General features: G+C 38.4%; 1 protein-coding gene across 3 annotated transcripts; it reads right to left on the bottom strand.

The window, feature by feature from the left end:
• Nucleotides 1-52352: 52352 nt before the first annotated feature.
• Nucleotides 52353-103964, bottom strand: PPP4R2 (protein phosphatase 4 regulatory subunit 2). 3 transcript variants are annotated; one of them, XM_054595509.1, is made up of 10 exons: nucleotides 103703-103964; nucleotides 102671-102752; nucleotides 72379-72549; nucleotides 59701-59794; nucleotides 58511-58720; nucleotides 57842-57879; nucleotides 56752-56826; nucleotides 56387-56530; nucleotides 55171-55460; nucleotides 52353-54913 (listed from the first exon to the last, which is right to left on the bottom strand). In XM_054595509.1, the coding sequence occupies exons 1-10, from the start codon at nucleotides 103734-103736 to the stop codon at nucleotides 54594-54596; spliced, it is 1458 nt and encodes a 485-aa protein (XP_054451484.1). In that variant the 5' UTR covers nucleotides 103737-103964; the 3' UTR covers nucleotides 52353-54593. The 3 variants fall into 3 exon arrangements, with proteins under 3 accessions (XP_054451484.1, XP_054451485.1, XP_054451486.1); XM_054595510.1 differs by lacking the exon at nucleotides 103703-103964 and adding an exon at nucleotides 72628-72766; XM_054595511.1 differs by lacking the exon at nucleotides 58511-58720.
• Between the last annotated feature and the right edge of the window lie 40215 nt (nucleotides 103965-144179).

The raw sequence follows: 144179 nt of genomic DNA, 5'->3' as shown, positions 1-144179 counted from the left end.
TCTCAGCAAACCAAGTGGCTCACACCAGCACCTGTTTGCCTATCCTGACCTGCCAAAAAGATCAAAAGGTCTCTCTGCCTGTTGGTTCCAGCCATTCTCAGCCAATCTCATTTTTTTCTCCACAAATCATGGCATCTCGTCATGGCTTGTATTTTTTCTACTACAAGGAAGAAGAATAATTGTCAAGACTAAACTGAGAAATAATTTGTTTGATAAATATGCCAGACTGAGCAGGGCACCTAGAGAACAAGGAACCCACCAGGTAAACACATACCGCCTCAGTTAATGTAACCCCTTTCTCTGGACATTGGCCTTGAGGCCCATGCAGTGATTTCTAAATGGAACTAGGTGCACAGGATGTTGTGTTAAATAAATTAAGAAATTAAAAAATGTGTGCATGTGTATGTACATACATGCTAAGTGGTGTAAGGCACTGTTGTAGCTGCTTTATCTTCATGTACTCAGCATATTTTCACAACATCACTTTGCACTCTGATAATTTTTTATCTTCACCTATTGGTAAAGAAACTAAAATACAGAGAGAAGTTCACAGCCAGTAGCCAAGTCAGAATATGAACCCAGACACTGGTTCCAGAGCTTGCACTTAACCATTGTGCTCTCCCCCCCCACCCCCTTAAATAAGTTTGTCACAGCATGGATTACGCATAATTAAGTAGGATTTTATGGTACATGACTTCCCAGAGACTTTAATATGCTAATACATATTGTGAGTTTCCAAAAAGTGGACAAAGGAAACACCATTTCTCAAGTTCACTTGATCACATACTCATTTTTCAGACATTCAGACATATTAACATCTTCAGAAACTAATGTTCCATGGAACACCAGGAAGTAAATCCCATGTGTTAGGTTAGGTTTAGGTTATTTTGGCTGTTTCATTAGAAATTTGTTTTTAGAGTGAACTACTGCTCTTATGAGTTTTGTTCCTAGAATTGAACTAAAACTCTCTAAAACTCTAAACCTAGTTTAAAAAAAACACGTAATTTTGATTCTATACTTAAATGCTTTGTTTTTTAAGCAAATTCATAAGGTTTGCTTCATTGGTACTAAAAAAGGGATAGGTTTGGAACTCACCAAAGCCTGGGAATTGTTATTTCTGAAACAACCCAAGATTCTCCCGTTTTATCTTGGGAAAACATTTGCCAATTTGGTCTCAGCTGGTCTAGTGAGCACATGCTCCAGCATGGCCTGAGCCTCCTGACAGTCAGATGAAGAAAAATGTACCAGGCCTTTCAAGGCTGCCTCTCTGTTAGGGCATCAATGGCCAGGTCTGGTTTGTGCTGTGAGGAACATCCACACACCATGTAAGTAGGAAAACCCTGACTCTACCTGGCTGGTAAACACTGGGTACTTAATGATGACTTAAACACACACGAAGTCATACCAATATAAGCTCTTGAAATTCTAATTTCAATGAATCCACAAGTATTTCATTTTCACGTGAAGTGTTTGGCTGGAGATTGGTTTAGTTGTGCTGAGAATAAGACTTGTTTAGATTTCTCAACATAAGGCAGTAGTCCTCAAATTGTAGTTCATCCAAGTCCCCTAGAGGGTTTGTTACAACCCAGGCTGCCAGGCCATCCCAGAGGTTCTGATTCATAAAGTCTGAAGCGGGGCCTGAGAATGCGCATTTCTAAAAAGATCTCAGGTTATGTGATGTTGCTGGTCCAGGGACCACATTTTGAGAGTCTTTGATATAGGACTTCTTGGTCTGAGTCACCTGGAGATTGGCACAAAATATTCAAATTGATGAAAAGCAATATTTACAGCCAAGATTACTCTAGTCAGTAAGGCTATCATTTAGAATTGAAGGAGAGATAAGGAGTTTCCCATGCAAGTAAAGCTAAAGGAGCTCATTACTACTAAACCAGTATTTAAAAAATATTAAAGGACTTCTTTCAGAAAAAGAAAAGTTCAAAGATATGAATAAAAAATTAGGAAGAAAAAATTCTCACTGACAAAGACAAACATTTAGTAAAAGCTTAGACAAGCCATAAAGCTATAAAGCTATAAAGCTGGGACAATGGTTAAAAGGCAAAAGTAAAAAAAAAAAAAAAAAATCTGTAATTACAACAACAAATTAAAGGATACATGCAAATACACAAAAGAAGTAAAAATAATGACAAAAACATAAACATGGCAGGGGTGAGTAAAAACTGTAGTGATTTGAGAATGTACTCAAACTTAAGTGACAATCAACTTAAAATAGATCGCTAAAAACATAGTTAGCATAAACAAAGCCCATGGTACCTACAATCCAAATATCTACTGATATACAAATAATAATAATAAAAAAAGAATCTAAACACTAGTCATCGAAAAACAAGGGAAAATCAAGAGAATAAAGGAATGAGAGAACAACTGAAACAAACAGAAAAGAATAAAATGGCAATAACTACGTATCTATCAATAATTACTTACCATGTAAATGGACTAAATGTTTCAAAAGACAGAGGGTGCTAACAGCAGCATGGCATCACGAGAGGACCTCCAGGTCCCTCCCTTTGAAGTTATAACAGTTGGACAGCTATAATTCAACAAAGGATTTCCTGCTCAACACACAAACATATCTGAAAGGTCTGTGCATTGAGACATCTGAAAGTGGGTGCATCTGAGCTAACAACAGAGACATGTTACTTGATATCAAATGATACTATAAGGCTATAGTAATCAAACATTATGGTACTGGCATAAAAGCAGATAGATAGAGCAGGGGAACAGAATTTTACCCCAAAATAAATCCACAACTATATGGTCAATTAATCTATGACATGGGAGGCAAAAATATACAGTGGGGTAAAGACAGCCTCTTCAATAAATTGTGCTGAAAAACTGACCAGACGGTTGCAAAATGATGAAACTGGACCACTTTCTTATGCCGTATACAAAAATGAATTAAAAATGGATTAAAGATTTAAACGTAAAATCCAAAACCATAAAACTCCCAGAAGAAAAGATAGGCAGTAAACTGGCATCATTCTTAGCAATCTTTTTTTGGATCTGTCTACCCAGGCAAGGAAAATGAAGGGAAAAAAAACGGAACTATATCAAAACTAAAAATTTTGCACAGTGAAAGGTAATTATCAACAAAATGAAAACAACCTACTAAACTGGAGAAGATATTTGCCAATAATATATTTGCTAAGGGGTTAATATCTACAATATGTAAAAACTCATGCAACTTTACACCAAAAAAAACCCCCCAAAACCCTCAAATTGAAAGATGGGCAAAGGGCCTGAAAAGATATTTGTCCCAAGAAGACATATATATGGCCAATAGCCATATAAAAGAGGCTCTGTATTACTAATCATCAGAAAAAATGCAAGTTAAAACTACAGTGAGCTATCACCTCACACCTATCAGAATGGCCATCATCAATACATCAACAGATAGCTAGTGTTGGGAGGATGTGAAGAAAATGGAACCCTAGTGCACTGTTGGAGGTACTATAAATTGGTGCAGTCACTTTGAAAAATGGTATGGAGTTACCTCAAAAAATTAAAAATATAACTACCATATGACCCAGCCATTTCACTTCTGGGTATTTATTCTAAGAAATCTAAAACACCAACTTGGAAAGACATCCACACTCCTATGCTCACTGCAGCATTATTTACAATAGCCAAGATATGGAAGCAATGTAAGTGCCCATCAATAAACAGTTGGATAAAGAAGAGGTGGTACATTATTAGCCATAGGAATATTAGCCATAGGAAAGAATAAAATGGAATATTAGCCATAGGAAAGAATAAAACGTTGCCACTTGCAACAACATGGATGAAACTAAAAAGTACTGTGAAGTAAGTCAGACATAGACAAATACTATATGATTTCACCTATTTGTGGAATCTAAAAAGAAAATAAACAAACATACAAAACAGAAACAGACTCATAGATACAGGAAGAAAACTGATGGTTGCCAGATAAAAGGGTGGTTGGGGGTGGGTGAAAAAGGTGAAGGAATTAAGAAGTACAAATTGCCAACCATTAAAATAGTCATGGGGATGTAAAGTACAAATTAGGGAATATAGCCAATAACATAAGTAGTTATGGTTCCAGGTGGGTAATAGACTTATCAGGGTTATCATTTTGTATGTTCTACTAATGTCTAATGAGTGTGTTGTATACCTGAAAATAATATAATATTGATATCAATTATAATTGAAACAAAACATAGTGCACAGGGTCAGTGGCATAGTAAGATCACCCGAAGTTGTAATTCTCATCACTACCATCCCTATGCTATGGTTGACACTAGAACAGTGTGCACCCAAATGGCCTTGTGCACATGAGGTTACTACAGGTATTTGTTGGTTTCCTCAGTACAGAGGCTGGCACTTGCTCATTTATCAAAACAACTTGGTGAGGTCATACCTTGTACCAGCAGGGAGTAAAACACTAGTTTTGATTTCTAGAATGGTCAAGTGAAAGGGAAATATAGTGCAGAAGATACAAAAAGATGATTTATGTATTTGTTCATTTATACCCTATCTTGGTGAAAAGAAAGGACCTAAAAAAGAATAGGCTTCACTGATTTTAAACAAAGTGGGGAGGGAAAAGGCAAATAAAAATCAGAAGCTAAGGTGGGCTAGAGTGAGCTTGGTGTACCAGAAATACACTGTGAATAGGAATATCAGCGATATCAGATGCCACTGTCTGTCACAGCACTCTGCTCTCAGAATCCTTCTCAACATGTGTTTCAGTATTTAGTCCCAGCTATTTACCACTCCTGTTTACTACAGATACTGAGTTTCATGGAGATAAGTCTGACTTTTCTAGAAGTTAACTCAAAAACAGGTGTGGAGGTGGAAGAGGACTCGGGAAAAAAAGCTATGGAAATCAGGGAGCAGGTTGACTGGACTGGGTCTTAAAAAGCAAGGAGGAGGTGGCCAAGAGGGGAAAGTAGGGAGGGCATTTCAGGAAGCAGGTACATTAGCTAAGAGAATGTGAAAATGATTGCACTGGGCCTTTGTAAATTTGCCAGCAGCTGAAAAACAAAGGGCTTCAAAGCGGCTCACTGTACACTTTGCTAGTGCTTTGACAGGTGTGCAGTACTCAGCACATGCACTTATGTAACACCCACCAAAGAATAGACGCAGATGGTCCATTCAATCATGAATTGAGATGATCTTTAACTATCTAAAATATAAGCCTATGCTATGGTTCCTCTCATCCAGTCTTGAGGTCATAAAATACGAGACAAAATAATAATATTATACAACACTGATAATTCACCAAAGAAATAATCACTGAATAACTGAAATTGACTAGAACAGTTTAAGAGGGGCAAACATATATTTCCTTGACAAAAAAAAAAAAAAAAAATAGAAAAGCCTAAGAACACTTTTAAGTGAAATTAAATATTTTCTGAATTCCAGGAATTCTTACATAAGACTGAATATAGTCTTACATTATCTTAATTTTTAAATTTTAAGCCCATTCATTTAATATTTTATAGAGCATAATTGCAATATTACCCCAAGTAACAAGGACAGCTTTCAAAATTGAGTTAACTAACTTTCTGCTTTTGTATTTTTTACTGAATAGTTCTTTGGGACACTGAAAAATTTGCTCCTATAAACTATTTTTGTTTATACTGAAATCTGTGATGTATCCAATTCACACATAGATGTAGGTTTCCCCAAATAACTGTTTTGAATGCATGTTTTGTCTGTTTTCTGGAGAAAGGGTGGGTGAATAATGCTCCTGATAGAAACCTTTGAAAAAATCACTTTCAGGATCATACAGAACCTTCAAGTTATAATGCGGCATCCTGGTCTTTCTCCTCCAAAAGCAGATGGAAGTCAGCCACACTTAATACTCTCTACACTCCTTATGTCCCCCACCTACCCCCACCAAATGTTGCAGCACAGGATCTCAGCTCCTACTTCAGGAAAGAGGGAAAGAAAGACAGTGAAAAAGGGAGAGACAACAGAGAGAGAGAAGAGGGAAAGGGGAGGAGGAGTGAAAGGGAAAGGAGGAGAAGAAGAGAATAGTTTAGATTATTCAGAAATGAAAACCATAATATACTTGTCCATTTGTGAAATAATTATACACACACACACGATTATGAATTGAAGGATTTTTTGAAATAATAAAAATTATGGCAAGAACCTGAAATTGCATTTTAATCAAAAGAATTGAATTAAATACAGGATCCAGCAGAGGTAACACCTGTTTGAGTGTGGTTGGTAGGGTAATAATATGGGTGTAAATAGTTTATAGTTTTCATTTTAACATTTCACCTAAAATGTCATATGGTGTGCTTGAGTGTAATACTGTTATGTTACCCAGTTACATGTGTATGATTTTGTAATAAAATATTTTGTAATAAAAAGAGGCATTACTTGTGCCAGACCTTGTATGTTATGAATTAAATGCAATTTATTACGAGTTAAATCCATACAACACAATACTCTGCTGCTGTAAAAAGAATAAAGAAGCTTTTTACAAAATGTTGTGGAATTATCTTCAAAATACACTATTAGGTGTTTAAAAAAAAAAGTCACAGCCCAGAACAATCAATAGAATTGAGATATGTTTGGGTGTGGGATGTTGTCAGTGCCTCCCATCCCTGCCCCTACCACTGCAGGGCAACCCAGCTCTATGCCTCCACAGCTAGCACCTGCTTTTCTCTGAGACTTTCTCCATTGCACCACTGGCTCCACAGCCCATGAGGCAAGACAAGAGCCCAGGAAGGTAATGTCCCTCAGGAGCAACCCTTCACCCATGTTGGTGAATAAAGCCCCCAGATGCTTTATAATGGTATTGTATAGTCTACAGTGTTTCCCAGGGCTCCCAGGACCACAACTAGGGTGAGGTAAAGAGGCACTCTCCCTCAGGGTCATGCAAATTTTTAAAGCTTAAAAATTATAAGGGCTCATGATCAAGTGTTTAAAATTTACCTTGTCTAAATGTTTTTAATGGAAATCATAGTCTGAGTCTGAGACCCCCATCACACCTGAGAGAAGAAAATCTCATCACGTTTCAATTTTCTCCATGGTTCCTGGGACTTTCTCCATCTCTTTGGATTTAAAATCCAGTCATTCAGATGGCTTCTCTGTGGCTCTCTTCTCCCTCTTGGGGACTTATCAGTCACACACCAGGACACCTCTGCTCAGGGCACCCACCCTGACTGGCAGGCCCACTTCCTTTCAATCTCCTTTCTTGAAACCCTAACCCTGTCTTGTGCTTACAGTTTAAAATTGTTCTCTTGGTTCCTTCTTTTCATGAGGGTCCCCAACAACAGGTGCACACATGTAGCAAGTAACAGGTAAACCAGAAGTGGAATAGCACCTCAGTTAATCATTGTCTATCCCATTGCTGCTTAATGTCTTGCCTAGTTGTCCAGCAGGCACTGCAAACAATATCTTCAATACTTAACTCCCAGTCTCCTCACCTTGATATATAGCAATTGCTCTGGTCAAAAACCTTGGTGTCACTTTGGTTCATTTTTCTCCTACAGGCCATGTCCAGTCTCTCAACAAGTCTTGTCAGGCCCACCTTCAAAACTGTATCCAGAATTTCACTTCTTTCAGTGAGGCCTTTTCTCTCCCTCTCTCTTATTTCTCTTCATCGCTGTCAATTTCTACCTCCTTCTTATCATACTCTTTTATTTTCTCCACAGTACTTTCGACTTTCTGAAATTATCTTGTTTCCTTGTGTATTTATTTTGGCTCTTCTCTTGAGGTGTAAGCTCCACAAAAACAGAAACAGTCTTGTTCATGCCTGGAGAGATAAACGAAGGAGACACAGAACTTGTGTTCTTAGAAAATGGGCAGCAGACTTAGCTTCCAGCGCCAGAAAATTGAAGTTCTATTCTGCCCTGTCCTTAATGCTTTGCCTCCATTTCTCAGTTGGTTTTCTTTTGGGTCGCTGTCTTAATTCTTACACACATAAATGTGAATTACCCTGCTTCTCTTTGACATCTTATTGTTTGTTCTTTAAAATGTTTTTGGCACATTTCAATGCAAGGCTCTGTTGACAAGCCTCCAGAATGTGTCTACATATATTCTGTTGTGGTTACTTTGAAGTTTGTTGAATTGTTTTGTTTTGACAAAACTGTCACATCTCAAAACTTACGGCTGACTAAAAACATATGCAGGACTTTTTTTACTCTGTTTTTAAAGAAAAACTCCACCACCATCTTGCAACTAACCACAAGAGGGCGCCATGAGGCTGTGCTTCTGCTCCATGTCAAGTGAATGGAAAATGAAGAAAGAGATGATGCAAAAAGCTGGGACCCTTATTCTTAATCTTTTTATTCCCAGGTCTACCTCTCTAGTGGTAACACCCCCTTTAGAAGCAATCTTCGAACGCTAAACACTGTAGAAGATCAATAACAGTGAGAAGTTGCAGAACTTCCTCCAGTTCATAAGATCTTAGTATCATATTTATCCAACTATACTTCTAAGTTCTTTTATCAGCAATGAGTGAAAGTCCAGATGAACAGCTACAGCATAAATCAAAAGGATATAAAACTTCCATAAATTATAGCCTTCAGAACAATTTCCTCTGTAGTAGAATCTCCAAGCAAGGCTGATAGAGTGGCTGAAAGGGGTGAAGAGGACTTAGGCACTGTTATCATAGAAAGCCAGTTATATTTCATCACCTCCTTAATAACAACCTCAAATGGAACTCTGAGCCTTCAGCGATACTATAAATGGGATAGTTTGATCGATTTGGGAGGAGGGAGAGGGTGAATAAAAAAGGGTTTTAAACATGCAGATAATGTTCTAAGTTGCCCTTACATACACTTAAGGGCCAGGGAAGACTGGGGCTTTGACACCAGAGAACCCCTTTCAATATTTAACTAGCTGTGTGTCATTAGAAAGATGAATTTACCTCTCTGAGCCACAATTTTTTAAATCTTTACAACAGAGCTAATAACAGTATACCTACTTGTGGGGATTAGAATTCTAAATTACAGATGCCAAAATGGCTACCTAATGACCATTTGTGTCACATGCCCAGTCTGGACAAGTGGTATGAATTGATAAATGCCACTTCTGGGTGACATTTTAAAAAAGAAATGTTTCTGTGTATTAATAATTGAGTTCCTTTCAAAATTCCTCAGAAATACCAGAAAATATTTTAGTAGTTTTCAATTCAAACAAATTCATGAAAACTATAACCTTTTGATAATTGCCATTTGCTTCACACTTTCTTACCACAGTAGAAAATTTAAGGGACCTACTTTTAGATTTTGTTGACATCAACATCAGGTCAATGACTGAAATAAAAGCATCTTCAAAATATTTTTGGAAAATATTTAAATGACACAGGTTTCACAGAACATCCAAAGCCTGCTTCGTGCAATTGTGGGGTCAGGTAGAGAGAAGGAAAGAAGGAAAGGACTCAAAAAACTCACCCTGTTTTATTTTCCTTTCAGTGTTGCTGGTCTTATTTTCCTTGCATCTTTGTATTGTTGGTTAGGTTCCACTTATAGGTGAGATCATATGGTATTTGTCTTTCGCCCCCTGGCTTATTTCACTTAGCATAATGCTCTGAAGAAACCAACAGAGACAAGAGGGAAGGAGTGAGGCAGGGGGCAGGGGAAAAGGAAGGGAAGGGGAAAGTCAAGGAACATATAGCAAGGGCTCATGGACAAAACCAAAGGAGAAGAGTTGAGGGAGGGAGGGAGGGAGGGAGTGGGCAAGGGAAAGTGGTGGGGGGTAGCCAGAGACAAATGTATTTGAAAAAATAAATTAATTAATTAAAATTTAAAAAAAACAACCCTGTTTTAAAGAAATCTCTTTCCAGGTTCCAGCCAAGATGGAGGCATAGGTAGAAATACTTTGCTTTCTCACACAACCAAAAGAAAGAAAACAACCAATTAAAAAAACAAAACAAAACAAAAACAAAAACAGCCAGAAAATCAAACTGCCTGGAAGTCTGACAACCAAGGAGTTGAAGAAGAAACATTCATTCAGGCTGGTAGGAAGGGTGGAGATGGGCAACCCGGAGTGAGAGGATATGTGGCAAGGTGGTGGCTGGTGGACAGGATTTCCCACATTCGCATGCAGATAAGACAGGAGGAACAACTGGGAAGTGAGACATGCAACCCAGAGTTCCAGCATAGGAGGCTAAAGCCTCAAAACTTCTGGCTCTCAATACCTGTGGGGGTTGCAGTAGTGGGAGAAACACCCAGTCTCACAGGAGAGTCTGTTGTAGAGGTCCATGGTGTCCTAGAATGTACACAAGCCACCTACCCAGGAATCATCACCTGAAAGGGCAAAATCCATTTGTGGGAAGTGATGGAAAGTGGGGCAAGAACCAAGCAAGCTAGCAAGCAGCATTATTCCCTCTCTGACCCCTCCCCCATATACAGCACCACAATGCAGCAAAGTGGGTAGCCCCCACCCTGACAAATACCTAAGGCACTGTCCCTTAAACATAACAGGCATGCAGAGACAAACAAATGTGGCCCAAATGAAAGAACAGATCAAAACTCCAGAAAAAGAACTAAGCAACCTATCAGATGCAGAGTTCAAAATGCTGGTAACTAGGATGTGTACAGAAATGACTGAATTTGACCATAAAATGAAAGAAGAAATGAAGTCTGTACAAAGAGAAATAAAGGAAAAATATATGGGGTATCAACAGGGAAGAGAAGGAAATAGGGTCTCAAATCAATGATTTGGAACAAAAGGAAGAAACAAACATCGAACCAGAACAGAATGAAGAAACAAGAATTCAAAAAACTGAGGAGAGGTTTAGGAACCTCTGGGACAACTTTAAACATTCCAACATCCAAATCATAGGGGTGCCAGAAGGAGAAGAGGAAGAGCAAGAAACTGAAAACTTACTTGAAAAAAATGAAGGAAAATTTCCCCTATCTGTCAAAGGAAATAGACTTTTAGGAAGTCCAGGAAGCTCAGAGAGTCCTAAAGAAATTGGATCCAAGAAGAAACACACCAAGACACCTCATAATTAAGTTACTCAAGAGAAGGAGAGAATCTTAAAACCAGCAAGAGGAAAGGAGAAAGTTACCTATAAAGGAGTTCCTTTAAGACTTTCATCTGAAGATAGAAGATGGCGGAGGACTGAATGGGAGTCACGCTGACCTCCTCCCAAAACCAAACTGGAATTGCAACTAAATAATGGAGTAATCATCTGGAAAGCAGTGGAGCGATAGTGGGAGAGGAGCCTTGGTGCCGCGGACAGTGGATTCTACTCTCACACATCCCAACGGGTGAGAACTGCGGTGGAGGCTCGAGAGGGTGGGCTGGGTGCCCACGGGCACTGGCACCAGAGGGACATTGAAACGGCCAGTTAGCTCCCCCCGAGAAGAAGGGGGTCTGAATCATAAATAGGGATCCCTAAACTACAGCAGCTAAAGCCAAGAAAATACAAACAAAACGCAACCCCAAAAAGCTTAGGGGCGCTCTCTGCCAGAGACAGGTGGCTGGGGATGCAAAGAGACATTTAAAGGGCAAACGCAAAAGTTGCAGTGGTAGCCACCCTCCTTGATCTCCGGGTAGAGGAGGCAGCAGGGTGGGCTGGTGCCTGGGAAAAGACTGGTGAGGAAAACTTTGTGAAGAGAACTGACACGGCAGCCGGTGGAGCCCTGGTGATGGCGTACCTCCCACTCTGCAGCTTCCATCTCGCTCAGGCATAAGGGAATCAATTAACCTGCCTTTTGTGCGCTCCGCACACAGCTTGTACGCCTGTGAGCTGCGGGGCTGAGTGCAGACTGGCTAGGAGAGCCTTGAGGATGTCCACTCTCACCGCTTCTTTTCAACATCTTATTGGAAGTCCTAGCCACAGCGGTCAGACAAGAGAAAGAGATAAAAGGCATCCAAATAGGAAAGGAGGAAGTAAAACTATCATTGTTTGCAGATGACATGATAGTGTACATAGAGAACCCTGTAGACTCTACCAAAAAACTCCTCAACCTAATAAGTGAATTTGGCAAAACAGCAGGATACAAAGTCAACATTCAGAAATCAAAGGCGTTTTTGTACACCAGCAATGCAATAGAAGAAGGAGAAATCACAAAAAAAAAAATACCATTTGATATAGCAAGAAAAAAAATAAAGTATCTAGGCATAAATTTAACCAAAGACGTAAAAGACCTGTATGCAGAAAACTATACAACATTGAAAAAAGAAATTAAGGAAGACACAAATAAATGGAAGCATATACCGTGCTCATGGATTGGAAGAATTAATATCCTCAAAATGTCCATACTACCCAGAGCAATTGATAGAGTCAACGCAATCCCTATTAAGATACCAATGACATATTTCACAGAAATAGAACAGACATTTCAAAAATTTATATGGAACCATAAACGACCCCGAATAGCCGCAGCAATTTTGAGAAAGAAACACAAAGTAGGAGGGATCACAATACCGGACATCAAACTGTACTACAAAGCCACCATACTCAAAACAATCTGGCACTGGTACAAGAACAGATCCATAGACCAGTGGAACAGAATAGAAAGCCCAGAAATAAGCCCAGGTCTCTATGGACATCTAATATTTGACAAAGGGGGCAGAAGCATAAAATGGAGCAATAACAGCCTCTTCAACAAATGGTGTTGGGAGAGCTGGACGGCTACATGCACAAAATTGAAATTGGATCATCAGCTGACACCATACACAAAAATAAACTCAAGATGGATAAAAGACTGAAATATAAGTTGCAGCACCATCAAAGTCCTAGAGGAGAACATTGGCAGGAAACTCTCAGATAACCCACGCAGCAATTTTTTCACCGATATGTCTCCTAAAGCAAGGGACATAAAGGAAAGAATAAACAAGTGGGACCTCATAAAAATAAGAAGCTTCTGCACGGTGAAAGAAAAAAATCAGCAAAATGAAAAGGGAGCCAACCGCACAGGAAAATATATTTGCTAATGATACATCAGATAGAGGTTTGATCTCCAAGGTATATAAAGAACTCACTCGACTCCACTCCAAGGAGACAAACGATCCAATCAAAAAATGGGCAAAGGACCTGGGCAGATGCTTTACCAAGGAGGAGATACAGAGGGCCCAGAGGCATTTGAAAGGATGCTCAGCATCACTAGCCATCAGAGAAATGCAGATCAAAACCACCATGAGGTACCACCTCACACCAGTCAGAATGGCCATCATAAACAGATCCACAAACAACAGGTGCTGGCGAGGCTGTGGAGAAAAGGGAACCCTAGTACACTTTTGGTGGGAATGCAGACTGGTGCAGCCACTATGGAAAGCAGTGTGGAATTTCCTCAGAAAGCTGAAAATGGAACTGCCTTTGGATCCAAGGATTCCCCTGCTGGGACTATACCCTAAGAACACCAAAACGCCAATACAAAAGAACCTATGCACCCCAATGTTCATAGCAGCACAATTTACAATAGCCAAGTGTTGGAAGCAACCTAAATGCCCATCAGTAGATGATTGGATCAAAAAATTATAGTACATATACCCAATGGAATACTACGCAGCAGAAAGAAAAAAAGAACTACTAAACTTCGCAACAGCATGGATGGAACTGGAGAGCATCATGCTAAGCGAAATAAGCCAGGGGGCGAAAGACAAATACCATATGATCTCACCTATAAGCGGAATCTAACCAACAATGCAAAGATGCAAGGAAAATATGACCAGCAACACTGAAAGGAAAAGAAATCATCAGAGACAAGAGGGAAGGAGGGGGGCAGGGAAAGGGAAGGGAAGGGGAAAGTCAAGGAACATATAGCAAGGACTCATGGACAAAACCAAAGGGGAAGAGCTGAGGGAGGGAAGGAAGGAGGGGGCAAGGGAAAGTGGTGGGGGGGAGAGAGAGACAAATGTATTTAAAAAGTAAATAAATTAAAAAAAAAAAAAGACTTTCATCTGATTTCTCAAAAGAAACCTTGCAGGCAAAAAGGGACTGAAAAGAAGTATTCAAAGTCATGAATGCAAGGACCTACAACCTGGATTTCTCTATCCAGGAAAGCTATCACTTAGAATGAAAGGGCAGATAAAGTGCTTCCCAGACAAGGTAAAGGTAAAGGAGTTCATCACCACCAAGCCCTTATAATATGAAATGTTAAAGGGACTTATCTAAGAAAAAGATCAAAAACTATGAACAGTAAAATGACAACAAATTCACAACTCTCAATAACTGAACCTAAAAAACAAAAACAAACTACACAAACTAGAACAGGAATAAAATCACAGAAATGGAGATCACATGGAGGGTTATCAATGGGGAGAGGGTTGGGGAAGAATGGGAGAAAATGTACAGGGAATAATAGCATAATTGGTAGGCACAAACTAGACAGGGGGCAGATAAGAATAATATAGGAAATGGAGAAGCCAAAGAACTTATATGTACAACCCATGGACATGAACTAAGAGGAGGGAATACTAGAAGGTGGGCGGGGTGCAGTGTACAGGGGGATAAAGGTGAGAAAAAAATTGGACAGCTGTAATAGCATAATCAATAAAATATACTTTTTTAAAAAAGAAGTCTCTTTCCATAAGTAGATAGGAGTTAAACAACGACAACAAACACATACCTCAAGAATTTACTGAAAGGTCACATCAGCAAAATTTAATTTCAGGTTTCTAGCAACCATAAGAGCTGGTGGCCAAGACTTCTAAGATGATACTTGGCAAATTCATTACTTGCTACACCAAAGTATACTGTCCAGACTTTGGGATTTTATTATTGGGTTGGCCAAAATGTTTATTTGTCTTTTTCTGTAAGATGGTTCTTGTAGCACTTAGTTGTCTTTAACTTTATTTGAAACAATTTTGTTAGATTGTATTGTGAAAGCTGTCCTATCAGCATGCATTTTTTTAAAAAGTTATTAAAACTAGTAAATTTTTCTCTAGACATTTTAATATTGAAGATGGAAGAAAATACACATTTTCTGCATATAATGCTTTATTATTACAAGAAAGGTAAAAATGCAGCTGAAACACAAAATGAAGATTTGTGCTGTGTATGGAGAAGGTGCTGTGACTGATGGGACATGTCAAAAGTGTTTTGCGAAGTTTTGTGCTTGAGATTTCTCCCTGGACGATGTTCCACGGTTGGGTAGACCAATTGAAGTAGATAGTGATCAAATCAAGACATTAACTGAGAATAATCAATGTTATACCACAAGAAAGATAGCTGACAAACTCAAAATATCCAAATCAATAGTTACTGGTGAAAATGAAAAATGTTTCTTTCTTTTATAGGAAAAAACCATATGGACTTTTTTGGCAAACTCAATAACTAGTACATTTCTAATTTCTGCAGAGCTAAATCCCATTTGTTGGTTTTCACCCTCATGCTAGTCTCATCACAGGAGGAAGGCAGTTATTTCCTTCAAGAGGAGTTAGGGGAGGGAAGAGAAATAGAAAGAGCAAAAGGTACAGAAACAGGAAAAAAAAAAAAGGGTACATTTTCCTAGGAAGGAAATACTCCCTGTGGACTTCTGCCTTTATCTCATAAGCCAAAGCTGTATGGCATGGCTACTCCTAGCAGACTGGAAGCCAGTGGTCACCTTTCCAGTCTTCAAAGTAAAGGCAGGCAAGGGGAACATGAATGACAATGGCTTACAGGTATCAATCAATAGGCTGACAAGGGACCCAACCAAGGGTGTTCATGTTTTATTTTACTAACTTAACACTAAAATATCAGTAAATCTCACTTCTTGTCTCCATCATTTAATGAAATAAATGAGATCTTAATATTTCAAAAAAGAAAAATCTCATAAAAATGATCTGTATACTGTATCCAGTTAGTTATATGAATAACTCTCTACATTGTTCTTAGTTTCAGCATTTCTTCAATCCCAGTGAAAACTTCAACATGGGTTGGCACCAGTCTTGGGGCTGGTGCAAGAAGTGGCTGCCCTACATGTCTGCAGTGAGACGTGTAAACCACTACACTAAAGAGGCTATGCCTTTTGGAGATTCATCACAGAAATATAAATATTTTTCAGATTTTTTCATCATGTGAGTGTGGAAAAAACTCTAGTGGAATTAAGTCTTGTTACACACTTCTGTACATGCAGATATACAAACTGAAATATCTGTTTCTATTCCACATCATGATTAATATTCTTTTAATAGAAACCGGGTTGGTACCTGAGATTCCAACTCCTGAATGAGATGTAGGAGCTGATGTGAAAGGAGTGGAGATGTCTTCAGGAAGGACACATGAATAGCCAGTTGTCAGTCATAGAAGGCTGTTACAAAGAGGGGAGCAGACTGGGCAAATTCTTGACAGAACGCAAAGACACAGAGTCAGTCCTCCCAGTACAGGAACCCCTGACTGGAAGCTTCAGGCTGATTCAAACTTGGATGCATCTACGTCCTCTGTGCTGCAACAATCAATGGAAAACATGTTGACAGTAGTTCTGAGGGGTTTTATTGTCATTTCTCTTCTCTGAGGTGGTCACTGCTTAGGTAGTTTGACCCTTTCCATCTACTCCCCAAAGAAGACTCTGTATCTTTCACAAGAAATAATCCCGCTTAAAAAAAAGAAAGTAAGTGCACTCAGAGAAGAAAATGAACTTTAAATCTTTTGAAAATGGTATTATAAATTATTTATGCATTGTGTACACTATAGATGTTTCAATTATTAGTATCAGTTCTTCAAAACTGTTTTTCTACTAATTTTCCCTCAACCTCAATTAGGTTTTGAACTGTCAAAAGTAGATCACACTCATCATGAGTGCTTACAAACTCACAGGATGTAAGTATGCCTTAATAATAAAACCACTTGGCAGACTTTTTCTGTAAAGGGTCAAACTTAAATATTTTAGGTTTTATGGACCACATGGGCTTCTTTAAAACTACTAAACTCTGCCTTAGTGTCAAGAAATACATAAGGATATGGGCTGTGTTCCAATAAAACTTTATTAAAGACACTGAAACTTGAATTTCAAATAATCTTTTACACATCACAAAATGTTACCTTTATATTTTTGAATCATTAAAAATTTAAAAACTTTTTACTTCATAGGCCATAGGCAGGGACCTGTAGTTTGTTCACCCTTGAGTTAGAAAAATAAAATAGATAATGTGTTCAGGAGCAAATTTAACAAGAAAAATATGCAAACCTACCTGAAGAAATGAAAATTTCTTTTGAAATCACAAAAGTAACCCTGAACAGAAAGATATACCAAGTTCTAGAAAGTTTCATCATAAATATGCCAGTACTTACATAGTTCATTTTAAAATGTATGGGGTTGGCAAAAGTAGATTTACAGTAGTGAATACATGAAACTCAGTTTATTCTTGTATTATTATTTCTAATTATTGTATTATTTTATATGAACAACTGTAAACCTACTTTTGTCGCCCCTACTTATTATAATCAAATTAAAGTACCAAAAGATCATTTTCTTTCTGGAATCACACAAGCTGATTCTAAAATTTATATGATATGACTAATAATACTGCATTATATATGTAAACAGTTACTAAGAGAGTAGATCTTAAATGTTCTCATCAGGAAAAGAAAGAGTAATTATATGCAAAGAAAAAAGACTAATTGGAAAAACAATGATTGTAACTCATATCACAGAGTAAAAACTAAATTCTATAATATACAAAGGTTCATGGAAATTCTAAAGAAAAAGGCCAACTCAAAAGGAAAATAGATGAAGAACATGAACTGAGAGGCCACAGAAATATCTATGAGGGACCCAAACATTTATATGAAAAACAGGCACCCACCTACACAGGTGGTGGGAGGCAAAATGCCATTAACCCTGTGAAGCTGAATTTAGCAAAACTACCCCAATTACTGACACAGTGACATTTTGACTCAGGACTACAGATCCAGCTGTGCATGATTCAGATGATATATTTACAAGAGTATTCACTAAAATATTTAGTGTAACAGCAAAAGATTGAAAACAATTGTATAGTCTTCTGAGACACAGGAAAGAAAGAATTAACAGGAGGATTCAGGGAAGTGGTGGAGGGAAGAATCAACATGGAGGAGAAGTGAATGGAAGTCACACTGACCTCTTCCCAGGACCAACCTGGAAATGCAACTAAATCGTGGAGAAATCACCTGGAACAAACAACTGAACAATAGCAAGAGAGGAGCCTTATAATCTCGGAAACAGAAGAATCAGTTTTAGTGCAACCTAACTGGTAAGGAGCATGGTACAGACTCAAGAAGGCAGGCAGGGTGCCCACAGGTAGCAACACAAGAAGGATATTGAAAGGGTCAGTTGGATCCCTCTGAGAAGAGCGGGGTCTATACCAAAGCAGGGATCTCCAACCTATAGCACCAGAGCCCAAAACGTACACAGATAACAGCCAGCAGTGAAAAGCAGCAGGGTTGCTCTCTGCCAGAGACAAGGGGCTGAAGATGCAAAGAGCCGTTTAAAGGACCAACGCATAAATTTTTATTTGCAGCCACTAACCCTGGTTTCTGGCAAAGGCTGGAGCAGAGTGGCTTAGGATGCCTGAGGAGAGTCTGGAGAGGGAGGCTTTGGGGAGACAACTGGGAGAGGGGCCAGCGGGATCCTGGTGCTGACTCATCCCCCATGGAACAGCAGCCATCTTGCTCGGGCAGACCACTATACCTGAGCGGCAGCATCATCAGAGGACCCGATAGCCCCACCTCCAGGTGGGATTCCACCTGCTCTGTGCTGTCTAAGCCACCTGCTGAGTGCAGAGCGGCAGTCACAGATAGGAGATCCCTGGCTAAAGGGGGCACAGAGTGGTCTAGAGACACTTGAGGAGAGACTAGGGAGGAAGGCTTTGGGGAGAAATGGAGAGAGTAGCTAGCAGGATCCAAGTGCTGAGTCCTACACCATATGGCAGAAGCCATCTTGCTCAGGCAGAGACGACTATACTGAGCAGCAGTAACATGAGAGGACCCAATAACCTGGCCACCAGGAGGGAAACTGCCTGGCCCTTTGGTGTTTAAGCCAGCCAGCTGAGTGCAGAGTGATTTGATTAACAGGTGAAGGAGACAGCCCCAGACAGCAGATGCATGGAAGTCTCAAACAGACTGCCTAAGGTCAGACAGTGAAAATACCTGACATCATCAGAGGCAGATCCAGAAAGTAAAAACAGCGGTCTCGTACCATAGAAATTTACACCACAAAGTCAGGAAGTCAAGACAGATCAATTTAAGAAGCAGAAGCCAAAAAAAAGAAGAGCCTCACAAATAATGGGAAGACAAAGAAACAACCTCCAGTTGAAGGGAAAGGAGGAATCCCCACAAAGACAACTAAATGAAACAGAGGCAAGTCACCTATCAGATATTGAGTTCCAAACAACAGTTCTAAGGAAACTCAATTAGCTCAGTGAGCTCAGAGAGAATTACAAAAACTACAGGGACACTATGAGAAACTTACTGCAAACTATCAGCATGAAAAAGGACATAGAAACTATCAAAGATGCAAGACTAAATGAATAGAATTTCAGAACTGAAGAACACAGTAGAAGGAATCAAAAGCAGGCTAGATGAAGCTGACAATCGAATCAACGAGCTGGGGGACAAGGTAGAAAAAAGCTCCCAGAAAGAGCAAGAAAATGAAAAAAGACTCAAAAAGAATTAAGAGGCATTGAGGGAAATGCAGGATAACCTGAAATGTAATAACATCCGTATAATAGGGATACCAGAAGGAGAAGAGGATGAGGAAGGGATAGAGAACCAGTCTGAAAAAGTAATGATGGAAAACTTCCGTCATTGGAGGAGAGAAAAAGTCACACAAGTCCAGAAAGCACAGAGGGTCCAGTCAACAGGAACCCAATGAGGCCCACTCCAAGGCACATCATCATTAAAATGCCAAATATCAAAGACAAACAGAGAATCCTAGAGCAAGCAAGGAAGAAAAAGGTAATGTATAAGGGAGATGCGATACAGGTAGCATCTGACTTCTCAACAGAACACTGCAAGACGGAAGGAAGTGGCAAGAAATATTTCACGTAATGAAAACCAAAGTCCTGCAACCAAGACTGCTCTACCCAGCAAGGCTCTCAGTTAAAATGGAAGGCAAAATAAGGAGGTTCCCAGACAAAGACGACTAAAAGAATACACCTCCACCAAACCAGCACTGCAAAATATGTTAAAGGGACTGCTTTAAGATGAAGAAAAAGAGTCTATGAATACCCAGTTCCTTTCACAGTTGCCAATACTTGATATTACCAATATTTTTATTACATATAATCTAATTGTGACAATGATGTATTTTAATTTTTCCTTTATTTTTTGTTGAAGCTAAACCTGTTTTTGTATATTTCTTGCCTATGTCTATTATTTTTTAAAAACTTTAAATGACTGGTATTCTTTATCCATTTATCGATTTAAGGTTTATAGAATTTTTTTCCCCTAAAAACAACAGCAACAACAACAACAACAACTATTAACCCTTTTTTAGATGTGTGGCAAATACTTTCCCATTCTCTTACTTGTCCTTTAACTTTTTTTATATGTCTGTTACTATATAGTCTTAAATGTTTAATGTAGTCATATTGTCAATATTTTACTTTACAGCTTCTGGGTTGGAATATTTTACTTCAGGGTAAGAAAAATATTAGTTTGTATTTTCTCCTAAAACTCCTTAGATATTGATGTTAACTCACCTCAATATTTTTTGTATAATGCATGAAATAGTGCTCTACATTTGTGTTATTTCAAGTAATAGTAGTCCATGCACTTTATTTGTTGAATAAGCCTTATTTTCCCCATTGATTGGAAATATCAACTGAATCATATATTACATTGTTAGACAGATATATACATTTGTCTCTGGAATGCTCATTATATTTCATTGATCTACTTGAATATTTCTGTGCTAGTGTCATGTTGGTTTAATTGCTGAGACTTTATAATGGTTTTAAATTTTTTAATATTTTATAATTAACTTTGACATTTAAAAAATAAATAAATAAAATCTGCATTTAAGAAAGAAAGAAGGAAAGTTTAACCAAGGAGGTAAAAGACCTGTACGCAGAAAACTATACAACTTGAAGAAAGAAATTAAGGAAGACACAAAGAAATGGAAACACATACTGTGTTCATGGATTGAAAGAATTAATATCATCAAAATGTCCATACTACCCAAAGCAATTTATAGACTCAATGCAACCCCTATTAAGATATCAATGATGTATTTCAAAGAAATAGAATAGACATTTCAAAAATTTATATGAAACCATAAATGACCCTGAATAGCCACAGCAATTTTGAGAAAGAAACACAAAGTAGGAGGGATCACAATACTGGACATCAAACTATATTACAAAGCCACTATAATCAAAACAATCTGCTACTGGCACTAGAATAGACCCATAGACCAGTGGAACAGAATAGAAGACCCAAAAATAAGCCCATGTCTATATGGTCAAATAATATTTGACAAAGGGGGCAGAAGCTTCAATTGGAGTAAAAATAGTCTCTTCAATGAATGGTGTGGGGAGAGCTGGACAGCTACATGCAAAAAATTGAAATTGGATCATCAGCTGACACCATATACAAAAATAAACTCAGGATGGATAAAAGACTTAAATATAAGTCACAACACCATAAATGTCCTAGAGAAGAACTTTGGCAGGAAAAGTTCTCAGATATTCCATGCAGCAATATTTTCACCGATATGTCCCCTAGGACAAGGGACATAAAGGAAAGAATAAACAAGTCGGACCTCATCCAAATAAGAAGCTTCTGCATAGCTAAAGAAAACATCAGCAAAATGAAAAGGGAGCCAACTGCATGGGAAAATATATTTGCTAATGTTACATCAGAAAGAGGTTTGATCTCCAAGATATATAAAGAACTCACAGGACTCCTCTCCAAGAAGACAAACAATCCAATCAAAAAATGGGCAAAGGACCTGGGCAAATGCTTTTCCAAGGAAGAGATAAAAAGAGCCCAGAGACATTTGAAATGATGCTCGGCATCATAGTCATCAGAGAAATGCAGATCAAAACCACCATGAGACACCACATTACACCAGTCAGAATGGCCATCATAAACAGATCAACAAACAACAGGTGCTGGCAAGGCTGTGGAGAAAAGGGAACACTAGTACGCTGTTGATGGGAATGCAGACTGGTGCAGCCATTGTGGAAGGCAGTGTGGAATTTCCTCAAAAAGCTGAAAATGGAACTGCCTTTTGATCCAGTGATTCCCCTGCTAGGATATACCCTAAGGATCCCAAAACATCAATTCAAAAGAACCTATGCACCCCAATGTTCATAGCAGCACTATTTACAATAGCCAAGTGTTGGAAGCAACCTAAATGCCCATCAGTCGATGATTGGATCAAAAAACTATGGTACATTTACACAATGGAATACTACGTAGCAGTAAGAAAAAACTACTACAATTCGTGACAGCATGGATGGAACTAGAGAGCATTACGCTAAGCACAACAAGCCAGGGGGAAAAAGACAAATACCATATGATCTCACCTATAAGTGGAACCTAACCAACAAAACAAAGATGCAAGGAAAGTATGACTAGCAACACTGAAAAGAAAAAGAAACCAACAGAGTCAAGAGAGAAGGATGAAGGGGTGGGCAGAGAAAAGGAAGGGAAGGGACAAGTTAAGGAACATATATCAAGGACTCATGGACAAAGCCAAAGTGGGGAAGGATTGAGGGAGCGAGATGGGGGAGGGGGACAGGGGAAAGTGTTGGTGGGAAGGTGGAGACAAATGTATTTGAGCAAAACATTAAATTTTTAAAAAATAAAGATAAAAGGGGGAAAAATGGGCAAAGGCTACTCAGAAATTTAATAGAAAATGAAATACAAATGTTTCTTAGGCATTTGAAAGGTGTTCAACCTCCTAATAAGAAAATGTGAATTAAAAAAAAAAAAGGAAGAAAGAAAGAGAGATGGAACTCCTACCTTTTGTAACAACATAGATGGAACCGAAGAATATTAAGCTGAGTGAAATAAGCCAGTTGATGAAAGAAAAATACCGTATGATCTCACCTATAAGTGGGCTCTATTCAACAAAATAAACTAACAAACAAATAAACCACAGGCATGGAAACATGGAGCAGAGTGAAAGTGACCAGAAAGGAAGGGGAAAGAGGACAATGGTGGAAAGAAGGGGAAGGGACTAGACAAAGAGCATGTATGAATGACCTATGGACATGGACAACAGAGTAGGAATTGACTGTGGGAGCAGGGGGTGGGGGTGGGATAAGTGGAGGTGGGTAAAGGGGTAAAAATTGAGACAACTGTAATAGAATAAACATGATTTAAAAATTTAAAAAAAAAAGAAGGTGGTGGAGTAGGTGCAAGTTACATTAACCTCTTCCCATAACCAAACTAGAATTACAACTAAATTATAGAAAAATCATCCTGAATTACCAACTTAGGACTAGCTGGGGCGAAGCTTATAACCAAGAACTTACAAAAGAAGATACATTGAGACTGGTAGGAAGTGTGGAGGTGCAAGAGAACTGGCTGAGGTCCCATGGTGGGAGATGAAGGTTAGGATGGATATTTTAGCTGCAGGGGAGTGAGGGTGACTCCTAGAAGTGTGGAGTCTAAATCATAAGACAAGCTTCCCAGCATACAGCACCAGAACCAGGAACGATACCACATAACATCCAGCTGTGAAAAGCAGCAGGGTTTCAGTTTGCCAGGGACAGGCAGCTAAAGATGCAAAGGGCCAAAGCACAAAATTTTTTTGTAGCCACTTACCATCAGTTCCAATGGAGAGAGAGCAGAGCAGACTAGAGCTCCATGAGGAGAGTCTGGGGTAGCTGGATCTGGGGAGAGAGCTGAAGGGTAAGCCACCAGGATTCCTATACCCTGCCATCTCATATTCTGCAGAAGCCATCTTTCTTGGGCATAGCACTCCCCTCCATGTGGCATCAGCCTGAGGGAAGCAATAGCCTCACTTGCAAGAATCCCTCTTCCCCACCCTGTGGAGTTAAGCCCTGCTGAGCCTAACAGGAAGCCTGCACATAGAGGCAGATCTCTGGGTGCCCTGAGACTCTTGATTATCTACCCCTGGGACAAGGTCTAGTACACATCTTGGACCTTTACACATGCACCCAGACAAAGCAGAGGGAACCACAAGCTGTGGATTATTAATAGCTCCAAAGAGGTTGCCTAGGGCCAGTCACAGCAGCATCTGACATAGGTCTGAACCACAGTCTTTGCAGATCTACCTAATACATAGTCACAAGCACAAAGAAACAGCCAAAATGGAGAAACAAAGAGAGAGACCCTAAGTGAGGAAATAGGAGAAACCTTAAAAAAAAAAAAAAAGCAGCATTTATAAAATGGAGGCAGGCAATTTATCATAAATAGATTTGAAAGTAATGGTTAAAGGACACTCAACAGCATGAAAAAAAACATAGAAACCATAAATAAGACCAGTCAGAAATGAAAAATGCTGTTATCTGAAATAAAGAATACACAGAAAAGAATAAACAGTAGGTAAGATAAAGCAGAGGATTAAATTAGTGACTTGGAATAAAAGGTAGGAAAAAACACCCAATCAGAACAGCAAAGAAGACTTCAAGATGGTAGAGGAGTGAGTAGAAATTACACTGACTTCTTCCTAGGTCCATCTGAAATTGCAACTAAACTGTGGATAAATCACCTGGAAAGCAACTGAACAGAAGTGAGAGAGGGGCCTTAGAACGTTGGACAGACAGGGGAATCGACTTTGGCACAACCTAACTGGTGAGGAGTGCGGTGGAGGCTCAAGAGGGTGGACGAGGCACCCACGGATGACAGCACCAGAGGGATATTGAAATGGCCAGGTGGATTCCCCTGAGAAGATCGGGTTCTAAACCATAAGAGGGGATCTCCAGCCTACTGCACCAGACCCCAAAAGCATGCAGATAGCAGCCAGCTGTGAAAGGCAGCAGGGTGCTCTCTGCCAGAGATGGGAGGCCGAGACGTGGGGAGCTGTTTAAAGGGCCCATGCAGAAGTTTTTAGTGGCAGCCACTTGCCCTGGACTCCACCAAAGGCAGGGGCAGAGTGGCATGGAGCTGCCTTGAGAGAGACGGGGGAAAGAGGCTTTGGGGAAAGAACTTACAAAGTGGACAGTGGGGTCACAGTGCAGACTCTCCCCTCACTCCGCAGCTGCAATCTTGCTGAGGAAGACCACTTCCCTGAATGGCAGCATCATGAACGGACAATATAGCCACACCCCCGGGAGGTTCTGCCAGAGCCAGGCATTACACAGGCCTAGGGGCTGAGTAGAGAGTGGCAGTTATGCATAATAGATCCCTGGCTGAAAGGGATGCAGAGTGGTTTGGAGATGTTTGAGGAAAGTCTGGCGATGGAGCCATTGGGGAGAGAACTGAGGGAGTAGTTGTGGGGGGTGGGGGAGTCCCAGTGCAGACTCCTCCCCTGTAAGGCAGCAGCCATCTCACTCAGGGAAACTACTCCCCTGAGTGGCCGCAGTGTGAAAGGACACAATAACCTTGCCCACAGGAGGGAATCTGCCCAACTCAACAGGTGAGTACAAAGTGACTAGATTAACAACTGGATTACACAGACAGTAGTCTCCTGGAAGTCTCTTAAAGACTGCCTAAGGTCAGATGGGGTCAACAGCTGACATCATCAGAGGAAGATTCAGAAAGAAAAAAAAGAAGCAATCTCCTACCATAGAAGTTCACACCACAAATTCAGGAAGTCAAGACAGATCAATTTAGAAGCAGCAGCAAAAAATAAGAGTCTCACAATAAAGGGAAGAAAAAGAAACACCCGGTAATGGAAAGGAAAGTAGAAATCCCCACAAAGAGAACTAAATGAAACAGAGGCAAATCAACTATCAGACACTGAGTTCAAAACAATGGTTCTAAGGAACTTCAGTGAGATCAGTGCGCTCAAAAAAAATTACCAAAAACTATGGGAAACTATGAGGAACTTATTGGAAACATAATCAGCATGAAAAAAGACAGAAATGATCAATAAGAGGCAAGAGTAAATGAAGAATACAATTTCTGAATTGAACACAGAAGGAGGAATCAAAAGCAGGCTAGATGAAGCAGAGGATCAAATCAGAGAGCTGGAGGACAATGTAGGAAAAAAAAATCTCCCAGAAAGAGAAAGAAAATGAAAAAAGACTCAAAAAGAATTAGAGGCATTGAGGGAAATGCAGGACAACCTGAAACGTAATAATATCCATATAATAGGGATACCAACGGAGAGGAAGAGGAACAAGGGATAGAGTATGAGTTTGAAAAAGTAATGATGGAAAACTGCCCAAACTGGAGGATGGAAAAAACCACACAAGTCCAGGAAGCACAGAAGGTCCCATAAAAGAGGAACTCAATGAGATCCATTCCAAGACACATCATAATTAAAATGGCAAATATCAGACAAACAGAGAATCCTAAAGTAAGCAAGGGAGAAACATGTAGTAACATACAAGTGAGCTGGTATACGGCTAGCAGCTGACTTCTTAACAGAAACACTGCAAGCCAGAAGGGAAAGGCAATAAATATTCCAAGTCATGTAAAGCAAAGGCCTGCAGCCAAGACTGCTCTACCCAGCAGGGCTCTCAATTAAAATGAAAAGCAAAAAAAAAAGGAGTTTCCCAGACAAAAGAAAGCTAAACGAATATACCTCCACCAAACCAGCATTGCTAAATATGCTAACAGGACTGCTTTAGGAAGATGAATAAAAAGGGTGAGAAAGAGAGGATCACAGGTAGAAAGGGAAAAAATGATTAAGTACCTAACAATAATAACTGTAAATGTAAATGGATTAAATGCCCCAATCAAAAGACACAGGATAACTGAATGGATAAGAAAACATGACCTACACATATACTGCCTACAAGAGACTCACCTAAGAAAGGACCTACACAGACTGAGAGTAAAGGGATAGAAAATAATACTCCAAGCAAATAGACAAGAAAAAAAAAAGTAGGGGTACCAATACTTATATCAGACAAAATAGATTTCAAAACAAAGTCCATAAAAGAGACCCAGGAGGACACTTCATAATACTCAAAGGAAAAATCTGTCAAGAAGACATAAACATTGTAAACCTACATGCACCCAAAAAAGGAGCACCAAAGTATATAAGGAAAATCTTGGAGGACATCAAGAAAGATATAGACAGCAACACACCGGTATTAGGGGAATTTAACACCCCACTGTCAATAATGTATAGATCTCTCCCACAAAACATCAACAAAGATACTGTGGAACTGAATAACGCCATTATATCAAATGGACTTAGCTGACATATATAGAACCTTACATCCCAAAGAAGCAAAATACACATTGTTTTCAAATACACACAGAACATTTTCAAAGATAGACCACATGGTAGGACACAAAAACAAACCTCAACAAATTGAGGAAAATTGAAATCATAACAAGCATTTTCTCAGGCCACAAGGGCTTGAAACTAGAAACCAACCTCAAGGAAAAAACTCAAAAACATTCAAACTCATGGAGACTGAACAGCATGCTATTAAACAATAAAAGAATGGGTCAATAATGAGATCAAAGAGAAAATCAAAAAGTTTCTGGAAACAAATGAAAATGAACACACAACCGTCCAAAACCTATGGGACACAGTGAAGGCAGTCCTGAGAGGGAAGCTCATAGCAATACAGGCCTATGTAAAAAAGAAAGAAACATTTCAAATAAGCAACCTATCCCTCTGGCTTCAAGAACTGGAGAAATAAACACAAACAAAACCCACAGCAAATAGAAGAAAGGAAATAATCAAGATCAGAGCAGAACTGAATGACATAGAAACTAAAAGAACAATTCAAAGGATCAACAAATCCAGGAGCTGGTTCTTTGAAAAGATAAACAAAATTGACAAGCGTGTCAGCAGACTCACCAAGAAAAAAAGGGAGAGGACCCAAATAAATAATATCAGAAATGAAAGAAGAGAAATTACAACTGATACCACAGCAATACAAAGGATTATAGGAAATTACTGTGAACCATTATATACCAAGAAATTTGAAGACATTGATGAAATGGATAAATTTCTAGAAAAATATAACCTTCCAACACTGAATGAAGAAGAAGCAGAAAGCCTGAAGAGACCAATAACAGCTGGTACAATTGAAGCAGTAATCACAAAAGCCCAGGACAGGATGGTTTCACAGTAGAATTTTACAAAACATCTAAGGAAGAGTTAACCTCTGTCTTCCTCACACTATTCCAAAAAACCCAAAAAGAGGGCAGACTCCCAAACTCTTTTTATGAGTCCAGCATCATCCTAATCCCAAAAGCAGATAAAGCCACAACGAGGAAAGAAAACTACAGGCCAATATCGCCGATGAACATAGACGCTAAAATCCTCAACAAAATATTGGCAAACCACATCCAACAATATATTAAAAACATCATCCACCATCGTCAAGTGGGATTCATCCCAGGGATGTAAGGATGGTTCAATATTTGCAAATCAATAAACGTAATACATCATGTAAACAAAAACAAAGACAAAAAATCACATTCTAATATCAATAGATACTTAGAAAGCACACAATAAAGTGCAGAATCTGTTTGTGATAAAAAACACTCAGCAAAGTGGGAGTAGAAGGAGAATACCTCAACATAATAAAGACCATATATGAAAAACCTACAGCCAACCTCATACGCAATGGGCAAAAACTAAAAGCTTTCCCACTAAGATCAGGAACAAGACAAGGATGTCCACTTTCACGACATATAATCAACATAGTATTGGAAGTCCTAGCCACAGTGCTCAGACACGGAAAGAAAATAAAAGGCATCCAATTGGAAAGGAGTAAGTAAAACTGTTATTGTTTGCAGATGACATGATAGTGTACATAGGAAACCCCATAGACTCCACCAAAAACTACTTGACCTAAGAACTGAATTTGGCAAAACAGAGGATACAAAGTCAATATTCAGACATTGAAGGCATTTTTGTACACCAACAATGAAATATCAAAAGCAAAAGCAAAAATCAGAGAAAAAAAATGCCCTTTACTATAGCAACAAGAAAAATAAAGTATTTAGGAATAAACAACCAAGGAGGTAAAAGACCTGTATGCATAAAACCATACAACACTGAAGAAAGAAATTATGAGACACAAATAAATGGAAGCATATACCAATTTCATGGATTGGAATAATTAACATCATCAAAATGTCCATACTACCAAAAGCAATCTATAGGTCCAACGCAATCCTTGTTAAAACACAAATGATGTATTACATAGACATAGAACAAACATTTCAAAAATTTATATGGAATCATAAACAACCCCTAATAGCCACAGTAATTTTAAGAAAAAAAAAAACAAAGTAGGAGAGATCACAATACCTGACATCAAATTATATTCCAAGGCCACTGTAATCAAAAGTCTGGTAGTAACATTAAGGACCAACACATAGATCAATGGAACAGAATAGAGAGACTAGAAAGAAACCCATATCTCTATGGCCAATTAATATTTGACAAAGGGGGCAGAAGCATAAAATGGAATAAAAGTAGTGTCTCTAACAAATGGCGTTGGGAGAGCAAGACAGCTACATGCAAAAAATTAAAATTCAACCACCAACTTACACAAAAATAAACTGAAGATGGATAAAAAAGACTTAAATGTAAATCATGACACTGTAAAAGTCCTAGAGGAGAAAATAGGCAGGAAACTCTCAGATATCCCATACAGTGATATTTTCCCTGTCATGTACCCTAGAGCAAGGGACATAGAGGAAAGAATAAACAAATGGGACTTCATCAAAATAAGAAGCTTCTGCGTAGCTAAAGAAAACATCAGTAAAATGAAAAGGGAGCCAACCGTATGGGAATTTATTTGCCAATGATACCTCAGATAGGGGTTTGGTCTCCAAAATATATAAGGAAGTCACATGACTCCACTTCAGGAAGACAAACAATCCAATTTAAAAAATGGGCAAAGGACCTGAACAGATACTTCTCCAAGGAAGACACAGAGAGGGCCCGGAGACATATGAAAGGATGCTCATCATCACTAGCCATCAGAGAAATGCAAATTAAAACCACAATGAGATACCACTTCACAACGGTCAGAATGGCCATCATAAATAAATCAACAAACAATGGGTACTGGCAAGGTAGTGGAGAAAAGGAAATCCTAGTACACTAGGTTGGTGGGAATGCAGACTGGTGCAGCCACTTGGAAAACAGTGTGGAATTTTCTCAAAAAGCTAAAAATGGAACTGCCTTTTGATCCAGCACTTCCACTGTTGGGATTATATCCTAAGAATCCCAAAACATCAATTCAAAAGACCCTATGCACCCCAATGTTCATAGCAGTGCAATTTACAATAGCCAAGTGCTGGAGGCAACCTAAGTGCCCAACAGTAAATGAGTGGATCAAAAAAACTTTGGTACGTTTACACAATGGAATACTATGCAGCATAAAGAAAGAGAGAGTTACTACACTTCACAACAGCATGGATGCACTGGAGAGCAGTATGCTAAGAAAAATAAGCCAGGGGGTGAAAGACAAATAACATATGATCTCACCTATAAGTAGAACATAATGAGGAAATCAAACAAGCAAGGAAAATATGAGCAGCAACATTGAAAGAAAGAAGGAACCGACAGAGGCAGAAGGAACAGAGAGAGGGTTTAGTGGGGAGGGGAAGGGGAAGGGTCAGATCAAGGAACAGATGTGAAGGGCACAGAGACAAAGCCAAGGTGGGGAAGGATTAGGGGGTGGGTGGGGCAGTGGAAAGTAGTGGCAGGTAAATAGAGACAAATGTATCTGAAAAATTTAAAAAAGAAGTAAATAAATTTTAAAATAAATAAATAAATAAACCTAAACATAAAAAAAAACAGTAAACAGAAAAAAGAATTTAAAAAATGAGGATAGTTTGAGGTACCTTTGAATGACATGAAGTGATAACAAAAACCACATCCCAGGGGTATCAGAGGGGAAGAAAGAGAGTAAGGGATCAGGAACCTATGTGAAGAAATAATGACTGAAAACTTCCTGGACCTGGTGAATGAAAAAGACACACATGTCCAGGAAGCACAGAGTCACAAACAAGATGAACCCAAAGAGGCCCACACCAATACACATCATAATTAAAATGGCAAAGCTTAAAAACAAGGAGAGAATCTTAAATGCCACAAGAGAAAGGCAATTATCTACCTACAAGGGAGTTCCCATTAAGACTGTCCTCAGATTTCTCAACAGAAACACTTCAGTACAGAAGGGATTGGCATAAAACATTCAAAGTGATGTTTTGAAAGCAAGGACCTACAATCAAGGCTACCTTCCCTAATAAGGCTATGATTTATTTTATTATTTTATTTTAATTTTTTTATTGTGATTCAGTTACAGTTGTCCTGCCTTTTTCACCATTGCTCAACCCTACCTCATCCCCCACCCAGTCCCACAGTCAATCCCCCTCATTATCTGTGCCCATGAGTCCTCTATCTGTATTCTTTCACTGCCCGTTTCCCCTTCTTTCCCCCATTATACCTCTACCCCGCCCCTCTGGTCACTGTCAGTTTGATCTTTATTTCCAAATCTCTGGTTCTATTTTGCCCACTTGTTTGTTTTGTTGAACAGATTCCACTTATAGGTGAGATCACATGGTATTTGTCTTTCACCACCTGAATTATTTCACTTACCATAACGCTCTCTAGTTCCATCCATGCTGTCACGAAGGGTAGGAGCTCCTTCTTTCTTTCTGCTGTGTAGTATTCCATTATATAAATGTACCACAATTTTTTGATCCACTCATTTAATGATGGGCACTTAGGCTGTTCCCAGCACTTAGCTATTGTAAATAATTCTGCCATGAGCATCAGGGTGCATAGGTTCTTTTGAATTGGTGTTTCAGGATTCTTAGGGTATAATCCCAGCAGTGGAATTGCAGGGTCAAAAGGCAGTTAGCTTTTTGAGCAAATTCCACAGTTTTCTACAGTGGCTGCACCAGCCTGCATTCCCACCAGCAGCGTACCTGGGTTCCTTTTTCTCCACAGCCTCCCCAGCACCTGTTTGTTGATTTGTTTATAACGGCCATTGAAACTGGTGTGGAGGAGTATCTCTCTGAGGTTTTAATTTGATCTCTCCGACGACTAGTGATGCTGAGCACCCTTTCATATGTCTCTGAACCCTCTGTATGGCCTCCTTGGAGAACTGCCTGTTCAAGTCATGTGCTCATTTTTTAATTGGATTGTTTGTCTTCCTGTGTGAGTTCCTTATATATTTTGGAGATCAAACCCTTGTCTGAGGTATCATTGGCAAAAATATTTTCACATATGGTTGGTTCCATTTCCATTTCATTGATTTTTTTTTTAGCAGTGCAGAGATTTTTAGTTTGATATACCCCATTTGTTTATTGTTTCCTTTATATCCATTGCCTTAGGGGATGTATCAATGAAAATATTACTGCATGGGATATCTGAAATTTTCCTTCCTATGTTTTCCTGTAGGATCTTTATGGTGTCATGACTTATATTTAGGTCTTTTATCCATCTTCAGTTTATTTTGGTGTATGGTGTAAGTTGGTGATCTAGTTTCATTTTTCTTACATGAAGCTGTCCAGATCTCCCAACACCATTTGTTGAAGAGGATATTTTTACTCCATTTTATGTTCCTGCTCCCTTTGTCAAATATTAACTCACCATATTGACATGGGTTTATTCTGGGCTATCTATTCTGGGTCATTGTTCTATGTGTCTGTCCTTAGGTCAGTACCAGACTGTTTTGATTACAGTGTCCTCATAATAGAGCTTGATATCAAGTATTGTGTGTCCTCCTATTTTGTTCTTCTTTCTCAAAATTGCTGAGGCTATTTGGAGTCATTTATGTCCTATATAAATTTTTGAAATGTTTGTTCTATATCCGTGAAACATGTCATTTGTGTTTTAATAGAGATTGCATTGAATCTATAGATTGCTTTGGGTAGTATGGACACATTAATGATGTTAATTCTTCCAAACAATGAACACTGTATATGTTCCACTTTTTTGTGTCTTCCTTAATTTCTTCCTTTAGTGCTGTGTAGTTGTTGTCTAGTTGTCCAGTGTTATCTAGTGTTTTTGATAACATGTTTTTTACCTCGTTGGTTAAGTTTATTCCTAAGTATTTCATTTTTCTTGATGCTATAGCAAATGGGATTTCCCCCTAATTTCTGTTTCTGTTGTATCATTTTTGGTGTACAGAAATGTCATCGATTTCTAAATGTTGACTTTGTATCTCATCATTGTGCCAAATTAATTTATGAGGTTGGGTAGTTTTTGGTGGCATCTATACAATTTTCTATGTACACTATCATGCCATCTTTAAACAGTGACATATGTTTACTTCCTTCTTTTCAATTTGGATGCCTTTTATTTATTTTTCCTGTTTGATTGCTGTGGCTAGAACTTCCAATACTATGTTGAATAGAAGAGGTGAAAGTGGATACCTTTGTCTTGTGCATGATTTTAAGGGGAAAGCTTTTATTTTCTGCTCATTGAATATGATATTAGCTGTAGGTTATTCATATATGGCCTTTATTTTCTTGAGGTATGCTTCCTCTATTCCCACTTTGTTGAGTGTCTTTATCATAAACAGGTGCTGTATTTTATCAACTGCTTTTTTTGGCATCTATTGATATGATCATGTGGTTTTGTCTTTCATATTGTTTATGTTGTCTCTTATGTTTGTTGATTCATGTATGTTGTGCCAGCCTTGGATCCTTGGGATGAATCCCACTTGATCATGGTGTATGATCTTTTTAATGTATTGCTGAATGTGGTTTGCCAATATTTTGTTGAGGATTTCAGAATCTATGTTTATCAGTGATATTGGCTTGTAGTTTTCTTTCTTTGTTGTGTCTTTATCTGATTTGGGATTAGGATGATGCTGGCCTCATAAAAAGAATTTGGGAGTCTTCCCTCTTCTGGATTTTTGGGAAGATAGTTTGAGAAATATCGGAGTTAGCTCTTCTCTAAGTGTTTGATAAAATACTCCTGTGACTCTGTCTGGCCAAGGGCTCTTGTGTGCCAGGAATTTTTTATTACCGCTTCAATTTCACTAGCTGATATCAGTCTGTTCAGTCTTTTGCTTGTTCTGACTTAGTTTTGGAGGATTATGTTTCCAGAAACTTGTCCATTTCTCCCAGGTTTTCAAATCATGGCATATAATTGTTCATAGTAATTTTTTACTATCCTTTTTACTTCTGTGGTATCAGTTGTAATTTCACCACTTTTATTTCTGATTTTATTTATTCTGGTTATCTCTCTTTTTTTTCTTGATGAGTGTGCTTTAAGGCCTGTCAATTATGTTTATTCAAACATACCAAAATAAATCAAAGAACCACCTCCTTGATTTATTGATCCTTTGGATTATTCTTTTAGTCTCTATCTCATTTAATTCTGCTCCAATCTTGATATTTCCTTCATACTACTCACTCTGGGCTTTGTTTGTTGTTGTTCCTCTAGTTTTTGTAGATGTACGGTTAGGTCATTTTTTTGAAATTATTCTGTTTTTTAGGTAGGCCTGGATGGCTATGAACTTCACTCTCAGGCCTTCCTTTGCTGTGTCCCATAGGTTTTGGGTTGTTTTGTGTTCATTTTCATTTGTGTCCAGAAATTTTTTATCTCTTTCTTGATTTCACTGTTCATGCAGTCATTGTTTAATAGCATATTATTCATTCTCCATGTATTTGACTGTATTTGAGTTTTTTTCCCCTGAGTTTGGTTTCTAGTTTCAAGCCATTGTGATCTAAGTAAAATACTTGGTATGATTTCAATTTTCTTGAATTTGTTGAGGCTCGTTTTTGTGTCCTGTCACGTGGTCTATCTTTGAAAATGTTACATCTCCATTTGAAAGGAATGTATACTTTGCTGTTTTAGGTGAAAGGTTCTGTAAATATCAGAAAGTCCATTTGATCTAACGTATCATTCAATACCATAATGTCCTTGTTGATTCTTTGTTTGCAAAATTTGTCCATTGTTGACAGTGGGGTGTTAAAATCCCCTGCTGTGACTGTGTTGCTGTCTATATCTTTCTTGTTGTCCTCCAAGATTTTTCTTATATGTTTTGGTGCTCCTATGTTGGGTGAATATTTGCTTACAATGGAAGCTTCCTGATGGATTCTTCCATTTAGAATTATGAAATGACCATCCTTGCCTCTTTTAATGGCCTTTGTTTTCAAATATATTTTGTTTGACATAAGTATTGCTACCCTGGCTTTTTTCCCCCTGTCCATTTGCTTGGAATAGGTTTTTCCAACCCTTCACTTCCACTCTGTGTACGTCTTTAGTTCTGAATTGGGTCTCTCATAGACAGTACACATGTGGGTCATGTTTCCTTAACCATTCAGTTTCCCTAAGTCTTTTTATTGGAGCATATAATTTAATTACTTTTAATTTTACTACTGAAAGGTATTTATTCATAGATTTTTTTACTTTTTTGCCTGTGCTTCACCCTCTCTCACTCAATACCTTCATCTTCTTAAAGCAGTCCTTTTAGCATGTCTTGCAATACTGGTTTGGTCGGAGGGGGAGCTGATTTTAACCTTTTTTTGTCTGGGAAAATCCTGATTTCACCTTCCCTTTTACAAGACAGCCTTCCTGGGTAGTCTCATTGCAAGCCTTTGCTCTTCATTACTTGATGTATTTCTTGTCATTCCCTTCTGGCTTGTAATGTTTCTCCTGAGCTGCTACCTTATCAGAGCTCCCTTGCATGTTACTTCCTGTTTCTCCATTGCAGCCCTTGATTCTCTCTTTTTCTTTAAAATTTGCCATTTTAATTATGATGTGTCTTGGAGTAGGCCTCTTTGGGTTCATCTAGATTGGGACCCTCTGTACTTCCTGAACCTGCATGGCTTTACCTCTCTCCATGGTTAGGGAAGTTTTCTATCCTTTTTTTCAAACAGATTATCTATCCCTTACTCTTTTTCTTCTCCTTCTGGTATTCTTATGATTCAAAAATCATTGCATTTCATGCTGTCTTTAAGTTCTCTTAAACTACCCTCATAATTTTTTAGTCTTTTTTTCATGCTGCTGTTCTGCCTGGGTGTTTCCTTCTACCTTGTCTTCCAGCTCACTAATTTGGTCCTCTGCTGCAGCCAGCTTGCTTGTAATTCTAATGTACTCTTTATTTCAGATATTGTGTTCTTCATTTCTTCCCAGCTCTTGTTTATAGTTTCTGCTTCCTTTTTCATGCTGTTGTATTTCCCACTCAGTTCCTTGTAGTTGTCACTAGGTTCCCTGAGTGTCCTTAAACTATGCTTTTGAAATCCATATCTGATAGTTTCCTTGCCTCAATTTCATGTAGCTCTTTTACTAGGGGATCTTACATCCTTTCAATTGGGGGTTTTTCTTTGTCTCTCCATTTTAGGTGACTCTTTTGTTTGCTTCTCCATTTCAGGATGCTGTTTTTCCAGCTTTTTTGTGGGGTTGGCTGCTGTAGTAAAAGTTCTGTGGGACTCATTGGTGTGGTCTCTTTGATCTCCTTGTCTTGATGCTCTAAAGTTGCCCCTTCTTCTGTTTGTGTGGGTTCTCTAGTTGAACTTATGGTTTACTTGTTAATGGCTTCTTTGTTGGTGGGTTCTCCCCTCCATTGGGCTTACTGGTAGTCACAACTCTCATCCTGTCTCTTATGCTGTTGTTGGTTATACAGGTGTTGGTTATTAAAGCCATACAACTAAACCTATGCCAGCAAAAAAGAACCCCTCTACCACAATATCAATCTCAACCACAATTGAGCTAAGAATAATAAAGGTGAAGAGAGAGTGTGGATATTATAAGATACTGCAAAGGGAATATGAGATGATTAAAAGAGGGGGAAATGCTTTTGAGTGGAAGAGGGAAGAGAATTGATAAGAGTTGGGATAGAAACGAGGCGAAGGGAGAGAACAAAATTTAAAATTAAGTAAAATGTTAAAGGGTGATGGGAGCAATGGGTATAGGAAAGAAGAAGAATAAACTATAAGGTTAGAAGTAAAATTGAAAAGGTAATGGACCAATGGGAGCAAAATTGCAGAAAACCATAGCAGGGTCAATAGCAATGACAGCTAAATGAAGTTTAATAAAGGTGGACTGGGAATAAGAATATTGTACAAGAAAACAAGATGGCAGAGGAGTGAGTGGAAGTCACACTGACCTCCTCCCAGGACCAACCAGGAATTACAACTAAATTGTGGAGAAATCACCTGGAACAAACAATGGAACAATAGCGAGGGAGGAGCCTTATAACCTCAGAAAGACAGAAGAGTCAGCTTTAAAACACCTAACTGGTAAGGAGTACCGTAGAGACTCAAGAAAGTGGGTGGGGTGCCCACAGGGAGCAGCAGCACCAAACAGATATAAAAACAGCCAGTTAGACTCCCTGAGAAGAGCAGGGTCTAAACCATAAGTGGGGATATCCAGCCTGCAGCACCAGAGCCCAAAAAGTACACAGATAACAGCCAGCTGTGAAAAGTGGTAGGGTTGCTCTCTGCCAGAGACAGGTGGCTAGAGACACAAAGAGCCGTTTAAAGGGCCAATGCACAAATTTTTATTTGCAGCCACTTACCCTGGGCTTTGGAGAGAGAACTGAGAGTGTAGCCAGCAGGATCCCCGTGCTGACTCATCCCCCAGGTGGCAGCAGCCATCTTGGTCAAGCAGACCACTCCCTTGAGCAGCAACATCATGGGAGGACACAAAAACCCCCACCCCCAGGAGGAACTCGGCACCTCTGTGTGGTGTCTCTAAGCCAGCCTGCTCAGTGCTGAGTGCCAGCCACAGATAGTAGATACCTGGCTAAAGGTGGTGCAGACTCATCTAGAGACACTTGAGGAGAGACTGGAGATGGAGGCTTTGGGGAAAGAACGGAGAGAGTAGCTGGTGAAATCCTGATGCCAACTCCTCCCCTATATGGCAGACATCTTGCTCAGGCAGAGCACTCCCCAAGTGGCAGCAGCACAAGAGGACCCAATAACCCTTCCCCATGGAGGGACTCTGCCTGCCATGTGGTGTCTCTAAGCTGGCCTACTGAGTGCCAAGTGAATAGATTAATAGCTGAAGGTGACAGTCACAAATAGTAGATCCTGAAAGTCTGGAACAGCCTGCCTACGGTCAGACAGGGTCAACAGCTGACATCATCAGAGGCAGATACAGAAAAAAAAAACAAAACAAACAGCAATCTCTTACCATAGAAGTTCATACCACAAAGTCAAAATCAAGACAGATCAATTTAAGAAGCAGAAGGAAAAAAAGAAGAGCCTCACAAATAATGGGAAGACGAAGAAACACCCTCCAGTCGAAGGGAAAGGAGGAATCCCCACAAAGAGAAATAAATGAAATAGAGGCAAGTCAACTATCAGATATTGAGTTCAAAACAATGGTTCTAAGGAAGCTCTATGAGCTCAGTGAGCTCAGAGAGAATTACCAAAAACTACAGGGAAACTATGAGGAACTCACTGCAAACTATCAGCATGAAAAAGGACATAGAAACTATCAATAAGAGACAAGGGGAAATAAAGAATACAATTTCAGAATTGAAGAACACAGTAGAAGGAATCAAAAGCAGCTAGATGAAGCTGAGGATCGAATCAGCAAGCTGGAGGACAAGGTAGTAAAAAGCTCCCAGAAAGAGGAAGAAATGGAAAAAAGACTCAAAAAGAATGAAGAGATGTTGAGGGAAATGCAGGACAACCTGAAATGTAATAATATCCATATAATAGGGATACTAGAAAGAGAAGAAAAGGAGCAAGGGATAGAGAACCTGTTTGAAAAAGGAATGATGGAAAACTGCCCAGACTGAAGAACGGAAAAAGCCACACAAGTCCAGGAAGCACAGAGGGCCTCATTCAAGAGGAAACCAATGAAGCCCACTCCAAGACACATCATCATTAAAATGGCAAATATCAAAGACAAACAGAATCCTATAGGAAGCAAGGGAGAAACAGGTAGTAACATATAAGGGAGCCCCAGTATGGCTAGCCCCTGACTTCTCAACAGAACCACTACAAGCCTGAAGGCAAGAAACATTCCAAGTCATGAAAAGCAAAGGCCTGAAACAAAGACTGCTCTACCCAGCAAGGCTCTCAATTAAAATGGAAGGCGAAATAAGGGGTTTTCCAGACAAAAGAAAACTAAAAGAATACATCTCTACCAAACCAGCATTGCAAAATATGTTAAAGGGACTGTTTTAAGAAAATGAAGAGGAAGAGTCTATGAATACCCAGTTCCTTTCACAGTCACCGAGACTTGGTATTACCAATATCATTAATACTTAATCTGATTGTGACAATGATGTATTAAGTTTACATATTTGTTGAAACTAAACCTGTTTTTGTGTATTTCTTGCCTATTTCTATTATTTTTTAGAAAGCCTTAAATGACTTTTTAGTATTCTTTATCCATTTATTGATTAAATGTTTGTTGTTTCTGCCCTAAAAATAAAAAGCTATTAAACCTTTTTTAGATGTATTGGAAATACTTTCCTATTCTATTACTTGTCCTTAACTTTTGTTCATATGTATGTTACTATATAGTCTTAAATGTTTAACATAGTCATATTGTCAATATTTTACTTTATAGCTTCTGGGTTTGAATATGTTACTCCAGGGCAAGAAAAATATTGGTTCGAATTTTTCTCCTCAGACTCCTTAGATTTTACCTATTGATTTTTAACGCACCTGAATATTTTTTGTATAATGTGTGAAATAGGGCTCTATATTGGTTTTATTTCAAGTAATAGTGGTCCATGCACCTTATTTGTTAAATAAGCCTTATTTCCCCCATTGATTTGAAATATCAATTTAATCACATATTACATTGTTAGAGAGATATATACGTTTGTTTCTCTAATATTCATTTTATTTCATTGATCTACTTGAGTATTACTGTGCTGGTGTCATGTTGTTTTAATTGCTGAGACTTTATAATGGATTTAAATTTTTAAATATTTTATACTGGATCTTGACATTTAAAAAAATAAATAAAATCATCAGCATTTTAAAAAAAAGAGGAAGAAGGAACTCCTACCTTTTGCGACATCATGGATGGAACTGGAGAATATTATGCAAAGTGGAATAAGCCAGTTGGTGAAAGACAAATACCAAATGATCTAACCTATAAGTGGACTCTATTCAACAAAATAAATTAATGAACAAAATAAACCACAGCAAGGAAACATGAAGCAGACTGAAAGTGACCAGAGGGGATGGGGAAGGAGAACAATGGTGGAAAGAAGGATAAGGGACTAAACAAAGAACATGTATGAATGACACATGGACATGGACAACAGAGTGGGAGATGACTGAGGGAGGGGCAGGGTGAGATGGGTGGAAGGGGGCAAAAGGGGAAAAATTGAGACAATTGTAATAGAATAAACATGATTTAAAAATAAAACTAAAAAACTGTTAAATGAAATATCAAAAAATAAAATTTATATGGAGCCATAAACGACCCCAAGTAGCCACAGCAATTTTGAGAAAGAAGAACAAAGTAGGAGGGATCACAATACCTGACATCACACTATATTACAAGGCCACTGTAATCAAAACAGTCTGGTACTGGCATAAGGGCAGATACATAAATCAATGGAACAGAATAGAGAGCCCAGAAATAAACCCATGTCTGTGTGGTCAATTAATATTTGACGAAGGGGGCAGAAGCCTAAAATGGAGTAAAAATAGCCTCTTCAACAAATGGTGTTGTGAGAGCTGGACAGATACATGCAAAAATTGAAATTCGACTTCCAACTGACACCATACACAAAAATAAACTCAAGATGGAATAAAAGACTTAAATATAAGTCGTGATACCATAAAAGTCCTAGAGGAGAACACAGACAGATTTCCCACGCAGTAGTATTTTCACCGATATGTTCCCTAGTCAAGGGACATAAAGGAAAGAATAAACAAGTACGACTTCATCAAAATAAGAAGGTCCTGAACGTCTAAAGAAAACATCAGCAAAACGAAAAGGGAACCAACCATATGGGAAAATATATTTGCCAATTATACCTCCGACAAGGGTTTGATCTCCAATACATACAAAGAACTCACATGACTCCACTCCGGGAAGACAAACAATCCAATTAAAAAATGGGAAAAAGACCTGGAGAGACACTTCTCCAAGGAGGACATATACAAGGCCCAGAGACATATGAAAGGATGCTCAACATCACTAGCCATCAGAGAAAAGCAAATTAAAACCAGAATGGTCATCATAAACAAATCAACAAACAACAAGTGCTGGGGAGGTTGTGGAGAAAAGGGAACCCTAGGACACTGCTGGTGAGAATGCAGGCTGGTACAGCCACTGTGGAAAACAGTGTGGATTTTGCTCAAAAAGCTAAAACTGGAAGTGCCTTTTGACCTAGCAATTCTACTGCTTGAATTATACCCTAAGAATTCCAAAACACAAATTCAAAAGAACCTATGCACCCCAATGTTCAAAGCAACACCATTTACAGTAGGCAAGTGCTGGAAGCAACCTAAGCACCCATCAGTAAATGAGTCGTCAAAATACTATGGTACATTTACACAACGGAATACTATGCAGCAGAAAGAAAGAGCAAGCTACTACCCTTCGTGACAGCATGGATGGAACTGGAGAGCATTATGCTAAGTGAAATAAGCCAGTGGGTAAAAGACAAATACCATGTGATCTCACCTATACGTGGAACCTAATCAACAAAACAAACAGGCAAGAAAAGTATAACCAGCAACATTGACAGAACAAAGAAACCGACAGTAATGAGAGGGAAGGAGGGAAGGTAACGGGGAAAGTAAGAGGAAGGGTGAAATCAAGGACCATGTATAAGGGACCCATGGACAAAGCCAAAGTGGAGAAGGATTGAGGGAGGGAGGTGGGGGTGGGTGGGGCGGGGGAAAGTGGTGGTGGGAAAATGGAGACAAATGTATTGGAACCAAAAAAAATTAAACAAAATAAAAGAATATTGTACAAAAAGTGAAAAGTGGATATGAGATGTCTACCATAAAGAAAAATGATTTTGTGAGGATGGGGAAGCAAACTAATAAGAGTAAGTAGTAAAGCCCAGGTTGACGGGGGAAAAAGAAAATGAAATTAAATTCCTCACTCAAGTGATCACAGGCAGAGTGAAAGTGAAATGGAGTAAAACAGGGGGAGAGTATTCTATGGGATTTAAAGTACAAACAAATAGTGAACAAATAGGCATTCCATTGGGGAAGTACAGCAATAACTGTGGTATTTCACCCAACTAGCCACTGTTTATAAAAGGTAGAAAAGAAATAAGACTCTTATAAGAAGGGAAAAAATGTGAGCTGACTTAAGAGCACTTATGCGAGGTTAGATGGAGGAGAAATAGTGAGAGTAAGGAGTAGAAACATGGCATAGTGTGAGAGAAAATAGAGAACAGTAATAAAGCTGAGGAAGATGGAAAAATAAGACCAGGAAAGGGTGCTGTGTAGGATTTGGAACAACAATAATATGATAAAAAATATATATATAATCTGAATAAAAAGAATAAAAATAAAAGACCAAGAGTATTGTGTTATTTGGACTATGAGTGAAGTGAAAGAAGAAATACTAAAATGCAATATGAATGGGAGAAGAGAAAACAAACAAAAAAAACCTAAATAAATAAAAAGAAGAAAGAGGAAAAAAGACCATGAAAGTACTTATGAAGAGCAAGGTGAAATTTTTCTCAGCTGTTGTTGCTCACCTTCACACTACTTTCTGGATCTGTCTCTGGTTTTCTCTCAGTGTCAGGTCTTACTGTCTCACTCTTGGCGGGGAGGGAGGAAAAAGCCACCTGTTGATTGTTAATATGCCCAGCCTGTTTTGAAGATCTTCCTATATCCTACAGGCAGTGGGGATTTTTCCTTTCCTGTGGTTCAGCAAGGATGGAGGCTCAGTCTGGGCTATAATAATCACAGGTTTCCAGTTTCCAGCCCACACCCCCTACTCTGGGCAGCCCACGCTCTCCATTCTGCACAGTTGCATCAGGCTGGCACTGAAAAGCCACCTTGCTTTGCACGCCTTTGATCAGTACATGAGGTACGCTGCGTGGAAGCAAATTGCACCCACACTCCTTCTTTGTTGGCCAGGCCACTGCACAGTTGATGTCCCCTGCACAGTGCGCCTCTGTTCCCCTTCTGAAAAAAGTTTCTTTTGGCGCCCTGCTGCTCTGAGCCCCTGCCCAGCTTTCCACACACTTCAACTCTCTGGCAAGTCCAGAGTCTATGTCAGTCATACCCAGTTGCAGCCCACCTCTTCTCCCAGCTTCAGGTGCTGCCAAGATCCCCTCGACTCTCTGGCACTATCCCAGCCGGCAACTGCCACCCTGGCTTGGTTGAACCACCAGCTGTGTGTGGGCCTGTGTGCTTTCTCTCACCCTCCTGCAAACAGCAACTCTATGCATTCAAGTCTCCCCTGGTATGGGTCTGTGATTTGCCTGCCCTGGGAGACGAGGGAGCCACTAAGCTGCTACCACTGACCCAGCTCTCTTCCAATGTTGTTCCTGTGGCAGCGGCAGGTCTGACAACACATCCATGGACTTCTGCCATCTGCCAATAAAACCTCCTTACCACCTATTTTAAAGCATCCTCTGCACACTTTGGCTTCTAAACTTCATATCAGCTAAGATTCTGTTGGCTATTCACTTTGTTCTTCAGAAGATAGCTAAGTGTCCCAGTTGGGTTCACAAGAAAGTGGGCTCAGCGCCTACCTACTTTGTCACCATCTTCTCCCCTCACAAGGGTATGATTTAAAACTGAAGGAGAAATAAGGAGCTTCCCAGACAGGAAAAAGGTAAAGGACTTTGTTACCACCAAACCAGTATTACAACAAATGTTAAAGGCCTTGCTTTAACATGAAGAAGAAGAAGAAGAAAAAAGGCAGAAGGTAAGAAGGAGTGGGTGGGGGAAGAGGATGAAGAAGAACAAAGAGGAGGAGGAGGGGGAACAGAGGAGCATAGTAAAAAAAAAAAGGCAATAAGTACATATCTATCAATAATCACTTTAAATGGTAATGGCTTAAATTCTCCAATCAGTGCATGCCCTGGCTGATGTGACTCAGTAGATTGAGTACTGGCCTGCAAACCAAAATGTTCCAGTTAGATTCCTAGTCAGGGCACATACCTGGGTTGCGAGCCATGTCCCTTGATGGGGGTGTGTGAGAGGCAACAGATATGTGTATCTTTTGCACATCAATGTTTCTTTCTTTTTCTTTCTCCCTTCCTTTCCTTCTCTCTAAAAATAAGTAAAATATTTTCAAAAAATAAACTGAGAAATTTAAAAACAAGACATACGGTAGATGAATGAAAAAGAAAAACAGACCCATATATATGTTGTCTTCAAGAAACCCACCTCAGAATGAAGGACACAGACTGAGAGTCAAGGCATGGAAAAAGATATTTCATGTAAATAAAAAGGGAAAGAAAAACCAGGATAACAATACTTAATTCTGACAAAACAGACCCTAAAACCAAGACTAGATTAGCAGATAAAGAAGAACACCACATGACAATAAATGAAAAAATCCACTGAGATGATATAACCTAGGAATCACTTATGTATCCAACATAGGGAGCACCTAAATATGTAAAGCAAATCTTGATGGACATAATAAGAGAGACAGAAATACAATCATAGTAGGGGATTTTAGCACTGCATTGACATCAATGAATAGGTATTCCAGATAAAAAAATCAGCAAGGAGATGGTGGCCTTAAATGACACACTAGATCAAAGGGATTTACTTGCATCTTTAGAGCATTTCACCTCAAAACAGCAGAAATTTACTGTTTTTCAAGTACACAAGGAATGTTTTCTAGAACAGATCACGTGGTAGGACACAAACCAAGTCTCAATAAATTTATGAAGATTGAAATCATGCCAAGCATCTTCTCTGACCCACAATGCTATGAAACTAGAAATCAATCACAAGAAAACTGAAATGCACGTAAGGACATGGAAGCTAAATAACATCGTTTAGTAACATGTTATTTAGCTTCCATGTCCTTACATCAGAAGGTACCTTAAAACAAATTAAAATGAGAACACAACAACGCAAAATCTGATGGACACAGGGAAAGCAGTCCTAAGAGGGAAATAATAGCATTATGAGCCTATTTCAAGAAACAAGAAAGAGCTCAGATAAACAATCTAACTTCACAGTTAAAGGAACATGAAAAAGAACTACAAACAAAGCCTAAAGTGAGTAAAAGGAAGGAAATAATAAAGATAAGAGTAGAAGTAAACAACATAGACTCTAAAAGAACAATACAAAAAAAAAAAAAATCAATGAATCCAACAGCTGGTTCTTTGAAAGGATAAACAAGATTGACAAACTTTTAACCAGACTAATAAAGAAAAAAAGAGAATGCCCAAATAAATAAAATCAGAAATGAAAGAGAAGTAATAACTGACACCAAAGAAATACAAAACATTGTAAGAAAATATTACAACTACATGCCAACAAATTGGACAATGTGGATAAAATGCATACATTCTTAGAAATATGCAATCTTCCAAAACTAAATCAGGAAGAGTAAGAGAATCTGAATACATAATGACTTGTGAAATTGAAACAGTAATTTTAAAAAACACCCAACAGAAAAAAAAAGCCCTTGACCAGGTGGCTTAACAGGTGAATTTTACCAAACATTGAGAGAATAACTAACACCTCTCCCTCTCAAACTATCCCAATAATTTCAAGAGGAGGGAAGACATATGAGAAGATGTTCCTGACATGCTCAACATCACTAATTATCAGAAAAATACAAATTAAAACCACAGTGCACTATTACCTCACACCTGTCAGAATGGTTATCATTAATAAATCAACCAGCGAGTGCTGACAAATATGTGGAGAAAGGGGAATCCTTGTGCATTGTTAGTGGGGATGCAGATTGTTGCAGACACTGTGGAAAACCATATGGAGTTAACTCAAAATATTAAAAATAAAATTGCCTTGTGACCCAGTGATTCCACTTCCAGGAATTCACCTGAAGAAACCCAAAACCCTAATTTAAAAGAATATATGCACTCCTATGTTCATTGCAGCATTATTTACAATAGCCAAGATTTGAAAGCAGCTCAAGTGTCCATCAGTAGATGAGTGGATAAAACACAATGGAATGCTACTTAACCATTAACAAAGAAGAAAATTTTACCTTTGCTACAACACAGATGAACCCTGGAGAACATTACACTAAGTGAAATAAGCCAGTCAGAGAAAGGGAAGTACCCTATGATTTCACTCATATGTGGAATATAATGAACAAACTGCACTAGCAAGCAAAATAGTTTCGTAGATAGAAACTAGGCTGACAATTATGCGGGGAAGGATGTTGGGGACACAGAGGGATGGAGCAAAAAAGAAAAAAAAAAAAGAGAAAGAACTCATGGGCAGGGTCAACAATGTGGTGCTTTCAAGAGGGAAAGGTGAGTGGAGGTGGAAGAGGGTATAAGGGGGATAAATGGTAATGGAAAAAATACAGTAAATATGACTGCTGGGGGGAGGTTAGGTGATGGGGGGATTGAGCAAAAAGGAAAAAGGACTCATGGACATGGAGAACAGTGTGGTGATTGTTGCGGAGAGGTGTGTATAGCGGGACTAAATGGTAATGGGAAAAATACAATAAAAGAGAAAAAAGAAAAAATACACTAAATAAATAAGAAATTAAGAAAGAAATGCCCTGGCTGGTGTGGCTCAGTGGATTGAGTGCTGGCCTGTGAAACAAAGGGTCACCGGTTCGATTCCCAGTCAGGGCACAAGCCTGGGTTGTGGGCCAGGTCCCCAGTGGAGGGTTAGAGGCACCCACACACTGATGTTTCTCTCCTCCTCTTTCTCGTTCCTTCCCCTCTAACAATAAATAAAATCTTTAAAGAAAAAGAAATTAAGAAAGAGGAGGGGAGGGGAGGAGAGAAGAAAAAAAGATGATCTCTATGTTGGGTGTGGAGTGAGTGCCAAGATGTATTGAAAAAAGCAAGGTGTACAACAGTGTATTTGGTGTGTTACTTTTGGGTAGAACAGGGAAATAAGACTATACACTTTAAATTGCTTATATTTGCATCAGGAAACACTAGGAAAAAAGCAAAAAACTAATAAAAATGCTTACCTATGGCGAATTGGAGGGGAAAGGTGAGAACAAAGGTGGGAGTGAGAGTTTTATGTGATCTTGACATTTTAACTATTCAAAAAAAACTTTCATTTATTCATTAAAAAAAAGGACTTTTATTTCACAACATCCCAGGTTTACATGAATACCTATGTGGGGATGAGAGTTGAAGGGATAGGTGGAGAATGTGACTGCTGTAATAAATGAGTATTTTTTGCATATTGAAAAATGAATATCTGCATATCTGCTTTGATGCAATGGAAAACAAGTTACATTAAGAAGCCAAATCTAGTTATTAATTGGAAGAACATAAGTATGAGAAACAGCTCAAAGAATTAGAGGGACCCCATGCATGCTGCAAGTACATTCTGACACTGGCAGTCGCTTCTTTCAATGGAGCAGGATCCCTCTGTGGGGCACAACCACAATGCTCAACACAAAACATCGTTTCAGAGATATGCTATTTAAAATGGAGCTAACCTCCCCCAATACTCATTCCCCTCCCCTCCTTCACTTAGGTCCATAGCACTTACCACCATCATATATACAAAGGTGTATCTACTTATCTTAATTGTTGTTATCTCCAGAGCCAGACTAGTAAGTAGTCCCTGAATAAATATATATGGATGAACAAATGAGCAGGTTACTGCCTGGATTGATGACTCTTTCTGAAATATTTGATACTAGCATGTTCACTTCATCTCAAAAATCAGGATGCATCTCTCAGTCACCATCAGCCAGTGGTGGTGGTAGTAGAGTCCATTGCAACAGCATGTGCAAAGTGGTCATTGCTGCTCACAGTGTGGTCACTTCAACTGAGTTATCTACATTGCTGGTACAAGATGCATGTGAAATTAATCACCATTGAAAAATGTCTTCAAAAGGCTTGCTTACACTGATTCCCAATTGAGAAAAATTGTTATCATGCCCCTCCCAGAGTCATGTCCTGGAAGTCATGGAGACACAGAAAGGAGTAAATCTGACACTAGTGAAGCAAGTATTCGTCATTGTGTGAATGACCGAAAATTCAGTATTTCCCTGCCATGCAACAACCAAGAATTTGAGAGTCTAATAAAGAAAAAGGCAGTCTTCCCTCAGTATCTGAAGGGAATTGGTTCCAGGACCCCTACAGACACCAGAATCTACAGATGCCCAAGTCCTGTTACAGAACCACCTCCCAAAATTCAGGTTCATGTGCCTGATGGGCTGGCTAGCTGAAACACTGAAAACACTAGTGTTTGGAGAGGGAGAAAGGCTTATTGGATTTGACCAAAGTAAAAGGACCTCTGAAATCTGTCTTCCCCAAACAGAAGTTAGTATGAAGCTAGGAGTAGGGGAGGAGGAGTTTCAAGGAACCAAGGCCAAGTCTGTTTCTTTAGTCAAAGATAACATTTTATGCGGCCAGACTTCTGAGCAGCACCAGCTAGTTTACAACTTTCTTAAAGGCATCTATGCTTCCTGAACCCTGACCAGTGTGGCCCACTTCATTGGGTATCCTCCCTGAAATGCTGCTGGTTCAATTCCAGTCAAGGCGCATGCCTCAGTTGCAGGTTTGGTCCCTGGCCAGAGCATGTGTGAGATGCAACCAATCAATGTTTTCCTCCCTCTCTTTCTTCTCCCTTTCCCCCTCTAAAAATAAATGAATTTTTTAAGGCACTTATTCCTTTTGCAAAACCACCCACTGGGGATTTTAGTCAGGAGTCCTGATTCTCATTCTGACCTTCCACTTTTGAAAGGTCCCAAGGCAAGTTGCCTTTCTTTACATCAAGGATTTATAAAATAGGGATATTAATCTCATAGAGTTGATGGGAAAGTTAAATGCAGTAATGTGACATGTGCTAAGAAAAATGTGAGTATAAAGTATGTACTCAGTGCTTTCTAGTATTGTCCTGATAGCAACAATCACGGAAACCTTGACTCTGATTCCAGTAAAACTGGCTTCCCCAGAGACAATACACATTTCCCCTTGCATGTTCAGGTCCTGGAGTAGATCTAGCTATATACCCATAATTACTTTGAATGCTCCCAATAACCCTACCATGTAGATACTACTATTTCTCCTACTTTATAAATGAGGAAACTAAAGCTCAAAGTGAGCCTCAACAGCGGACAGGTAAACTATCAATCTATTATCATTGCAACTCCCCTCTCTCTCTACTCTGCCCATTCCAGCAGGCTGTCTCCCTGTCCTGCTAATCTCTCAAGGTCAAGCTGAACCCCACATCTGAAGATCCTTCCCAGACTGTGTCGCAACTGCACTAACGAGTCTATGAATCTTTTCAAGTCGCAGGCTAGTTAGTTAAAAATTTGTGTTGCATATTGTCCACCAAAGGTGACTGAATTCTTCAAAGGTCAGATATCTTTTTTCAATTACAGTTGTCCCCATTTCCCCATTACTCTTCCCCAACCCAACCAACCACTACCTCCCAGTTTCTCCCCACCTCCTGCTGTCTTTGTCCATAGGTCCTTTATAGTTACTTGAGGACTCTTCTCCTTTTCCCCATTCCCCCCCCCCCCACCACCACCCACCATCCCCACTTACTGTTTCTTTATTTTCATGTTTCTTATATTTTGCTCACTTGTTTCGATTAGTTTCCACTTACAGGTGAGACCATATGGTATTTGTCTTTCGCTGCCTGGCTTATTTCACTTAGCATAATGCTCTCCAGCTCCCTCCATTCTTTAGTACCCCAAATACGTAACGACTCACACAAATTGCCACCTAACAGGTGGCAATTTTTTTTTTTTTGCATCTCTGTTTGTGTACTTCTTTCATTTGTTGAAGTGAAATTTGAAAACCATAAATGCATTACATATAATCCAAACTGAACACTCAAACACCTGGGAATTCTTTCTGTGCTCTATTAATTTTTAGAGGGAATTATATACGCAGAAAATTTATCTCCAACTTATCTGTAATATACTTCTAATATTCAATACAGAAACCTAATGACTTCAAGGCACTACAAACTGTTGAATTCTGAATCACCACATAGTAAGCTATATTTAGTAGTTTGTTGCTTACATCCATAACCCAACTTGAAAAATAACTTACATATTTGGCAAGCTGCTGTATCCTCCGTGACACACCTCTATCTATGGAGCTCTCCCTTACACTGCCAAAACTGTGGGAAAGACATTTTAATAAACCCATGTTAGGAACTGGACCACATTTTCTAACAGAAACATTATAAATGCTTAACTACTACTGCCAAACTACTAAACCACTCATATTAAGGACTCAATAGCTTCATATATAATAGCCTGAAAGTTAGCTACATTTCCAACAATTTCTGTAAGAAACTATATTCAGAATTCCAGCCAAGTAACTTAATATCCAGTTAATAAATTCAAAGACCAGAAACTTTAATGCTCACTAAAAAATTACTACAAAATCTGTTTTTCTAAAACTGTTAGAACACAAGGAAACATTCCAGATAGCCAAGCAGACATATTGCACATCTTAGTCAGTGGAAGAATCAACCTTCCTATTATTAACTCAAAACTCTGTATTAGCTATACTTAGTGAGGATGAGATTAAATATGGGGTTGAAACTCAAAACTATTTCTTATCGATTCAGAAACATGCTGATTAGTACCCCAATCTACCTTCTGACTTCAAAGCTATAGAATCTTCTATCACCTACTGTGCAGTATGTATCAAGAAATGAGAATCCAGAATTGAAAACAGAATCCTCTCCACTTAGGGCAATTCTATACTACTTCTACCACGTAGTTGTCTGAAAGATTTCTAAAATGATTCTAGACAAATGTTGTAGATTTGTGCATACAAACTAGAGCCAAATTATGCCAAGAGAAATTCTGACATGGTAAATATAAATTTCTATTGGATATTAGATTGGAGTTGCTTAGCAAAAACTGTTCATTCAACTCAGAAGCAGCCTCTTTGCAAAAGTTACCACTTAAGAAACAGAGCTGTAATAAAGTAATGAATGCATCAATCTTTCCTCACTATACAGATCAGGAAATGCTTATGGATCCTGAACTATGAGGTGAGGAGGAGGGAAAAGCAGGGGAGGGGTTGTGAACTTACCACAGCAAATAATTCCACACATAAAGATATTCTTCTAATTTATATTTTATTGCATTATGAAAATAATACATTTGGCAAAGTAATCTGGACTCCCAAGTTGAAATGAAAATATGAAAGTGTACTGATTTTTTTTTTTAATGTGAAGTATTATATGTATTCTGTCCAATACATCCTAGCATTATTAGGGCAATAATCCGATAAACCTAATTGTAACTGCCTATTAAATTACAAGGTGTTTTTGCACTTATGCATTTTATGATTAGCACAACTCTCAAGAGAGAACTGGCCATCATTTGATCAAAGTCCATGCATTTAAGAAATTTCTGTTCAAAAGACATTTTGAAACACTACCCCAGTTTTTATTTCGTTCGCTTCTACAAGTTGCATTTTCATCCTTACCATGTTACAGTTCTCATAATCAAACACTGTAGCAGCTTTAGATTGTGCCCAAGTACCTTTACAAATAAACCAGTATATTACATTTAAAAATTGTTGATTTTACAAATCTAAAATGCATAAAAACAGGCTTATCTACACCAGCAAAGTACTCTAAGCCTCAATGTTTTAACAGGCCACACTACCTGGATCAGGACTACGGGTATCTTTCCAAGCCGAAGGGTCATAGTTTCCTCACAGGCAATTCCATTACTCAGCCCACACTTTTGACAGGTGCAGTTACAATAAATCCAAACCAGATTAAATTTATCTAATAATTAACATTTAAAACATTTCCCACTAATAATTAACACTTGCCACTAGTTTCTGTTCTGCTACATTTTCAAAACTTAAAAGCTGCATTTTAAAAAATGTAGTTGATGTTTTTACTTTTAAACAGGCAAAGTGCCAAAAATGTATTATGCATTTATTGTTTTTTGACCAGCAACAATTTCAAATTCTTTTTACATGTTGGGTTCAGAGTCTAGAGTCTTACAGGTAAACAATCTGCTCCAGGCGAAAAAAGAAAATTTCAATCACTGAGATTAAAATTAATCATTGATTCTTTAGATCTTTTAATATGACTTTGCTGGTGGTGTGTTAAGAAAATGTGCCTAAAATTAGTCTTTTAAAAATCCACATCTGAATCAGTTACTATTAGAATATTTTCATGAAGTGAAGTCTGTGTAAGTGCACCCATACATACTTGTGGAAATTTACTTCCAAATGGGCATCAGTATCTTAAACCAGCTGAACAAGGCTCCCCAATTTAAGTATAGAAGTATTCCATCTATCCTAAAGATATTCCATGAGCATTCTACAATTATCTATATAAAAAGCAACAACCTATCAACATATGAATATCTAATAAATATTAAAATTATTAAACTATAAATCAAAATGCAGATCTCTCATAGAGTTAAGTGACAGCATTTTGGTACATTCACCATTATTGTACTTTATTTAATAAAGATATACATTTGCCCTTGCAAAAATAACAATTGCAAGTTTACAAATAAAACCACAGACCTCAAAGTCATGATGCTAATACTTCCAACTTATAAGAAAAGGAAATCTATTTGTTTACAAATGGTCCATGGCACAATTAAAATAAAAATATCAAAAGGTCACAGGATCTTAAAGAACAGGTTTATTGACATTAATTTCATAAATATTCTAAAGAATATTTCAAGATTTCTTAACTTAAATTGTTTACAATCTGTTCTTATTGGCAAAATATCCCTCAACAAAATAAGGTTAACAGGTCACTAAAAATGAATGTCACATTTAAAATTTGCTTCATTTTAACAGTTCTGTAAGTTTGTTTTTAATTTGCAAGAGCTTTTTCTCCCCTCAATTACAGTAAATCAATATTGTTTTTATTGTAACCATTAGACATATTCATAAATGTATCACCGAGCTGCTGTGAACCTGACAGTCAAGTCAGTCAGTAGTATAGTACCCTATAAACATAAACGGAGCCAAATCATTTTGGTATTTTTAGTCATAGGAATTTTAGTAGTCAAAATGCAAAACTGCGGTTGCCACCCATATCACCCAAAAGCATATGATACAGTATTAGAAATTGTTTGCAACTTACAGTTTTGTAAGTTCATCTGTGTATTTCAGGTATCCAAAACTAAAAAAAAGGAATTACTTTATATTTTGATAAAAATGTACTCAAATATTTCATAGCATTAGTATTTATTGCTTCATATGAATACTGTATTGAAAGCCCAAGCATTCAGTTTACACACAGAAATTATACAGTTATACACCGCATCACAAAGGCAGTGAACACATTACACTCTACAAAATCTACTTTACAGAAATTTAAAAACTCTAAATATCAAAAGGTACAGCTGAAGAAACAGGTATAAATTTGGCAGCCAGTAATTGTGCCAGAGAAATTGCAGCTTGCATGACACTATATATGTGAATTTGAAAATATTGAGTTTAAAGTAATCATTGTGCTTTGTATTGGTCTGAAAACTGTAACACTGGCTGTTGAAGAAGCATGTTCAAAAATATTTAATTCACTTCAAAATGTCATACAAATTATGGTGGTTTCTATGCACCCCTAAAGCCTGTCATTTAGCTCCAGTACATTACTAAAGTAATATATTAATTCTTCCAGTACAGTGGTGTTTCATATCATTGACAGTTGCATACTCTAGAATAATTTAGAAAGCATGTGTAATATTCACAATGTTCAAAAAAAACAAGCCAAAGTTTAAAGAACCTGCCTGGTTCTTCTGAGATGTTCTTATGTCAGCTTTATTAAGCATTCATTCTACAAAATACTAAGCTAATATTTGAACACCATTTCCAAGATAAAGTATATTTTCTCATAAATAATGAAGTCTTTTTCTCAGGCACCTCAAAAGTATACAAAACATTTTCAGTTTGAAGAGATCTCTTGGAATGTGTTTAACCTGGTATTTCAATAGACTTAAGATTTCCAGGGTTTCATCGGGGCCAGATTATATTTGAATTACTCAGAAAAGAAGGAAACTATCTTCTGAAAAAGTGAACTCAATTATTTCCCATAGAAAAAGTATCCACTGTATTTATTCATCTCTTATAGAAACAGAAAAATATAACATTTCCCCCCATTACAGAGTGAGAGTGTGAGAGAGAGAGAGAGAGAGAGAGAGAGAGAGAGAGTGTGTGTGTGTGTGTGTGTGTGTGTCTGACTTAAAGTTCCATTGTACAACAAACAATAAAATCTGGAAATAAGCATGACATCTTAAAATTCACATGTTAAAATGTTGAAACTATGACCAAAATATGAAAACGGCTGGAGCTGTCAGAAAGATAAGACAAAAAGCTTTCCTGTGTATGTATAAACTAAATAATCTCCAAAAGGTTTTCAAAATTATAATTACTTTCCAGTTTAAAAACTTTAATTCTAAAATTAAAAAAAAAAAAAATCTATACACAAACCACTGATTTGACCAAATCAAAAAAAGTCAGCGGTAAGCAGGACCCAAGGAGCTGATAGTCACATTTCTTACATGTACAACTCTTTCAGGATTTATTCCACAAAATACTTTATTTTACAACCTGCTTCTCTTGTAAAAACTAAACGTCCACTTTATTACACAGACGATTTATACAGTGTAAAACCAGAACTGTATGTAAAATACTGTTATCTAAATGTTTCTAAATAGTTAGTCTTGTTCCATTGGTTCTTCTATGACTTCTGTGGCTTTGTCATCATTTTCCATGGATGATTCTGAGAGAATTTCTTCAGTTTTACTGGAATTGGATCCTATTAATTCTTCTGTTTCACGGCAATCAGAACCACTACTTTCAGGGCCTATATTTTCACTACCTTCAGAATGTGTATCTTTCTCAGCTTGAGTCAGATCAGATTCCTCCATTTGATTATTTTCCTCAGAAGTCTCTTCATTCACAGTTAAGGCATCATCAGATTCTTTTTCTTGATTTTTTCTTTCTGGGATCATTTCTCTTGATGTCATAAAAGACTCTAAAAATAAGCAAATGTTGTTGTAGTTAAATTTTATTTTCAAAATACCTCCAACAGTTAAGTTTCATGAATTGTGATATTCTACAGTTCAAATCATATCCCCTGAAACTCAGCAGCAACTACATAAATGTGGGAGAAAAGCCCAACATCAGCATTTTATAAGGAATTCCATTACGTTACATTCTTTCACGCAAAAATGAAGTATAAGAATTTGAGGATGTCCTTACTCCACCCTTTTACAGATGGTCTCTAAATACCTTCTTCTTCCTCTTCATCCTCTTCCTCATCTTCTTCTGTACAGTGTTGCCTGGTACAACTACTTTCTTTGTCTTTATCCTGAGATGAAGATGATTCTTCTGCTTCTTCTACCATAACCGAAGAAATTTCACTGGAAGATGTCTGACTGTCTGTCTCTCTGGCTTCACTTTCTTTGTCAAATCGAAGTCTTTTTACCTCATGCCCTTCAGCTTCCACAGCATCTTCATCTGGGTGTTTATTTTTTATAGGGCTCACTGAGGAACCTTCTGATCCAGAAGTCAGAGAGTCACTGTAAATGTTTTTTTAAAGTGTCATTAGTAAGATTTTCATTTTCTCCATTCTCATTTTTAAGGTCTATTAATTTTTTAATTGTATTTCAGTGTCAAAGTTAAATTATACTATCTAGGCCAAAAACGAGAGAGAGAGAGAGAGAGAGAGAGAGAGAGAGAGAACTTCAAGGGAACCTGAACTGTTTAATGAGACTTTCCCACTAGGAACTAGTCAACAAGGTATCTGACCTTTCAATTTGCAAGTTAGATGTCCTCCTACAATAAAACTTCAAGTCTTGCCCTGGCTGGTGTGGCTCAGGGTATTGAGTGCTGGCCTGTGAACCAAAGCATCGCTGGTCTGATTCTCAACCAGGGCACATGCCTGGGGTGGCAGGCCAGGTCCCCAGTATGGGGCATGTGAGAGGCAACCACGCACTGATGTTTCCCCCTCTTTCTCCCTCCCTTCCCCTCTATCTAAAAATAAATAAAATCTTTAAAAAAAAACCAAGAAAAACAAAAACTACAAGTCTTTCATATGGAAATATTCTATATTCTCTTACTCATTTAGTCTTCTTTCCCTTTATGTGATGCAGAATATTTGAGATGGGATATAAATGTTTCCTTTCATGATCTATAGTAAGATATTATTCACAAAATTTCAACTCACTTACAACTCACTAATAACTAAAAAACAAGACATAAAATGTATTATGACCACTTTATTTTCTTAAGACCGTATTTTAAAGAGGACCTCCCCAAATTAGCAGTTTTACTCCTTTTCTACGCCCATCTTCAGCATGTGCTAAGAGCTCCTCTAACCACATTAAAACCTGTTTTATACCTCAAAACAACAATAATTTATAAATAGTAAACAATGAGTGCTGAAAACCAGCAATAAACGTTAACATTTTATAAAAATTTAAAAAAATATGTATCACAAACAAACCTGTGATTTTTGTCCTCATTTTGCTGTAAGTTTGACTCTCTGCCATCAGTGCCCTCAGGCAAGCCATTTGCTGTCATGGGGACTGACAAAGAAACCTTTGGTCGATTAAGTGGCCTGGGTGTTCCGGGCCCATTTATGTTAGACCTGTGGTAAGATAAATGAACATCATTTTCCTATTTTGCTAAAAGTTACACCTTTCAGGGTAACTCTGACTTTCATATACATAAGTTACCAAATTAACTAATTCTGTTTAGTATATTCTATATCCTCCATAAATTGCCCAACTTTTAAAAAAGTATATTGATCTCGCTACTCAAAATAAGGAAAATGTAAATTCTGTGAATATTAAAAATCAAGAGTCTTACCTTTCAGTATAACTTGGTGAATTTCCAGGAAACATAACACCATTCATTCGATTTAAACTATTTGAATTGTTTTTTCTATGAGGAAAAAAACAAAAAACACTGTTATGGATGGTTTAGTGTCTTAGTTTTGACAAGAATCAAGAGTCTACATCTTTTCTAAGATCTGTCACAGAACCAAACAATAATCCCCTGCAAGAAATAGCAATTATGGGATTCTCCTGACAACATAGGTATATTTTTTTTAAAATTCTAAAAAGAATTTCCATTTCTGTTTATGAAATCAAGAGATATTTTTAACCTTAAACCTAAACTGTTTAATGAATATTTATTCCCACTAGGAACTAGTCAACTAGTTGTATGACCTTTTAGTTCAATTCTCCAGCAAGTTAAATGTCCTCCTATAAGTAAAACTACAAGTCTTCCATATGGAAATACTCTTTAGATCCTCTCACTCATTTAGTCCTGCTTCTCAATAGGAAGCAACATCCTCCTCATAATACCACTACTCTACATCCTGAGACATCTGGCAATGTCTGAAAACATTTTGGGGGCAGGCGGGGGGTGGGGAGCAGGGAGGAAAGCTAGAGGGTAGAGACAAAAGACACTGCTAAACCTCCTGTAATTTCCAGGATAGCCACTCATTAACAAAATGCTAATTGTGCCAAGGACTATGCCCTTAACTGACATCCTAATTTGCTATATAAATCTTGAGAACTGAAAACATAGTTTTCCATCATGAGGAGGAATGTCATCAGGCAGCTATCAGCTATTCCTAAAGATGTCTTGGGGAAAGGTATCGAGACTAGGATCCCAGAGCCAAGTGACATGACAATAATATATATCCAACAATGTGAATATTACAGTAAATCATGCATCTCTTTAATCTAAGTATCTTTATTGGAAAAACATACAGCTAATGTTATTGGTAATATTCTACTTTGGAATCTGGGTGGTAAATTCACAAGTATTTATAAATGTCCTCCTGCTTAATTACATATAAAATAAATGCAACCTACTTTAAAATGACTATATTAGAAATATTATAAGTTAGAAACTTACATACTAGAAATAGAAAAATCTCTGCACTTACTCTGAAGAAGGATACACACAGCTAACAACCATCACATTCTGCAAACAAAAATTGGACATTTAATATGAGGACGTGTACTACAACATGAAGTTCAATCATTTGTTTTTAATTTCTCAAATTCATCCTGGTAGGTTAAGTTTCCATTTAGTCTGATTTTATTAATGAAAGAAAATAAATATTTAAAAATAAAAACTTACAATCAAAAATTAAAATTAAAGACCAAAAGCTATATCCTACTAATGCATTTATATTTTTGGCAGTCTTATTTAAAATTTTTACTCTACTTTAGTTACTTTGAAGCCATAACATTATACATTGCATGCAATATAGTGGAATTGTGCTCTATTTATTGTAGTTAGAATCACCCCATGATACTTGGATATAAAACCTTTTAGGCCAAGTATAATCAATTTCCTTATAAAGCAGTACCAATCAAAGCCTGATGTGTAGTATCATACCAGGGGGGCGGGGGTGTGTCCAAAAAAACCCGGAATTTATTTACAAATGTTGTGTATTTATTGTTACATGTTTAAATTTCAATTACGTTCAAAGTACTCTCCACCTGATGCAATACACCAATGGAGACATTTTTTCCACTGCTTAAAACAGTTATTGAACTTGTCAATTCTGATGCCTTTTAGTGCTTCTGCCATATTTTGTTTGTTTCACCTCTTCCACATCAGCAAAACATTTCTCTTTGAGGACTTCTTTCATCCAGGGACACATACAAAAACCCGGTTGGGGTGAGATCCAGTGACAAGGAGGGTGGGGGGCACAGGAGGTCATGCTGTTTTTGGTCAAAACTGAACTCTCAGTCTGGTGTGGGCTGGCACACTCACAAATCACCCAACGTGAAATAGGCAAACATGCTGAAAGAATCTTCAATAAATAAATAAATAAATAAATATTTCATTGAAGCCAAGTGCAGCCTCTCATTAACACAAGCAGCTGGTACACTGATACAGATGGCTTCCTAGAACCCTCACATAGTAGGGGAAGCCTGCCCTTCAAGGGACCTGCCCTCCAGAAGATAATTCTGGGTTTTTTATGGGGGGGGAGGGGGTCCCGCCATGAATACCCCCATAAAACAAACTCAAAATATTAACGCAGTAAGGCCCTATGATCTACTGTAAATCACTGAAGACTTTGGATTCTTGCTTCCAGGGTATAAAATAACTGAGTTTGAACTATAACCTTAAAATGAACACTGGACTATGTTTCAGGATTAATATCCAAGTGAGGGAGTTAGCCACCCACTAGTCCAATCTCAGTTCCCAGGGCTCCTTCACTGTCTTCAGTCTTCACAAGCCAACTTCCTCAAACACCTCAATGTCTTTGTTCATCATGCTGTTTCCTCTGTCTAAAATGTCCTTCCCTTATTACTAACATCCCCTCAATTCACACAAAACCTAGTTCTTCATTCTTAAATCTGACCTTTATCTTTCTTAATATCTAATGTAAATACTTTATATCAGTGATTTTCCAGAGCTGTATACCTCTGAATTCTAGAACTGAAATAAATTCCACAGATTAGCAAGTTTGCAGTAACACGCTATTAAAAAATATCAATTATAGAACTTTACAGAACATTTAGTATGTTGATGTATATACTATGAATATCCAAGAGATAATACTAAGCTGCTTCCCCAAACTTAATTAATCACAAGCCCTCCTCTGCCCCTCTATTAAATCTCTGAAACCTTGACCACAATTCAGAAAACAATTTGGGAAAAAAGTTCAGGTAAGTTGAGAAACTTATTTCAAGAAAAGATGCCTGCAACAGCTCTTACTTACTCAATGTGTTTTTCTAAAATATATTATGCTGCAGTTTAATATAATTCCAATAACAAAATAAATACCTTCTCTACTCCTCTGAGAAATTTGTCTGTTCCTGTATAATTTCTCCTTGGATCTGTTAGCAATTCACATAGTCGCTGAATAGTAAAAGGGATACTGCAAAAAATATAATTTAATAGTTTGAGGTCACTGATTATTAGGAACATTATTATTCTCACTATTTAAAGCTTTATCTAGTCAAGTATGTGTTAAGCTACAAAAGGAAATGCTACAAGAAATGAATCAGTCACTTAAAACCAGGCAAAGACAAGAGGTAAATCTTTTTATTTAAAAAGAAATCAATTTTTCCCTTCCTTCCTTTAAAAAGCAATGTAGAACATCCAAAATTAACTGAAAGCTTAAAAACTGAGGGAAAAAAATTAACATTATAAATTCTGATAATTCAGTTAGAGGTTTACAAGAAGAAATAAATAAAATCAAGTTAGAGATTATTTTAATACAGAAACTTTTCCTCAAGCATTCTTTGCATACAAAAATTTCTTTAAAAGTGTTGAAATAAAACTACAAATGTTTTGTCAGAATCAAGACAAATGATTCCAATGAAAACGTACTATAAATATGGTTCTGCTTTATAACTGTGTATATTTCATCACACTTAAAGTAGACACAAAAATAATACTTTGATAAATGACTTTACTAAATAACATCAACCATAACAGAATTTTCACTTAATGAAAACAAATGCAAAACTGACGTAAGTTGGAACTAAAGTCATTTTATAAAGTTTTGATCTCACATTTTATTAGCATTCCTGAGAATTACAATCTGACCATCAGATAAGAAAAATGCAGCTAAGAAATACAAAATAAATTTCAGACTTTAATATCAAACCTATTTATTCTCTCATAAGGAAAACTACAAAGTCTCACATTAATAGTTAACATTCAAATAGCTGTTTATTGTTTGCAGGCAATTTGACACAATATGCTCCCTCCACCCCAAGGTAAAGTTGCGTGAGCAATACTGCCAGGATTCAAACTCACTTTCTGTAACTTCAAATCCCATATCCTACTCTCCTCTATACCACACATACAGCACCTAAAATGCTAAGTTTACTTTCTTATTTGACAAACTAAATTTAATTCTCATATTCTATCAATACTAGTCTCATATTTTTATAAAGTCAGTATAAGATTTAAACAAATTTTGAAAATGTATAAAGTAAATGTTATTCATACGAAAATGTAAACATTTTAGTTATTTGGGAGGGCAACAATCTAATGAACAAAATAAACTGGTGATGGACAGAGGGAAAGAGGGGGCAGGGCCTGGGTGCGCAGCTGAGGAGGAATGGGGACATCTCTAACAGTGTCACCAAAAATAATTTTAAAATATAAAAAAATAAAAAGAATCAATTCTTTCTCAAGTGGCATCAAACATAAAGTCAGAAAACTGTCATTTTGACAGAAGACTGGACCCTAACTAAAAGATGAAACGTTCCTGGTATCACAAATATTCAGAAGCAGCAAGAACCACATAACTTCCTTCATATTCATCATGACTGCAATAGGAAATTCCTTGGGTGCAGGAGTGTCCAACCAGCAGCCCATGGGCCGCATGTGGCCCACAATGACTATGAATGCAGCCCAACACAGTATCATAAATTTATTTAAAACCTTTTCTTTGCTCATCAGTTTTCATTAGTCTTTGTGTATTTAATGAGTGGCCAAAGACAACTCTTCTTCTTCCAGTTCCAGAGACACCAAAGGGTTGGACACCCCTGTCTGAGTCTTCTCTCCTTTGATTCTGACAATCCATTCAGTGTGAAATACACTGTCAAACTAAGAATCTTTAAAATGGAAAAAAGAAGCACCAAATACACCAACAACATTACTAATAGTAAAACAGTAAGTTTACACATGATTTGTTCATTTTTATAAAGACAACACATAATTGGAAACCTACAGCAAATACATAAAACAACTCCATCTTGAGAGAGAGAGTACATGGTAATAAACATCAGTTTCGAAATTGTCTTATTTTGTAATTGAAAGCTTCTGAAGAGCAAGATCTCTTCACATATATTGTGGTCAGTATGGTCAATATTTATATACATATATAACTTAAATGCATTACATGATTTCAGACTATAGTGGTATGCCTAAACCTTAGGTCCCTCTTCTAGATCACTACTCTCCAAACCTTAAACACACACCCGCCCCCCACTTATGGTATTTCCTCATTAAATATCTCACAGTGACACTGTAATCACAACTGTTTCTACATTAAAAAATAAACAAAATAGCACCCAGTGTTAAGATTTTTAAATACTTAACTGATACTTAAACAATGTCTAGTTATGTTTTTCCCTACAATTAAATTTCTTTCACACACCAAAAGCTAATAATTTCTCTTAAAACTAGCTTTTAAAAATGAAAATCTTTAAATTTCCTGTTTAACAATGTTTACACTAAATGTTTGGCTAATTTTCTTTAGGAAGGTAAGTAAAATTGCAGTCAATTATGAACAATTTATGTTTTAGTGAATACTACTACTTTCAGGGGAAAAATTATGTTTGGTGAATATTACTACTTACAAGGGGTACATTATATTTGCACAGCAATGTCAACGATAATAGCCTATGACTAAATAGGTTTACATTCTTAGATACTTTCAAAGCTTTAAAGTCTATTTACCAAGTGCCCAAGAGATGGCACTAAAATGTCATATAACACTTTCCCTTCCTCACTTGAAAAGACTAAAATACTTACTTGTATTCAGTATCCACTGGAAATGTCAACATAATTTTGACAAGTGCATTAAAAGGACTCTTTACATAATTATTACTTTCAGAAAAATATAAGGACCTACTATAAAAAAAACTTACCGGGTAGACACATAAATAATTAAAATAATAAATGGTAATAATAGTATGTATAAATTTACTATTATAAATATGTAATTATAAATATGTAATCATATAAAATGTGTAATTATTCTACAAACACATAAAATAATTATATGTAATTAGGCCAGGAGGATAGAAATGTTTAGTTTGTTATTCTTCCATTGAGACATATCATACAAAACAGCTTATTCTACCTCCTTAAAATATTAAGGCTTTCCCCAATAAAATGCACTAGCTAAATTAAGAAACGTTCTAAGAAGAAAAGAAGAGCAAAAAAGGGTGCTACTCTCAATGAAAACTATGATCTAAAATTCTTAAATTTGGAGTAATGGGGGATGGATGTTTACTGGAAAAGGTATACTGTAAAATAAATAACTTAGCAGAAAAATATTTGGGGTTATTTTAAATAAAATTCAATTTACTCTGCAATATATACCTTTTTGCACACATTGTAAGATGAAAAACTAAGAGTATTTAAGGAACTGGAAAAAAAAATTTTTAAAGGACACGACTAGCTAGCATTTTAAATTATAAAAAAAGATTGCCTTCAGAATCCAATACATACCTGTCTACACACAGAAAAGGATCCAAAAATAACAGGTCCTTTCAAATGCCATTACTCATAACTGCTACAAAAAAACTGCCAACCAGTCCTCTTTTAATGTACAAATTATAAGGACATTATTATTTCATATCTTGTAGGTTAAAAAAATATACTGGCTAACCAACTGGAAGACCTTGCCCAAACTGAATTTACCTATCTTAAATCATCATGTCTCCTTGTATCAGGAACACAGGGATTCTGAAATCACACTACTCGCATGATAATCATGAGAATTAAATATGATGTAATATTCATAAATCACTTATAGTACCTGAAATATTTTACTAAGTGTTCAATAAATCTTAGTTCCTATCATCATCCTGATCCCATCTACTATTTAAGAGACTGCAGAAAGGCACAAATGCTCTAAAAGACACAGAACCAAAAACACATCTGTTTAAAAAAATATTCCTTTTAATTCCAAGTAATTACTCCTGATTAAATAGGATTATATATTTTCCATTAGTTATATATCTTAATTTGATTGCAATCTGTCCCTGTGTAGACATAAAAAAAAAAAAAAAATCAAGTCTTGTATACCTACAGGCCATGGGGATTCAAATACCAAGAAATGGTACTGAACATCAGAGAAAGACATGTAAGCATAACTGACTACCTTGCCTCTATGTTATTTATATAAGCAACTTTCCTCATGAAAAAAAAAAAGTAAAATATAACAAAGAAGCCATTAGAGTAAAAAGCTAAAGAGATATTCATGAAATCAGGTATCTTATTTAAGGAAAAAGCTAAAGTAGCCAATTTTGTTTTATTCATAAAGACATTTTACCACGTCTTTATTTTCTATTATTAATGACCATGTGAACATGTAATGTTGAACATGTAATGTTCATACAATGCTTTAGTTAACAGAATTACTTAAGTCAGACCTGAACATTTAGGTGGAAACTAACCTAAATATCTCACAATTATGAAAGGCTGAATGGACTCAGTTTTGCTTCCTTTTAAGCCCTACAGAAGTCAGCAATACCAGTGGAATCCCTAGGTTATCTTTATTTAAAGCAATATGTCCTTTCTAAACTCAGGCTTTATTTAACATGTGGATAAATAACACACATACATAAATCTTCAAAAACATGTATTTTATATCTCAAATCAAATGCCAGAAATTCTGAGATTTATTGAAAATGTCAATGGGAAATGGAAAGTATCAAAAATTAAAAAAATAAAGAATTAGCATCTTAAATAATGGTAAGGTAACCCTAAACTGCTATCTGTCTCATTCCTCATCCCAAAATAAATCTATAGCAATTGTCAATACTTTTAATCAAGTTTATCATCCTTTTTAGAGCCTACAGTAGTCTGAACTGTTATTTTACGTGCATCAAATAAACATGTCAAAAAATTCTTTAGATTTCTGAGAGTTCCTACCTCTTAATTTAAAAAATTTTATTAGAGAGAGCATCACCTCAAACCATATTACCAGGAAATAAAACAAGATGGAGGGTACAGTAAGGAGGGAAGGCCACTAAATTATTCTGATTCTCAACTAGTTACACTAAAAGAGTGAAGAGAAAGTAAATGAACAGATTTTTAACTAATAGAATATGCTCAATAAACAATGACACAAACAATTTTTAAAAATGCAAAAACCCTTTTCTTTATCTTTCTAAACAAACCAAGCAGCAGAAAATCCAACAAGTACTCAAATAGGTCAGGGGAGTAAGAGAATGAAGTAAAAAAAAAAAAGGCTAGATCCCATTCTCTTACCCTAAATAATCTGAAACTGTAAAGCAAACAATACAAAATAAAAAAATTGGAGTACATGTTTTATATCTACAAGCTAGATTTAAGAGTATGAAAATCTCATATATGATCTTTAAAAGAAGAAAGAAGAGGCACACTCAAGTGCAGAAACGAGATGTCTGTGTTTGGGCACACACATGAAACAATCATGTGAAGTTTTCAGGACAAAGCAAAATCTAGTTAACCAAGTATATTAAAATAACTTTAGAGAAAAAATTCAATAGTCAGAAAAGACTATCATGACAAAAGATGATAAGCAATTATGACTATGTCTGCTTAGAGATGATGTAACAAAGATTTTCAGAATCACGTGGTTGTGCACTTATTTCAGACCTCTCTTGCAGAGCCTCATTGTATTTTAGTAAATTACCCTAAATAAATAAAACTTCCTGCTTATTAGGGAGGTCTAACATGATTGTCAAAGGAGGGACAAGACTTAAGCGGTTAATTTACTTCTACATTCATTAATTCTTTCAATCTCAGTAATTTAGAGGACTTAATTAAGTTACATTTTCTCTACCCCTCCAAACCCCTCTTTGAGTACCATTATAGGAGTGAACTACTTAGCTACTAACAGTTTCTAAATTATATTGCTGATGTCTATAATAAAAAGATTTTAGAAATCTTTTCATTGGCCCTGGTGTGATTAAATAAGCCCATATACTCTTCTTGTTCATTATAATCCCAGAGGGCATAAAAGGGCAACAAATATGTTTTAACTGACCATTTCATTAAGTTACTAATTTTGCTATTTTAATTTTTGGTGTTTCCTCATCTAGAAAAAATAATCTAACTTCAGTTCCGGAGAGTAGCTATATTCCATCTTCTAAAATTTTTAAGTCTAAAAGTATTCTTAAAAGGACGAAAAAACATAACTAAATTAAAAAAATAAAGGACTTAAGCATTCAACAATGTAATTCTACCTACCATGTTCCATTAAACCAAATATAAATATAGAAATGTGTTTTTATTCCTTCTTTCCCTTCATTCAATACTTGTTTGAGAGCCTACTATGGTTAGGCATTCACTGGTTCCAGGCCTTGTTTGGAAAAGACGTTAGCCACACTTTCCAGAATCTTACAGTTCAGGAAATCAAGCAAATACATAAATAGACAATTTCCACTTCCAAGATGAAAAATATATAAGATGACAATATATGGAAATAATTTTAGAAAATGAATAGTTTTTTTCATGTCCAAATACCATGTAACATTTAATATAGCTTTTACTAATTAAAAACAAGCTAGTCAGAGACAGACAAATACCACATGATCTCACTTATATGTGGAATCTAATGAACAAAATAAACTGACAAACAAAATAGAAAGAGAGGCGTGGACACACGGAACAGACTAACAGCTCTTAGAGGGGAGGAGGAAAGGGGAGGAGGGTACTGGATGAAAGGTGGGGGTGGAGGTGGAAGAGGGTGTAAGGGGAATAAAGGGTTATGGGCAATACCAAAAAAAAAAAACCAAACTATTTAAAAAAAAAACATTCAAATGCTAACAAAATTGCATGCCAACTGCCAAATATATTTCAGTTTTTCAAACACAGGCTATTTTTTTTTTAAGTAGAACCTCAGATAAAAGTTGGAACAAAAAAGGTGAAGGGATTAACTAAAAAAACATATTACATGGAACACAGACACCAGACAACAATGTGGTGATGGCCAGAGGGAAGGGCGGGTCGGGGCTTGATAGAGGCGGGCAAAGTGGGGGAAACAAGGATACCTGTAATAGTGTCAACAATAAAGTTAAAAAATAAAAAATATTTTAAGAAAGCAAAACAACATAATGAATTTTCCCATTAGAAAATCACCAAAAGATAGGAAAAACAAAAAAGGATATAAACTTCAATTCATGAAAGAGTCAATAAGGACATAAAAAGATGTGCAATTTCACTTGCAAGATAAGAAATGAATCCACACACGTACATGCAAAAATGAAGAATCACACCATCTGCATGAATGAACATATCTGCATGAATGAATATATTTGTGATGTCTATTTGACAGTATTGATGACCCAGCAGTTATATTTCTACAAATTAAAAGAAAAGCAATAATAAATCTATAGATAAATACGTAGCATTCATCAACACAAGAAGGTATGTACAAGGATGCTCACTATAAAGACTACTTATAACAGCTAAAAAATAAATATCCACCATCAATGGGGACAAGCAAAATGAATTATAACCTGTTCATATAATAGAAAATAATGCAGCCATTTCAAATACATAGGTAAACAAAACACAGAGCTGCAGCCCTGGCTGGTGTGGCTCAGAGGATTGAGCGCCAGCCTGTGAACCAAAAGGTCACCAGTTCGATTTCCAGTCAGGGCACATGCCTGGGTTGCAGGTCAGGTCCCCAGTAAAGGGGTGTGCAAGAGGCATCCACACACTGATGTTTCTCTCCCTCTCTCCCTCCCTTCCCCTCTGTCTAAAAATAAATAAAAGTTTTCTTTTTTAAAAAAAGGCTGCAAATTCACTGATAGAGATTTCAAAGCTCTTCTAAAAAGAAAATAAAACTATCATATAACATGATCCTACTTTCTTATATACTCCTGTGACATCCAGGGACCTTTTTAAAACTGTGAGCATATATCACTTTGTAATTTAAATACCATCTAGTACAAATAGCAGGGGTTGTATGCTAAAAAGAACAAAATGTTACTTCTACCCACCACTCTTGGCAAAATTCTTTAAAGCAATGAATTTATATTCAAAACATGAAAATAAAATTGAAAAGAATTATAGACATGTCTCAGTGCACCAATATATTGTTATAACACACACAAAAAAGGATAAATTAAAAAATAAAAAATATTAACATATCACTGATAAAAGACTGGATTATGCCTGATTAGAAAAAAGTGATTCAGAAACTGCCATTCTGAAAATTAAACTTAAAAAAATGTAAGTTCAAAATACTCATGGTTCAAAGATGAAAAATGTTTTAAAAACAGTTTGATATGTTTAAGTATGTTTAGGCATTTAATGACTATTCAAGTTATTTCTGGAAGTAGGTCATGTACCTGTTTTACAGATTAACAAATTATACTTGGACTTACTTAATAGCCTACATATACCTGTGTCCAGTCCAACTTAACATGAAAGAATTGAAAATGGTATTACTAAAGTACTTTCAATAATACAGCAGAGTACACAGTGAAAATAAGTCTCCTTCCCATCCCAAATCCCTTGGGTGGCTATCATTGATAAAACTCAAAAGATAAAGCTGTAATTTCTCTCCCATCCCCCACTGAAATATATTAGTAACAGACCTGAAATCAAAGCATAAGAATTTGCCATTTTAAGCAAAGCTCTTAAACTTAAAAACAAGGGAGCATGGAATATAACAAAGAGTTAACTGAATTACACTATCTGTCGGAAATCCCATGTGATTAAATAGCTGAAAAGAATGAGACTGTTATGCAACCTAAAATTACAAATGAAACCCCTTCAAATAAAATCTGTCCTTAAATATGAATTTATGGTTCACATATCCACAATTCATTAAAATTTGGTATCATCACCCCGCACTCCAAAATTGTTCATGCCAAACTGAATACTGAACAATTCAACTTCACAACACTACTTTCCTGAGGAAATCCTAAAAATATGAAGTCCTGAAAAGAAAGTCTTTTAAATGACAGAGAATGAGACACAGCAACTTTTTTTTAACATCAGTTTTATTATACTGCAGAGTATCTTTTTAAGTGCAGTATTTTTTTACAAAGGACTAAAAATGGTTGGTTGTTGGGAAGAGAAGGGGAGACTCCAAAAATTGTAAAATAAAAAGTCACTAAGAATACTTACATAAACTGTTAATTTCAATTTTAGAAGAAATGTAACATCTCAATGATAAACAGGTTCTATACACAGTATAAAGATTTATAACACCAAATGTAAAATGCAAAGAAAAAACATTGAAATATTTCCTGATAAATGAATGTTTCCATTGTCATACCCATTTAAAGTGGGAATGCTGCTGAAGGCAATTCAAGTTTAAAAAATAAATAAATAAAAATTTAAAAACCTGTAGGAACATTTCAGATCTTTGTCCTGGGCATAGGTCATTAGTTTGGATCAAATAAGCTCTTACAAAAATTCTCTACAAGTTTGGATGTTTAGGTCATTTACTTGGCCTAGTTCACAGGATTCTGAAGAAGAACCACCCTGCATACCCGGACCCTGTGCTGGGTACAAGCAAGGACCCACTGTAACACACCAGCTCCCTGCTTCACATCAGGTGAACTTGGGTGAGTCTTCTCTCGGAATTCTGGGCCTCCTTGCTTTAAGGAGCAGGCCATGACTTAGTATGAGCTGCTCTTAGAAAATCCTCGAAGTGGATTATAGCTGAGATAACTGAGGGAAAGGAAAAAAAAATGGGTTGCTGGCTTTTAATTGGATTGCTTACTGAGAGTATAAAAAAAAAAGTCTTTGCTGGTTAAATGAGAAACTGAATTCTCTTTAGCTCTTAACGAGAAAGGACACTTGCTTCCCAACCAGAATAGCCAACAGAGTAACAATAGTTGTTCAGATCCCTGAATCCAGAGTGGTGGAGATGGGTGCCAGGAGACATCCAGTGTGGCAGCTGATCCTGGAGAGGCCAGCGGGAGCCCCAGGGAAAAATGCAGGGTGCGCTGAAATGGCTTCGCCCTGAGTGAGTGGCCCATGCTTTGGAAAGCATCCTGGGTCTGGGAGCGTCTGATAAACTCTTGATGACCCTTGCTTGGATATTCTTAGGTGACTAAGAGTCTTTGTGGGGTTGCCTGAGAAAAAATTTCCTACATACCGTAACGCAGTCCTGTAGGGATATCCACATCATCTAACTCTTTGGAGATGTGTATGAAAGGTCTGGCTTTCCCTAGAAGTTTGTTTAAACTCTACCAATCTCAAAACTAATGGGAAATCATGCGTCCCAGGCCAATAAGGCCCATGACAGTCAGCCTCCTGTTAATACTAAGATGGCTAAGATGTGAACCCTTTGATACTAATTTTTTGTGCGCACAATTAGAAAAAAAGCCAGCTATAAAATTAGGCAGAAAGAATGGAAAGCATATTTAATTAATCTCGAGAAGCTTCAGAAAGGATTTAGATAGACTGACCTATGACTTTTAGGTGTCAATTTTGAGGTATTAAAAATGGAGATCATTTGGAACTTGTCAAGGACAGATATAAATTACAAATGCCTCCAAAACAGAATTTTAATCCAACAGTTTTCTGTTTGTGTGTATCTGTGTGTGCCTACTACTTGTATGTTGTAAATGTGGAACCTCTACATCTAGGTGGTATTGTTAAAATTAATCGAAAGGCAAGTGCTCATAAGAATTGGGTACTCTAAAATTCTTAGAAATACAGAATCTAATTCAAATGCTTTTTGTCAATGTGACCTAAGACTGATCCTTAGTAAATAAAAGCTAGCTTAAATCTGTAGGTTTAAGTAAAATAGGCATGTCTTTTTTTTTTTTACTTGGGTTTTACAAAAATTAGTGTATGTTAATAATTGGCTTTGATGTCTATGAAATATGTTTCTAGAAGTTATGCAATGTCTTAAGTATATCTGCCAGTAAAAGAGCCTATGTTTCCAGAGGTTATAAAATGTATTCACTTATCTGCCAAGCTAAAGAATGTTACTTGCTTCTTAGTTTTCATTAAAAATTGAGGTTTTAAGGGTAAAAATATGCATAAAAATAACTTTGTGATGTTCCAGAAGGGCACCTGAAGCACCTCAAAGGATTTGTCTTTTACGTTAAACTGTATGGCAAAGTAAGTGATTAAGAAAATGATTAGTCAGGATTATGGGAAATCCAAGACAGCAGCTTGGTCCTTCTCTGCTCCCTGGCTCCCCATTTTTCAGTTTTTATATTCCTTTATGCACTGCAGTGCATTTAAGCTAAACTTACATGAAGGAAATTATGAGCCACGTTATTGAAAGGCGACATCTTACACTATTGCCAAGGTTTGACAGAGTTCAAGAAAATGCCAAGTTGGTAGCTTCCTTTCACACTGAGATCCCAGGACACACAGACTTTTCAGAGGTGTCCAACCGTTTGGCAGCTCAGGGCCACACTGGAAGAAGAGTTGTCTTGGGTTGCACATTGCGACATGTAATCACACAAAAACCCCTCATGTTTTAAGTATATTTAAGTACAATTTTGTGTTCGGCCTCATTCACAGTCATCCCAGGCCACAGATAGGACACCCGTGCTTAGATTTTATTTTTGGAAAGAACATCAAATAAAAGACACTCTCCAACTCGGAAACCTATCAGGCACCCAACCACAAATGGACATTTACCTCTGCCTCTGACACTCTCCTCCATCGAGAATGGACATCAAAGCCTCCTCAAGGATGAGAGGCTGATGACATCAGAGGTAAACAGCTATCCCATGACACTGACAAGGCCTGCATCTCAGAATCCATTTTGTTTGTCTTTACCTGTTTGCTAATGATATTAGTCATAATAATAGTTATACTCATTGATTGTGTTTTCTCAAATAGTCCTATTGTTTATGATTACTGAACATGTATAAAATAATTAATACTCTTTTTGTGGCTTATGTAAATATTATATTACATGCTAAATATAGAAAAATAAGATAGAATCATGATAGTTATAGAAATGATCCAGAGTGGCTTTCCCCCCCCTCACAATGGTTGGCCTTAAGACTGCCTTCCATTTACCTGCGCTTCCATTTACCTGCGCCTCCCTTTCGGGGAAAATTCAGCCTCAAATCATATGGTTACAGCCCCATCCCCAAATGTCAACAGGACAACATCCATACTGAAACTTCCTAAAAATAACCCTTCCTAAAGCTATGACACCACACTATCAGACGAAAAAGTTGAACATCAATGGATCCTTCGGATTGATTTATGACCAACAAGGAGAACTACAGATGTAAAAGAGGTCTATGGGAAGCAACTTCACAGGGTGATCTGATAGTCAAGCCCCAGGCATACAACTTCTTTACTAAAAGGCCTATCTTTGCCTTAAATAAGCTCCATCCATTGTTTCTTTGCACGTAGGATAACACACTTTTTAAATGTCTCTTTTCAGATTCCTCCTTCTAAAAAGTAGCTGACCTCTATAAAACAAATAATCTTAACTATGAATCCAATTTTCACCTTGTTTTCTCCCATCTTCTGTAATCTTCCTTCCTCATCTCTTTAGTTTCAAATGCATGAAAGAAACTATGAAACTGTGATTCTCAAATGCAAAGCACTTGGGATCTTGCTTTCCAGCATATGTCGTCAGTTTGGCTCAAATATACCCTTACAATTTTTTTTTAAGTTGTAAACATTTTAAAGATTTGTACGCTGAAAATCAGTAACCACTATATGTCAATAGAGACAAAGAACAACATTCTAAGGGATAATCAGTTACCAAACAATAAGACACATCAAAACAAAGAAAAATCAAAACAGCAAACCTTTAAAATAGTATTAAGTGCATACCCATTAAATCCAGTGACAATTTTCAGTATTCTTTCCTTCATTTCATCAAAGGGAATATATTCGACATTAGGGTTAGGTGGGCCTCTTGGTTCGGGGGCTGAAGTTCTGAAATCATCCATCACTTTCTCCAGTTTGAAAGTAAAATAGCCTTTAAATTGGGACCACTGAATCCTATAAGCAAAAATTAAAAAAATGTAATACCATGTAGCTTTACAATTCTTGAACACAAAGCACAAATACAGCACTTACCATCACTAATGGTAATAAAATGAAGATCTCAGTATGTAGTAGTAGGAGGAATGTCTTTGTTCAGCAGCATGTACCATATATATGACTGATCAATCTTACTCACAAGCTCCAACCTGGTTTCATCCATTTCTCCAAACTCCTGACCCAAACGAAATCAAAAACTTTAAAATAACCTACCTCTATCTAAAAGCCTATAATGTGCTACATCCTATCCCTAACATTTTAAAAACACTATTTTGTTCTGATTCTATGCCAAAGAACAAATTTAACAAGAAAGGTGTTAATGCCCCATTCAAAATAGGTTATTAGATATTGGCCCAATATCACATTTATAATTTGAAGTGTGTAAATCAGTCAGAATGACGCCATACCCCAAGCTAAAATGCTCGTATAGACTACTGAAGGATTTTTTTGCTTTTGTTGCAGAGCAAATAAACTTCAATTTCTCCTTTCATTTTCACTATCTTTTGTCATTGGAAAGGTGTATCACAGGTTCTATCCAACATGTACTGTAAAATAGAAATATATAATTTCTTTATGTAGTTTTTTACTATCTATTCATTTATTAAATATAAACATCTTTTCGTCCCTATCCCCTCAACATCTTACCATTAGTATGAGGAAATTTTGTTGATACCTGCCTAGAGTGTCTAAATCCAGGGATTCAAGAGTCAGGAAGGCCAACCATTTCCCCAAACAGAGAGTACATCCATTCATTAGTGGCAGCAGATAGATCTCTTATACAGTGGCTACTTACACAAAATTAAGGGAATGTAATCTGCAATCATTTTTTTTAAGCCCATCCAGGAACCCTGTAAATCAGGGTAGCAGTTCTAAAAGTACGGTCCAAGAGGTCAAAGCTATTTTCATAATAGCTACATTTTTCACTGTGTTGATATTTGCATTACTGGTACAAAAGCAGAGGTGGGTAAAACTGATTACCCTTTATTACAAATCATGGCAGCAGTACCAAACTGTACTATTAGTAGTTATCATCTTCATTACCAAACAATCTCACAATAAAACAAAAAGAAACCTGTTTCACTGGAAGTTTAATAAAACAAAAAAAATTACTAATGTTATTAAATTTCAACTTTTAAATATACTTTTTTAATACCCTATGTAACAAAATGAGAAGTATACACAGAGGACTTCTGCTGCATATCAAAAAATACTATGTACATCTCAAGAAAAAAAGAGGTGACTACTGTTGCTAGCTAAACTAGCTGCCACTTTTCATAAAAAGCCATTTTTAATTGAAAGGGCTGTCAAATAATGCTTATTGAAACCAGGAGACAGTTGACCTTTTTTCAAAAATAAATGAACTTGAGTCTATCAATTCAAGATAAACAACTCAAATATTTGTGGCCAGTGATAAAATTGAAGCAAAAAGTTAAAGCCTAAAAAATGTTCATTCATCACCATGAGCTTAGAAAATTCCTGATACATTCCCAAGACATCAATCAGTGTCGATATAAAAGGTACTGTGTCACAAACACACACTACAGACAACAAAAGATACAGATAAAATTAAGTTACATCAAAATAAAAAATTTACATATGTCATAGAGTGCTATCACTGACAGTAACAACGCAACCCATAGAGTAGGAGGAAATATTCACAAGTCATGTATTTAACATGGTGTTAATATCCAGGATATATGGAGTACAATTCAACAACAACGAAAACAAATAAGTAAATTAAAAAATGGGCAAAGTACTTGAATAAACATTTCCTCAAAGATATACTTATCTCCAGTAAGCACAACAAAAGATTCTCAACATCACTAATCATTAGGGAAATCTATGAAAACCATGAGATGGAACTCCACATGCATTAGGCTGACTGCTATCCAAAAACAAACAAAAACCAGAAAGTAACAAGTACCGACTGGGCAAGGATGTAAAGAAATTGGAATCCTTGTGCATTATTGAGAGGAATGTAAAACGATGTATTGTAAAATGGTACAGCCTCTGTGGAAAACAGTACAGTGGCTCTGCCAAAAAAAAAAAAAAAACCAAAAAAAAAAAACCCCACAACAAAAACCACAACCCCTTATTACCTGAGCAATTCTATTTCCACATAAATACCCAAAAGATCTTAAAGCAGGTACTCCATCACATACAGGTACACCAATGTTCACAGCAGTATCATTCACAATAGCCAAAAGGTGTAAGCTACTCAAATGTCCACCAACAGATAAATGGTTAACAAAATTATTCAAAGGGATATTATTCAGCTTTAAAAAGAGAAGACTGACAAATGATGCAACATGGGTTGATCTTGAAGAGAGACGTATACTAAGTGAAATAAGCCAGACACAAACAAACAAGGATTTTATGCTTCCATAATAAGAGTTACCTGGAAGAGTCAAGGTCAAAGAGACAGAGCAGAAAGGCATTTACCAGGGGCTGGGAGAGGGAAAGGGTGAAGCATTACTGCTTAACTGGTACCATATTTCAGTTTGGGAAGACGAAAAAGGTCTGGAGTTCGATGGTGGTGGTTGCTTTGGAACAAAATTGTGAATGTACTTAATGCCACTGAATTACACACTTAAAATTATACAGTATTATTTTACCCTGATTAAAAATAGGCAAAAGATTCAAATAGGCATTATCTAAAGATGTTTAATAAATGCAAATGAAAATGAAAATCACAATGAGATACCATTTCACACCCACTAGCATGGTTATAATACAAAACATGGACTATAATACAGAAGGACAGTAACTAGTGTTGTGGCGGATGAAGGGATTGCTGGAGGGAATGTTAAATGATTTGGTCATTTTGGAAAACAGTTGGACAGTTAATCAAAAATAAAGAATGAAGGTGGCATGTGCCAGACAATTCACTCATTAAATATGTAAATTACATAGCTTGTAAACTGTATTACTATTATAAAAAAAAAATTGGGAGAGAATTACTACTAAAAGCTATTTGTGAGAAAATCAAGATGTTGGAGAAGTAGAGGTCACACTGACCTCCTCCCAGGACCAATCTGGAATTACAACTAAATTGTGGAGAAATCACCTGGAACAAACAACTGAACAAGAGCAAGAGAGGAGCCTTATAACCTCAGACAGACAGAAGAATCAGGTTTAGCACAACCTAACTGGTAAAGGAGTGCACTAGAGACTCAAGAAGGTGGGCGGGGCGCCCACGGGGAACAGCAGCGCCACAAGGATATTGAAACAGCTAGTTGGATCCCCCTGAGAAGAGCAGGGTCTAAACCACAGGAGGGGATCTCTGGCCTACAACACAAAGAGCCCCAAAAGTACACAGGTAACAGCCAGGTGCAAAAAGCGGCAGGGTTGCTCTCTTCCAGGGACAGGCAGCTACAGACACAAGGAGCTGTTTAAAGGGGCCAACACATAAATTTTTATTAGTAGCCACTGACCCTGGTCTCGGGCAAAGGCAGGGGCAGAGTGGGCTAAGAGATGCTTGGGAGGCTGGGGAAGGAGGCTCTGGGGAGAGAACTGAGAGAGTAGCCAGGAGGATCCTAGTGCTGACTCCTCCCCCGTGCAGCAGCAGCCATCTGGCTCAGGCAGATCACTCCCCTGAGAGGTGGCAGCAAGAGAGGACCCAATAACCCAGCCCCCAGGAGGGATTCTGCCCCGCCATGTGGTGTCTAACCCAGCCTGCTGACTGCAGAGTGAATAGATTAACAGCTGAAGGAGACAGCTACAGACAGTAGATTCCTGAAAATCTGGAACAGACTGCCTAAGGTCAGACACGGTCAACATCTGACATCATCAGAGGCAGATCCAGAAAGAAAAACAGCGGTCTCCCATCATGGAAGTTCACACCACAAAGTCAGGAAGTCAAAACAGATCAATTTAAGAAGTAGAAGCAAAAAAGAAGTCTCAAAAATAATGGGAAGACAAAAAAACACCCCCCAGTCAATGGGAAAGGAGGATTCCCCATAAAGAGAAATAAATGAAACAGAGACAAGTCAACTACCAGATATTGAGTTCAAAACAACGGTTCTAAGGAAGCTCAGTGAACTCAGTGAGCTCAGAGAAAATTACCAAAAACTACAGGGAAACTATGAGGAACTTATTGCAAACTCTATCAGCATGAAAAAGGTCACAGAAACCATCAATAAGATGCAAGAGGAAATGAAGAATACAATTTCTGAATTGAAGAACACAGAAGAAGGAATCAAAAGCACGCCAAATGAAGCACAGGACTGAATCAGTGAGCTGGCAGATAAGGTAGAAAAAAGCTCCCAGAAAGAGCAAGAAAATGAAAAAAGACTCAAAAAGAATGAAGAGGCATTTAGGGAAAAGGAGGATAACATTAAATGTAGTAATATCCATATAATAGGGATACCAGAAGGAAAAGAGGAGGACGAAGGGATAGAGAACCTGTCTGAAAAAGTAATGATGGAAAACTTCCCTAACTGGAGGAGAGAAAAAGTCACACAAGTCCAGGAAGCACACAGGGTCCCACTCAGGAGGAACCCAAAGAGACCCACTCCAAAACATATCATAATTAAATTGGCAAATATCAAAGATGAACAGAGAATCCTAAAGGAAGCAGGGGAAAAACAGGTAGTAATATATAAGGGAGCCCCGATATAGCTAGCAGCTGATTTCTCCACAGAACACTGTAAGCCAGAAGAGAATGACAAGAAATTTTTCCGAGTAATGAAAAGCAAAGGCCTGCAACCAAAACTGTTCTACCTGGCAAGGTTCTCAATTAAAATGGAAGGCAAAAATAAGGAGTTTCCCAGACAAAAGAGGGCTAAAAGAATACACCTCCACCAAACCAGCATTGCAAGATATGCTAAAGGGACTGCTTTAAGATGAAGAGTCCTTATGAACACCCAGTTCCTTTCACAGTCACCAATACTTGATATTACTAATATTTTTAATACTTATTAATCTGATTATTACAATGATTGTTACTTTAATTGTTCCTTTATTATTGGTTGAAACTAAACCTGTTTTTGTGTATTTCTTGCCTATTTCTATTATTTTTAGAAAGCTTTAAATGACTTTTTGGTGTTCTTTATCCCTTTTTGATTAAATGTTTGTAGAATTCCCCCCCCCCAAAAAAAAAAACTAGTAACCCTTTTTTAGATGTGTTGCAAATACCTTCCTATTCTATCACTTGTCCTTTAACTTTTTTATGTGTATATTACTGTATAGTTTTAAATGTATAATATAGTCATATTGGTCATATTGTCAATATTTTACTTTATAGCTTCTGGGTTTCAATATTTTACTTCAGGGTAAGGAAAATATTATTTTGTATTTTTTCCTATAACTCCTTAGATTTTACATATTGATTATTAACGCACCTGAATATTTTTTGTATGTGTGAAATAGGGCTCTATATTTGATTTAAGTAAAAGTGGTCCATGCACTTTATTTGTTGAATAAGCCTTATTTTCCCCACTGATTTGAAATAACAATTTTATCATATATTACCTTGTTAGAAACATACACGTTTGTTTCTAGAATGCTCATTTTATTTCATGAATCTACTAGGTTATTTGTGCTGGTGTCATGTTTTAATTGCTGAGACTTTATAATGGATTTACATTTTTTAATATTTTATCATGGATTTTGACATTTAAAAAAATAAATACAATCAATCTGCATTTGGAAGGGAGGGAGGGAGGGAAGGAGGGAGGAATGAATGAGTCCTACCTTTTGCAACAACACTGATGGAACTGCAGAATATTAAGCTAAGTGGAATAAGCCAGGTGGTAAAAGACAAATACCATATGATCTTATAAGTGGAATCTATTCAACAAAATAAAACTAATGAACAAAATAAACCACAGGCATGGAAACATGGAGCAGACTGCAAGTGACCAGAGGGGATGGGGAAAGAGCACAGTGGTGGAAAGAAGGGGAAGGGACTAGACAAAGAACATGTTTTACTGACCCATGGACATGGACAACAAAGTGGGAACTGACTATGAGGGGAGGGGATGAGTGGAGGAGGGCAATGGGGGAAAAACTGAGACAACTGTAATAGAATGAACATGATTTAAAAATAAAAAATTTAAAAAAAACTGGCAAAGCTAAATTTTAAAAGAAAGGAAAATGCAAATCAAAACCACAATGAGACCACCTCACACCTGTAGAATGGTTATCAACAAGACAGGTAGTAACAAGTTGTCGGTTGTGGAAAAGAAACCCACATTCACTGCTGGTAGGAATGTAAACTGGAACAGCCACTATGGAAAACAGTATGGCGATTCCCCAGGAAATTAAGAATAGAGTCACTGTACCACCCAGCAATCCCTCTTCTCAGCATATACCCGAAAAATTAGAAAACATATATTGACAACATTAATAATATTCACTGCGACATTATCCATGGTGGCCAAAACAAGAAAACAATAAAGTCTCTTCTGATAGATGATTGGATTAAAAGGATGTGGTACATATATGCAACAGAATACTACTCAGCAATAAGAAAAGATGAAATACTGACATCTGCAACAACATGGATGGATACTGAATCATGCTAAGTGAAAGAAGGCAGAAAAAGTTAACCACCATATCATTCCATTCATATGTTCTGTAAGTGAATAAATGAACAAACAAATAAAAATTCAGACAAGTCAATGTATGGTGATTACCAGAGGAAAAGAGAGTAGGGGAATAATGAAAGATGGGGGAGTGGTGAAGAGTAGAGGGGGGTCAACTGTATTACGACAGAAAGAAATCTGACTTTGGTTCATGGGGACACAATGCAATACAGAGATTATTATAATGAAATCAAAGAATTGCATGCTTCAAACCTATATAATTTTATGAACCAATGCCACCCCAATAAATGTTTTTAAAAATTAAAAAAAAATATATTTAGGTTTACTTAGAACTCATTACAATTAAAAATAATTGTATGGTTATATCCTAATATCATCTTAACTTTGTAGGCAACTGTTTATTACCTTAGGATAGATTCCGCTATGTGGAATTACTGAGTCACAAGTTGAAAGTATAAATATCAAGACTTTGGAGGAGAGAAGATGGCAGCAAAGTAGGTGGGTGCTGAGCCCACTTGCAGCCAAGTGGGACACTTAGCTGATCTTCTGAAAACCAAAGAGAACAGCCAACAGAATCTTAGCTGTTCCAAACTTTGGAAGCCAAAGTGTGCAAAGGACGCTTCAAAATGGACAGTAAAGAGGTTTTATATGCCAACGGGGAAGGTCCCCAGGCATGGCACCAGAAACCTCAGCTGCTGTCAGGACATTAGAGGAGAGTCAGGTCAGGGATATCAGCCTAGCGGCTATCTCCCTTCCCAGCACAGAGAAATCCCAGACCCACACTAGAAGACCCTGAAAGCATAAAGTCACTGGGGGGGCGGGGTGGGGAGACTACAAGCCCACACACAGGCGATGGCAAACCCAAATTGGTACAGAGGTCACTGGTGGGGACAGTGTCAGACAATATGGGGGATCTGAGCAGCACCTGGAGCTGGGATAAGAGGTGGGCTGAAACTGATAGACTCTGGATTTGAAAGAGAGCTGGAGTGTATAGAAAACCGGGCAGTGGCTCAGAGCAGCAGCAGCGCCAAGAGAGACTTTTTCCCAAAAGGAACTGAGGTGCACTAGGCAGCGACCTTGCATGAGCTGCTGCTGGGCCCAAAAGGAGGGTGTATCCTCGGTGGAATTTGCTGCCACTCAAGTGCACCTCCAGTGCTCTCAGGATGTGGGTTGGAAACTGGGCACCTGTGATTCTTAAAGCCCAGATTGAGCCCCCGGGATGGAACCCAACACCCCACTGAGTAAAGGGAGCCCAGGAGCCAAGAAGAACCGCAAAACTGGCTGGGCAGGCTTAACAGCAAACCAGGAGCTTTTTCCTCCCCTCCTTTTCTTTCGAAAGAAAGAAAGACCTGGAGTTGAGAGAAAACCAGAAAAAGATCCAGAAAGAAGGCAGAAGGTGAACACCAAGAGCTGAGACTAATTCCACCTTGTTCTTCATCAGACTGTGAATGTTTTTTCTCTTCATTTTTTTGTTTGATTTTCCCCCTTTCATGTTGCATTTTAAATCTTCTTCTTTCACTTCACTTGTATTCCAAGTAACTCACTGCTCTTCATCTTCTACTTTTTATTCTTTTTATTCAGACTATATTATTTACCATATTACTGTTATTCAAAATCCTACACAGCACCCCTCCCTGGGCTTAAACCATTTATTTCATCATCTTCCTGAGCTTTATTACTGTTATTGTAAACTTTACCTTCTCCTTAAACTCACTATTCTCCTCCATCGAACCTCATGTAAGCACTCTTCTTTCTTAAGTCAGCTCACGTTAATTTTCCTATCTCATGAGAGTCTGTCTTCTTTTTCACCACTGATATACAGTGGATAATTGGGCAAAATACCAGTTATTGCTGTGCTTCTCCAAAGGAACTCCTATTTGTTCACTATTTGTTTGTACTTTAAGTCCCACAGAATATACTCCCCATCTCACTCTATTATGCCTTTCCCCTGCCCCTGATCAGTGAGTGAGGGATTTCATTTCATTTCTTTTTCTTTTTTTATCCCCTCTCTAAACCTGGGCTTACTCCTCACTCTTATTAGTTTGCTTCCCAATTCCTCTCAAAATCATTTTTCTTTATGGTAGACATCTCATATTCACTTTTCTCTTTTCTACCATATTCTTATTCCCATTCCACCATTGTTAAACTTTATTCAACTGTAGTTGCTATCGACCCTCCTGTGGTTTTCCTGCAATTTTGTTCCCCCTGGTCCTGTATCTTTTCAATTTTACTTCAAACCTTATAGTATACTCTTCCCTTTTCTTAACTCATTGTTCCCATTTCCCATGTTTTACTTACGTTCTAAATTTTGTCGTCTCCCTTTCTTCTCCTCGGTTCTATCCCAACTCTTACCAATTCTCCCTGTTCCCACTCAAAGAGATTTCCCCCTCTTTAGACATCTCTTATTCTCTGTGTGCTATCATAAATTTCTTAACCTCTTGTCACTTTTATTAATCTTTGCTCAATTGTGATTGATATTGCTGATGTGGTGGTGGGGTTCTTTGCCAGCATGGGTTTGGTTTTCTGTCAATACAGTCTTGTTAACCACACCAATTCAAAAGCATACAACACCAGGCAGGAGGTCTGACTACCTCTAAGCCAGCTAGTAATGCCCAAGTAAAACAGAACCCACACAAACTGAATAAAGGCAACCCTAGAGCATCCAGACAAGATCAATGAGACTACACCACCTAAGAAGTACACCACACGACGACAGGTAGGCAGAGGAGTGCATCCTGAGACACAGAAACAAGAACTGTGGCCTAAAAAGCGGAAACAAAGTAAGAACCCCCAATCTAAAGGACTATTAAAATCCCCAGTAAAAGAGCTAAATGACTAAGGAAAGCAATTTCTCAGACAGAAAACAAAAAAATGGCGATAAGGATGCTCGAGACACTAAGGGACAACTACAAGGAACTTAGTGAGAATTACCACAACATGAAAAAGAAAACAGGAACTATAAACAAGAACTAGGAAGAAATGAACAATATCTGAAATTAAAAAACAAAACACAACCTAGAAGGAATTACAAGCAGGCTGGAAGAAGCAGAGGATCAAATAAACGAGCTGTAAGACAAGGTAGGATGAAATACACAGACAGAGCAGCAAAATGAAAAAAGACTAAAAAACTATAAGGACAGTTTAAGGGAACTTCAGGACAACACGGAACATAACAACATCCACATCACAGGAATACCAGAACAACAAAAGCAGCAAGGGACAAAAAACCTGTTTGAAAAAAATGACAGAAAAATTCCCTAATTTGGAAAAGGGAAAAACCACACAAATTTTGGAAGCACAGAAGTCCCGATCATGATGAACCCAAAGAGGCCTACTCCAAGACAAATCATAATTAAAATGCCAAATACTAAAGACAAAGAAAGAATTTTAAAGGCAGCAATGGAGAAACAGGAAGTAACATACAAGAGAGCTCCGTTAAAGCTGGCAGCTTATTTCTCAACAGAAACACTACATGCCAGAAGGGAATGGCAAGAAATATTAAAAGTAATGAAAAGCAAAGGGCTGCAACCAAGACTATTCTACCCAGGAAAGCTACCATTTAAAATGGAAGGCAAAATCCGGACTTACCCAGACAAAGGAAGGTTTAAAGAACGCAACTCCACAAAACCAGCATTTCAAGACTCGCTAAAGGGACTGCTTTAGGAAGAAAAAGGTATAGAGAGGAAGACAGGTACAAAACAAAAAATGGGAATAAATAAGTACCGATCAGTAGTAACATTAAATGTAAATGGGTAAAAGGATCCAATAAAAAGATATAGGGTAGCTGAATGGAAAAGAAAAAATGACCCACTTATGCTGTCTACAGGAGACCACCTCAGAACAAAGGCCTACACAGACTGAAAGCAGAGGGTTGGAAAAAATTTTTTCAAGCAAATGGGCAGAAGAAAAAGAAAAAAGCTGCAATAGCAATATGTCATCACACAAAATAGATTTCAAAACAAAGAGCATAAAAAGAGACCCAGGACACTTCATAATACTCAAGGAAAGAATTCATCAAGATGACATTGTAAACATTGTAAACATATATACACCCAACACAGAAGCACCCAAATACATGAGTAAAATCCTGGAGGACTTCAAGAAAGGTACAGAAAGCAACACACTTACAGCAAGGGATCTGAACACCCCACTGTCAACAATGGATACTTCCAAACAAAGTATCAACAAGGTTATAGCTGCACCGAATGACACACTAGATCAAACCGACTTAACTGATATATGTAGAACCTTTCATCCCAAAGCAGCAAAATGCATTCTTTTCGAATGCACGTGAACACTTTCAAAGGGAGACCACATGACAGGACACAAAACAAGCCTCAACAAATCCAAGAAAACTGAAATCCTGTCAAGCATTTTCTTGGACCACAAGGGCTGGAAATTAGAAACCAACTTCAAGGAAAAAACTCAGAAATATTCAAATTCAGAGATATTGAATAGCATGCTATTAAACAACAAATGGGTTAATAATGAGATCAAGGAACAAATAGTTTCTGGAAACAAATGAAAATAAATACACAACAACCCAAAACCTATGGCACAGAGCGAAGGCAATCCTCAGATAAAAGTTCATAGCAATACAGGCCTACCTAAAAAAATGTAGAAACACTTCAAAGAAACAACCTAACCCTACAGCTACAAAAACTGGAGAACAACAACAACAACAAAGAAAACCCAGAGAGAGTAGAGGGAAGGAATTAATCAAGATCAGAGCAGAACTGAATGTTGTAGAGACTAAAAGAACAATTCAAAGGATCAACGAATCCAGGAGCTAGTTTTTCTAAAAGATAAAATCAACAAGACCAGACTCATCAAGAAAAAAGAGATGACCCAAATAAATCAGAAATGAATGAGGAGAAATTACAACTGATACCACAAAAATACAAATAATTGTAAGATATTACTATGAACTGTATGACAAGAAATTTGAAAACCTGGGTTTTCATTTGACCATTTGAAAATGGACAAATTTCTAGAAACATAATCTTCCAAAACTGAATCAAGAAGCAGCAGAAAGCCTGAACAGACTAGTAACAGCTAGTGAAATTGAAGCAGTAATCAAAACCTGCCCTGCACACAAAAGCTCTGTACTGGATGGCTTCACAGTAGGCATCCAAATTGGAAAGGAGGAAGTAAAACTGCCATCATTTGCAGATGACATGATAGCATACACAGAAAAACCTACAGACTCCCACCAAAAAGTTACTTGACCTAATAAGTTAATTTGGCAAAACAGGGATACAAAGTCAATATTAGAAATCAAAGGCATTTTTGTACATCAACAATGAAATATCAGAAGCAGAATCAGGGGGAAAAATCTCATTTCTTCTATAACAGCAAGAAAAATAAAGTATCTAGGAATAAATTTAACCACGGAGGTAAAAGACCTGTACTCAGAAAACTACACCATACCAAAGGAGGAAAAAAAGGAAGACACAAATAAATGGAAACATATATCATGTTCATGGACTGGAAAAATTAACATCATCAAAATGTCCGTACTACCCAAAGCAATTTATAGATTTAACGCAACCCCTATTAAAATACCAATGACATATTTCACAGATATAGAAATCTATATATTCAAGTTCAAAAGTTCACATAGAACCATAAACGACCCCGAATAGCTGCAGCGATTTTGAGAAAGAACAACAAAGTAGGAAGGATCACAATAACCAATATCAAACAACGCCACTGTAATCAAACAATCTCGTACTGGCACAAGAACAGACACATAGATCAATGGAATAGAATAGAGAGCCTAGAAATAAGCCCATGTCTCTATACTCAATTAATACTCCACAAAGGGGGCATACAATGGAGTAAAGATAGCCTCTTCACTAAATGGTGTTGGGAGATCTGGACAGCTACATGCAAATAAATAAAACTCAACCATCAGCTTACACCATACACAAAAATAAATTGAAGATGGATAAAAACCGTCAATATAAGTTGTCCATAGAAGTCCTAGGAGAAAATAGGTAGGAAACTAAGATATTCCACACAGCAATATTTTCATCGTTATGTCCCCTAGAGAAAGGGACATAAAGGGATGAATAAACAAATGGGACTTCACCAAATTAAAAAGTACTCGCACAGCTAAAGAAAACATCAGCAAATGAAAAAGGAACCAACTGTATGGGAAAATGTATTTGCCAATGATACTTCAGACAAGGGTTTGATCTCCAAAATATATATAAAGAACTCACACAACTTCACTCCAGAAAGACAAAGAATCCAATTAAAAAATGGGTAAAGGAACTGAAGAGACACTTCTCCAAGGAGGACACAGAGACGGCCCAGAGACATATGAAACGATGCTCAGCATCACCAGCCATCAGAGAGATGCAAATTAAAACCACAATAAGATTCTACTTCACACCATTAAGAGTGGCTATCATAAACAAATCAACAAACAGCAAGTGCTGGTGAGGCTGTGGAGGAATGGACACCCTAGTATAGTACAGTGCTGGCGGGAATGCAGACTAGTGCAATCACTGTGGAAAACAGTACGGAATTCCCTCAAAATACTAAAAACTGAACTGCCCTTTGACTTGGCAATTCCACTGCCAGGTCTGTATTCCAAGAATCCGGAAACACCAATCCAAAAGAACCTCTGAACCTCAACGGTCACAGCAGCGAAACTGATAATAGCCAAGTCCTGGAAACAACCTAAGTGCCCATCAGTAAACGAGTGGATCAAAAAACTGTGGTACATTTATATAATGGACTACACAGGAGAAAGGAAGAAGGAACTCCTACCCTTCACACCAGCATGGATGGAACTGGAGAGCATTATGCTAAGTGAAATAAGCCAGTTGGTGAAAGACAAATACCACATGAGCTCACTTATAAGGGAAACTAAATCAACAAAAGAAGCAAGCAAGCAAAAGAGAACCAGAGACATGGAAATAAAGAACAGACTGACAGGAACCATGGAGGATGGGGGAGGGGAGATCCATATTAGGGGAAAGGGTCAAGTCAAGGAACATGTCTGGACCTATGGACAAACACAACGGGGTGGGGGGAGGATTGAATGTGGGTGGTGGGGGTGTCCAGGTCGGTGGAGAGTAACAGGAGGAAAATGGGGACAACTGTAACTGCACAACAAAAAAATAAAAATTCATCATACACAAAACAAAACAAAGAAAAACCATCCACTGCTACATAGTCATGACCATCCTTTTTAAACTAGCTTCAGACTGTTTTAAACTTAAGTTGTTCCTAAGACAAGAGAAGCCTAACTTATTTAGAAGATATTTTCTCAGGCTACTTTATTATTTTTTATCAGTAAAAATATAGCAAAACACTGAAAAATGAACAAGTCCCAGTTTAATAAATGAGGAAAGCAAATTAAAATGGGATACCATTTTTCATCTATCAGATTTTCAGATCGAAAAGCCTAAGAAAGCTCAGTGCTGACACCGGTAAGATGTGGCTTTAATATGAGGTCTGTCCAGAAAGTATCCAGCCGTGTACTATGAAAAATATACACACTTATTAAAGATACAAGAAACATTGTACACGTGACAATAATGCCTCAGTCCCCTTCAAAGGAGACACCTTGGGACCTCATATGGTTCTCCCAATCGCCATCAGCTGCCTCGTCATATTTTCCTAAATCTCATCAACAGTTGGATATCTCTTTCCTATCAAAGGTGATTTTGGTTTTGGAAAAGCCACAAGTTACAAGGTGCCAGGTCTGGGCTGTAGGGGGGCTGGGTCACCTGGGTGCTTTTACGTTTTGCCAAAAAACTGCACAAGATGTGATGATGCCTGAGTGGGTGTGTTGTTGTGATGAAGCTGCCAATCACCAGATGCCCATAGCTGAGGCTTTCTGAATCATACCAATAGTTTCCATGGAGGAATGCACAAGCTTAACACAAAATCTGATTGCAGATTTGTTGCTTTCGTTGCTCAGCCATTTTGAATGTGACAGCCACACAGTACACATGCTCACTCAAAAGTGTCTACTGCCCCCACTGACTAGCACAGCGAAGTCATCATTGTTCACACATGTATATTCCAGTCCACTTTCCTTGGCTGCCAGCTTACATCAATGGAATGCAAACTGTTCTTGTTATATTAACAACTGCTGGACTTTTTTCGGGTAGACCTCCTATACTGTTGGTATAAGTATACGCTGAAAAAAACATTTTTGGAGGCCAACCAGCAATACCTCTCAACATCGTCATGCACATAAACTTAAAGGAATAAATCCTATACTTGAAATTGTGCCAATGTAAGTATGCTCATTTAAGCATTGCTTGAATTATTTGTAACTATAAACAAAATAAAGGATGTGAAAGCTAAATAAATCAGTGTACCCAATGAAATACTATGCACCCATATAAACAATGTAGTAATTTTTTGTTTTGGTTAAAAAGAGACATCCAGATACAGCAAGTAATAAAAGGACAACTGCAGAAGTCTGATATTGTGTTTTTCTCAAAAAAGAACATATCTATACTTATGTATGCAGAGGAACATTCTATAAGCGTACACAAAAAACAGAGTTTGATTTTTTTCTTTCTCCCTGTGCGCATTTTAATAATACAAACTGTTTTAAATAAGACAGGCTTATATAAAATAGTACTGATCTCATAATCTTTGTTCATAAGTTTTTCACATTATGGGCATATTAATATTTATGTAATTCATGTGATGCTTTAAACTCAAAATGCAAGGAGTGGGAAGAGGGGGGAACTAGAGAAAGGTGGTCAAATACAAACTTCCAGTTATAAATGTATTCAAGATGTAATGTACAACATGATGATTATACTTAATGCTCCTGTATGACATATAAGAAAGTTAAGGAAACAGATCCCAAGAACCCTCACCACAAGAATTTTTTTCTTTTCTTTTTATTCAATCAGTATGAGATGATGAATGTTACATAAGCATTTCACAGCATATGTAAATCAAACCATCTTGCTGTACACCTTCAGGATGATACAGTGAGGGCTGCCAATTATTTATCAATAAAACTAAAAAGAAAATGCTTATGAGAGACAAGGAGACAAAAATACTGAAAATAAAGTCATTCTTACCAAACTTCTCCCAAATCAAAGTGGAGATATAAGTAGAGAAAGTACATATATGAAATACTTCATATTTCAGAGACACTTAAAAAATTGAAAGAATGAAAGTTTTAAAACAAATTTTTAAAACTTACCTTTTGTCAAAAAATAAGTTTATTAAAAGTGACCATATCCTGTCTATGGCACTGATTACTGTCTATCCTAGAACAGCTAAGGTAGCAAAATCAAATGTCAAGGACAGTATTTGTAAGAAAACTGAATGACAGGGTAACAAGATATCACTCCTACAAACTCTAATATGAACAGTTAGGACAAGATGACAGAGGTATCAACATCTATACACAAGAAAGAGAACGACAAGTTGTCTTCCAACAGCCTATGAACAGGAAAACCCGGAGTTCACCAAAAATAACTCTTGGCCGGGAAAAGGAAACTAGGCCACATTCTACCCACATTCAAGGTTACTCCTTGCAGAAATACTCCAGTATGCAAAGGCCCTAGAAAAGGTAGACCAGCCTCCAGTTAAAGAACTACTTTAGGGGAAAAATAGCTACAATCTCAAAAGTCACCAGGAAGACACCATGGACCACAACCCTAAAATAAGACCAGATTAAAACAATCTCCAAAATCATCAAATACACTTTAATAATACAAGTTTGAAGAAAAATACTCCATTGTTAACAAAAAGCTACCTCAACCTCCTCCCACAGATACATAATACGAATGCAAAAATTACAAATGCATTTCTGAGACCTCTTACATCTCTCCAATTTCAAATTTTTATATAGCATACATTTTGTCCAGTTTCACCACCTGTAAATGGGATTATTAGCCAATTAAGATTTTTGGTTGACTGAGAAAAAGATGCATACATTAAAGAGAAAGCTAGGTTCACACACTTTTATCTGAAATACATACATCAGTCTCCTCTCCTATATGCCTCTAATTAATGTTACTGCAAAATTAAAATTACCAAGCTTTTTCAGCCTTTGATGTCACTGGAAAATAGACAAAATCATAAATATTAAGGGTACATCAATCACCTTCCTTATTTACTCTTTCAGTAAATATCTCCTAATAGTTTTTCTTAAATTATAAACCACCACACCCAACCAAACTGTACTTGCCTTTACCCCTTGTCCCAGGAAACTTCTAAAGTGTCGGTGCTTAGAAGGTCATATTATGGTGTGCCATGTGGAGGGATGAACAGGTACATGAAGTAAGTCTAAGCTATATGACAGTCTTAGAAATTACAGAAATAACACTGATAATAGGTTCCTACTAAAAACCTATCTTCAAATTCTAATAGTGGTTTTGAAAGGATCTGAAGTCAGAATACCTGAGTTTAAATCCCAATTCTGTCACTCACTAGCTGTCACTCAAGACTAGACAAATTTAGCTATATAAGCCTTAGTACCCTTATTTTTAAAAAGAAGGTACACCTACTTCAGAAAATAGAAAGGTTAAAATAGGACAGCCTGTGAAACATCTAATAGTATCTGGCACAAAGTAAAAGTCCATTAAATGCCAGCCTTTTAGGAAGAAAAAGGAATGATAATCCAAAACGGAAGTTCCTGTGTGAAAACCCTAGTCCCTGAAAAAGAAATCACAATTTCACAAGCAGTACAAACAAGAAATAATATTAGGAAAAGAAAATTTTAAAAGGGTTAAAAATACTTGAGGTCCAAGCCCCCTATACGGTGTGCCTCGACAAATCGTAGGGAGACAGAAAGAGATAGTACAATATACTGCATGTTTGAGAATGTCTAAGTTAGATCCAGTTATAGCAACGAAAAAAATAAAACAGATGAAGCAAAGTTTTGGCAACCAAAATAAGTAGCTAGCTCATTCTTAAATATTAAAAAGCTTGATGAGATTTAGAAAGTGTTAAGAGATCACTGTATCAATCTATTTTCATCATTAGAATTTCATTTCAGGACTTCCAGCCAAGATGGCGGCGTAGGTAGATACACTTTCCCTTCTCGCACAACCAAAAGGAGGACAACAAATTTAACAACAAAAATAAACAAAACTGCCAGAAAATTGAATTGTATGAAGTCAGACAACCAAGGAGTTAAACGAGAAACACTCATCCAGACTGGTAGGAGGGGTGGAGATGGGCAGCCAGGGTGAGAGAACATGGCAAGGTGGCAGATGGAAGACCAGGTGGGTGAGAAGGTGGCTGGCAGTCCCACATTTGCGTACACATAAATCCAGAGGAACGACTGGGGAACAAGACAAACTGCGCAACCCAGGGTTCTAGCATGGGGAAAAGAAAGCCACAAAACCCTACCTATAAAAACTTGTGGGCGGTGAGGCAGCAAGAGAAACCCCCAGCCTCACAGGAGAGTTCGCTGGAGAGATCCACAGGGTCCTAGAACGTACCCAAACCCACCCACTTGGGAATCAGCAACAGAAGGGCCCAATATGGTTGTGGGTAGCAGGGGAAGTGACTGACAGCCTGCTGAGAGCCAAGTAAGCAGCACTGCTCCCTCTCGGACCCCTCCCCAACATCAGCACAAAAACACAGCATCCTGTGTTGCCCTACTCTGGCAAATACTTAAGGGTTGGCTCCTTCCAACATAACAGGTGCGCTGAGACAAAAAAATATGGCTCAAATGAAAGAACAGATCAAAGCCCCAGAAAAAAAACTAAGCAACAAAGAGATAGCCAACCTAGCAGGTGCACAGTTCAAAACAGTAGTAATCAGGATGGTCACAGAAATGGCTGAATATGGTTGCAAAATAGAGGAAGAAGTGAAGGCAATGCAAAGTGAAATAAAGAAAAATATACAGGGAACCAAGAGTTAAGGGAAGGAAACTGGGACTCAAATCAATGATTTTGAGTAGAAGGAAGAAATACACATTCAACTGGAACAGAATGAAGAAACAAGAATTGAAAAAAATGAGAAGAGGCTTAGAAACTTCTGGGACAACTTTAAACATTCAAACATCCAAATCGTAGGTGTGCCAGAATGAGAAAAGGAAGAGCAAGAAATTGAAAACTTATTTGAAAGGATAATGAAGGAGAACTTCCCCAATCTGGCAAAGGAAATATTACTTTCAGGAAGTCCAGGGAGCTCAGAGAAACGGGACCCAAGGAAGAACACACCAAGACACATCATAATTAAATTACCCAAGATTAAAGATAAGGAGAGAATCTTAAAAGTAGCAAAAGACAACAGTTACCTATAAAGGAGTTCCCGTAGGACTATCAGCTGATTTCCCAAAAGAATATCTGCAGGCAAGAAGGGGCTGGAAAGAAGTCATGAGAAGTCATAAAGCCTTCTAGATCATGAATGGCAAGGACCTACAACCTAGATTACTCTATTCCGCAAAGCTACCATTTAGAATGGAAGGGCAGATAAAGTGCTTCCCAGATAAGGTCAAGTTAAAGGAGTTCATCATCACCAAGCCTGTATTATATGAAATGTTAAAGGGAATTATCTAAGAAGATGATCACACTATGAACAGGAAAATGACAACAAACTCACAGCTATCAACGACAGGACCTAAAAACAAAACCAAACTAAGCAAACAACTAGAACAGGGACAGGATCACAGAAATGGAGATCACATGGAGGGTTATCAGTGGGGAGGGAAGGGAGCAGAGGGAGAACGGGGGAAAAGTACAGGGAATAAGAAATATAAATGGTATGTACAAAATAGGGAGAGGTTAAGAACAGTATAGAAAATGGAGAAGCCAAAGAACTTACATGTACGACCCATGGACATGAACTAAAGGGGGGCGGTGGGCAGGGCCAAGGGGAATAAAGGGGAGGAAAAAATGGCACAACTGTAATAGCATAACCAATAAAACACTTTTCAAAAAAGGAATTTCGTTTCAGAAAACTATGAAACTTCTTAACCATCAAAAAAGTATTAGATGTTATTTTTACTACTAATAATTATTTTTCCTACCACAATGTATAAACAAAGCAAAGAATACAATTTGTGAACAACCTATTTCACAAAAACTGTGAAATAAATATTGTTATCCACATTGTCAGTTGAAGAGTTGAGAAAAAGAGGGCTTAGGCAGTAACTAACTAGTTCTAGCATAGACATTCAAATGGCTATAATAAAACTAGAATTTTAACCAAGACTGTTTCCTGAGCTAGTGTCAAGATGATTGTAAGAACAGATATATCCTGACATATACAGCTCCAAGTGTGTCTTCTCTCTACCATAGATTCCCTCAATAAAGCTTTTTTTCCTCCGCACAAAGCCAGGCTGATAAACCACCCTATTTGCACTACCACATAAATGGCACATTTTTAAAAAGCACTGAGAGCACTATTACTATTATTCTGTATGACTACAAATTTCCAACAAAGTAGCTGTATTTGGTAGCAATAGCTTTTGCAGGTGGGTAGTGCCTTTTTTTATAAGGCAAATTCCATACAAGCAGTGCCAAACCAGGCAGACTCCTGTGAGTGAAACCAGAATGAGCAGAGACAAGCAACTGAACATATCTGACGGCCCAATAAAAATGAAGATCATCAGGTATTTTTACAGTATGCTTTCATAGGCATATTATTAAATGAAGTAACAGCCAATATTCTCCTCTTCGATTTTCTAGACTCTATGTTTTAGTCATTGATTAAAGTTTCTTGCTTTTATTAATAGCGACTCTTGATTTAGGTAAACAAAGAGATATACACACTCACTCAGCCCAAAAATAAATTCCCACATGAAAAAGGCAAATGATCTTCATTCTACAAAACAGAGGGAAACTATAGTAAATTCTGGACCATAAATTCCTTACCTTCTTACTATTGACATATCTTGAGGCAACGGGAAGATTTTGACAGGCTTCCAAAACAGTCTATGAGCATTATGAACTCATACATTCATCACAGGCACAAAGAGAATCTCTGGATGTAGATAAACACTACACATGTAGCTTCTGGCCGAGATGGAGGCATAGGTAGACATGCTTGGCTTCACTGCACAACCATAAGAACGAACACAACTAACTTAAAAACAAAAAATACCTAGAACTGCCAGAAAATGACCCAGAAAAACACCCAGAACTGTAAGGAAATACAACCACCAAGGATTTAAAGAAGCTATATCCATCCAGATGGGCAGCAGAGGTGGAGACGGTAAGTCAGGGCAAAGAGGGCGGGATGTGGCAGCTGCGAGCTAGGGGCAGCAAGAGAATGGCGGTGAGTGGAAGAGGTGGTCCCACGTTCATGTGTGGTGGATAAAAATCGGGGGGCACCTTGTGAGTGAGAGATCCCAGGCTGGGGACCATGCAGCCCAGGATTCCAGCACAAGGGAAAATAAAGCCTCATAACTTCTGGCTGTAAACCCAGGGGCTGGAGTGGTGGAAACTGCCAGTTTCTCAGGAGAAGCAGAACATAAGCAAATCCATCCACTGGGGGAACAACAATCAGTACAGCAGCTGGAGGGGCACCAGTCCATTATGGGAAGTGGGTGAAGTGACTGGAAACGGCACGAGTGCCAGGGAAGCCCCTAGAAGTCAGCCAGCAGCAGCAGCATTGCCCCCTCTTCAACCCATCCCCACACACAGAGCCACAAAGCAGGAAGGAGGCTGCCCCACCAAGGCAAATACCCAAGTATCCAACCCATACAACTTAAAAGGTGCACTAAGACAGAAAATCAAAGCAGCTCTACCTAGTACACAGACACAGGGAGGCTGCCAAAATGAGGAGACAAAAAAATATGGCCCACATGAAGGAACAGAACAGCACCCCAGAAAAAGAACTAAGCGATGCTGAACAACAGAATCCTCAAAGATCTCACTGAATACTGCACAAGCATTAAAGGAAGAAAGCTATACTAAGAGGAATAAAGAAAAATCCCCAAGAAACCAACAGTGATGGGAAGGAAGCTGGGATTCAAACCAACGACTTAGAACATAAGAAATATTCAACTAGAACAAAATGAAGAAACAAGAATTCAAAAAAAAAAAAAAAAAAGCGCAAGAGTTTGGGAAGACTCTGGGACACCTCCAAAAGGGCCAACATCCGAATCATAAGTACTACAGAAGGAGAAGGAGAAGAGCAAGAAGTTGAAAACTTATTTGAAAAAATAATGAAAGAAAACTTCCCTAATTTTGCGAAGGAAATAAAGACTTCCAGGAAGTTCAGGGAGCACAGAGAATCCCAAATAAGTTGTACTGAAAGAGGTCCCCACCAAGACACATCATGATTAAAATACCAAAGGTTAAAGATAAAGAGAGAATCTTAAAACCAGCAAGAGAAAGGCCAAGAGTATCTACAAAGAAGTTTCCATAAGACCATGAGCTGATTTCTCAAGAGAACCTTTGCAGGCAAGAAGGGACTAACAAGAAGTACACAAAGTGATGAAAAGCAAAGGACCTACAACCAAGATTATTCTCTCCATCAAAGCTATCATTTGGAATTGAAAGACAGATAAAGTGCATCCCAGACAAGGTAAAGCTAAAGGAGTTCATCATCACCAAGCCCTTATTACGTAAAATGTTAAAGGAGCTTATTTAAGAAAAAGATCAAAACCATGAACATTAAAATGACAACAAACTTACAACTATCAACTGAACCTAAAAAACAAACTCAAAAGCAAAAACAAACTAAGCAAAACCTAGACAAGGAACAGAATCATAAATACGGAGATCAGTTGGAGGGTTATCAGCTGCAAGGTGGGAAGGGGAGAAGGGGAAAAGATATAGGGACTTAGAAGCATAATTGGGTAGGTACTGAATAGACAAGAGGATGTTAAGAACAGTATAGGCAATGAGCCCTGGCTGGTGTGGCTCAGTGGATTGAGCGCCGGCCTATGAGCCAAAGGGTAACAGGGTTCAATGCCCAGTCAGGGCACATGCCTAGGCTGCAGGCCAGGTTCCCAGCTGGGGGTGCAAGAGAGGGAACCACACACTGATATTTCTCCCCCTGTCTTTCTCCCTCCCTTCCCCTCACTCAAAAAATAAAAACAAAAAATCTAAAAAAAAAAAAAAAAAAAAAAAAGGGAACAGTATAAGCAATGAAGCAGCCAAGGAACTTGTATGAACGACCCATGGACATGAACTAAGTAGGGGAATCGCCGGAGGAAAGGGGGGTTCCAAACAGAGGGTGGCAAAGGGGGAAAAACTGGGACAACTGTAATAGCATAATCAATAAAATATACTGTAAAAAGTAAAAAAAAAAAAAGGTAAATATAAAAAAAACCCAACAAACAAAACCACACATCTACACAGAGGTAACAGGCATTAAAGGAACCTCTCTTGTGACTTCTACTGAGTTCAGTGGTAACACTGACCCATCTTTCCTGTCTAAGTATACACAACTTTTTACTTGCCTCCAAACCATTCACCTATGCAACACTCAACTATTTTCAACACCTTTCATTTTTAATTAACATCAATCACTCTCATCATGCCCCATTCTGCACCCTTAATCACTATTGCTGTAATACCACCCCCAGGTCACTAATGCTAAACACAGAGATTCCTATAGGCTTTTCAAGCTGAAAAGAATGTTGAAGTTCATCTATTACAAGTGACACATTTAGTATTTGAGGGAACTGTGGCCAATAGCAGCTTAAGTATTTAAATAATGGAGACTAAAAGAGATATACATAGTAGCTTCTACAGGGGCGGGGGGAGTCACTCATTATGTCAGTCACTGTATTAAGCCCTTTATATGTATTAACCCATCAAATCACCACAGCAGTCCTTGACATAGATATACTTTATTACCTATATTCTTTAAAAAAAAAATGAGAAAAATTAAGGCACAGAAAAGTCAACTATAGTCACAAGGTAGCTAAGTGGTAGAGTTGGGAATTCAAACCCAGGTCTGCCTTGCGCTATCATGACTCTCAAATCAGTATTTTTTCTATAAGATTAAGTATCGTAGACTTGTTTCTTGAGCCAAACTCATTCCATTTATGCCCAATAGACAGTTCTAATTTTTGTTCCCTCCCAAGTTTTAGTATCTATAGCTATATACTTTCATTTATTAAAGTCCTCACAATAGCTGAGGCACCTATATGGTATAAACCCTATTTTTCTAGTGAGGAAACAAACTCACAAATAATTTGCCCTAATTCACACATAAAGGTTGCCTAAATTCAGAACTCGAGCTATGCTCCTTCCAAGAATGACATTACCACGTGCAAAATCTTATGAAAATAGGGGACTACCCAACTACTAGCAAAAATCTGGACTGAACATAGAAAACATAAATCCACCTGGGCATCAAAGAGACTGAGATCTGCCGTTAACTCTAGTCAGAAAACAATGTTGACATTTTTTCTAGCTTCCAGTGCATCGTTAAGTAGAATCTGTGTAGTATACATATCACATCTGTGGCATGATGTGATGTAAGAAAGGAAAATAACTAGTTTTCTTCATGCTCTTATGTTAATCAATGCAGTTACTAGAATATTTAGGCCCCAAAGGGCATCCATTTTACCAATATTTACTGAAAATCTGTGCTTCCTTTGTGTACCATTTTGATGGTACATGTGAGGACTTTAGGTGACACATGGATAATTCATATTAATTATTTATTTCAGTACTAAAAATTTTAAAGTAACTTAGGTGGATATGACTAATGCAACAAATTAAGTTTCAGATCTTATTTCTCACAAGATTAAGGAGAAAAAAATTAAGTGATTATACCTCTGGGGAGGGGTAAAATGATGGTTTGACTTCTATCTATAATCTTTTTCCATTTTAAAAAAATTGAAAATAAATGTTAGCCAACCTAAAGAAGAGTACTATGTGAATAATTATACAATTATACAGATGTTACAGGATGACAAAAATCATGACGGTGTTATATGAGACTAAACGATGTTCAAATGTTCAATAAATACTATGTTAGACAAAACAAAATTCCCCTCCCTTAAGAAACCAACAGAAGAAGGATCTAACAGCTTCGTGGGCTTAAGGAAATTTTATCTACAATAATGTAGGTCTTAGCTGTTGATAACTACTTTTAAGAAACCTAACTTTTATTTTCTTACATGTCAAAATTGGTGAACAAAAAACTTTAAAAGTGTAGGGAGAATAAAAGCAGACTCAACATAAGCATTACCAACACAATAACAACTAATATTTATTGAGCAGTTACTGTTTACTAAGCATTTGCTAAGTTTTCCATATATTTACATATGCATACTTTAAGATACTTTTTATAGATTAAGAAACTAACTTACAAGCATCTACCTTAAAAAGTTTTCCTAAATAGTTCTTAAAAGACAGCATAATGAGAAAGAACAAAGCCAAAAGCCAATTAACCATTTACAAAAAAAATTGACAAGGTAGTTTCACAAACCCGCAAAAATAAATGGGTAAGGAACAAATGACAGTCACATGACCTGTACATCATCAAGACCTGTGAAAGGGAAAGCAGAGAAAAGTCATGGTGTACCTGAAGAGCCTAGAAATAAATAGGAAAACCTCATAATAACCAATAGGTATTCACTTGCTACCATCCAAGTCAATTTGGGAACAGCAGCGGAAAGCAAGATGGGCTCTGCCTACTCCAGCAGCGAATAAATACAAGGGACCTGCAGGGAGAGCTGACAGGGAGAAGTCATTTCGCTCCCATAAGCTTGAAAGTGACCCACCAGACTCCCCATCCAGAGATGACCCCACAGTGAGAAAGGGAAAAATAAAGATAAAGGAAAGACAAGGTGCAAATGAAAGTAAAAGTAGAGAAGAAAGCCTGGAAATTTCAGTAAGCAAACTGCCATGTTCTTAAAACACTTTACAAAAACAATGAAAGAGCTCTGTTAATTAAGTTTGAAAAGGTACTTGGAAACATGCCTCCTCCTCAAAGTTCAGGAAAACTAATTTCACATAAAAACACAACAATAACCTATCAAGGTCAATTCCAATATGAAGTTATAAGAAAAAAGGAGAATAAGGAGCAGAATAACAGCCTTACAGACAAACAAAAGGAAGCTAGAATTTCAACTTGTCCAAAATCAGATCACAACTGTGTGACACTATCTCAAAAATGAGTTAAAGACATTGAGAGGAAATGATACAAGTCAGAATTAGAATAACTCTGAAAATGAAGCAATAAAATTCAGTAAAGAATTTGAAATAAAAGAAAAAAATTACTGGCCCTGTCTAGATCAGTTGATTTAAGAGCATCATCCCAAAATACAAACGTTGCAAGTTCAATCTCCAGTTAGGGCACATACAAGAAGCAACCAATGGTTGCAACAACAAATCCACGTTTCTCTCCTTGCCCCTCCCCCACCTCCCTCCCCCTCTCTCCCCCCCCTCAAATCAATAAAAAAATTTTTAAAGGAAAAAATTACATCAAGAAATAAGACTAAACTAGAAAGTACACACGAGCAAATACACACAGCAGATAATACCATAAGAGTCTTTCAAAGGAGAAAATTTTTAAAAATTAAAATGGAATTAAAATTTTCATTTTGAAAGACACTGTTGAGAATGAAACGACAAGCCACACAGTGGTACCAAATCATATGTAAGATAAGACTTAATATATAAAGAACTCTAAAACCTAATCAGAGAATAACCTTGTTTTAAAATGGGCAAAGATTTACCAACAAAGACATACAAATAGCTAATAAAAGTTCAACATCATTAGTCATTAGGGGACTATAAAATAAAACCACTATGCAGTAAGTCCTTGCTAGGATGGCTAAGGTGAAAAAGACTCACCATACTAAGTGCTGGAAAGGATGTGGCAAAACTGAACTCAACTCCCATAATGCCAATGGAAATGCAAACTGGTACAATCATTCTGGGAAAGTCTGGCAGTTTTTTAGGAAATAAACATACATCTACCATATAATTCAATGATTCCACTTCTGGGTTTTTATCTAAAAGTGAAGAATGCATGTGTCCATACAAAGATTTGTACACAATTGTTCACAGCAGCTTTTTTAATAAATAAAAAACTGTAACAACCCAAATATCCATCAACAGGCAAATATATTTTAAAAAATGTAGTATTTTCATAAAACCAATACTCAGAAATAAAAAAGGAGGGAACTGTTGATACCTGAAACAACACTGGATCAATCTCAAGATAATTATGTTGAGTAAAAAAATCATTTCCCTGAAATTTAAAAAAAAAAAACCTGAAAAACTTGAAAATACATACTGAAAAAGCATGCCGCATCCTAAATACACTGACTCAAAATCCCAAATGCTAAGATACAGTTTAGAAAAGTTACTACACTTTAAAGAAAAAGAAAAAATCCTTTGGGAATATAGGCAAAGAGTGGGTAGTTTATAAAGTAAGGAAAAACAGGTTATCATCAAATTTTGACAGTAACTTTTTAAGTTGGGGAAAACAATGGAACTTACTTAAGCTACTCAATGGCAAAAAATGTGAAACAATGACTTTATTTTCAAATTGACCTTCAAGGGCAAAGGGCACAAAATGTTAACAAAAGAACTCCATAAATATTGTTCCCAAGAGCCCTGCCTAATGAATCTCCTAAAGAATGATCTTCAGACCACCAAACTGACTAGAGACAGAGACCTAAGGACTAGTGGTGTCACATGAGCGCCATACAACCAAGAGTAAATGATGATTAAGAGAGCTACATGCTCAAATATGTAGATACAACTTATTTTTTAAATAATGGTGGCTAGAAATTGGTAGAATACATGTAAAAAAAAAATTTTAACAATCTTAGTAGTTATATCAGTGGTGTGTAGTGTTAGATATAGTCAGTATTTATGGGATATCCTAACACTACTGTGTCCCTGAGAATTAGGATTTTTGAAGTGGAAAGTTAGAAAAAAACAAACCTACAGTTGTGATTCTGAATTGGAACTATCAGTATGGATGAGGAAGTATTTTATCCAGTTTTGTCCACTAAAGAGGCTAGAAACAATGACCAACTCAATAATAATAAGCATCTCTAGCACCCAGATTACAGACTTTAAATTACATTTCCCACTAAGAGAAGACAGGGCTTCTTCAGAAATGGCTGATTTCAGGTTTGAGGGAGGAAATGAACTTAGAACATATTCTCATGCCAGAGATAAGGATGCTATCAAAGACTGCTAGATCTAAGTTAAAAGTCTCTAGAATCAATTGGAAGAGGCTCTCACTGGCCAAAGATGAGATAATCTGACGATCAAAAAGAAAAATTGTAACTAAAACCCACCAAATTATTTAAATCTATGATTAAAAACCCACCTCATGTTTCGGTTTATATTATTCGGTTTATATTCAGCACATAATGTTAAAAAGTTAGAGACCACAACGTTCCGAAAAGTGTTGCTCAAGGTGTCCCATATTCAGGGCAAGTAACCTTTTCAACATGAAAATAATTTTTCTGAAGTGGTCCAAAACAATTTGGGTGTTGTTACAAGTAGTTTAAAAAAAAAAAAATCTCCCTCTTCATTTTGGTGCCCCATGTTTTGGCATCTTCCCCAACTTCGGACATTAGATGTTTACAGGTAGTTTTTTAACAGACTAGGAAGGAAAATTGTTCCAAAGCTCTTTAATTTTCTACCAACTTCCTCCTCAGTGAGAACCCATTCTTATAATTATAAACTCTCTCTAAAGCTAAAAACAAAAAGGTCAAATCAATTTTTTTAATGAATAAATAGCCTAGCTGTCACTGATTTTCATCCATAAAGTTTCTAATATTTCTGCTGTTAATGATTCACCCTACTGATGAAAATAAAAACACAACCATGGAATTCTTATCTTAAGCAACTCATCCATCCTCAAACATCAGGGATCTGACTTGCTGTTCTTTAGATTTTTCACTCTCTTATTATAACCTTAAAAGTTACACAAAGCTCAGTTTAGCCAGAAACTGCAAATTTCAGTATCAAAGTTAAGGCATGCCCATGTTGATTAAAAAACAACAAAAAAAAAACCCAGTAACAAAAGCTAAATGCATAAACATCAGGTGCTTGAATGATAAACTACTTTAACATATTTTCCACACTCAAAAGACAACCTACCACCACCGATCATTTTAATACAAAATGCTCTCAGTAAACGTACAAACACCTAATGGAGTGGCAGAGACTCTTAAAGACCTCTGGAAGGACAAAATAATTGTCCAGAAACATCAGGTTAAATTTCCCTAGCCACTGGCTGATCCAGTCAGGATACTGAAAAGCTTTCTTTTAGAAACTGTCCACTATACATTTACAGCCAATGTATTTTATTAAAAAGTGAAGGCAGTTTGTACAGACCTGACAAGAGGAATAAATGGAGGAGGTTTTTAATATACGTATCTCCAAATACTTTGATATAATCTTGTGTTGACTCTGCAAGTAAAATGCTTTTCCTCCTGTTATTGTAGAAAGGGATAAATTGGATCAACCAGCAATTTGAAAGAAATAGTGGCAATCTAAGCAATTATGATTTAGATTATTTTTGAAAGTTGGCATGTAATCATTTTTAAGCTAACCTGTATGAACACCAGTTAGATACTTTGAATCAATTTTTAAAAATCAAATGCTCTAAGAGACTATAATTATTTCCCCCCCAAAATGGTTCCATTTTTTAAATAAATAAACATAAAATTGAGCAACACATCACAGTCACAGTCTTAAGTTGACTGGTAATTTTAATAAAGCACTAAGGAGGTTCAACTTATCAACATGACCACTAAAGCAAAGAGGGGTTTTTTTTTCTTTCTAAAATTAGGCTAGTTAAGGCTACACTACAACCACAAGCATATCTTGTGAGAAACGAGCATTTTATTTTTGAATAAAATCAAAGAAAGTATGTATCACTTGTTCAACTTTACATTCTCACAGTAGACCTCAGAAAGAAATTTTAAAACAAGGAAGAAGTAGGGGAGCCCAGAAAAATTCCACTTCTTACAAGACTACAAGAAAGTCACCTAAGTTGTACTGCTCTCTAGGTACTTAACTTTGGCGGATTGTGAAAAGAACGTCTGCTACCCAAATTATTTACACAACACTGCAATGGAATTCATACTGTAAGTTTCAGATTTAAAACATTTGGAAACAAGCCTAATAAAATGCTGAGCAGATGTACCAAGTTAGCTATCCTAGAAGGTTTACAGGACTGTCAAAACTGTAGTATCTGGAATTGGTTATATAATCACCCTGAGTTCTTAAGAGAACATACAGAAGTGACATCTTAAACACCCACATATATAAATATGACATCAAAGGTTGGATATAGGACCATTATGAGAAACTACTACCAACAAAAGAATCTGAAATAGAATGAAAGCCACGAAATCCTAGAAATAAGCCTGTTACACCCCAAAAAGGGTCATAAACTGAATAGGTGTTCTTCCTTTCTCTGGCTCTTTCAGGCTGGTAAGTTCCAAATGTACCCAAAAAAAAAAAAAGTTTCAAAAATTTTTAAAAATTCATTGCGAACCATTCATATGTACTGCTTTAAATGACTGAGACTTTACACAGATTATTCAGTTCTTCTGAAATACGTTTTCCCTTTCCCAAGCAATTCTGCATGGTGTATAGATCTATAGCTACGAATACATGTTTTCGACTCACATTGTTTCTCCAGTCTTGGCTACGTGACAAAGAAACTGATCCAGGACCGGACAAACTTCCTTTTTCCCCCTCTTCTCAAAATCTAGATAAGGGAAGAAACAAAAGTTAATCAGAATTTCTCGTAAGTCCACCAACCATTTCCAATGCCCTCTAAAAACAAATTTTACTACCAGTTCTCCCTTACAGTAAGAACAAGAAAAAAAAATTAAGCCTCTCAAACTCAACTCTCCAAGTTATATACTTCCACGTGTTATTCTCTTCACAGTAGTTAACACGAATACTCCTAAAGAGGGCACTCCCTTCACAAACCATCCTCAATTCAAGGTTACTCAAAGTGTGGTCCGGGGAACACCAGCCTCAGCTTCATCTGAAAATCAGATTAGAATTAACGTCCGAGGCCCCACTGGATTTATTTAAGTCGAGTTCATAAACCTGCGTTTTAAGAAACACTACCCGTTTCATGTAGCAGTCCCCAAATGATTCTGGATGTTAAAACATAATTCTCAAAAGGCTGAAATCACGCTATTCTGTTTGAAAACTACTCAAGCCTGTCGCTTGGAAAGCGATCACTTTAGGATTAGGGTGGAATGATAACTCCAGGTCTGGAGGAGCATTCCAGAGATACAAATTTAAAGTTGTTCTGCCGCCCCTCCCCCTCCCCAAACCTTTCACTTTTTCCTGTAACCCAACGTCTACCTTGCAGAGGGGCCAGACAGAAAACCGAGCAGGCCTGGAAGAAGCCTGCTGGCGCAAGGCCAGTCCCCAAGAGGTGTGACAGGGGATGGGGCCCCGGCGAGAGCTTCCTGGCTCCCCTCCCCCATTCTAGACGCGGCGGCGGACACAAAGCCCAGTGCGGGAGGGGGTAGCTACTCAAAAGACTCCCACCTCCAGGGAGGCGGGAGGGGGATGGGAGCCGGGGAAGCACTTCTGCCCCCGCGCCCAGTCTCGGCCCTCGGAGCCACCCGCCCGGAAGGGAGAGGAGAGAGGGCCGCGGAGGGTGAGGAGGAAGGGAGAGCGGGCAGCTACCCCCACCTTTCAGCGCCTCCTGCAGCCTCTCGACGTCCATGGCTTCCCGGAGTCCCTCGCAGCCTCCGCCTCCCTCCGCGGGTCTCCGGGCACCGGAACGCTTTTCCCCACCCCTAGCACCCTCCCCCTCCCTCGCACACACTCCGGCCCACAAGCGACCAGGGGGAGGGGGGAACCGAAGGGAGCCGGGGAAAGCGAGCGAGAGAGCGAGACCGAGAGAATGAGCACCTCCCCGAGCCGCTACCACCAGCCCTCCAACATGGCGCCTGGCACGTCACCGCGCGCACGCTCCCCGCCGCTGTCCTAGCGCCCGCCTAGCGCTCTGACCCGGAGCCGGAAAGCGCCTGCGTGCTGAGGCGCGCTCCTGGGGCGGTTCGGGAGTCAGTGTTGTCAGTGGTCGACAGCTGGTGGCTTACGTGTGCTTGAGAATTCTGAAAGCGGAATGGTCAGGGCAGGGGTTTGGAGGCAGACCACTTGGTGTTTAGTCCCGGCCTTTTGCTACCAGTGTGACCTTAATTTACTGAGCCTCTCTTTCCCTCATATACAATAAGGGCATTAGTATCGGCCACCCTATGCAGCTACTGTGAGAATTAAGCGGGAGCGTGTACATAGGGTCAGAGTATGCAGTAAAAATACACTCAGTATTACTAATAATCGTAACAAAAATCTCCCTGGCTGAAGCTAACGTGTGCTACCGACCCACCCTGAAGGGAAGCAATATATATGGCAAAGTTAAAGCTTACGGGTTCGAACCAGCTGGAATCAAAGCCCAATTCAACTAAAAACAAGGAAGCAAAAAGCGCTATTTCCTCACCTGAAAATGAAGATGTGTAAAACAGCCAAAAGGTTTAAGTGACGAGTATGAAGCACTTAGCTCAGTGCCTAGAACTTGTAAGCTCTAAGTTAACTAGCTGTTATTTTCATCATTGTGATTTTGATTACATTACCTACCAGACCAGGAAGTTAGCGCAGGAACCTCAAATGTCCTCTCCAGACCTGACATCTTACAAAGGCCATAGCTGAGGTGTAGCTAACTCAGGTGGCAAAACACCAGAACCCAGGACATTTGGCTCCCAGCCAGCATGGAGACATTTTTACCACCTACTCTTGTCTGGGAACTTTTCAAAGAAAAGATACTGAAAATTATTCCCTTTTTTCCTGTCAACCAATGGTCATTGGTGCCAACTCAATGCCCATAGGGATCCCCAATTTGGAGTGCAGTAAAGACAGAAACTTTATTTGGTGGAATCAGCTCAGCTGTGTTACAGAGGGCTACAAGGCACCTGTCCGTCTAGACTGCTCTAATCAGCTCTGGTCCAGAGGGAAACACAGTCTTCACTCTTGGGTGGAAAGGGAATGACTCCCAAAGTCGGAGGGGAACTAATTTATACAGAAAGCAGCCCCTGGTTCATCATCATGCAAATGAGGACTCCAAATCCTCACAGTTTTATTGGTCCAAAAAGCACTGTCCTGATTGGTCAGAATGGAGCTGCTCTGCAGTGTGTCAGGCAAAGATGCTAATGGGGCTATAGCTGCACAGCTCCATTTGGACAAGAATAATCTCAGTCTTGTTCATTGAAATGCAATTTCAGTAACTCTTTTACAAAGGTTGGTTCAGCCTGCAAGCTGGCAGTTCAGTGAAGGAGGCAGGCAGTTCAGTACATGTTTTTTCCCTGTTTGTGTGAGACATACCTGTTCAGAAACAGTTGCTAGGATCCGCTTTTAAATTTGAGCCCAGTTTGCCACAGGAGCTCTTCTTGGTAGGTGTCTTCTTTCTCCCGGTCAACACTTCTCACAGAGTCAACACTTCTCAAAGCCTAACACAAAGCCATGAAAAGAAGGAACGGAGAGAAGGCAGGGAAGAAGGGAAGAAAGCTATTTCTTGACTCGTCTAAAAGGGTGAAGATTTGGAGAAAACCATTACAACTGTTGACCCTGTTAAAAGAGTGTTTCTGACCCTGACCCTAGGAGGCAAATGTGGCAAAAGCTTCCCTCGCCCCCTCTTCCCCTGCCAAAAAAAATCTTCTCCAATATTGCCTTCAGACAACCAGTCCTTGTGCCTTTAGACCCTTTTATTGTTCAGAGGATCCAGTTCAATTACAAATAGCCTTGCATGGGGGTGTAATAGTACTTAGCAAACACCATGCACTAGATTTAGTTTATCATGGTCCCTTCAGATCTGCAGGGGTGTCCTCTCCCCATAGGAAAGCTTGGCCTCCACTCCACTACCCTGTCCTCTACTTAGCCAGGTTTCTTCCTATAAAAGATGTGCGGAACAATACAGTTGCAACTAGTCATGTGTGTGTATTTAAATTTGAATTAATAAAATTTAAAATTCAGTTCCTGAATTTTTCAGTTCTTCATGCTAGCCACAGTTCAAGTTTCCAATAGTCACATGTGGCCAGTGGCTTCTGTATTGTATAGCATGAATAAAGATAATCTCATTATCATAAAAATTAATTTCGGAACTTCTACTAGAGAATGCCTAGCTAATTTCCTCCACCTTGCTTTCTTTCTTTTTTAAAATTATATTTTATTGATTATGCCATTACAATTGTCCTGATTTTTTCCCCTTTGCCCCCCTCCACCACGTACCCCCTACTCGCTCAGGCAATCCTCCCACCATTGTTCATGTCCCTTGGTCATGCATATAAGCTCTGTGGCTACTCCATATCCTACACTGTACTTTACAACTCCATAGCTGTTCAGTAACTACCTATTTGTAATTCTTAATCCCCTCACGCTTCACCCATTCTCCCCTCTCTTTCCCCCCTCCCAACTGACAACTTTCTGGTAACTAACTTCTTTTCTCTTGCTTTTGACAGTCCCAGTCCCTCTTTATCTTTAATCTCTGGCCTTTTAATAATGATGCCTTGGAGTGGGTCTCTTTGCACCCATCATAATTGGGACTCTCTGTGCTTCCTGAACTTGCTCACGAAATTAGGGAAGTTTTCTTTCACCATTTTTTTCAGATAGATTTCCAATTTCTTGCTCTTTCTCTTCTTCTTCTGGTCCCCCTCTGCAGCAAATATTGGACCTCTTAAGCTTGTCCCAGAGGCTGTTTATACTATCCTCATTTTTTTGGATTATTTTTTCTCCTTGTTGTTCTACGTGGTTGTTTTCTCGTACTTTATGTTCCAAATCATTGATTTCATCCACTTGGTTTCATCCACTAGTGTTGTTTACCTGTAAATTGTTCTTTATCTGTAAATTACTCTTTATTTCAATTAGTGTATCTTTCATTTCTGGCTGAGTCTTTTTTATGCTCCTGAGGTCCTCACTAAGTTCTTTGAGCATCCTTTAAAACAGTGTTTTGAACTCTGCATCTGATAGATTGCTTATCTCCATTTCGTTTAGCTCTTTTTCTGGAGTTTTGATCTGTTCTTTCATTCGGGCCATGCTTCTTTGTCTCCTCGTTTTGGCAGCCTTTCTGTGTTTGTTTGTATGTATTAGGTACCACTACCAAGACTCCGTGTCTTGGTAGTGGTGGCCTAATGTAGTTGGTGTCCTATAGAGTTCAGTGGCATAGCCTCCCCTATCAACCAAGCTGAGTATTTGAGGTGCACCCTCTGTGTAGGCTGAGTACACCCTCCTCTTATAATTGAGCTTTGGTTGCTGTTGGCAGATTAATGGGATAGATTTACCCAGGCCAGTCAGCTGCAATGACTGGCTAGGACCACTGACCTCCAACCTCTGCCCTCTGCGGCACATCAGCTATGCAGAGGCAAAGGTGGTAGTACTCCGACATGGTCCGTAGCTGTCCATGAGTGCATTGGCCCTGGGGTTTCCCCAGGTGGTGCAGGCCAAAGTCAACCCCCACCTGTGTTTCACTCAGGACACCCTTCCTGAGTTGTAAGGCAATCTGAGGTGGCTGCTACTTGTGCTGAGCTTGGAGATTCCCAGGTGAAGCCAAGCTGTGACTCTAGTCTGGCTGCCACTAAGGCTCACTGAAACCAGCTCTTGCTTGTTTGATAGGATTTAGGAGCCAAGACTAGCCATTCTTATGGAAAAGTAGCTTGGGTGGGCCCAGGAGTTGGGTGGGACAGAGCTTCTGGAGATCTTCAAGACAGGTCACACTGTGTTAGCCAAGTTGATGGAGTTTCCGATATGGCATTGCCTACTGGCTCTGTTAGGGGAGGGCTCAGCAAAGGGACCATGGCATCTGCTTGCCCCAATGCCAGACACTTCAGTTTCTCCCTGTATACCATTGGTGATCTTCAAGCTGCCACCCTGGAGCTCAAAGGGAGCTCAAAGGGAGTCTGAGTAGGTGAGTCCATGTGAGGGTTCCCTAAAAGGAACTGTTTAAGGCTCCAGCAGCCTCCTCCACTGACTCAATCCCCACCGGTTTTTGCAGCCTGATGTTGTGGGAACCTATCTTCCTGGCACTGAAATCCTGGGCTGGGGGACCTGCTGTGGGTCTGGGACTCCTTGCTCCTGAAATATCCATCCCCAATTTTTTTTTATCCACGTGGGTATGGGGCCAGCCCATTCCGCATCTGTGCCCCTCCTACCAGTCTGGATTGACATGGTTTCTTCAACTCTGTGGTTGTCAGACTTCCGTTCAACTTGATTTCATAGTTGTCAGATTTCTATTCAACTTGATTTCTGACATTCCTAAGTGATAGTTTTTCTATATTTTAGTTGTAATTTTGATGTGGTTGTGCGAAGAGGCAAGCCATGTCTGCCCACATTGTCATCTTGACCAGAAGCCTCGCTTCATCCCTTTTCATCAGCTTGTTCTCTCACGGATGCCTGGATTTCCAAACGTTGGATAAGATCCTTGACAGGGGACAAAAATACACACAGCAGTGATAGCCTAAGGGAATCAGGGAAAGTTTCCCAGAGAAAGTGGTGTTTAAGCTAAGACCTGAATTATGAGAGGAAGGTAGCTAAGTGAAGTGGAGAGGAGGAGATTTCAAACAAAAAACCATAGGCGCACAGGCCTTAAAAATGAGAAAGAAGAACCAGGTGGGTTCTGAAGAGTCATAAGAAATTCAGTCTGACTTAAACTAAGAATGCAAGGAGAGAAGAGGAAAGATATGAGGCTGTAGAATTATTTCCTTTGGTTTATTTCCTCCTTCTTTTTTGGAGTTCTCTAGCCAGCATGCATCTCAATGTCTGCAATTGTTAAGGCCTCCTAATGGTGCTAATTCCCCTGGAGTAAAAGAGAATATAAATGTCACAGCTAGCCTCCAGAATGGCCCCCCAAAATACTTTTCTCCTGGGATTCATTCCATAGTATAGTCTTCTCCCACTCTGAATCAGAGCTGGTCTGTGCAAACAATAAGAATATGGCAGAAGACCCTGGCCCATGTGACTCAGTTGGTTGAGCATTTTCCCATAAACCAAGAGGTCACAGGTTTGAGTCCCAGTCAGTGCTCATACCTAGGTTGCATGTTCAGTCCCTGGTCAGGGTGCATTTGAGAGGCAACTGATTGATATTACTCTCTCACATGGATGTTTCTCTCCCTCTTTTCTCCACTCTCTAAAATCAATAAGCATGTCTTTGGGTGAGGATAAATATATATATAGAAATCTCAGAAGGGATGGTGTTTAATTTCTGAGGCTAGGTTATAAAAGGCACTGTAGCTTCTACCTTGGGCTCTTGGATTGCTCATGCTAGAGAAAGCCAGCTGCCATATCATGGGAACATTAAAGCAGCCCCATGCAAAGGCCCAATGGAGAAGAACCGAGGCCTTTGATGTGGACCCTCCAAATCCAAGAAGTCCTTAGGATGAGTACAGCTGGCATTTGAACCATGAATTTATGAGGAATCCCAGGCCAGACCATCTATCTTAGCACCTCTCCAATTCCTGATCCACAGAAACTATGAAAGATGACAAATATCTATAGTTGTTTTAAGCTTATAAATTCTAAAACAATTTGTTACACAGCAATAGATAACTAATGTAACAAATGAGAATATTAATAGCATTCTACTAAGCACTTTATAAAAACATATAATTTAATCCTTGCAAAAATCATATGAAATAGGTGATATTATTATCTCACTTAATAGAAGAGAAAACAGAAGTATAAAGAGGTGTCCTAGCTGGTGTGGCTCAGTGATTGAGTGACGGCCTGCGAACCAAAAGGTCACCAGTTCGATTCCCAGTCTAGGGCACAAGCCTGGGTTGTGGGCCAGGTCCTCAGTAGGGAGCATGTGAGAGACAATCACACATTGATGTTTCTCTCCCTCTCTTTCTCAACTTCCCTCCCCTCTCTAAAAATAAATAAATAAAATCTTTAAAAAAAAAAAAAAGGAGGTGAACTACCAGGTCACACAACTATCTTGTAGTTGTGTAGTTGTGTGACTACACAGGCAAGTGACTGACCTATGATTCAAACCTCGAATGTCTTCAAAGCTCCCAAACACTTTCTTTTCTTCAAGAAATTTGCAAACTACCGGGAGAGATAAATGTGCATATCAACTCTGGTGCAAAGTAGGAGACAAGTGTACAAATCAGGTGGTCAGAGGCCTGTGAAATCTCTTCCAGGCAGGAATAGAAGTTGTTTTTAGGGAGGCTTCACTAAAAGACTGGAAAATATTGGCACCTACAGAGAAGAGTTTTGGCAGAGGAAATGGTATTGATCAGGTAAGCAGTGTGAGGGCCTCGTAGGGGCTGAGGAGATGTACATAGAACCTCTTCCTCCCTATGGAGCTCATGGCCTAATGGAAAAGATGAACCTTAAACAAACATGAACATGCAGAAAGACTGGCTCACTGCTCTGGATGTATGCAAGGGGGAAAAAGCCTAAACTTGAGAAGGCTGAGAGTGGGAGGTGGAAGATGGGAACAGAAAGAGAAGTGGGACAAAGAAACCAGCCGAACTGTGTCACAGAAAATATACATTACTCCAGGGAGAATTACTGGCTGTCCCTCTCACATGAGTCTGTGGGAAGGGACAAGAAGTGGGGATTGAGAAAAAGTATAGAAAAACCCACATTCTGCCTAGAAGGGATGGAAGACCGGAAATAGACTGGACTAAAATACCGCTATAGAATAGCCTTGGAGTCTTTCCAATTTCAGGGTCTTTCTTCATGCCTTTTAATCCTTATTTGTATATCATCCTGGGTACCAGGCTGAAACTGAGGAGGGGAAAGAGACAAATCAAGATGAATACCATTTTCTAAACAAGAGAATAGCTTCATATATGATCAGGTTTAACTTTTTTCAAGAGACTTGAACTAAGACTTTTTTATTGGAAATAAGGGTAATAAAAGGTATGTGCAAAAGCCCCTGAGTTGTTTTCTGTGGTGCTACAATGTGCATGATGGCTGCTGGCACCGCATTGGATTGAAGAGCAGTGTTATAAGAGAAGGCTGGTAAAGAGTAATTAAGTACTGCCTGGGTGGATGACAATTTTGACTGCAATAATGGGAGTTCACTTCAAATTCTGTGAAATAAAATAGAATTTACTAGGAAAATAGGATATCCAAGATTCACACTGAACCCAATTTCCATTCTCTTCTCCAGCTGCACACATCTCTTTGAATCAGTGTTTACTGCTCACAAATAGATATCTTCATTTCCAATGATTTACTAGGGCAATTGACTAGCATCTGTCAGTCACAACAAAAGTATCTAACCCAACTATAATTATAATACTATCAAGCTTAGGAAATATCACCCTTTCTGATCCTTGGACCTTACTTAAGGTGTATCAATTTGTTGGGACATGCCCCACCTCGTTTCAGAGACTGCAGCTTTGCTGACAAGCAAGAGGGTCCCGAGGCTGGAAAAAATCGAGGCCTTGAGAAAAACAGGCCACTAAGGAGATGAAACCTGTCCCCCTGGCAGGGACACAGCCCCTACCACCCTCACATCACCCTGCTTGGCCCTGTGATGGTCAGTTGTTGATGATGGGTAAGTTCTCTCAAGAAGAGGGACAACCTAAGCCAGGCTTTGGCCAGTTTGGGCAGTGGGACAAAGACTTGGGGGTACACAGAGAAAGAGCAAAAATGTCCGCACCCCTTGGCTCAGCTTGGACATGGCCAGAGTCCTCATTCTATCTGAAAGAAGTCTCCCTATCTCTTGGTGGCTCTGACCTCCCCACGTGGCTCAGGCGTTAAACAATACTAAAGGCAGGTACAGCCCTAAACTGGATCGGGCGGTTCCTGGGGACAATAGGCCTAGAAGTAAGTTCCTCTAAGCATGCTTTGTTCTTCCCTCAAAAGTGATGATAACCGACTGATACTGGGAAGGAGATTTACTTTATTCATGGACCCTGACCTGAGGCAGATTTCTTGTGTTCCTCCAATTGTTATCTATGATCTCTATTTGTTTTCTGTAAACATAGCATTTTGACATTGATTGATGAGCTTCACTCCATATCCCTGTGCATATGGTTCTCAATAAAAGCCTTTGGACACAGGGGTTTGGGGCCTTCTCCCTTGGAGGGAAGAGCCATGTCTCTTTTTCCGGCAAAACAGAGAAGTGTTTGCAACGACTCGTGTTTATTCACCCCATCCGTGACAACCCCGAGACGGACTCTGTGGGATTCAGAGCCCTGCTCCCTCCTCAGCTGGCTCCAGACAGTAACCCTCAGATCCAGGAGCCCGGCGCTCTACCGCTGTGCTCCCTGTAATGAGTCACTCCCTGCGACATCATTTGACTTAATAATGTCCTGTATAGGAGAAAGAAAGATCCAATCCAGGATAAGATACTGCATTCATTTGTTATGTCTCTTTTGTCCCCTTCAGGTCAAGACAGTTCCTCAGTCTATCCTTGGCTTTAATTACCCTGATCCTATTGAAAATTACAATACTAGACTGTCTTGTCATTTTGGATATGCGTGACATTTCCTCATTATTAGATTTAGATGGTGTATCTCTGGCAACAATATCGTAGAAGGGATGCTATATTCTTCTCATTCCATCCTTGTAGATGGTACAAATTTCAGTTTGTCTTATTACTGATGATATTCACTTTGATCACACGATTAAGGTAGTGCCTGACAGATTTCTTCTCTGTATAAGATTCCCCCCTCTCTTGTAATTGTATTAGTTTTCCATGCTTGCTGTAACAAATTACCACAAGCTGGATGGCTTAAAATAACAGAAATGTATTCTCTTGTATTCTCTCATGATTCTGGAGATCAAAAGTCTGAGTACAAGGTGTCAGGAGGGCCGTCCTATCCCTACAGGCTCTAGGGGAGAATCCATTCTTTGGTTCTTCCAGCTGTTACGGAAAGCCAGACTCAAGACACGATTCAGGGAACGGAGTAAGCCTTTATTCACACGCGCGGGCTCAGAGGAGGCAGTCTCCAAATTCTGAGCCCCGAATCGGGGTTAGATAGGGGTTTATAAGCCCTAGCATTCCGGCGGGAAACGGATGGGTGGAAGGGATTAGCATTCAGGTGGGAGATTGATGTGCTACCCCAGGCGGGGGAAGGGATGTGAAAACGGACTACAGGAACAGATAAGCAATGATTAACAGTTAACCTGGGAGGGGTCTCTGGCTAGGCTGCTCCTCTTAAGTCATTTTGCCCTTATCACAGCTTCTGCTGACTTTGCTGGCATTCTTTGATTTATGGGTGCATCACTCCAATTTCTGTCTCAGTGGTCTCATTGCTTCTTCCCCTCCTTGTCAAATTTCTCTTGACCTTACTCTTAAAAGGACACTAGTTATTGAATTTAGAGCCCACCTAGATAACCTAGATGATCTCCTCAGTTCAAGATTTTTTAACTTAAATGATACCTACAATGTCCCCTTGATAAGGGCAAGATGACTTAAGAGGAGCAGCCTAGCCAGAGACCCCCTCCCAGGTTAACTGTTAATCATTGCTTATCTGCTTCTGTAGCCCGTTTCACATCCCTTCCCCCACCTAGGAAGCCCATCCGTTTCCCGCCGGAATGCTAGGGCTTATAAACCCCTATCTAACCCCGATTCGGGGCTCAGAATTTGGAGACTGCCTCCTCTGAGCCCGCGCGTGTGAATAAAGGCTTACTCCATTCCCTGAATCGTGTCTTGAGTCTGGCTTTCCGTAACACCCTTTTCCCAATAAGGTAACAATCACAGTTCCAGCAATTAGGACAATGGGCATATCATTTTGGGGGCTACCATTCATTCCCCAATAGTTTTCTAATTCAGTTATTCCTTTTACATTTATTACTTGGCATGCTAACATAAGGAAAGTATCATCTCCTATTTAATCATTTTCTTAAGTATATATTAGTTTCGACTGTTGGATTCCTATTTTATTCAAAGGGCTATGATTCATTACCATCATTATTTACTTTGATACATAAATTTTTCTATGTTTGTCAGTGGGACCTTTTTCATGCTGGTTTGTGAATCTTTCTGATATGTTCTCATCATTGTTGGAACACATTTTAATATTCTGGCACAAAAAAAGGCATTCTAACTTCATCTTGCATCTTCTCTGCCTCAGTACTGGAATTAGCCATTTCTTCAAGAATTCCTATTTTTTTTTTAAGTGAAGGATGCTCTTTATAAACCCAGGTGAATCTGTTAGGTTATTTATTGCCATTAGGATATCATTGTTCCCAGGCCCTGTTGGCAGCTAAAATCAGGGAATATGTACATGTACACACACACACACACACACACACACACACACACTGCACATAGGCATTTATTGCTATAGCTGTATATGTTGAAAACAATGAACTCACAGCTTCCAACTCTGATCTAACACTAGAGTATTCATTCAAGTTTTCTCCCTTTTCCCATGTACAACTCTTCAACAGTGAGGAAACTGGCCAGCCCCATCCTCTGTATATATACTCATTAGATCAATCTCTCTGGTATGTAACTGACCTTTTACCACTGCCAATCTATTTAACAATTGCCATTCTTACTTCTCTTGGGCTCTGACACCCTGTACCAGGCAACCCTTGCACCACCTACTTGCAGATTCCTACTTTTCTTGGCTATATCTGACTGGTTTTAGAATGAATTATACTGGAGAAAAAAAGAAAAAATATTACTATTTATAATAATGTCTTTTTCTCAAATAACTCATAAATAATTATTCAAAAAACTAAAAAAATACAGGGCAAGCAAAAGTCCCTTATGACCCTCATCCAACCCAGTATCCACCACTCTATGGAATGTTATGTATGCTGTGAGTATTTCTAGATATTTATTTGGTGTCTATATTTCTCACCTGTATAATTACAACAGCTTCAATAGCTCTTGTGCCTTCCATACTGACTTCTCTACAATTTATTTTCAACACAGCAATGAATCCTTTTAACAAGATCAAAACTTGTAATGCATCCACTCAAAACTCTCCAGTTGCTTCTCATTTTATGCAGAGTAAAAGACACAGTCCTTACAGTGGGCCACACTTCAGCCATATAGGCCTAATTTCCCACTCCTCTGCCCTTCTAACCTTACCCCCTACCACAGTCTCCAGCCCTTCTTCAAGGTGCTCCAGCCTCAATATTCATGGTATACTCTTAACCTGTTACAACAGTGCTCTGGCTCTTCCTTCTGCCTGGATCACTCTTCCCTTTGACATCCACATGACCCCCTCACCTCTTCCAGTACCATCTTTTCAATGACACCTACCCTGACCACAGTGACATAATGTCCTTCACCCTCTCCTGCATGCCTGACCCCCATAACCTGCTTTATTTGTTTCTTTTGCTCACAGTCATATTTGATCTTCTAACATATTATGCAATTTTCTTTTAAAATTATGTTTATTGTATGTATATGTATGGCTAGAACATACATACTAGGGAATTATGTTTTGTTCACTGGTTTTTCCCAAGTGCCTTGAAGCCTTATACAATATGTATATACCATAGTGCTCAATAAATGTTAGTTGCACAAATATATATAAGATAGGGAAAAGTAAATTTACAGTTGTGAATATGTGAAACACAGATTTCATTCATGTATCTTTATTACAGCATTACTTTCCATGTGATCAACTGTAAGGCTACTTTTGCCACACTGTGTATTGAAGTAGTTACTCTTGGCTTAATTTCTCTCTCTCTCTGACTTTCAATAGTAACATATTCTTTTGTAATTTGATTTTATAACTTAACATGTCTTTCCATTTTACTTTAGCGATACTAATTTAAATCTTATTTGGCTTAGTACTTTGGAGTATAGTATTTATGTCATTTGTTATTTAGCTGATCCTTCATGACTGATATATAGGACTATCCAATTATTCTCTTTTATAAACAAGAACTTGGATAATTCAAGTCTCAGTGTCCCATTTAAAAAAAATAGAGACAGGATTTACCTCAATAAAGACTGAGGTTTAGAAAAGATCCAAGATGATGGTGGAGTAGGTAGAAGCTACACTAACCTCCTCCCGGGACCAAACAGGAATGACAACTACATTATAAAAATTTTTTCATAAATAACCAACTGAAGTCTAGTTGGATAGAAGCCTTATAACCAAGGACTTACAGAACAAACCACATCACCACATCAAATGTGGTATTAATCGCAGATGTGTGAAGTGACGGGCTGGGCTCCCATGGGTTTCAGCTGAAGTTCCAGAGGGATATTTCAGTGGCTGGGGAGGTCTCCCCTGAGAGGTGTGGGGCCTAAACCCCAAGCTGGCTCCCAAGCCTAGAGTGTCAGAACCAGGAATGATCATCACATAACATTCAGCTATGAAAAGCAGCAAGGTTTCTGTCTGCTGGGGAGAGATGGCTAGAGAGGCAGCCATCCTATTAAAGGACCAATGCACAAAATTTCATTTGCAACTACTCACCCTGGGTGTAACAGTGGAAAATTGTACAGGTGATATATTGTAACCCACGGCACCATTCTTTTGACATTGTTTCTGTAAATTCTGACTCTAATATGAAGATTATAGAAAAATAGCATGCTTATAAGAATCCTAGGACCTAACTTCAAAAATACAGACTCGAACCTTCAAGCACCCTGGCCCTGGGAGATTTGCTGACTTTCAACCATGGATCAAGGATGATGTGAAGCCAGGATGATGTAAAGCCAGCATGGCTAAACCAGGATGACACACACTAGACCATCACCTGCATTATTGGAATAAACAATGCTCATTTGCATCTACAGAACTTTTCACCCCTTCCCTTGATCTCTTTGTTCTGTTTCCCTCTCCCTCCTTATGAAAATCTCTGCCTCCACTGAGATGTGGAAATGGCCCTTGAGACAAGAGTCCCAAGAATATGGGCTTTGAGACATGAGTGCCTCATATTCCGAGAAAATGGGCTTTGTGACATGAGTCCTTCATCTTCCAGATAGCTGGGATCTGAATAAACAACTTTCCTTAACATCAGCACGTGCCTCACAAGTGTTGGTTTTTGAAGCCGCAGTCAGCCAGAATTATGTTCAATTATAGTTTTTGGCAAACAAGGTGGGACAATGTTGACCTTGATAAGGCCCAGAAGGCCCAATTTGGGGGTCCCAGCTGATTGTGGCAGACTGACCCCATGTTAGGAATTTTTCAGCAGCTGCCAAGCGTTCTTTACCTTGAATACTCTCCCTCATTACCATCTCAAGATATTAGCTGCCTTTATTTTTTATTTCTTAATTTTTTTATTTATTTCAATATATTTTTTTGAATACATTTGTCTCTGCCTACCCCCCACCACTTTCCCTTGCCCCCTCCCTCCTTTCCTCCCTCAGCTCTTCCCCTTTGGTTTTGTCCATGAGTCCTTGCTATATGTTCTTTGACTTTCCCCTTCCCATCCTTTTCCCTGACCCCACTCCCTCCTTCCCTCTTGTCTCTGTTGGTTTCTTTTCCTTTCAGTGTTGCTGGTCTTATTTTCCTTGCATCTTTGTTTGTTGGTTAGGTTCCGCTTATATGAGAGTCATATGGTATTTGTCTTTCGCCCCCAGGGTTGTTTCGCTTACCATAATGCTCTCCAGTTCGACCCATGCTGTCGGGAAGTTTAGTAGTTCTTTTTTTCTTTCTGCTGCATAGTATTCCATTGTGTATATGTACCATTATTTTTTGATCCAATCATCTACTGATGGGCATTTAGGTTGCTTCCAACACTTGGCTATTGTAAATTGTGCTGCTATGAACATTGGGGTGCATAGGTTCTTTTGAATTGGCATTTCAGGATTCTTAGGGTATAATCCCAGCAGGGGAATCACTGGATCAAAAGGCAGGTCCATTTTCAGCTTTTTGAGGAAATTCCACACTGCTTTCCACAGTGGCTGCACCAGTCTGCATTCCCACCAACAGTGTACTAGTGTTCCCATTTCTCCACAGCCTCACCAGCACCTGTTCTTTGTTGATCTGTTTATGATGGCCATTCTGACCGGTGTGATGTGGTACCTCATGGTGGTTTTGATCTGCATTTCTCTAATGGCTAGTGATGCTGAGCATCCTTTCAAATGCCTCTGGGCCCTCTATATCTCCTCCTTGGAAAAGCATCTGCCCAGGTCCTTTGCCCATCTTTGGATTGGATCGTTTGTCGTCTTGGAGTGGAGTCGAATGAGTTCTCTATATATCTTGGAGATCAAACCTCTGTCTGATGTATCATTAGCGAATATATTTTCCCATATGGTTGGCTCCCTTTTCATTTTGCTGATGTTTTCTTCTGCCGCGCAGAAGCTTCTTATTTGGATGAGGTCCCACTTGTTTATTCTTTCCTTTATGTCCCTTAGTTTAGGAGACATATCAGTGAAAAAATTGCTGCGTGGGATATCTGAGAGTTTCCTGCCAATGTTCTCTTCTGGGACTTTTAGGGTGTTGCGACTTATAGTTAACTCTTTTATCCATCTTGAGTTTATTTTTGTGTATGGTGTCAGCTGATGATCCAATTTCAATTTTTTGCATGTAGCCATCCAGCTCTCCCAACACCATTTGTTGAAGAGGCTATTATTGCTCCATTTTATGCTTCTGCCCTCTTTGTGAAATATTCGATGCCCATATAGACCTGGGCTTATTTCTGGGCTTTCTATTCTGTTCCACTGGTCTATGGGTCTGTTCTTGTTCCAGTACCAGATTGTTTTGAGTACAGTGGCTTTGTAGTAGAGTTTGATGTCCAGAATTGTGATCCCTCCTACTTTGTTTTTCTTTCTCAAAATTGCTGAGGCTATTCGGGATCATTTATGGTTCCATATAAATTTTTGAAATATCTGTTCTATTTCTGTGAAATACGTCATTGGTATCTTAATAGGGATTGCGTTGAATCTATCAATTGCTTTGGGTAGTATGGACATTTTGATGGTATTAATTCTTCCAATCGATGAGCACGGTATATGCTTCCATTTATTTGTGTCTTCCTTAATTTCTTCTTCAATGTTGTATAGTTTTCTGCATACAGGTCTTTTGTGTCTTTGGTTAAATTTATGCCTAGGTACTTTATTTTTCTTCTTGCTATAATATATGGTATTTTTTTTTTCTGATTTCTTCTTCTTCTATTGCATTGCTGGTGTACACAAATGCCTTTGATTTCTGAATGTTGACTTTGTATCCTGCTGTTTTGCCAAACTCACTTATTAGGTTGAAGAGTTTTTTGGTAGAATCTACAGGGTTCTCTATGTACACTATCATGTCATCTGCAAACAATGATAGCTTTACTTCCTCCTTTCCTATTTGGATGCCTTTTATCTCTTCCTCTTGTCTGACTGCAGTGGCTAGGACTTCCAATACGATGTTGAAAAAAAGCAGTGAAAGCGGACATCCTTGTCGTGTTCCCAATCTTAGTGGGAAAACTTTCAGTTTTTGCCTGTAGAGTATTATATTGGCTGTAGGTTTTTCATATATGGCCTTTATTACATTGAGGAATGCCCCATTTATTCCCATTTTGCTGAGTGTTTTGATCATAAATGGGTGCTGTACCTTATCGAATGCTTTTTCTGCCTCTATTGAGAGGATCATGTGGTTTTTGTCTTTTATTTATGTGATGTATCATGTTTACCGATTTGCGTATATTGAACCATCCCCGCATGCCTGGGATGAATCCCACTTGATCGTGGGGGATAATCTTTTGAATGTATTTCTGGATGCAGTTTGCCAATATTTTGTTGAGGATTTTAGCATCTCTGTTCATCAGCGAAATTGGCCTGTAGGTTTCTTTCTTTGTAGGGTCTTTATCTGGTTTTGGGATCAGGGTGATGCTGGCCTCATAAAAAGAGTCAGGGAGTCTCCCCTCCTCTTGGATATTTTGGAATAGTCTGAGAAGGACAGGGGTTAATTCTTCCTTAAATGTTTTGTAAAATTCTCCTGTGAAACCGTCCGGCCCGGGGCTTTTGTGTGCCGGGAGTTTCTTGATTACTGCTTCCATTTCCCCAGCTGTTATCGGTCTGTTCAAGCTTTGTGTTTCTTCCTCCTTCAGTGTTGGAAGATTATACTTTTCTAAAAATTGGTCCATTTCATCAAGATTTTCAAATTTCTTGTCATATAATTGTCCATAGTAGTTTCTGATAATCCTTTGTATTTCTGTGGTATCAGTTGTTATTTCTCCTCTTTCATTTCTGATATTATTAATTTGGGTCCTCTCCCTTTTATTCTTGATGAGTCTGCTTAAAAGCTTGTCAAATTTATTTATCTTTTCAAAGAACCAGCTTCTGTATTGGTTGATCCTCTGAATTATTCTTTTCGTCTCTATGTCATTCAGTTCTGCTCTAATCTTGACTATTCCCTTCCTTCTACTTGCTCTGGGATTTATTTGTTGTTGTTTCTCCAGTTCTTGAAGTTGTTTCTCCCTCCTGAAGTTGAAGAGGCCTTTTATTTGAAATGTTTCTATCTTCTTTAGGTAAGCCTGTATTGCTATTTACTTCCCTCTCAGGACCGCCTTTGCTGTGTCCTATAGGTGATGGAGTGTTGTCTGTTCATTTTCATTTGCTTCCAGAAGTTTTTTGATTTCTTCTCTTATCTCATTATTGACCCATTCATTGTTTAATAGTGTACTGTTCCGTCTCCATGAGTTTGCAAGTGTTTGAAGTTTCTCTTTGAGGTTGATTTCCAGTTTCAAGCCCTTGTGGTCCGAGAAAAAGTTTGGTATTATTTCAGTTTTCCTGAATTTGCTGAGGTTTGCTTTGTGTCCTATCATGTGGTCGATCTTTGAAAAACTGCCATGAGCATTTGAGAGAATGTGTATTTTTCTTCTTTGGGATGTAAGGTTCTATATATGTCAGTTAAGTCTCTTTGATTCAGTGTGTCACACAGCACCACAATATGTTTATTAATGTTTTATTTGGAAGATCTGTCCATTTTTGACAGTGGGGTGGTGAAATCCCCTACTATGTGTGTTGCTGTCTATATCTTTTTTGAAGTCATCCAACAATTTCCTTATAAACTTGCGGCTGCTATATTGGGAGCATATAAGTTTCCAATGTTGATGTCTTCTTGATAGATTCTTCCTTTAAGTATTATAAAGTGCCCCTCTGGGTCTCTCTTTATGGCCTTTGATTTGAAATCTACTTTGTCTGATACAAGTTTGGCAACCCCGGCCTTTTTCTCATGCCCATTTGCTTGGAATATTTTTTTCCATTCCTTTACTTTCAATCTGTGTAGGTGTCTTGCTCTGAGGTGGGTCTGTTGTAGGCAGCATAAGTGTGGCTCATGTTTTTTATCCATTCAGCTACCCTGTGTTCAAGACATTTGCTGTCTTTAAATGCTTTGCTGATGAAAGGAAATGGGTGTCTATGGAGTCAACAAACTTCAATCTGGGGAATCAAGGACTCCAAGGTGAGTAACTCCCTAGTGTACATGACCAGGTGCCCTTGCCTTGCCACTCAGTTTCTTAGAGCCATCTGGGACTCTGTACAAATCAATAGACACCAATCAGTGGTAGGCACAGCTCAGTGACAAGATAAACCTCCTTTTCCCAGTGTGGGATTTGATTGGAGCGCTCTATTGGTTTTGGTATATAGATTTTTGGGATTGTTTGCTATTCTTGTTGCATACCACCTATTAAATGTCTATTAGTTTTGTTTCTCTGTACCTTTACAGGAAAAATATCAGTTTTTGTTTGAAAGCTCTTATCTGTTTCTTTCATATATCTGTTTTAGTTAAACTTCCTTTGCTCACCTTCTGATCTTTAGGAGGCTTGGTTAGATTTTTGCTACTATGTACACACTGGGAATACCCTGTCTCTGTTGTTGGATAAAGGGAACAATCGAATAGGAGGATATAACCTTAGTAAACATTTATGCACCCAACATAGGAGCATTTAAATATGTAAAGCGAATCTTGATAGACATAAAAGGAAAGATTGACAGAAATACAGGCATAGTAGGGGATTTTAACACTCCACTGACTTCAATGGAAAGATCTTACAGACAAAAATCAACCAGGAGATGATGGCCCTAAATAACACACTAAGTCAAATGGATTTAATTTATATCTACAGAGCATTTCATGCCAAAACAGCAGAATAAACATTCTTTTCAAGCGCGTATGAAATGTTTTCTAGAATAGACCACATGTTAGGACACAAAACTAGTTTTAATAAATTTTCCTCTTGTTCCCTTTATCCAACAACAGAGACAGGGTATTCCCAGTGTGTATAATGGTTGTCCCATTATCCCCCCAAGTACCCTCCCCCTGCCCAACCCACTCTCACATCCCACAATCATCCACCCCCATTGTCTTTGTCCATGGGCCCTTTAAACATGTTGCTTGATGACACTTCCTCTTCTTTCCCCCATTATCCCTCTACCACACCACTCTGGTTAATGTCAGTTTGTTCTTTATTTCCATGTGTCTGGAAAATTTGTTCACTTGTTTGCTTTGTTGATTAGGTTCCACTTACTGGTGAGATCATATGGTATTTTTCTTCTACTGCCTGGCTTATTTCACTTAGCAAAATGCTCTCCAGTTCCAACCATACTGTCATGAAGGGTAGGAATTTCTTCTTTCTTTTTGCTGTGTAGTATTCCATTGTGTAAATATACCAGAGTTTTTTGACCCACTCATTTACTCTTGGGCACTTAAGCTGTTTCCAGGCCTTGGCTACTGTTAATTGTGCTGCTGTGGACTTTGGGGTGCATAGGTTCTCTTGAAATGGTGTTTCAGGATTCTTAGGGTATACTATCAGCAATGGAATAACTGGATCAAAAGGCAGTTCCATTTTTAGTTTTTTTGAGGAAATGCCATACTATTTTCCAAAGTGGCTGTACCAGTCTGCCTTTCCACAAGCAGTGTAATAGGGGCCCCTTTTCTCCACAACCTCCCCAACACTTGCTTGTTGATTTCTTCCTGATAGCCATTCTGACCAGTGTGAAGTGGTATCTCATTGTGGTTTTAATTTGCATCTCTCTGATGTCTAGTTATGGGGAGTCACTCTTCAGGCGCCAGGTATGGGGGATTTGGCCATTGAAGCCCCCCATTCACTGCAGATGGAAGAATCATTCCAGACACTGTTTGCCTGTCAAGGAAAGGGGAAAGCAATTCCCTCTAGTGGGGAATGCCCCAAACACCCATGCTCAATGGCTTTTACTGAGAGGGTTACCAGTCGGGGGGATAGGTAGCAAGAATGTATAGGTAATCTAATAACATCAGTATCTTAAGTTTACAGAGAGTAGGTAATGTTTGGAGAAGACAAGTGGCAGGATCACACCACATTACTTGGGTCCAAGATGAGTAAACATAATGGTGCCAATTGGGTTTTGGGTCAGGGTCCAGAAATTATGTAAATTTCCTTCCCAGAGTGAGCTGGTTATCTGGCGTGAGAATAACAGAGCTTGATGGAGAAACAAAGCATGCTTCAAGGAGTGTAATTTACTTCTAGGCCTGATTTCCCCCAGGGACCCTGAGAGCTATTATTGGATCCTGCCTATCAACTGCATTACCAGTTTTCTGGCCAAGACTTATGATCCTCTCCCAGGGCCCAGCTTGCATGGGACTATAGCTCCCGATATCATTCAAAGTGGCCCGCTATACAACTAGTGATCCTGAGCACCATTTCATATGTCTCTGGGCCTTCTGTATGTCCTCCTTGGAGAAGTGTCTTTGTAGGTCCTTTGCCATTTTTTAAATTGGGTTGTTTGTCTTCCTGGTGTGGAGTCATGTGAGTTCTTTATGTATTTTGGAGATTAAACTCTTGTCCGAGGTATCATTAGCAAATATATTTTCCCATATGGTTGGTTCCCTTTTCATTTTGCTGATGTTTTCTTGAGTTGTGCAAATGCTTTTTACTTTGATTAAGTCCCATTTGTTTATTCTTTCCTTTATGTCCCTTGCTCCAGGGGACATGTCAGTGAAAATATTGCTGCGTGGAATATCTGAAATTTCCCTGCCTATGTTCTCCTCTAGGACTTTTATGGTGTCATGATTTATATCAAAGACTTGTATTCATCCTGAGCTTATTTTTTTGTGTATGGTATAAGTTGGTGGTCGATTTTCTTTTTTTTCTTTCTTTTTTTTGTGTGTAACTGTCCAGCTCTCCCAAAACCATTTGTTGGAGAAGCTATTTTTACTCCATTTTATGCTCCTGCCCCTGTTGTCAAATATTAATTGACAAGAGAGATATGGGTTTATTTCTAGGTGCTCCATTATGTTCTGGTGATTTATGTATCTGTTCTTATGCCAGTACCAGCCTGTTTTGATCACAGTAGCCTTGTAATATAGTTTGATATCAGGTATTGTGTTCCCTCCTACTTTATTCTTCTTTCTCAAAAATTACTAAGGCTGTTGGGGGTGCTTTACAGTTCCATATAAATTTCTGAAATGTTTGTCCTATATCTGTAAAATAGGTCGTAGGCACTATAATAGAGATTGTATTGAATCTATACATTGCTTTGGGTAATATGGACATTTTGATGATGTTAATTCTTCCAATCCATGAATATGATATATGCTTCCATTTATTTGTCTTATCTAATTTCTTTATTTACTGTTCTGTCATTTTCTGAGTACAGTCTTTTACTTCCCTGGTTAGGTTTATTCGTAGCTACTTCATTTTTCTTTTTCCTTTAGAAAATAATTTTTCCCCCTAATTTCTGACATTTCATTGTTGGTGTACAAAAATGCCTTCCATTTCTGAGTACTGACTTTGTATCCCCCTGTTTTGCCAAATTCACATATTAGATCCAGTGGTTTTTTGGTAGCGTCTATAGGGCCATGTATGTACACTATCATGTCACCTGCAAGGAGTGACAGCTCTACTTCCTCCTTTCCAGTGTGGATGCCTTTTATTACCTTTTCTTCTTCAATCACTATGGCTAGAACTTCCAATACTATCTTGAATTGAGGTGGTGAAAGCTGACACCCTTATGTTGTCCCTCATCTTGTTGGAAAAGCTTTTAGTTTTTGCTCATTGAATATGATGTTGGCTGTAGGTTTCTCATATATTGCTTTTATATTGAGGCATGCTCTGTCTACTCCTAATTTGCTGAGTGTTTTTTACCATAAATGAATGCTGTACCTTATCAAATGCTTTTTCCACATCTATGGATATGATCATGTGATTTTTGTCTTTCCTTTTGTTCATGTGATGTATTACATTTATTGACTTGCAAATATTGTATCATCCTTGCATCTCTAGGATGAATCCCACTTGATCATGAGGTATGATCTTTTCGATGTATTGACGGATGTGGTTTGCCAACATTTTGTTGAAGATTTTAGTGTCTATATTCATCAGTGATATTGGCCTGTAGTTTTCTTTCTTTGCTGTGTCTTTATCTAATGTTGGGATTAGGATGATGCTGGCCTTATGAAAAGAGTTTGGGAGTTTTCCCTCTTGGATTTTTTGGAATTGTCTGAGAAGGACAGAGGTTAGCTCTTCCTCAAATGTTTTGCAAAATTCACCCGTGAAACCTCCCAGTCCAGGGCTTTTGTGTGCCAGGTGGGTTTTGATTGCTGCTTCAATGTCACTAGCTGTTATTTGTCTGTTCAGGATTTCTGCTTCTCCTTGATTTGGTTGGAAGATAATATTTTTCCAAAAAATTGCCCAGGTTTTCAATGTATTGGCATATAGTTGTTCATAACTTTTAAAAACTGTTTGTCACTCTCTGGTATCAGTTTTAATCTCTCCTCTTTCATTTCTGATTTTATTTATTTGGGTATTCTCTTTTTTTCCTGATGAGTCTGGTTAAAGGCTCGTCAATTTTGTTTATCTTTTCAAAGAACCATCTCCTGCATTTATTGATACTTAGAATTGTTCTTTTAGTCTCTATGTCATTTAATTCTGCTCTAATCTTGGTTATTTCCTTCCTTCAACTTACTCTAGGATTTGTTAGTTGTTCCACTATTTCTTGTAAATATAGGGTTAAGTTGTTTATTTGAAATATTTCTCTCTTTTTGAGGTAGGCCTGTATTGCTATGAACGTCCCTCTCAGGACTGCCTTTGATGTGTGCCATAGGTTTTGGACTGTTGTATGTTCATTCTCATTAATTTCCAGAAACCTTTTTGTATCCCCCTGTTTTGCCAAAGTCACATATTAGATCCAGTGGTTTTTTGGTAGCGTTATTATTAACCCATTCATTGTTTAACAGCATGCTACTCATTCTCCCTGAATATCAATGTTTTTGAGTTTTTCTTGAGGTTGGTTTCCAGTTTCTAGCCCTTGTGGTCCGAGAAAATGCTTGACATGATTTCAATTTTCTTGAATTTATTGAGGCTTGTTCTGTGTCCTATCACGTGGTCTATCTTTGAGAATGTTCTATGTGCATTTGAAAAGAATGTATTTTGCCTCTTTGGGACAAAAAGTTCTATATATTTACACATAAATATGTAAAGATTTAAATAAATAATTATATAAATTTATATATTTAAGTAAAATATAAATTTATGTTTTATATTTATAAATTATATAAATTTATAAATACAAATTTATATATTTAAATAAAAATATAACTAAGTAAATGTGTTTAAAAATATATAAATATTTATATATAAATACACAGTTATATATTTATATATAAATTTTTTATAAATATATATATATATATATGATCAGTTAAGTCCATTGATTAGGGCATTGTTCAATACCATAATATCCTTGTTGATATTTTGTCTGGAAGTCCTATCCATTGTTGACAGTGGGATGTTAAAATCCACTACTGTAAGTGTGTTGCTGTCTATATCCTTCTTGAAGCCCTCCAAGATTTTCCTTATATATTTGGGTTGTCCTATGTTGGGTGCATATTTTTACAATGTTTCTGTCTTCTTGATGGATACTTCCTTTGAGTATTATAAAGTCCTTCTGGGTCTCTTTTTATGGCCTCTGTTTTGAAGTCTATTTTATCTGATATGAATCAGACATTTTTTCCTGTCCATTTGCTTGGAATACTTTCTTCCAACTTTTCACTTTCAGTCTGTCTAGGTCTTTTGTTCTGAGGTGGGTGTCTTGTAGGCAGCATATCTGTGGGTCATTTATTCTTATCCATTCAGCTACCCTATGTCTTTCCATTAGAGCATTTAACCCATTTACATTGATATTATTATCTATCAATAATAATAGATACTTTTTCATTGTTCCCCTCTGTACAAGTGCTCCTATCTCTCTCTCTCTTTTTCTTTATCTTTTTAAAACAGTGCCTTTAGCATATCTTGCAGTGCTGGTTTGGTGAAGGCGTATTCCTTTAGCCTACTTGTGCACTGGAAATTTTTTTGTTTCCCATTCCATTTTGATTGAGAGCCTTGCTGGGTAGAGTAGTCTTGGTTGCAGGCCTTTGCTTTTCATGACTTGGGATATTTTTTGGCACTCCCTTCTGGCTTGTATTGTTTCTGTTGACAAATCCACTGCTAGCTTTATCAGAGCTCCCTTGTATTTTACTATCTGTTTCTCTTTTGCTGCTTTTAAGATTCTCTCTTGGTCTGGAATTTTGCCACTTTAATTATGATGTGTCTTGGAGTGGGCCTCTTTGAGTTCATCTTGATTTGGGACCCTCTGTGCTTTCTGAACTTGCAATTGTTTTCTGCTCTCCAGATTAGGGAAGTTTTCTGTCATTATTTTTTTTCAAAAAGGTTTTCTATCCCTTGCTCCTTTTCTTCTCCTTCTGGTATTCCTATGATTTGAATGTTATGTTTCATGTTGTCTTGCAGTTCTCTTAAGCTATCTTCATATTTTTTTTAGTCTATTTCTGTGCAGCTGCTCCACCTGGGTATTTCTTTCTACTTTGTCTTCCAGCTCACTAATTCATTCCTCTGCTGAATCCAGCATGGTTGTAATTCCTTCTAGTATATTTTTTATTTCAGATATTGTATTTTTCATTTCTTCCTGGTTCTTGTTTATAGTTTCTATTTCCTTTTTCATGCTGTTGTGGTTCCCACTCAGTTCCTTGTAGTTGTCACTGAGTTCCTTGAGCATCACTATAACCATTCTTTGGAATTCTATGGCTGATCGTTTGCTTGCATCCATTTCATTTAGCTCTTTCTCAGGGATTCTTCCATTCCTTTGGATTGTGAGTTCTTTCCTTGTCTTCCCATTTTAGGTGACTCTTTTTATTTGTTTTTGCACATCTGGGTGTTCTGCTTTGCCAGCTCTCTTTGTGGGGTGAAATTCTATGGTAGGGGTTCTGTGGGACTCAGTGATGAGGTCTCTTTGAATTTCTTATCTGCATGCTCTAGGGTTGCCCTTTATTCCGTATGTGTGGGCTCTCTTGTTGTACTTGCACTTTATCTGTCAGTGGCTTCTTTGTTGGTGGATTTACCCCTTCAGTGGGCTTATTGGAGTCAGAACTCCTTTCTTGTCTTGTATGATGTTTCACAGGTGTTGGTTAGCAAAGCAGTATTACCAGACAACCAAACCTACACCAGCAAGGAAAACCCCCCTAATATATCAGCAATCTCAATCACATTTGAGGTAATATTAATAAATGTGATGAGCAATTGTGGGTATTATCAGGCATGCCAAGGGAATATGAGTTGACTAGAAGAGGGGAAAATGTTACTGAGTGGCAAGAGGGAGGAGAATCGATAAGACTTGGGATAGAACTGAGGTGAAGAAAGGAAAAGAACAAAATTTAAAACATAAGGAAAGCACAAAAGGCCCAGAGGAACAATGGGTGAAGAAAAGGGAAGAGTTTACTATGGGGGTTGAGGTAAAATTTAAAGGTACTGTACCAATGGGAGAAAAATTTCAGAAAAACCATGGCAGGGTCATTAGCAACAACAGTTGAATGAATTTTAATAAAGGTAGAATGGAAATGAGAATACTGTAGGAAAGCAAAAATTTAGTAAGAGATGTCTACAGTAAAGAAAAATGATTTTGAGAGGATGGGTGAAGCAAACTAATAAGAGTAAGGGGTGAAGCTCAGTTGGAGAGAGTGGAAGAAAAAGAGAAAACAAAGTGAAATCAAATTCCTCATTCAAATGATCAGGCTCCGTGGAAGGCAAAATAGAATAAGACAGTGGGAGAGCAATTGATGGGATTAAAAGTACAAACGAATAGTTAGCAAATTGGAGTTCCTTTGCAGAAGTACAGCAATAACCATGGTATTTCACCCAACTTGCCACTGTTTATAAGAGGTAGAAAAGAAATAAGACTCATATAAGAGGGTAAAAAGAATGTGAACTAACTTAAGAAAGAAGTGCGCTTATGTGAGGTTAGATGGAAGAGAAGTAGTGAGAGTAAGGGATAGAAAGGTGGCATAGTGTGAGAGAAAATAAGGTTTACAACAGCAGTAATAAAGCTCAGGAAGATGATGAAAAGAATTAACACCAGAGAAAGGTGCTATGTGAGATTTGGAATAACAATAGTATGATAAGAAATATATAATCTGAATAAAAAGAATAAAAAGTAAAAATGAAGAGTAGTGAGTTACATGGAATATGAGTGAGGTGAAAGAAGAAAAATTAAAATGCAATATGAATGGGAGAATAAAAAACAAACCAAACAATAAGAACAAATAAACAAACAAGAAAAACTAATAAATGGAAAGAAGAAAGAGAAATTTAAAAAAACAATGCAAGTTCTGATGAAAAGCAAAGTGAAATTTATCTCAGCTGTTGGTGTTTGCTTTCTGACTTCTTTCTGGATCTCTCTCTGGTTTTCTCTAAGCCCCAGGACTTACAGTCTTACTCTTGAAAAGAAAGAAGCCTCCTGCTGATTGTTAAGCCTGCCCAGCTGGTTTTGCAGATCTTCTTGGTTCCTGCAGTCTGAGGGGAACTGGGTTCTATTTTTTCCTTTTCTGTGGCACTACAAGGATGGGAGCTCAGTCTACTCTACAATAATCACAGGTTCCCAGTTTCCAGCCCAAGTCCTTAGAGCACTGTGTGGTCTTTACTCCCCACTCTGCACAGTTGCACCAGGCTGGTGCTGATAAGCCACCTCACTTTGCACCCCTTTGATCAATCCATGAGTGCACTGAGTGGGAGAAAATCACGCCCACACTACTTCCTTTGTTGGCTGCACTGCTGCACATGCAAGGTCTCTACATAGAGTGCCTCAGTTCCCCTTTTGAAAAAAGTCTCTTTGTGCATTGCTACTGCTCCAAGCCCCTGCCTGGCTTTGATACATTCCAATTCTCTGGAAAGTCCAGAGTTTATCTGGGTCATGGCCAGTCATGGCCCACCTCTTCTCCCAGTTCCAGGTGCCACCAGGATCTCCCAAATTCTCTGTCACTGTCCTGGCCAGCAACTGCTGCCCCAGCCTGTGTAAGTTGTTGGCTGTGTGTGCACTTGCTGTCTCCTCCCCTCTCTGCCAGTGACTTTATGCTTTCAGGTCTCATCTGGTGTGGGTCTGGGACCTACCCACCCTGGAAGGAGAGGGAGCCACTAGGCTGCTATCACTGACCTGGCTCTTCTCCAATGTTTCCACAGTGGCTGTGGGTCTCTGATGCCCAGCCTAGGGAAATTCCCTGTCAGCCTATACAAACTTCTTACCACCCATTTTGAACTGTCCTCTGCACACTTTGGCTTCAAAACTGCGTATCACCTGAGATTCTGTTGGCTGGTCACTTTGTACTTCAGAAGATGAGCTAAGTGTCACAGTTGGGTGCACAAGCAAGTAGGCTCAGCTCCCACCTACATTGCCACCATCTTTTCCCTGAAATAACCAGTTCTAATAAGTTTAAGAAGATTGAAATCATATAAAACATTTTATTTAACCATAATGCTATGAAACCAGAAAGGAATCACAAGAAGAACACTGAAAAATACACAAAGACATGGAAGCAATATAACATGTTATTAAGCAATAAATGAATTAACAACGTGATCAAAGAAAAAAGAAAAAGAGAGTGAGAGAAGATAGTGGAGGAGTGAATGGGAGTCGTGCTGACCTCCTCCCAAGATCAAATTGGAATTGCAACTAAATAGTGGAGTAATCACCTGGAAAACAATGGAACGATAGTGGGAGAGGAGCCTTGGTGCCGCAGACAGTGGATTCGACTCTCACACATCCCAAGGGGTGAGAAGTGCGGTGGAGGCTCAAGAGGGTGGGCTGGGTGCCCACAGGCACTAGCACCAGAGGGACATTGAAACGGCCAGTTACTTTCCCCTGAGAAGAACGGGGTCTGAATCATAAACAGGGACCCCTAAACTACAGCAGCCAAAACCAAGAACATACAGACAAAATGCAACCCTGAAAAGCTTAGGGGCGCTCTCTGCCAGAGACAGGTGGCTGGGGATGCAAAGAGACATTTAAAGGGCCAACGCAAAAGTTGCAGTGGCAGCTACCCTCCTTGATCTCTGGGTAGAGGAGGCAGCAGGGTGGGCTGGTGCCTGGGAAAAGGCTGGTGAGGAAAACTTTGTGAAGAGAACTGACACGGCAGCCGGTGGAGCCCAGGTGATAATGCACCTCCCACTCTGGAGCTATCATCTCGCTCAGGCATAAGGGAATCAATTAACCTGCCTTTTGGGCATTCTGCACACAGCTTGTATGCGTCTGAGCTGCGGGGCTGAGTGCAGACTGGCTGGGAGAGCCTTGAGGAGAGACTGGAGATGGAGGAGTTGGGGAAAGAAGGGGAGGAGGAACCGGGGAGTCCCAACTCCCTCCCCGTTCTGTAGTCTCCATTGTGGGCTGGAAAGGGGCGCCCCCAAAGAGGCAGAAGAGGGGTGCGCAGGAACCAGACTGCCTAGATTGAAACGCAGGCCGCACAGGTGGTGGATCCTTGGCCCAAAGGGGTCACAGAACTGCCCAGAGACCCCTGAGGAGAGACTGGAAACGGAGGCGTTGGGGAAAGAACGGGAGGAGAAACCTGGGAGTCCCGACTCCTTCTCCTTGCTGTAGTCTCCATTGTGCGGGAAGAGGCCACACCCCCAAAGAGCCAAAAGCCGAAAAGCACACATAACACCCCCAAAACACCCAGTGCAGGCGCGGACACTTGCGCCGAGTGATCGGCGAGGGTTGGTGAGCATGTGTGTGACCCGTGCAGGCTGGTAAACACTTGCACCGGGGGCACGGCCTCCCACAGATTGGCACTGATATGGCCTGTGAGGGAGTGCACAGAGCGGCAAGGGCAGGCGTAAATTGACCTGCCCACGGGTGACTACGGAGCGGCCCACAAAATTAGTAGAGCTGCCCAGCGTCCCTGGAGGAGAGACCGGAGACAGGATTAACCGGAGAGTCCTGGAGCTGACATCCTCCCATTTCCGTAGTCCCCATTTGGCGAGGGCAAGCAACACACCGAAAGAGCCAAAAGCGGGGAAAACACACAATAGAAGACCCTAAACTGACTAGTGCAGGGGAGCTCGCCGGCCCGGGGGGCCAGATGAGTATGTGAGGTCGAGAATAAGCCCCCTGGTCTGGGGCAAGCACATGCAAGCCCAGGCAGGTGGGGGATCCTGCCGTGCCGGGAGCGCGCTCAAGGAGTCGGGGTGAGAGTGCAGAGATGCCAAAAAATAGCCCAGCTCTGACCAAAGGGGTCACAGAGCTGCCCCAAGCAGGAGTCAGACACAGATAGTAGACTCCTGGAAGGCTCAAACAAACAACCCAAGGTCATGTAGGGTCAACAACTGACATCATCAGAGGCAAGCCCAGAAAGAAAAGTAAAGGACAAAAATACTTAACAGACTCTCAGAAAAATGGGAAGAAAAAGAAGTTCCCCCCAAAGGAGTGGAAAAGGGGACTCCCCACAGAGAGAGCTCAATGAAATAGAGGCAAGGGAACTATCAGATATGGAATTCAAATTAATGGTTCTACGGAAGCTCAATGAGCTCAGCCAGCTCAAAGAGAAGTATGAGAAACGGCAGAGAAACTATCAGGATCTTACAGCAAACTATATCAGCCTGGAAAAGGACATAGAAACTATCCAGAAGACACAAGAGGATATGAAGAATACCATTTCTGAATTGAAGAACACAGTAGAAGGAATCCAAAGCAGGCTGGATGAAGCCGAGGATCGAATCAGTGAGATGGAGGACAAGGTAGAAAGAAGCTCCCAGAAGAACAAGAAATGGAAAAACGTCTCAAAGAGACTGAAGAGGCATTTAGGGAAATGCAGGACAACCCGAAACGCAATAATATCCATATAATAGGGATACCAGAAGGAGAAGAAGAGGAGCAAGGGATAGAGAACCTCCTCGAAAAACTAATGATGGAAAATTTTCCTAATGTGAGGAGAGAAAGGCTCTATGGATCCGGGAGGCACAGAGGACCCCACTCAGAGGGACTCAAAGAGGCCCACTCCAAGACACATCGTCATTAAAATGGCAAATGTCAAAGACAAAGAGAGAATCCTCAAGGCAGCAAGGGAGAAGGAGAAAGTAACATAGAAGGGGGCCCCGATATGTCTAGGAGCTGACTTCTCAACAGAAACACCAGAAGCTAGAAGAGAATGGCAGCAAATATTCCAAGCCATGAAAAGCAAGGGCCTACAGTCAAGGCTGCTCTACCCAGCTAGGCTCTCCATTAAAATAGAAGGGGAAATATGGAGTTTCCCAGACAAGAGAAGACTAAAAGAATACACCTCTACCAAACCAGCATTCCAAGATATGCTAAGGGAACTGGTTTAAGCAGATGAAGGAAAAGAATGAGAGAGAGAGGAACACAGGTACAAAGGGAAAAGATGAGTAAGTTTCTGTCAGTAATATCTCTTAACGTGAATGGACTAAATGCCCCAATCAAAAGACACAGGGTAGCTGAATGGATAAGAAACCATGAGCCACACATATGCTGCCTACAAGAGACCCACCTCAGAGCAAGACACCTACACAGATTGAAAATAAAGGGATGGAAAAAATTATTCCAAGCAAATGGGGATGAGAGAAAGGCCGGGGTTGCCACACTTGTATCAGACAAAGTAGATTTCAAAACAAAGGCCATAAAAAGAGACCCACAGGGGCACTTTATAATACTTAAAGGAAGAATCTATCAAGAAGACATCAACATTGGAAACTTCTATGCTTCCAATATAGCAGCCCCCAAATTGTTGGATGACTTCAAAAAAGATATAGACAGCAAGATACTGATAGTAGGGGATTTCAACACCCCACTGTCAAAAATGGACAGATCTTCCAAACAAAACATTAATAAACATAGTGGGGCGCTGAATGACACACTGAATCAAAGAGACTTAACTGATATATATAGAACCTTACATCCCAAAGAAGAAAAATACACATTCTTTTCAAATGCTCATGGCAGTTTTTCAAAGATAGACCACATGATAGGACACAAAGCAAACCTCAGCAAATTCAGGAAATTGAAATAATACCAAACTTTTTCTCGGACCACAAGGGCTTGAAACTGGAAATCAACCTCAAAGAGAAACTTCAAACACTTGCAAACTCATGGAGACGGAACAGTAGACTATTAAACCATGAATGGGTCAATAATGAGATAAGAGAAGAAACCAAAAAATTTCTGTAAACAAATGAAAATGAACAGACAACAGTCCAAAACCTATGGGACACAGCAAAGGCGGTCCTGAGAGGGAAGTTCATAGCAATACAGGCTTACCTTAAAAAGATAGAAAGATTTCAAATAAAAGACCTAACACTACAACTTCAAGAACTGGAGAAACAACAACAAATAAATCCCAGAGCAAGTGGAAAGAAGGGAATAGTCAAGATTAGAGCAGAACTGAATGACATAGAGACAAAAGGAACAATTTAGAAGAACAACCAATCCAGAAACTGGTTCCTTGAAAGGATAAATAAAATTGACAAGCCTTTAAGCAGACTCATCAAGAATAAAAGGGAGAGGGCCCAAATTAATAATATCAAAAACGAAAGAGGAGAAATAACAACTGATACCACAGAAACACAAAGGATCGTCAGAAACTACTATGGACAATTATATGACAAGAAATTTGAAAATCTTGATGAAGTGGACCAATTTTTAGAAAAGTATAATCTTCCAACACTGAAGGAGGAAGAAACACAAAGCTTGAACAGACCGATAACAGCTGGGGAAATGGAAGCAGTAATCAAGAAACTCCCGGCACACAAAAGCCCAGGGCTGGACGGTTTCCCAGGAGAATTTTATAAAACATTTAAGGAAGAGCTAATCCCTGTCCTTCTCAGACTATTCCAAAAAATCCAAGAGGAGGGGAGACTCCCAGACTCTTTATGAGGCCAGCATCCCCCTGATCCCAAAACCAGATAAAGACCCTACAAAGAAAGAAACCTACAGGCCAATTTCGCTGATGAACAGAGATGCTAAAATCCTCAACATAATATTGGCAAACTGCATCCAGCAATACATTCAAAAGATTATCCACCACGATCAAATGGGATTCATCCCAGGCATGCAGGGATGGTTAATATACGCAAATCAGTAAACGTGATACATCACATCAATAAAAGACAAAAACCACATGATCCTCTCAATAGAGGCAGAAAAAGCATTCGATAAGGTACAGCACCCATTTATGATCAAAACACTCAGCAAAATGGGAATAAATGGGGCATTCCTCAACGTAATAAAGGCCATATATGAAAAACCTACAGCCAATATAATACTCTACAGGCAAAAACTGAAAGCTTTCCCACTAAGATTGGGAACACGACAAGGATGTCCGCTCTCACCGCTTCTTTTCAACATCTTATTGGAAGTCCTAGCCACAGCAGTCAGACAAGAGAAGAAGGTAAAAGGCATCCAAATAGGAAAGGAGGAAGTAAATCTATCATTGTTTGCAGATGACATGATAGTGTACATAGAGAACCCTGTAGACTCTACCAAAGAACTCCTCAACCTAATAAGTGAATTTGGCAAAACAGCAGGATACAAAGTCAACATTCAGAAATCAAAGGCGTTTTTGTACATCAGCAATGCAATAGAAGAGGAAGAAATCAGAAAAAAAATACCATTGGATATAGCAGGAAGAAAAATAAAGTACCTAGGCATAAATTTAACCAAAGATATAAAAGACCTGTACGCAGAAAACTATACAACATTGAAAAAAGAAATTAAGGAAGACACAAATAAGTGGAAGCATATACCGTGCTCATCGATTGGAAGAAATAATATCATCAAAATATCCATACTACCCAAAGCAATTGATAGATTCAACGCAATCCCTATTAAGATACCAATGATGTTTTTCACAGAAATAGAACAGATATTTCAAAAATTTATATGGAACCATAAAAGACCCCGAATAGCCTCAGCAATTTTCAGAAAGAAACACAAAGTAGGAGGGATCACAACACCGGGCATCAAACTCTACTACAAAGCCACTGTACTCAAAACAATCTGGTACTGGCACAAGAGCAGACCCATAGGCCAGTGGGACAGAACAGAAAACCCAGAAATAAGCCCAGGTCTATATGGGCATCGAATATTTGACAAAGGGGACAGAAGCATAAAATGGAGCAATAATAGCCTCTTCAACAAATGGTGTTGGGAGAGCTGGACGGCTACATGCAAAAAGTTGAAATTGGATCATCAGCTGACACCATACACAAAAATAAACTCAAGATGGATAAAAGAGTTAACTATAAGTCGCAACACCCTAAAAGTCCCAGAAGAGAACATTGGCAGGAAACTCTCAGATATCCCACGCAGCAATTTTTTCACTGATATGTCTCCTAAACTAAGGGACATAAAGGAAAGAATAAACAAGTGGGACCTCATCCAAATAAGAAGCTTCTGCGCGGCAGAAGAAAACATCAGCAAAATGAAAAGGGAGCCAACCATATGGGAAAATATATTCGCTAATGATACATCAGACAGAGGTTTGATCTCCAAGATATATAGAGAACTCATTCGACTCCACTCCAAGACGACAAACGATCCAATCCAAAGATGGGCAAAGGACCTGGGCAGATGCTTTTCCAAGGAGGAGATATAGAGGGCCCAGAGGCATTTGAAAGGATGCTCAGCATCACTAGCCATTAGAGAAATGCAGATCAAAACCACCATGAGGTACCACATCACACCGGTCAGAATGGCCATCATAAACAGATCAACAAAGAACAGGTGCTGGTGAGGCTGTGGAGAAATGGGAACACTAGTACACTGTTGGTGGGAATGCAGACTGGTGCAGCCACTGTGGAAAGCAGTGTGGAATTTCCTCAAAAAGCTGAAAATGGACCTGCCTTTTGATCCAGTGATTCCCCTGCTGGGATTATACCCTAAGAATCCTGAAATGCCAATTCAAAAGAACCTATGCACCCCAATGTTCATAGCAGCACAATTTACAATAGCCAAGTGTTGGAAGCAACCTAAATGCCCATCAGTAGATGATTGGATCAAAAAATAATGGTACATATACACAATGGAATACTATGCAGCAGAAAGAAAAAAAGAACTACTAAACCTCGCGACAGCATGGATGGAACTCAATAGCATTATGGTAAGCGAAATAACCCTGGGGGCGAAAGACTAATACCATATGACTCTCATATAAGGGGAACCTAACCAACAAACAAAGATGCAAGGAAAATAAGACCAGTAACACTGAAAGGAAAAGAAACCAACAGAGACAAGAGGGAAGAGGGGGGCGGGGGAGAGGAAAGGAAGGGGCAAGTCAAGGAACATATAGCAAGGACTCATGGACAAAACCAAAGGGGAAGAGCTGAGGGAGGGAAGAAGGGATGAGGCAAGGGAAAGTGGTAGCGGGTAGGCAGAGAGAAATGTATTTGAAAAAATAAATTAAAGTAAAATTTAAAAAAAAAGAAAGAAGAAAAAGATACATTGAAACAAATGAAAACGAGAACACAACCCAAAATCTGGGACATGAATGGCAGTCCTACGGGAAATTCATAGCATTAGAGGCCTATCTCAAAAAACAAGAAAAAGCTCAAATAAACCACTTAGCTTTATACTTAAGGAAACTAAGAAAGAACAACAAACAAAGCCTATAGGCTTTATAAGGTTTATAAGGAAGAAAAATAATAAACATTAGAGCAGAAATAAAATATTTTAAAAGAATAATACAAAAGATCAATGAATCCAATATCTAGTCCTTTGAAAAGATAAATGTGATTTACAAACCTTTAACTAGACATCAAGAAAAAAAAGAGAAAGGACTCATGTAAATAAAATTGGAAACAAAAGAGGGAAAGTAACAGCTGACACTAAGAACATACAAAGCATTGTAAAAAAAAATATTACAAACAACTACATGCTGACAAACTGGATAATGTGGACAAAGTGGATAATTTCTTAGAAACACACAGTCTTTCAAAGTAAAGCAGGAAGACTCAGATAATTGGAATAGTATATTACAATGAGTGAAATTGAAGCAGTAATCAAGAAACTTCTCACACAAAAAAGCCCTTAATCAGAAGCCCAAAGGTTAATTTACCAAACATTCTGAGAAGAAATGACACATCTCCTCAAAGTATTCCAAAAAATTCAAGAGAAGGGAACATTCTAAGTTCTTTTTTACAAGGCCAGCATTAATCTAATTCCGAAACCAGATAAAGACACTACATTAAAAGAAAATTAAAAGCCAATATCCTCAGTGAACATAGATGCCAAAATCTTCAACAAAATATTAGCCAGTCAAATATACCAATACAACAAAAAGATCATACACCATGATGAAGTGGGATTTTTCCTGGGGATGCAGGTCAGTACATTTGAAAAGCAATAATATGTGATTCACCACATAAACAAAATGAAAGATAAATGTGATATGATCATGTCAGTAGATGCAGCAAAAGCATTTGGTAAAATCCAGTACCTATTTTTGATAAAACTCTCAGCAAAGCTGGAATAGATGGAACATAGCTTAACAAAAAAAAGGCTTTATGACAAACCCACTGCCCACATCAAATTCAATGGGCAAAAATTATAAGCATTCCCCTTAAGACAGGGAACAAGACAGTAATCTCCATTTTCACCACTATTATTCAACATAGTACTGAAAGTTGTAACCACAGCAATTATACAAAGAGGAAAATAACATGCATCCAAATTGGAAAGGAGGAAGTAAAACTCTCATTATTTGCAGATGGCATGATACTGCAGACAGAGAACCATAAATGTCCCACCAAGAAACTACTAGAACTGATAAATGAATTTAGTAATGTAGTAGGATACAAAATTAATATCCAGAGATCAGTTGCTTTTTTATACACAAATAATGAACTACCAGAAAGGGAAATTAAGAAAATAACCCACTTTACAATTGCTTCAAAAAGAATAAAAATACCTAGGAATAAATTTAACCAAGGAGGGAAAGACCTGTACTCAGAAAACTATAGAATGCTGAAGAAGGAAACTGAGGAATGTACAAATAAGTGAAAGCACATGCAGTGTTAATGGATAGGAAGAATTATAATATCATCATTAAAATTTCCATACCATCCAAAGCAATCTATAGATTTAATGCAATTTTTATCAAGATACCAATGAGTATTTCTCAAAGCTAGAACATACATTCCAAAAATTTTTGTGGAACAACTAAGAGACCCTGAATAGCAACAACAATCTTGAGAAAGAAGAACAAAGTTGAAAGAATCATGCTACCTAATATCAAACTATACTACCAGACCATAGTAATCAAAATAGCAAGGTATTGACATAAAAACGGACATATAAATCAATGGAACAGAAGAGAAAGCCCAGAAATAATCCCATGTCTTTAAAGTCAATTGATATTTGACAAAGGAGGCAAAACATACAGAGGGCTAAATATTGTTTATTAAATAAATGGTGTTGGGAAAATTGGACATATACATACAAAAAATGAAACTAGACCCCCTTCTTATTCCATTCACAAGAACAAACTCAAAATGGATTAAAGACTTAAATATTAGCCCTGAAACCATAAGCATTCTAGGAGAAAACATAGGCAGTAAAACCTCAGACATTGCTCATAGCAATTTTTTTTGATATATCTATTCATACATGGGAAACAAAAGAAAAAATAGACAAATATGACTACATCAAAAAAGCTTTTGTATAGCAAATGAAATCATCAACAAAATGAAAAGACAGCACACTGAATGAGAGAACATATTCACCAATATATCTATTAAGGGGTTAATATCCAAAATTTATAAAGAACTTATAAAACTGAACTCCAAAAAAACCAAACATTTCCATTAAAAGATGGCCAAAGGAACTGAGTAGATATTCTTTCAAAGAGGACATACAGATAGCCAATAAACATATGAAAAGAAGCTTAATGTCACAAATTATCAGAGAGATACAAATTAAAGCCATGGTGAGATATCACATTACACCTATCAGAATGGCTATCATTCTGGAGATAGTGGAGAAAGGGAAACACTTTTGCATTGGTTGTGGTAATATATATTTGTGCAGCCACTGTAGAAAGCAGTATGCAGTTACCTCAAAAAATTAAAAATAAAACTGCCTTATGACCCAGTGATTCCACTTCTGGGAATGCATCTGAAGAAACCCAAAACACTAATTCAAAATAATCTATGCACCCCTATGTTCATTGTAGCATTATATACAATAGCCAAGATGGAAACAGCCCAAGTGTCCATCAGTAGATGAGTGGATAAACAGATATGGTACATTTACACAAGGGAATATTAGTTGGCTGTAAAAAGGAAGAAAATTTTACCCTTTGTACAGCATGGATGAACCTGGAAAACATTATGCTAAGTAGAATAAGCCAGTCAGAGAAATATAAATGCCATATGATTTCACTCTTATGTGGAATATAGTGAACAACTGAACTTACAAGCAGAATAGAGACAGACTCATGGAGAACAGGCTGACAGCTCAGGGTGAGGGTTTGGGAGTGAAGTGTTTGAGAAAAAAGAAAAGTAACTTGGGGACACCAACAACAGTGTGGTGATTGTTGTAGGGATGGCGGTGGTTGTAGGTGGTAGACTGTATGGGAGGATAAATGGTAATGGAAAAAATACAATGTAAAAGTGAGCTATTAAAAATTATATATCCAAACAGACTGAGGTTTAAAAGAGATTCTAAGGTAGTTCTTTGTAAATTATTATGTTTATTATTACTATTACTATGATTATTAAATATGCTGCTGCTATTACTTCAAGCTCTGTAACTGTGTATCAATAATACCATTCTCGGCTTTCCGAATATGCTGAGTAGGTGGAAGCTGAGTCCACTCACTCTTGTCCCCACCTCAGATTTTTGGCTAACCATCCAACAACCCTAACAATCAACATAGTGTTAGCTGACATTAAGTATTGAAGCCAAGCAGCACAGAAGATGCTTTGTACTTTCTGGTAAGGAGATGTTATATGTTGAAGGGGAAATACCCTATGTGTGATGCCTGCAGCAGTGGAGAGGCCAGACAGAAATTGCAGCTTTGCAGCTCCCTTCCGTCTTAGAGCAGGTGGCACTAGTCCATCACAGGGATCCCTGAGTGTAACTGGGAGAGGCTTGGGAGGATATACAAAGTCTGGGATACCCAGGACGGGGACACACACACACACACACACACACACACACACACACACACACACACACACACACACAGTAGTGCCATCCTGGATAATTGCAAATAGGGACTCAATCTCCTAAAACAATCACTTTGCTCCCCCTGGGTCTGTCAGAGGCACCGGCAGGCTGCAGCGACCCATGGTTTCTCACCATGACTGTGAGAAACATTTTGCTTTTTGTGGAGGAGGTATGTGCAGACACCCGGACAGTGACTCAGTACTGCAGTATGGGTAATGCATAGAGTCTTTTTAAAAAGGAGCTGAAAAGTTGCTGTGCAAAAACCCCGCATGCAACTGCTCTTCCAGCAGAGACCAGATTGAAAGCACAGTTTATTCCCTCTGAATCCAGCTGGGCAGGGAGTTCAGAGAGTTGTGTAACAAGGGGTTTGCTGGGCCCTGCCCAGCTTGGCTAACAGGTTGGGGCTTGCACTGTACAGAGTTCTGAACTGCATCACCTGCAAAGGCAGTGGTTTGGGAGTTAGACAAGAATAGACACCAGAGATTCTTTGCAGCCAGGCAGCTCCTCCCCCTGCCCCCAAGCAGAGTAAAAACATCTAGGAAGGGAAAGTTGTGCCTATTTCCCTCCTGCAGAACATTCTGGCCAGGATCCGGAAGCCCCTACTGGATGCATATCCATAGGGAAAAGAAAGGGAGATGCCAATGCGGGGCCTTTCTGAACTTCTCTCAGCTGTGGCAAGACATACTGGTTCCTCAGGCCCTCTTCCACTGAAACCAGCTGGGTAGAGAGTGCATAAATTGGCACAGCAAGGGGAATTCAGGACCCAGCTCTTATACAGAGCTGCCATCAGCGCCAGGCAGCAAAGAGCTGACCCTTTTACACGGTTTGGCTCCTCACATGAAACGGGCAGCTAACCCCTCAGAATGTGCACATTATTGGAAATAATCTGGAACAGATCAAGACGTGGTGTAGAGGGAGAGGAACACACCCACAATCTTCCTTGAAGTCTGAACAGGGGCCCCATCTTCCTGATTGCACCAGAAGCCCTCTCAGAAAAGAGATGGGTCAGTGGCCAGGCTAAGACTAACAGCAGGACCACAGACAGAGGAAACAGAAGTGGTATTTATGGTGCTTACAGATGTTGGATGGCCTACCCCTGAGCCTTCTGTTGATGAAATGCCAGCAGGGCAGAGCAGCAAGGACCATCCCAGATGCAGCCAAGCCAGAAGAAGACAGCCACAGACTGTGGGTTGTTTGTAGGCTTGAACAGACTGTCTACAGCTGCACAGGTAATGGCACCTGACATTGCCAGAGTCAGATCCAGAATGTGGGGCATACAGCCAAGCACTGGATTCTACCGAGACAAATTTCAACTTGTTCTTTTTCATTGTTTGTATGGTTTTTTTCTTTAGCATAGCTTTTGAACATTTTAAAATTTTTCTTCAATTGTGTTCCAATTAGTTCACTATCCTTTTTAATTTTATCTCATATTTTACTTTTCCCTTTTCTTACTCCATTTTGCTTCTTCATTCTCTTTCTTATGTTCTTGTTTTCATTTAAAAATTTATTTCTTCCTTGTTTTTTACCTCATTCCTGTTCTTTACTCTTATTATCTCTTCCCTCTATCCTCCCAAAATCTTTTTTTTTCTTTTAGTCATCGCATATTCTTTTTATTTTTCATATAATAATCATATTCTCTTTCTTCCTTTATTAATCTTTGCTCTTTCGTCATTGATATTGCTATTGTAGTTAATTATTCTTTAATTTTGTTCCTACTTGTTCAATATTTTTTATATCAAATCTCATATTTTACTCTTCTCTTGTCTTACTCCATTTTGCTTTCTTCTTTCCCATTCTTACTTTTGGCTCAGACTTTATTTTTTATCTTTCTTTGCCTTGTTTATATTCCTCACTCTTGCTTCTCCTCACTTTATCCTCTCAAAATCATTTTTCTTTCTTTTGGTCATATCATATTCATTTTTTCTGTCTTATACTATTCTTATTCTCCTTCCACCTTCATTTATCTTTGCTCATCTGTTGTTGAAATTGCCGTGGCTGTATTTTTTTTCCTCAATTTTGTTCTTATTTTTTCACAATTTTTAAATTATTACTTCAAATTTTTAATTTATTATTTCATCTTTTAAAATTTTTTCTCATATTTTACTTTTCCCTTGTCTTACTCCATTTTGCCTTCCTTCTTCCCTTTCTTATTTACATTTTAGATTTTATTTTTTCCCTGTCTACCTTGTTTCTATTCCCTACTCTAATTATTTTTCCTCCCTCAACCCTCTCAAAATCATTTTTCTTTCCTTTAGTCATCTTATATTCTTTTTTACCTTTATTATAATATTCTTATTCCCGTTCCACCTTTATATATCTCTGCTCATTTGTTAGTGATATTGTATTATTGAGGGGGCTATATTTGCTGGTGTGGGTTTCATTTTCTGTCCTGTTTTGTTTTGTTCTGTCAGCATCTGTACAACAGCATAAGAGATCAAGGAGACTGCATCACTGAGTCCTACAGGACTCCTACCACAAAAGGCTACCCAGTGAAGACATGGAGTCAAAGCAGTTCAATCCAATACATAGAAACAAACAAAAAGAGTCACCTAAAATGGGGAGACAAAGAAACAACCCCCCAACTGAAAGGAAGAAGGAATCCCAGAAAGAGTGCTAAGTGAAATGGAGGCAAGCAACCTATCAGACATACAGTTCAAAGTAATGGTCATATAGATGCTCAAGGAACTTAGTGAAAACTACACCAGCATGAACAAGACATAGAAACTATGAATAAGAATCAGGTGCATATGAAGAATACAATATCTGAAGTGAAGAATACACTAGAAGGAATTAAAAGCATGCTATTTGAAGCAGAAGATCAAATCAGTGAGTTGTAAGAAAAGAGAGAAA

The sequence above is a fragment of the Pteronotus mesoamericanus genome, unplaced genomic scaffold (genome assembly GCF_021234165.1).
Source record: "Pteronotus mesoamericanus isolate MK-2021 breed Mesoamerican mustached bat unplaced genomic scaffold, CSHL_Meso_final scaffold_54, whole genome shotgun sequence".
NCBI classification, from domain to species: Eukaryota; Metazoa; Chordata; class Mammalia; order Chiroptera; family Mormoopidae; genus Pteronotus; species Pteronotus mesoamericanus.
Note: the sequence above shows the minus strand (reverse complement) of the source record. Positions and strands in the feature narration are given on the sequence as shown.

Bases quoted from the DNA above. Each gene is read 5' to 3' on its own strand.
- PPP4R2 (XM_054595509.1), bottom strand. From the start codon at position 103,736: ATGGACGTCGAGAGGCTGCAGGAGGCGCTGAAAG. The intron at 56,531-56,751 runs GTAAGACTCTTG...ATCTTACCACAG, and splicing joins TCACCAAGTTATACTGAAAG to GTCTAACATAAATGGGCCCG. The intron at 54,914-55,170 runs GTATTTAGAGAC...GCTTATTTTTAG, and splicing joins GGATGAAGAGGAAGAAGAAG to AGTCTTTTATGACATCAAGA.